This window comes from Lampetra planeri, chromosome 33 (assembly GCF_965212315.1).
Source record: "Lampetra planeri chromosome 33, kcLamPlan1.2.h2, whole genome shotgun sequence".
Classification (NCBI taxonomy): Eukaryota; Metazoa; Chordata; class Hyperoartia; order Petromyzontiformes; family Petromyzontidae; genus Lampetra; species Lampetra planeri.
The window spans coordinates 4,485,430-4,611,444 of NC_136139.1; the positions used below are offsets into that span (position 1 = coordinate 4,485,430).

A 126,015-nucleotide genomic window follows, 5' to 3' on the forward strand; every position below is an offset into this window, starting at 1 on the left:
TGCACTTGATTACAGCATCACGAAATCACTTCAAAATTTAAATATCACTTTGACAGTCATGCGATTGACATCATTTACTGTGTTGGCCAGGGCTCACTGGAACGGATCTTAAGTCTGTGATATTAACTTCCGTGAGCCTTTCTCTACACCAGTGGTTCTCAACCATTTTTTGGCTAATGTACCCCTTCTTAAAAAAAAAATTCAACCGAGTACCGCCTTGCCTGATCCAACATGGTCCTGATAAATAAATGTATGAATGAGCATCTTTATTTTAACTGATTGTCAATGTTGTGAGATATCCTAACTAGCAAGTGAATAAAAAGCGAATTCAATGGACGCACTGCATGCATGGCATTGTTTGTTCGCGCTCGCTGCTTACTCTTGCAAATCACATTGTTTACGGTCAATGAGTTTAGAAATTGTTCCAGGTTACCAAATGGAATTTTACTTTTATCGTAGTTATTTTATATTGACAGATTCATCCATGATTATTCACAAATGACTCTCATGTATGACATAATTTCACACATTTATACATCACCTCACGTACCACCCTGGGACATTGCCACGTACCCTCAGGGGTACGGCGTAACCCCCGGTTGAGAACCACTGCTCTGTACCATTGCTCTGCTTTAGATCAGAATGGATAACTACGCGTGACGACGAGACGCCGACAACTAAACGGGTTTTTTGCATTGGCAGCTGTGATCTGGATTTGCTGCCTTCAAACGCACCTCGGCGTGCCCAAAGACGCGGACTCCGTTGCATAACTCGGCTGACCGCAGTGCAAATAGCGTCGAGTAATACGCAGGGCCAAGCGGAATTAGCACGAGATTATATTGAGCGACAAGCTATTTAGTGATACAAACACAAATAACAAAACAACTCAACACATCCGTAAATGACACTGCGTGGACTTAAAAGGAAAACACACGTAATCGGTGACGTTTCAGGCAATGACCCTTCTTGAGAAGGCAGCGTTATTAACGAATGTCTTTGGCCATTTTTTGGGGTTAAACATAAACCCCTCCCGGGGTTCGTGCCCCATCACGCGCAGGGACGGACATTCGAACCCGGTCCATGGATTTACTCGCTGAAACAATCGCTCCTTGATTGTGTCGATCTGGAAAGCCAATAGCCAATAAACGTTTCGGTTAATGGCCCTTCTTGAAAGTACACGCATGATATTGATATCAGTTTACAATGAAAAACAAAGTAATTACACTTGACACGCTAATATGCAGAGGTGGGACAAAGTCATTGTTATGCAAGTCCAAGTCGAGTCGCAAGTCATCAAATTCATGACTCGAGTCTGACTCGAGTCCAAGTCACATGACTCGAGTCCACATCTCATAGGTGGGACAAAGTCATTGTTATGCAAGTCCAAGTCGAGTCGCAAGTCATCAAATTCATGACTCGAGTCTGACTCGAGTCCAAGTCACATGACTCGAGTCCACACCTCTGCTAATATGTGTAACATGACACGCGCGATATAGTTCACGGAGGGGGTGCGCGTGGCAAGTGAGTGGGTCCTGTAGGCTGCACTGCTTTCTATTTATTCCATTTTGTTGCGACTTTATTTGATTTGCTTTTGTTATTTTGGTGACCCCCCCCACCCCCCCGCGGTCACTCTTGCAAATGAGTCTCATCCTGGTCTCTTGAGTTCATCACTCGGCTAAACAAAGTACAAGTTGATCATCGATTAATTATATTATCCAGCGCGCAATTATTCGGCTTCCAACATTATCCGGCGGTCCCAGGCCGATCCGGTAAAAAAACTGCTTCAAAGTCTGTACCAGCCCGGCGATCGGCAGGCACCATGTGCGTGACAAAAAGAAAAAAGTAGCTACGCTCGATATCAGGGTCAAATGTATATTTGCAGTACATTATACACTACATACAACAATGAAAATACTGCACGATATACATTTTTCGTGGTTAATAACTAGTCACAAAAAACATATCCGGCGAAAAGTGCGTGTAATCCGGCGTTCGCATCAGTCCGGCCATCGTCAAACCAATGGTTGTGTTGAAACAAGATCGTAGTTACGGACATCATCCCCTTGCAGTCCTAGATTGGAGCGGTAAGTACGGTCGGTACAGTAAATACAATAACTTTTTACATTGGGATATTTATTCCAATTTCATTTAGTAAACACATTTAAAATACAAAAAAACAGAAACACAACACCTAAAAACACGTGCAAAATAAGCTATTTTAAATAATGATGCGATTATCCGGAGTTTTGGAAAAGCCAGCTCCCGCTGCCCATATCTGTAAACCCCTTATCAGTGCCCTACCTTATTACAGACCAATTTAGACCTTATTGATCACCCATGCCCTTATAAATCTTAACGTTCATCCTACAAAGTCCCATCACAAGGGAGAAACACAAATAGAAAAAACAATTGTTTATTTTTCTCACCCGTATTGAAACGGCTTTAGGCCGTATGGACCTGCCAACTCAATTTCCCTGTAGAAGAATACGGGTAAACCGTATGGATTGACAGGTTATGCCTTCCCCCCGAAGCCGCCAGATAATCTACTATCATGTTTTTGTACTGTGGACAGGTCGCTTTTGAAAAATAATACCTCCAGTGGGCTTTGTCAAGTCGGATGGAGAAGGTTTCATTTTATTTGTATGTGTTTGGGTTATTTGTTTAACTTTCTTGTACTCTGCACTCGTATCATGTGTTGTATTGTTTGTTATTTTGATTATAATCGATGATCGACCGTACATTTGACAGTTACTTGACGATGTGGCTGCCACGTGCCGCCCTGACAAAATGGCCACGTGTGGCGATCACCAATGGCGAAAGAGCAAACGACGCTTCCGATTGGTTGGGGCAACCTCGCAGCGACGCGAGATCTGATTGGTCGCGGTGCGTGCCTGCAACGACCCCACCGTCAAGGGCGTTTGACAGCTGTCAGTCGTGCGCATGCGCATAGACGGGTGTTATGGGGGGAGAGGGGGGGGGGAACTTGTAGCGGGTGGATTGGTTGAAACTCCCACGTGATCGCGACGTCACAGGATGCGCGGCCATATTACTAAGGGGAATTAAATCATGGGGGGGGGGGAGTTGAACGCATGCAAAATGCGAGTTGGTATAGATTTGAAGTTTGTATGAAGCGTTCCACAGCGCTTTATCAGCCGGCTCGGTGGGCCGTGCTACGATAACAACGCACCGGCCACTACTGCCATCGCTGTTACCACCGAATGTGTAAATCGTACCGTGTCTAAGCCACATACGGTTCAGCCCGTGTTTCTTGTACGGGGAAATTTTAGTCCTCAGGTCCACGCGGAGTACAGCCGTTTCAATACGGGCAAAAATTAACAATTAATACAGCATCAGCATGCAAGATCACCGACAGTAAGTAGCATGATTGACACCGATTAATACGTAAACAAGTTTTTTTTCGTCACGTAAATTTTTTTATCTATTTGTGTTTCTCCTTTGGGGCCGTCCATAAATGACGTCACGCGATTTTGAACGATTTTTTGACCCCCCCCCTCGTCACACGGCGTCACAAAAAGTCAACCCCCCCCCCCCTCAAATATGACGTCACAAAGCTCTGCCCCCCCCCCCCCCCCAAAAATAAAACATGCTTCAAATCGCTTTAAACTATTGTCATTGTAGTGCGTATTTAATGTGGCGCTGCACTCTGATGTTGAAGGAGGAAACTTTTATTAAAGAGTATATTTAATTAAATAGAACGTGTTGTCTATATTTAAAGTTGCGCATTTTGATGTGACGTCACATTTCTCAAACCCCCCCCCCTCGTCACACATCGTCACAAATGTCTGACCCCCCCCCCCTAGGTGCGTGACGTCATTTATGGACGGCCCCCAGATACATAGAGACCCACAGATACATATAGACCCATGGAGATTCATAGACATACATAGACAACCATAGTGATACATGGATATTGCATTCCGTGTCAACCCATATGGTTAACCCCGTATTCTTGAACAGTGAAATTGCGTTTTCAGGTAGGGGGCATCGATAATGGGTTGTTGGACAGGGCTGCTTATTTATTTATTTATCTATCGGGGGGGGGGGGTGAGGGGGCGTGGTCTTTTTTTAAAGTGAACCCCGTAGTAAGATGGCCGCCGGCGTGTTGCGGGGTGACATGACGTCACGCCGCCCAGGCCCCAACCCCCCCCCCCAGTCGGCGTCGTCCCCCGCTTGGCCATGCTGCTGATGCTGCTGCTCAGGACCTCGCTGAGGACGGGTCGCGGCCTCTCGCCGCTCGCCTCCTCCTCCACCTCCTCCACCATCACCACCACCTCCTCCTCCTTGCCGGGGCTCGGCGCCGTGCGGAGAATGGTGAGCGGGGGGTTGGAGAGCGGTTGGAGGTGCGGCGGTAGAGGAAGCGACAGAGCCACGGGACGGAGGCCACTCACCCCCCCTCCTCCTCCCTGCGGGTCGTTATATTTAGAGACTCCGCGCGGAGAGGTCGCGGAGACATCGGGGGGAGCTGGGGGGAGGGGGCTGGGGGAGGGGAGCTGGGGGGGAGGCTGAGGGGGAGTTTGGGAGGGGAGCTGAGGGGGGTGGAGCTGAAGGGGGGAGCTTGGGAGGGGAGCTGAGGGGGGTGCTGGGGGGGGAGCTGAGGGGGTGGAGCTGAAGGGGGGAGCTGAGGGGGGTGCTGGGGGGGAGCTGAGGGGGGGGGAGCTGAGGGGGGGGGGCTGAGGGGGAGTTTGGGGGGGGGAGCTGAGGGGGGGGGAGCTGAAGGGGGTAGCTGAGGGGGGTGCTGGGGGGGAGCTGAGGGGGGGAACTCGGGGGGGGGGGGGGGCTGAGCTGGAGGGGGGCTGAGGGGAGGGGGGCTGAGGGGAGGGGAGCTCGGGGGGAGCTGAGGGGGGGGGAGCACCTTGGTATGATGGCGAGGACCACGGATCAAAGGAGACCACCTCCGATTATCACGGCCGGCCACGTACGGGGGGCAGCCCCGTGGTGGGGCAGCATATCAATGGCACATTGATACGCTCTCATGATGATGCTCCAGTGATGATGATGATGATTACGTATTATACTCTTTGGTTATTTGGGTAAAGTCACGTGGGTATAAAATAAAATAAATCACGACGTTTCGGGCGCAACACAAGCGTCCATCATCAGGTGGGAAAGCTTGGCCTGCTGCTGCCGAGGCAGTCTGCAGACGGTGTTATACCTACGTGATTTTACCGAAAGAACCAAAGAATATTGATTTAAAGCTTTTTGTTTTAGCTATTATGTTTTATTATTTTATTACTTACCTTCTACGTGACTTTACCAAAATAACCAAGAAGATATTAGTTCTATGTTGGGCATTTTCATCACCTTTTCATACCGAACAGCTTGCCTCCCCCCCCCCCACACTTTCAGCACAATAAAACTGTTACCGTTTGCCATGTAAAGTGGTGGCACTCATTTGAATGAGTTGTCCAGAACCATTCACAGTGTCCCTAACATCTCAATTTGATTCTCTTTCGGTGTTTCTTGGCCTGCCTTTTGCCTGTCGCCAGCTTTTCCCTCTCTTTGGCACAAGTATGTACGTTTGTATGTATGTATGTTGAACTTTGATTTGAAGCTTTTGTGACTGCAGGGATTCATATTCTTGGTTCTTTCGGTAAAGTCACGTAGAAGGGAAATAATAAAATAAAATAAATATAAAACAATAAAAAATTCCCACGACGTTTCGACTGCAACACAAGCCATCATCATCAGGTGTGAAATCCACAAAGAAAAATTTCTGTGAGCTGTGGATTTCTGTGGATTTCACACCTGATGATGATTGCTTGTGTTGCAGTCGAAACGTGAGAATTTTTTATTGTTTTTATATTTATATTATTTTATTATTTCCCTTCTACGTGACTTTACCGAAAGAACCAAGACTATGTTGAACTTCTTTCGCGCCGTACGTAGCCAAAAGAACAACAAACGAAACACAAAAAAGCAGTTCTAAACGAACGAGTGTTCAAACTAGATTTTTCTTTGAAAATCGAAGTGCAACTTGCATCACACCAGCTGGTGATGATGACGGCTCACGACAACCGATACTTGGCTGATGTCCCCACACCCCCCTCCGTCCCATCCCCCTCCCCCGCGGGCAGGCGACCTCCGGTCACCGCATCGAGTCGGACACGTTCGGCGAGCTGCAGGTCCCCAGCGAACCGCTACTACGGGGCCCAGACCGTGCGCTCCGTCATGAACTTCAAGATTGGTGGCCCCAGCGAGCGCATGCCGGTGAGTCGCCGAGCCGACCGGCCGGCAGCCGGTGTGGCCATCAGCCCCGGTGCGAACTGGGTGGTGTCATGGGTCCCCCCGGTGTATCGGGGAGTTTTTAGGGGGCCGGTGAATTGGTGAGCTTAAAGAGGTCGTTGCGCTGATGAGACCGTGAAGTGGTGAATGGGTGAGTTCATGGGACAGTGAATTCCTGAGCCCTGGGTCTGGTGAACATGTGAGGCCACGGGCTGGTGAGGCCGTTAGCCAGTAACACATTCCTGCGGAGGGAGCTGGTAGGAACGTTGGGTTGCTCGGTCAATGGCCAGGGTCAACGGCAGCGTGGTGTATTCCGCAAATATGCCCGACTGTGAAGGCGGGCACAAGCCGGCGTGAGTAGGTTAAACGTTGAGTTTTATAAGGGCACCACGGGGTGACCAGCCCCTCTCCACCCCAGCCCCACCCCTCCCACCCAGCCCCTCCCCACCCTCCCCACCCAGCCCCCGCCCTCCCCACCCAGCCCCTCCCTGCACGACGGATGGACACAATAATCCCCCTGTGGGCTGGTGTAACCAGGAGGTTCCTACCAGTATAATAATAAGCATGTTCTTATCCAGAAAAGTTTCACTGAGTCTCAACTTTCTTTTTTGGCCAATTTCATCAGTGTTTGGCTAACCCTGAGCCCATGGGATTGTGATACGATGACCTTGTGGTCTGTTATGTGGCTCAAATTCCATCACAAGTTATCCATTGGTCTTTAACTAAGACAAATTGTAGAGTTGAACCTTATGGCGGGACCCCGGGGTCCCGAATAAACGGAAGTAAAAATCGTAATTGATGTATTTATTTTTGGCGACTCCGTCCCACCGCGCACATAAACGCCGTGACCCGCCTGGCGCGGATCATTCTGTCGTCGTGTCGTCCAAGCGCAGCAGCGAGGACGAATGTCGGTCATAAACAAAACTTTTTCACTTTGATTAGCGCATCGTGTAGAGCTCGTCGAGAGGAATAGATTGCTGTATCGTTCACCTTCAACAGACATAAAATGACGTCGCAACCCAATTTATGCGAGAGCCGGGGGCTTATGGGACCCCCCGGGGTTCCACCATAAGGTTCAGTTGTCAAGTGCCACAAATTCAACATGATGTATATTTTCCCAAAAGGGCATTTCTTTTTAACGTCGGGTATATGCTGCCCTGTATGGATATAATATCGAGCGGTCTCAGATAATTTTATTATTTAATTTAAAACATGTTTTGTTTTGGCTGTACCGATTGAAATTGTGCTTTTTCATGAGACTGATACAGTTTAATTGTGGTGTGTCTCAGCGAAGCAGTGCATCAGTCTGTGTCGGATAATGGCACGGGAAGTTGACATCCGGAACCTAATTCCAAGGTCATCCTTATCCCCATGAGGGGTTACACCGTTTGTTGCCCTCCAGAGATTTCCATCACATCTCAATCAAACCTGAAACGTTGAATTCTCAAGACTGGAATTCATAAAAAATGAACAATAACACCAAATGTAATCTGATGGGGGTTTTTTTTTTGGTACAGTCATTGGTGACTGGACTGAGACCATACACCTTCCTAAATTTGAGAAGCTGGTTTAATCACTGTTGACTTAAACCCGTAGTATCTGAACCAAAGCTGTTAGTGGTGCCAGCTCAATTCTCTGAATACTTGGCCAGCCGCCCACCAATAGAAGCTAAACACGCTGTTGAAGCTCAAGTTAATAAACGGCGTGTTTAGCTTTTGCTGCAATAACTTTTCACTCCACATCGTCATCACCGTTGTGGTCTTTATTGTCACTGTTGTTTTTGTTGTCATTGTATCTATTGCTGTCCTTGCCATTATCTATCGTTGTTGTTGTCGTCGTTGTTAACGTGGCTATCTTTGTTGTTGTCGTTATTATTGTTGTTGTCGTCGTCGTTGACATGGCTATTGTTGTTGTCGTCGTCGTTGTTGACATGGCTGTTGTTGTCGTTGTTGTTAACGTGGCTATCTTTGTTGTTGTCGTTATTATTGTTGTTGTGCTCGTGTGGCAGATCCCCGTGATCCATGCGTTTGGAATCCTGAAGCGCGCGGCCGCCGAGGTCAACAAGGACTACGGCCTGGACCCCAAGATCGCCGCCGCCATTATCCAGGCGGCTGACGAGGTCTTGTTTGAGTGCCTGGAAGCAAAAATCGCTAAAACTAAACGAAATTAAAGCGACGTTTTTATTTACATCGTGCAACAGCGCGATTAATTTTGAGTGTATTACGAGTGGTAGTAGCAACCTAACAATGCTCCTGGATTGCTTGTTGTACATGCGTGTCTGTGTGTGTTTACGTGTACACCTGTGCGTGCACTTGTGTGTGTGTGTGTTGTGCTGTGGATGTGTGTGTGGAGTGGTGGTGCAGTGGTTAGTGCGCCTCGATACGAACTCGGTCACCCGAGTTCCATTTCCGCTTATGGTCAACATCAGTGACGAATATCTGAACTGGCCCCTGGGCCTCCCCTAGGTTGACTCAACCTTAAAGGAATACCTGTATAAACATCAGCACTAGGGAGACAAAGGCAGCTGGGCGTGGTTCTGGTCACACCACCCCCTCGTGTGCCATTCCGGCCTTCATAGGTGCTCTCTAAACAGCACTTGCCTGTTAAAGGCTACACGGGGGGGGAACCTTTCATCCCTTGCGCTTGCGCCGGGTCACAGGTGACGAGCGGCAAGCTGGACGACCACTTCCCGCTGGTGGTCTGGCAGACGGGCTCCGGCACGCAGACCAACATGAACGTGAACGAGGTGATCAGCAACCGCGCCATCGAGATCATGGGCGGGCAGCTCGGCAGCAAGACGCCCGTGCACCCCAACGACCACGTCAACAAGAGCCAGGTGCGGCCATCGCCGCTCCCCGCGCCCCCTCGCATCGCTCGCCGTGGCGTCTTCAAGATCTGCCTCTGGATTAAAAAAAAAAAACTATCAACTATTTTTTATTTTACCGCCTCCTCGCCGCTCCTCCCGCGGCGGTTTCTCTGGCGCGTGACCAGAGGGGAGGGGGTACTCTTCAAACTAAACTATTACATTTATTTTTCGATTTAAAGCTTTCGTGACTGCAGGGATTCATCTTCTTGGTTCTTTTGGTAAAGTCACGTAAAAGGGAAATAATAAAATAATAAAAATAAAACATAAAATACAATTCTCACGACGTTTCGGCCACAACGCAAGCAGCCGTCCTCAGGTGAAGAACAGGTCTGTCGGAAAGACAGCATCTGAATGAACAGGTCTGTCTTTCCGACAGACCTGTTCTTCACCTGAGGATGGCTGCTTGCGTTGTGGCCGAAACGTCGTGAGAATTGTATTTTATTATGTTTATTTTTATTATTTTATTATTTCCCTTCTACGTGACTTTACCGAAAGAACCAAGAAGATATAACATTTATTACAACTTTTTATTTGTTTTACCAGGTAAGGCCCAACTGAGCAATACGGATCTTTTTCAGAGACGACCTGGCCATCACAAATGATAGCCCAACGAAGTGGCTTATCGCGTGGAATTTTATAGCAGGCAAATAATCTGAACGCACATTGATTCTAAATAGGGAGGGGAAAACCAGAGGACCTGGAGAAAAATCCACACGATCACGCGTAGAATAATCAAACTCCAAATATACAGGCGTCAGGAAGCCACGACCGCCTGTATACTCGGTGAGGTAGTTAACATCTCGCCACCGTTAAGCGGTGGTGGCTCTGTGCACATGGCTGCCTGTAATCCGGCACTGTGGAGGCAGCGAGAGTTGGTGGATCGCTGCACAGATGTTGTGAAACTCCCTTCCCGTGGGCATCGAGGAAGTGCCATAGCCTGGCTCGCCTCAAGGAGGAGGAACAATAAGTGGATGATTTGCCATCTGCCTCCATCTGTACGGGGATAGAGTGTTGCCCCCTCGTGTGTGTGGATTTTCTCCGGGCCTTCTGGTTTCCTCCCACGTGTATAATGCAGCACCCTCGTGAAAACAAGTGCCACGAATTAGCATGGCTCTGCTGGATGGCTAAATAAATAAATTGGGCAGCGTTAACGATGACCAAGTGGTCTCTTCCCACCTTCTGCTGCCCACCCCTCCCTACTACCCCGCCGCCCCGGCCACGCAGAGCTCCAACGACACGTTCCCGACGGCGATGCACATCGCGGTCGTGCGCGAAGTGAGCGGCGTGCTGCTGCCCGGCCTGCAGACGCTGCACGACGCGCTCGACGCCAAGGCGCGCGAGTTCCACGACATCGTCAAGATCGGGCGCACGCACACGCAGGACGCCGTGCCGCTCACGCTCGGACAGGTGACGGCTCGCACCCGCTCGCGATGCTCGCGATGCCCGCGATGCTCACGATGCTCACGATGCTCGCGCTCCCCATTTGAAGGATGCACGCGGGTTATGCAAAACTCGTGACCGGTTCAGATGTCGCTTGAGCCCAGGTGGCGCGGGGTTTGTGGCACGGCTGAGTCGCTGTTGTGATTCGCGCAATTCTGTCACCCCAGCACCACATGGATGGACGCGGTGCTGGTGGTGATGTTGGTTGTGGTGGTGGTGCCGGTATTGATGATGGTGCCACTGGTGGGATTGATGATGGTAGTGTTGGTATTGATGGTGGTGGCGGTGGTATTGATGGTGGTGGTGTTGGTATTGATGGTGGTGGTGGTGGTTTGTAATGGTGGTGGTATTGATGCTGGCATTGATGGTGGTTATGCTGGTAGGGAAGGTGGTATTGATGGCAAAGTTGTTTGTTGTGGTCTGGGTGTTTATGATTATAGTGTGTGTTGTGGTTATGGGGATTGTTGTGGTGGTTGGTGTTGATGGTGGAGCTTATGATGTTGTGGTGGAGGTGTTTAAGATGATAGTGTTTCTTAAGGTGGTGGGGATCTTTGTGTTGGTCGCGTTGGAAGTATCGGCGGTGGTGTTTATGCCGGTGGCGGTGCAGGAGTTCAGTGGCTACGTGCAGCAGCTGCACTACGGGATGGAGCGCATGCGCTCGGCGCTGCCGCGCGTGCTTGAGCTGGCGGCCGGCGGGACTGCCGTGGGCACCGGACTCAACACGCGCATCGGATTCGCAGAGAAGGTGGCGGCACAGGTGGCAAAGCAGACCGGTACGCCCGGTGGTGGTGGTGGTGGCAGATGTGGTGCTGACAGTGATTGAGGTGGTGGTGGTGATGGTGATGGCGGTAGTGATGGTGGTAGCGGCAATGACGGTGGTCGTGGTTTTGATGATGATGTTATTAGGGGGTGAGTGGTCGCGTAGTCAGTAGCATGCTGCGCTACGAATCCTGCGACCCGAGTTCGATTCCCACTAACGGTCACTAACACCGGTGACGATTTTCTGAAACGGTCCTGGGCCACCCCTAGGTCCACTCAGCCTGAATAAATTAGTACCTGGTGTGGTCTGTTTCTAGACAAAGGTTGCCGGGCATGGTGCTGGCCACCCATACCCACGTGTGCCGTGCCGGCCTTCATAGGAGTTCGCTAACAGCACTCGCCCCTGTTAAAAGGCTATATGGGTAATCTTTGCCTTTGTATGAGTGGTGGTAGTTGCTGATGGTCGTGGTGATTGTGATAAGTAGTGGTCATCTTAGCAGTGGTGATGATTATGGTGGTGGTAGTGGTGACGGTAATGACGGTGGGTGCCGGTAGTGGCGGCGCTGGTGGTGGTGTAGGCGGTGGGCGTAAATGATGATGGTGGCGGGGTGGTGTTACGACGATCGTGTCGCCACACCAAACCATTCTATCCCTTCTCCCCCTCCCGCCCTTCATCACTCCTCCTGACCTCCGACCCCCGGTGTCCTATCCGTCCCGCCGTAACCTTCCGAACTCCCGGGGAGGAAGGCCTGCCCTTCGTGACGGCGCCCAACAAGTTCGAGGCGCTGGCGGCGCACGACGCGCTCGTGGAGCTGAGCGGGCAGCTCAACGTGCTCGCGTGCAGCCTCATGAAGATCGCCAACGACATCCGCTTCCTGGGCTCAGGGCCGCGCTCCGGCCTGGGGGAGCTCAGCCTCCCCGAGAACGAGCCCGGCAGCAGCATCATGCCTGGTGACGCCTCGCTCCATCGCTCGCTCGCTCGCTCTCTCCGGAGCCCGTTCCCTCCCAACCGTTGCTCGCTCGCTCGCTCACCGTGTGCGGTTTGCGTTGGGTTGCTGTGCGAAACCCCCTCGTCTGCTGCGTTGCACCGTGTTGCTTTGTGTAACCTCGCCTGTGTGTGTGTCATGCTGCCGCTGTGCGTGACCCCGTGTGCATGTTGTGTGGGCCGTGTGTAATCCCATGTGTAGAATTGTGTTGCTGTGTGTATCTCCGTGTGGATATTGTGTTGCTGTGCGTAACCCAGCGTGTTGACGTGTCTGACCCCGCGCGTGCGTGGCGTTGTGCCGCTGTGTGTGACCCAGCGTGTTCGTATTGCTGTATGTGACCCCATTTGCATAGCGTTGTGCCACTGTGACCCCGTGTGTGCTGCGTTGCCGCTGTGTGACCCCGCGTGTGCGTGGCGTTGTGCCGCTGCCTGACCCCGTGTCTGTGGCGGTGCAGGCAAAGTGAACCCCACGCAGTGCGAGGCCATCACCATGGTGGCCGCGCAGGTGATGGGCAACCACGTCGCCGTCACCATCGGCGGCAGCAACGGCCACTTTGAGCTCAACGTCTTCAAGCCCATGATTGTACGCGCCCGCTCACTCCATTCCTCGCCGTCATCATCGCCCTCACCATCATCGCCGTCGCCATTATCATCGGCATTACCATCATTTTCTCTGCAACCGTTACTCTAATTATTTCCGCATTTTTGTTATTGTTGCCGTCGTCGTTATAATGAGGTATTCAGTGATGCGTTGAGTCGTGTCGATTCTTAAGCTCACTACGCACGCATCTCACGGGGCATGCGAGAAGCAACACGTGTTGATTTGCAGGTGCGTGTTTTTTGTCACGTGACCCATGCGGTCACTGGAGAGTAGGGAAAAGAATGGAGGGAAGTGAATGGAGGGAATGAATGCGGGGGATTGAATAAAGTGAATGGAGGGATTGAACGGGGCGGGGGGGGGGGGAGAAAGTGGAGATCAATGGAGGAACTGGATGGCGGGGGCTGAATGGAGGAAGTAAATTTAGGAGGAACTGAACGGGCGTGAATCGAGGAGTGATATGAAGAGGAGATGCATGAAGGCGGTGAATCACACTGGTCAACAAAAAAAATATTTTTTTCTGGCCTGGACTTTTGCAGCTGTTTTAGACTAATTTTAGGGTGCTGATTCCAAATCTGATCTCAGATTTGATCTATCATACCCCATTTTCATTGATTTTACCAGAAAATAACTCTGTCACTTATGATTGCAAGTTGTTGCGAGTCAGTGACTACTTTAGTGTTAAAATATGGTGCTGTATTTTTAGGATAGTGTTTATAATATAATTTTATGTAGATATCCACATTTATTTAATATTTTTATTCTGCAGTTTTTATTGAAGATGCAATATTTGATATCTCAAAAACCTGATGTGATAGACAAAAACTGATGCAAGATTTGGAATCAGCACCCCGAAATTACCTTAAACCCGTTGGAATACGTTATGCCAGAAAAAGTGTGTTGACCAGTGTCATTAAAGGCGAGGGTGGGCGAATCGAGGGTGTGAATCGTAACCGTGACGGATCATGCCCCCTCTCTCCGTCTCCCTCTTTCTCCTCCCCTCTCCGCCCGCCCGCCCGCCTCCCCCGCCGGCAGGTGAAGAACGTGCTCAACTCGACGCGGCTGCTGGGCGACGCGTGCGTCTCCTTCGCCGAGAACTGCGTGGCGGGCATGCAGGCGAACCGCGAGCGCATCGACAAGCTCATGAGCGAGTCGCTCATGCTCGTCACCGCCCTCAACCCGCACATCGGTGCGTACGCACGCACGCGCCATCATCTTGCGAGATAACACACCGTGACGCCCGTGTGGTGGGCGTGGTGGTCGTGACCCATAAGAGATGGCTGGTTAGGGCCAGCAAGGCTCGGTCACTTGTGATTATTTATTTTTATCAGCTGAAACGAAGTGACAGAAAAATAATACAATCGGAACACTTAATCGTCAAGTGTCCCCGTGTGCATTTTGACTGTCGTGCCCCCTCGAATTTTTGTATGCCACCCGTCCCACCCCCCACTTTCAAAAAAGGTCATGCTAACATTTGTTAAAAACCGCCGACCTTTCTGTGCGTCCTGTCGCCACTGCCAGGCTATGACAAGTCGGCCAAGATCGCCAAGCTGGCGCACAAGGAAGGCACCAACCTCAAGGAGGCGGCGCTGAAGCTCGGCTTCCTCACAGCCGAGGAGTTTGACCAATGGGTGCGGCCAGAGGACATGCTGGGCCCCAAGTGATGTGACCCCTGACCCCCTGCCACCCATACTTAACCGCACACTGCGATGCACCCCCCCCTCCCCCCCCGAATCTGCTGCTGAAGGTCCCCTCATGGCATGTTCGTCATGGGGGTTGCTCGACAAATACCTGATTGATCACTGCAGGTCGGCCGAGGACAGCTTTATATTTCCATCGCTACTCGTTAGCCCATGGCTGGGAATCGGACTCGGGTCGCTGGGTTAGTAATACAGCGTGCAAACCACGCATCATCACGTGCGTATGTCGGCATCGATTGTTTATTAATTGTGCAAACGTTTATGCAAATTATTTTCTAATGGTGTGTATAGGCTATCGGGAGTGAACACAGCTGTACAAACCAGCCAGAATGAACAAAAAACAAATTAATATATTCTTGAATTGAACCCTGACCCCGAATCTCGACAATTTATGGGTGGTGTGAATCTGGATAAGCTATACGTCTACTACCTGTTCCAGATAAGAGCTTTTTATCCCCCCAAGTTGCATCTTTAAATTTCTAGAAAACATCGCAGCACCTTGCATGACCAGGTTATTTTGCATTGTACAGCCTAAAGGCCCCATCAATAAATCTACGCAGATTTTACGCTTTCAAGTCTCGCATTTAAAATTCTCAAGAGAAACCACAGCCCACCGATGAAGCCACAAAAGTTTATTTACATCAGCGCACCACCGGATCGTCACAAGTTACGTTACGGAACAGACCAATCGAAAACAAAGCCACGTCTTGTATGAGTGTATGTCACTGAGCAGTTGAACGGGTGGGTGGGTGAGCGTTGCCAAAAAGCGTTGGCCAAGCACTTATGTTGAACTTCTGTCGCACCGTACGTAACCAAAGCGTGCTCATCGGAGGTACAGCAATGTTAAACTATATCCATAACCGTTGGCGATACAAGACATCGCAGTGAGTCAAACTGCTCAAACAGCGCACTGGATTCGTCATCGATATTGATTCCGAGGCTCAGGATACTGTAGGTGAAATCTCACGCGTTGTAATTGATGGGTTGTCGATTCGTGTCAGTTCGGATGTCTTGGGTTCGTTTGACGTCGGCAGCCACTAGTGACCACTACATCCACCGCAATGTAAAAAAAAATATTAAAACGAAACTGCAATCCTGAATGGTGACGATTCATCGAACTGCGCTGTGAGTGAACCATTTACCCCTCTTACAATCGATCTCAACTCCAACTTGGCAAGACGCTTTTCTTTCTGGGTGTTGATCTCCTTTCAAACAAGACACAAAAAACTATGACGACACTCGAAATGATGACGAAGCTATTCAAACAATAAAAATGACAAAACACTCAAAAACTATAAATGTAACCAGTGGCCCAACAGTAGCTTTGTCTCAAGACTATAAATAATTTATCTCCAGCTGATCAAGAGATCCTGGAGTTGACAATACGCTGGCCGCACCAAATGCCACAATGCACTCGGGCAAATTTGATGGAAATTGTTGCGGGCAATAATTGTGGCCCGATCCGCATTTACTCGGAGCAAATGGGTATTGTAACGACAGTCATGGCGATCTATCTATGAAACAAAAGAAAACAAATTGCTGGTGAAAACCGCCAATGACGATCGCCCTAAGTGTGCCTGCCTGGTGTGTGTGTGCCACTGCCTGAAAACGATAAAGTGGTCGCCCGACTCGATTGTCGAATTTGCATCGAGGTAAAATTCCCCTGCTTCCTCCACCACCTCCCATACTTAGCGAAGATAAGTTGCACACGCGTGTACAAAGACAGATCCCCCATATGGCCTTCGAACAAACTGTTGGGGCAAGTGCTTTTAACGAGCACCTATCAAGGCCGGCACGGCACACGGTGGGGGTGGATGGCCAGCACCACGCCCGATAGGCCGCCTTTGTCTTCCCAGTGGCGATGTTTACACATCGTACCAGGTACTCATTTGAGGCTGACTTGACCTAGGTGGAAGGCCCAGGACCGGTTACGATGATCGTCACCGATGTTGGTCATGGGCAGGAATAACATCCCATGCAGCTAAACTTGGTGACAATGGGCACATACGCACACATTCTACATGCGTGTACACACGTGGGTGCATATACACACGGTTGTGGGGGGAGCATCACATGCGGCCGAGCTTGGTGACGATAAGCACACGCAGTGTCTGGTCAAAGGCCGTGCACGCGCACAGGCCCTGCTTGTCAGGGCTCCAGTCCAAGCCGGCCACGGGCTGCGACGCCACCGTCATGTTCTGCAGCAGCGACACGCTGCCCGTCACGCCGGCCTCGTGCCCGTCATCGTCCTTGCGGCTCCGCTGGGCCGGGTACTCGCTGTGAACGGACGTGGACAGAAGCAGGCATGCGAACGGATAAACAAAGCGACGGATGGGACGGATAAACAGTGAAACCGATGGGCAGATAAACTGACAAATGGACTGCCGGCCTGCTCCACATGAGCAGGCCGGCGAGCGCAAGGCGGACTTGTCGGATGGACCGACTTACTACTTCCACAGGTTGAGGTTGCCCGAGCCGCCGGTCGTCATGAAGATGTCCCTGTTCTGCGGTAGGTGCCGCACGAGCCACACGGTCGACTTGTGGGCCTGAGGGTCAGAGGATGCGCGGCCAAATTAAACGTTCCCGGGGGCGGCCACTCGATCTGGTCACTCCGCAGACACGCACGCCACCTCCAGTTAACATATATGATGCAGGCTGTGAAACTCACAAACTCGCTGGGCTATGAAGTGGCCAGGAAATGGCAGTACGTTAAATAGGATTAACAACCCTTATAAAAACAGCTTTGCGCAGCCAACGCAATGATCCGTAGATGTTATTTGGTTTTGGCCATGTAGTAGATTGATGCCAAATTCCTCGTCATCACTCGATTTCAGAGCAGACCACACCGAGTGAAGGGAAAAGCGTCGAAGTTAAATTCAGTCGTGAAAAGCCTTAAAAGCCACTGGTTCTCAAGTGCAGACAGCTGATAGTAGTGGTAGGCAAGTCACCAATGGCTACATACGAAACATTGTCATTAAAAGTTGGTCTTTAGCTGGCTTTTTGAAAACGTGTTCACTTAAACTTTGGTGCAGATCATACAGTTTGAATGTCATGCCGGCCAATTAAAAAGGTCTGCCCCACGTAGTGAGAGGCCTATCCAAGTGAAGCACGGTTGCGTTGTGTTACATTCCAAAGACACTCTTGCACCTTAGGGTAGGCTTGTGCACAACCATTTTTTCTATCCACTGCTGGATGAGGCAGTCCCAACGCTGTGTGCGTCGTGGGGGTTATACGAACGACTACACTTCACCCCACCGATCAGTGCTGGTTAAAGAATATGGGAACAGATCAGGTCCGCACAACGAATGATTTTGCTGCACGGCACCTCTGCTACCCACCAAGTATTCCTGCATCCTATAGCAACCTGTTATGCGTGGTGGTTGCCCATTCAAGCGTTATCCAGGCTCGTTAACTTGAACTTCCGAGGTCGGGCGAGATCCGGGTGATCTGGTCGCAATCGAATTTGAGCCCAATGGTTGGGGACAAAAATAAAGTACAAACCCATTTGCGTCTCAAAAACCGGGTTGCATATCCCACCTTCTCTGTGAGCGACGCAAAGCCTCGCTTGGGGTGCTGGGTCCTCATGTCAAACACGTGGAACTTTCCCTCCAGCGTCGTGGCCACCAACTTGTTCATGGAGATGTCCCTGCGGTCAAACTCCACACTGCACACCTAACAAACGCAGATACACACCACACACACGTCACGCGTTTGGCAATCCAACACGCACGCCAGTCAAACTCCGCTCTGAGCAGAACACAGATAACCTGGCGCTGTGTGATGGGCACCAGAGGCAGTGTGGGGAGGCCCTCATCCAGCAGTGGATCTGCTGCCCAACACGTAGCGCCCCCCCAGCAGTAGCTCACAACAACCCGACGGTGCATGGCGGTCGCCCATCCCAGCGCTCTTCAGGCCGCCCCCCACGCTTAGCTTCCAAGATCTGACGAGGTGGGGGGGGGGCATCAAATTTCGGGTGGCTTTGCTCTCGAGTTGCCGCCGCTATTTCTAAACCGCGGAAAGCTTCAGGATGACATCACTAACATTGTCCCGACGAAGGGCGGCACAAACCCTGGCCACCATGAGTGAGATCTCGCCATGGTGGCGAGATGTTAACTGCCTCGCCTGGTTTACAGGAGATCGTGGATTCGATCCCGACCCTGACGTCTGTATATTTGGAGTTTGAATGTTTTCCCCTCCATATTTATAAACATGCGTTTTAGAGTATTTGGCGCCTATAAATTTACACGCCACGCAATAAGCCCACTTCGCTGAGCTATCATTTGTGGCCAGGTCGCTTCTGAAAAAGAGCTATATAGATCGGTGGGCCTTACCTGGTAAAATAAAAATAGTTTCGTTTTAAAAGCATCCCCCCTACCCACCTCCTCCCGCCAAGCGGCAGGGAAACCTCCGTGGGAGGAGCGGGCGAGGAGGTCATCAGATTCAGAATCTTTATTTTATCGTGGGCGAATCCGACGGGCTATGAAGCTCTTTTTCACAGATGTCCGGTAGGAGGGGGCGGGTCAGCAAGCTCCAACAAGAACGGCGCTCACCCCGTTCTTGATGTTGGTCTCCCAGCGAGTAGACATGGTCCTCAGATCGAAGAGCTTGATGTCTCCGTTGTCGTAGCCGGCGCACACGCAGCGCTCCTCCTGGGTGTGCGCGTGCCCTGCAAGCGCCGCGTTAGTTTGCCTGCGCGTCGATTGCTTTTTATTTCGGTTATCCTCCATTCGCTGACCCCTGCCCCCCACCCCCCACACGTGTGTTGAAGCAATCGCGTCTCCGGACACTGCGACAAGAAGCGTGGCGCACGTACCGAGCATCCAAGCACCATCCACCATCAAGCAGCACCTTTGTGTATGTGTGCTAATCGCAGGTGCCAACTCACCGCTCTCATCTCTGAGCCACCCAGCCACCCAATTTCTTTTAACCCCACTATCTTCGAGCAAAAGTTGGAATGCAAAAAATTGGCATTACCAATGTGCCCAACGATAAAAGTTTTTCAATCGGTGCACGTTAACTGCTGCCCTAGGAGTCATCACGGCGGGGGGGGAACCTCCGATGGCTTTGCTGTCGAATGTCAGCGCGGTCGGTTTTTACCGGCGCGCGGTGTTGCGATGTGGTGAGCGCGAGCAGCACGTACCGAACGCCACCGTCCAGCAATCTCTCTTGTTCTCTCCCTCCACGGGCTCCATGTTCGCGACAGGGACGTCCTTCTGTCGCGGGTCCCACACCTTCACCGTGCCTGCGTCGCGAGACAAAACAACCGCCATCCGTGTAGCCGAGTGCGAAGCGGCGTGGACCGGCCCGCGGTTGGGCTTTCAAGCAACGGTGCCCAACAAAACGCATGATGGGCGACCCTACCGCCACCTCACCACCTCACCATCACACTGCCAGGCTTCCACAACAACAACGTACAGCTCACGAGCAAGGCCAACACCGGGCTATCCGGCTTCCATGGAAACAATAAGGAGGCAGCGCTTTTAACGGGAGCCACGCAAACCGCGGAAGATGCGGATACCCGATGCACAAGTGGAGAATCGCAGACTCTCTCCCGCGTGTGACTGCGGCAACAAACACCAAACCGTGGAGCGTACAGCTTCGTACTGCCCCCCCCCCCCCCCAAAACAAAATTTGAAGTGGATGAGTGAGTTAGTGTGTGGGAAAGTGGGTGGGTGAATGAGCAATTCACCAATTCGCAAAACAGTTGAATGTCCAAATCACTTTGGAACTGAATCTCTGATAGTTGCCCGTTGTTGGCCATAGGAAATCACCAACATCAGGGAAATATTGGTTAATAATTTCACGTTGCCTTCGGAATGTCATCATCGCCGTCATCATCATAACCCCAGCCATGATCTATCTACTGCTGGAGGAACGCCTCCCCAGGCCGTCGCCATCTCCCACAATCTCGCGAGGTAATATTGCGCCCGGCGCGCGAGCCGAATTCACCGCCACGTCTTCGTCTTCTTTGCATACGGCACCTCAAACAGCACCCAAGACCTGTGCGGGGCGGGGCGGGGGAGGCCCTCATCTACGCAGCGAGTTGCTGGCGACCGGCGGCGGGGGTGGGTTGCGCAAGAACTTGCCATCTCTGCTGCCTGTGACGATTTCAGGCGCCCCTTCGCCAACACCGAGCCCTCCCACCCCGTCGATGCAGTTAATGATCTCCGTGTGTCCCTTCACCGTGTACACAGGCAGCGACGTCGCCTCCAGGTTCCTGGGAGATGGGAAAAGGCGGTTGTGTGTGGCTCTGGAGGTTAATGATGGTTGTGTCAGAAACACTTAAAAGCTGGCACCACTAAGATCTCCGAGGATCTAATCCAGGTTTTACCCGAAAGTGTTTATACCTGATTTAAAGCTTTCGTGACTGCAGGGATTCATCTTCTTGGTTCTTTCGGTAAAGTCACATAGAAGGGAAATAATAAAATAATAAAAATAAAACATTATAAAATAATTCTCACGACGTTTCGGCCACAACGCAAGCAGCCGTCCCTCAGGTGAAGAACAGGTCTGTTCTTCAGGTCTGTTCTTCACCTGAGGACGGCTGCTTGCGTTGTGGCCGAAACATTGTGAGAATTATTTTATTATGTTTTATTTTTATTTATTTTATTATTTCCCTTCTACGTGACTTTACCGAAAGAACCAAGAAGATGTTTATACCTGGTTCTCAAAATGGGTTTGTATGTATGTTAAACTTCTTTCGCACCATATGTAGCCAACCGTGCTAATCGGAGGTGCCTGGTAACCAGATAGCTTCAATAAAGCAGAATGGGAAAATAAGGTGGCTGGGTGGCCGGGTGGTTCAGACGTCAAAGCACTGATCCAGCACCGTAGAGATCCAGGGATCGCATCCAAGTTTCAGTCGTATGTAATCAAACCGGATTCTCTCATGTAGCAAGTCCATGGTCTCGGCCCAGTCATCAACGAATGCACGGACATTCATGACATTTAAATTTGGTTTGCCACTTAATTTGACAAAATATCAAACGTATTTTGTTTAACCGGGAGAAAACTCAAAGAGACCAGGATTAGTGTCATTTGCAAGAGCGACCTGGGTTGCCAAAATGACACTGCCGAATGACGAATCGCGCAATGTGTCATTTCCAGACGTCGTTTTCCAACGCGGGGTGCTTTCTTGCAAGAACTCTGTACGAAAACGTCTCCCCTGTCTCGATGGCCCAATGGGGAACCTGAGAGCCGGGCATGTGCGCCAACGGCACATCAACCTCTCGCGCACCCAAGTCTCTCACCATATGCTCATGTTGCCGTCGAAATCGCCCGTGGCCAGATGCCTCTGCTGAAGGCTCGCGGCCCCGAACGTCGCGCACTTCAACGGCTTTGCCTTCTCCGTCTGCGGAAACGCAACGGGGAGCTTCTCCGGGAACTGAACATCCCCGCCGGCACGACCCCGAAGGACACGTCCGGATGGGCACCCTTTAAATTGCCGGAGACTAAGCGGTTTGAAATGTTTTGCGCGGGGCGGCAGGTCTCATAATGGCCATGTGAGCGACTGTGCAGGCGAGGTTGATTTTATCGCTCCATCTCGACAGTCGATGTGCTCTCTCAGGCACGTTCCCTCCTTCGGCGGCATCAGTCTACATCTCGTCATTTGTTTCAGTAACTGCGTGATAATTAACGATAGTTTTGTACACGTGCCATTCGCGCCAGTCTCGTAGCACGAAGCTATCGCCATGTTTGTTTTCACAGGCACAGGAGTGTGCAGTAGTTTCAAGGTAGGGGACGTCGTTGCTGTGTTATAATTCGAATTCTGAAATCTGCGAGTGGGTTTTTGGAATTTGGAAATTTTGCACCACGACGCCGGCACACAGTGGGCCGACTCGTTTTGAACGCTGTCAGGGGAAACTCAACGAAAACGACGGCGTGTATCTTACAGTTATTATTCCCGCAGGAATAACCAAGGCGGCCTGCCGGATTCAAAACCTCTAACCTCCGCAACAAATTCCCCTGGAAAAACCCATCGGCGAGCTGTATGGCCCACCGATGGGTTTTTTTTATGGTTGCACTGCATGTTGTTCGGCATGACGTCCTGGTCAGGACGTCATACCGACAGCATGCGGTACAACCCGAAAATACATGGGATAGCTATTTCTTCGGTACACACATTCCGCTGTTTTCCAGTTGTGTTCCTCTGACCAATATATCAATGCGTTGAGCGAAACTGTGAAAAGCCAATGCATACGAAGATTACGCGATGTTTTTACACTTCGATTGGTTCCACGGATAATAGGCATCGCGGTTAGTCGAGCCGCGGATAACAGAGCCGGCGTTCGTCCCTCATCCATGACACCGGGGAGTTGAAGCGAGGCACGGCCACTGCCCTAACGCTCGCTCACGTGCGCGGGGGTAAAGTTCGGCAAACGGCGACAACTTCCTCACGTCGCCCCGGGAGATGAACGCGGCCGATTACGCGGGAGGAGCCGCCCCCATTACCTACACCCCCCTGCCGAGTTTGCCTGGAGACCACAACCGTTGCCAACAACGGCTCTGAGCACGCGTGAATTTAAGTGGAGAAAATAGTTTTTTGGTGCACGTTCTGTGTGTTTGTCTATGCAGCAGCGGCCGCAGTGGTCAGTGCACGGTGCTATGAACCCGGCAAGCAGCGTTCGCTTCCCACTCGGGGGCAATACTAGCGGCGATTATCTGAACTGGTTCTGTGCTCTTCCTCTAGGTCGACTCGGCCTTAAAATGAGTACGTGGTGCAGCGTGTAAACCATCATCAGTGGGGAGACAAAGGGGGTCATGCGTGGTACTTGCCGTACCACCCCCTCGTGTCTTGGTCTTTTGTCAGGAATACAGTCAGAGTTGAAGTCTGGCACGTGTTCATTTTGGGGTTGGGTTTAAATGTTGGATGTCGATTCCAGGCAAGGGTCAGAGTTAGAGTGAGGGTGCCGTGTGTGGGCAGTGTTAGGTATAAAGTTGGAGTCTTGTGTCTGGGTTAGGATTATGATCAGCTTTGAGGCCTTAGATCACAAGTTATGGTTAGAGTCTGGGTCTTTTGTGTGAGTTAGGGTCAGGTTTAGAGCTGTGGTCTTGCACTGATTAAAGGGTTAACACTAAGGTCTTGTGTTCAGGTTAGGTGTAGGGCTAGTCTGTGTTCTGTAACTGGATGAGGGTTTGGAGTCTTCATTTTGTATTCGGAATAGGATTAGGGTTGAAGTTGGGGTCTTATGTCACAGGTTAGTGTTAAGGTTGGAGCCCATGTCCTTTGTCCAGGTTTGGGTCAGGGTCAGAGTGCGGGTGTGGGCAGGCACCTCCGTGACGAGGTTGAGCTGCCCCTGCGTCACCTCGTACACCTGCAGGGCGCCCGTGCCCCTCGCCGTGCTGCCCAGGCACACGAGGCGCGCACTGCACGGCACCCATCTGCTCGCACCACCAGGATAACCACCAGGATAACCACCAGCATAACCATCAGCATCACCACCAGCGTCACCACCAGCATTACCACCAGCATAACCATCAGCATAACCATCAGCATCACCGCCAGCGTCACCACCAGCATAACCACCAGCATAACCATCAGCATCACCGCCAGCGTCACCACCAGCATAACCACCAGCATAACCATCAGCATCACCGCCAGCATCAACACCAGCATCACCACCAGGATAACCACCATCATAACCATCAGCATCACCGCCAGCATCACCACCAGCATCACCACCAGGATAACCACCAGCATAACCATCACCATCACCGCCAGCGTCACCACCAGGATAACCACCAGCATAACCATCACCATCACCGCCAGCATCACCACCAGGATAACCACCAGCATAACCATCAGCATCACCGCCAGCATCACCGCCAGCATCACCACCAGCATAACCATCAGCATCACCGCCAGCGTCACCACCAGCATAACCGCCAGCATCACCGCCGGCATCACTGCCGGCATCACCGCCAGCATAACCACCAGCATAACCATCAGCATCACCACCAGCATCACCACCAGGATAACCATCAGCGTCACCAGCAGCTTCACCAGCAGCGTCACCAGCAGCGTCACCTAAATCGCCACCACCAGTATCACCATCTCCACCAGCGTCACCACCATCACCGATACTGACATGACCACTACCATCACAAGCATCATCAACAGCCGCCATTCGCCACTAAGTGGGGGTGACCTCACCACGGTGCTTGTGCCAGGCTAGGTGCACCACCACCACCAGAATCATCACTAGCATCACCACGATTAACGATACCGAAATCACCAGCGCGGACATCACCACTACCACCAGCATCACCGAAATCAACAAAACACGTCATCTCTTTGCACGAGAATATATGCTCCGGATCTCAATTACAAGTCCGTATTACTGACGAATTAACCTACGACAGGTTCAACCCCGAAGCAGGGTCTGACCTGGACAATGTTCGGATGGGCGACCACCATCGTGCATAAACAGCTGCCATAGGCTGCCACGCAGTTACGCTACGTTGCGGGGGGCTGACAGCAGTGCAGCTGTATCAATTGTTGTTATGTAGGGGACAGTGCTTTCTATGCTCCCACGTGTATTATGCCCCCACGTTCACCAATCCGTACTGGCGAGCGTGGTGAAGTATGGTGAAAAACACCCCCCCCCCATCCCCACTGCGCCTTCCAACGATTCGCATGGCGTGGAAAGATGAGGGGCTCTGAAACATCAGTGGATTGACTAACGCCTACAAATTGGTATGCATAGTACTGGGTTTTTTTCGGGGGGGGGGGGGGGGGTTAGATTCGCGTAAATATGAATGTGTCGTTGAACCCGCCACCACCCGACACAGCCAATGAATAAGGTTTGCCACGTAAACAGAACGTGCCCAATTCGTTACCAGTACAAGCAACGCCGGTGTGTTGGGAGAGCAAATCCACAACATTCACAATCTGTCATATCGCGGTTTAAAGCATTGCGTTACGAACCCCCGATGTGCCGGTTAGACTCCCCGCCCACGGCCGCACGGACGTCAGCGGCCAAGTTGGTATCTCAGTTCTCAGTTTCAGTTTCATACTGGTATGAACCTCCTGGTTACACCAGCCCACAGGGGATTATTGTGTCCGTCCGTCGTGCATCCAAAAATTGGAGGGGTGGGGCTGGGTGGAGGGGTGGGGCTGGGTGGAGAGGGGAGGTTGGGGAGGGGCTGGGTGGGGAGGGTGGGGCTGGGTGGGGCTGGGTGGGGAGGGGCTGGGTGGGGAGGGGCTGGGAGGGGTGGGGCTGGGTGGGAGGGATGGAGCTGGGTGGAGAGGGGAGGGTGGGGCTGGGTGGGAGGGGTTGGGCTCGGTGGAGAGGGGAGGGGCTGGGTGGGGAGGGGAGGGGCTGGGTGGGAGGCGTGGGGCTGGGTGGAGAGGGGAGGGTGGGGTGGGGAGGGTGGGGCTGGGTGGGGTGGGGAGGGGTGGGGCTGGGTGGGAGGGGTGGGGCTGGGTGGGAGGGGTGGGGCTGGGTGGGAGGGGTGGGGCTGGGTGGGAGGGGTGGGGCTGGGTGGGAGGGGTGGGGCTGGGTGGGAGGGGTGGGGCTGGGTGGGAGGGGTGGGGCTGGGTGGGAGGGGTGGGGCTGGGTGGGAGGGGTGGGGCTGGGTGGGAGGGGTGGGGCTGGGTGGGAGGGGTGGGGCTGGGTGGGAAGGGGCCGGTCACCCCGTGGGCCCTTATAAAACTCAACGTTTAACCTACTCACGCCGACTTGTGCCCGCCCTCACAGTCGGGCATATTTGCGGAATACACCACGCCGCCGTTGACCCTGGCCATTGACCGAGCAACCCAACGTTCCTACCAGCTCCCTCCGCAGGACAATGTGTTACAGAAATGTGCTTTATTAGGTACAGCCCTGTGAGCCATTCGTCTCTTGAATCGGGTGCAACCTGTGGGTTTGATGCACGTTACGGTACCGCGTGTCGAACTTCTTTCGCACCGTACGTAGCCAACCGTGCTCATCGAGAGTTGCGGCGGGGGTGGGAGCGTGACAACAACCAACTGAACACGAACAAATGTGTACAGTATGAATGTCGAACTTCTTTCGCGCCGTACGTAGCCAACCGTGCTGATCGGAGGTTGCAAAGTTATGGTCAACACAACGACCCGCGGCTTCGTGGACGTCGGCTTGAGGTGGTGGGGGAGAAGGGAGCGAACTCATCCAGCTGTGGAGTGAGACTGCACACACACACACACACACCCCTCACCTGCAGTCGAAGAGCGTGAAATTCAGACTCTTCTGCACGTGAACTATGATCTGAGGCTTGTCCAACGTAGCCATGCCTTGCTTCTTCCTCAGCGCCCACTCTCTCTCAACCCGCCCTACTTTAACAAACGGCTATCGTGAAGAGAAATTGAGAAAGGTGACGACGTTCGACGTTGTTGACGAAGCTCACCGAGTTTTTTTGGTGTAAATAATAAGAAGAATTAAAACAATAACAACCTCGAGTGAAGAGCAACCCCCAGAGCGCCAACACGGCCGCGAAACGCGAGCCTGGGTCGGTATCGATTCCTCGAATCGTCGCCGCGCGATTCCATTTTGTTGCGAATCGATTCTCGCTCGTAAACCGGCGAGTCCTCGTTTAACGGCGGCCGATGGGTTCCTGGAAAGTGCCCGCGTGAGCCGCGTTTAAGCGAGAATAAGTAATATTAAAAAAGCACTTTTTTAAAAACACGCTTTTATGAAATGTTCCATCCCCACCCAGCCCCTCCCTGCACGACGGACGGACACAATAATCCCATGTGGGCTGGTGGAACCAGGTGGTTCCTACCAGTATTAGACCTATGTGTCTTCTCCTTCTGGGAGTGCATCATTCTAGCAGCATTGATTCAAGACAAGCAAACTCGACCTGGATTGGTTTTGACATACAGAGAGTCTCATCGGCAAAATCAGGCTTGCTTGAATCAATGCTGTTGAACTGCCCGATTCTATATGCAAGACACAACAATAGGAATGTTGCGCGTAACATGATTTAGTGATGCTGCTGCTACGTTGACGGCGGTGCACAAGCACAACATCGACCAGTTTAAAAACATAATCTTCCCCAGCGGACTGACTCTACAGGGAATGCATTATTTAATGTTGATTTATGTTTGAGCAAAAAAAAATGTTCACAATCGCATCCCCGTCAACCCATACGGTTTACCCGTATTCTTGTCCATGCAAATGAGTTTTAAAGTCCATACGGCGTACAACCGTTTCAATGCTGGCGAACTTTTTGGGTCTATTTGTTTGTCTTTCTCCCTTGTGATGGGACTTCATCGGATGAACGTTGAAATTTGTAAGGGCACGGGGTGACCAATAGCGTCTGAAGTGGTCAGTAATAAGTAGGGCACTGATAAGGGGGTGACAGGTATGCAATACTCTTTGTTTTTTTCGGTAAAGTCACGTAGGTAAAAAAGGAAAATAAATTAAATTACGACGTTTCGGAGGCAACACAAACCTCTGTCTTCAGGTGGCAATTTAATTGATTTTCTCTTTTTTACCGACGTGACTTTATCAAAAAAACCAAAGAGTATAGACCAGGGGTCTGCAACCTTTAAGACATAAAGAGCCACTTGGACCCGTTTCCGAAGGAAAAAATAAACTGGGAGCCGCAAAACCATTGCAACTATTAAAACAAATATAACACTGCATATATTGTTTCTTACCTTATTGCTATATACAGGATCGTGCAGTCAGCTGTCAATCTGAATAAAAAAAGGACTTTTTCACTTAACAATGTAAAATATATTTTGCAAATTAATAGCTAAATTACCTGGTTAATGGGATTTTTGCTCCTGAACCTCAGTGCACAGTGTCTGCACATCAGGGCTGTAAGACGTCACCTTCATTTTCACACAGGCTTGCAAGCTGTCATCTGTGAGGCGTGATCGATGTTTGTTTTTAATATAGTTCATGTTGGAGAAGACCTGCTCACATACATATGTGGAGCCGAAGATCGACAGGACTCCAAATGCATACTTTTTCATGTTTATATAAGTGTTGGGGATGGCATTCCATGTTTCGAATACAAGTTTGTCCTGTTTGGGAAGGTTTTCAATATCACTCCATTTATGATTCTGAGCCAGAATGGCCTTCTGACGGGCAACATCCTCAAGAGTAGCGGTCAAGCATTTGAACTTGGACACCCATATATCTTTGTCGGCTATATCGGCCAGTTCCATCTCAAGATCAGGTTGACTTACACCTGCAAATGCAGTCATATTCAATAGGGATGGATCGATCGCCAGGGGAGTGACAGGGAAGGATAATGTCGTTTTTTCCTCTCTGAACTCACAGAATCGTTTCCCAAACGAACTTTGCATTGTGGTGATTGCAGACTTGAAATATTCCAAATTTATCGTATCATGACTTTGTTTGAACTCTCTCAAAGAGGGAAAGTGAGACAGTGTACCTCTCTGTAAATCTTTGACAAACACTGTCAACTTGCGCTCGAATGCCAAAACCTCCTCCAGCATGTGCAGGGCTGTGCTTCCTTTCCCCTGAAGGGTTGTATTTAGCGTGTTTAGATGTGCTGTCATGTCTACCATAAAATGTAATTTTTCCAGCCACTCTGGCTGTTCCAGCTCAGCAAAGGTGAGCTCTTTGCTGCCCAGGAAGGTTTTTACTTCTTCCAAACATGTGACAAAGCAACGGCAACGTTATTGCCTGTCACCGGGCGGGCAGTGTGGAGCGGAGCGGCGACCTGTCAGCAGCGGCAACGCCAGAGCAGGTGTCACAGTGCGCCTCCTCCCCTCGCTAGCATCCGCCCCGGAGCCGCGGTCAAGGTTCAAAAGAGCCGCATGCGGCTCCGGAGCCGCAGGTTGCCGACCCCTGGTATAGACCCTTGCAGTCACGAAAACTTCAAATCTAGCTATGCAATCGTCTATAACACCGTGGCATTAAAATAAAATGTTGTAATATAATCGTCGACGTTTCGGTCAACGGCCCGTCTTCATAACACATCCTCGCGACAGTTCTTAAAATGATCCACAACGGCGCTCACGAGTATGTTGTGCCCATAAGCATCTGGCAGGCAGTTCCCCATTGATTCAAGCTGACTACTGACGAGATGGCCCACCCCTGCGTGCCGAAACGGGTCCCAGAGTCGACTGGTGCTGAATCACCGGCGGCAGTGGCAACTCTCGCTCCTCATGGCAAAAAGGGTCCTGGGTTCGATTCCCAAACTCGTGGTGCCTTTCTGTGCGGAGTCCGTACCTGTCAACCGCTTATTACAGACCAATTCAGGCCTCATTGGTCACCCCCCCGTGCCGTTATAAATCTCATCGTTCATCCTACAAAGTGCCATCACAAGGGAGAAACACAAATGAATAGACCCCAAAAAAATGTGCCCTATTGAAACGGCTGTACGCCGTATGGACCTGAAAACTCAATGTCCCTGTACAAGAATACGGGGTAAACCGTATGGGTTGACAGGTTATGGGAGTTTGAATGTTCTCTCCCCGTTATGTATGGGGTTTTTCTCCTATTACTTAAAAAAACACATCTAGTGCAACTGGTATTGGATCAAACATCCCAATGACTGAAACATTATACCGTAGTTATTATTGTACCGTATCTACAAACATCGCACCCTACTGCAAAAAAAAACTTGGCAGGACCCTCCTGAAAAGAGACTGAGGCTTTGCTGTATTTTGTGCCGAATAGGATATCAGAATGTTTATACTGGAGGAATCCGATGAGCCATAAAGCTCTTTTTCACAGATGTCCAGTAGTAAACGAGCTGAATAGAAAAAAAAACTATGCGGAAATTATGCAATCTCCGAAGGTCGTGGGGGCCGGCGGGTTGTGTAAAATATACTTTTATTTCATTGTGTGCAGAGACATGCACAAAGCGAGTCGCATCGCCTGCTTAATGCATTGTGTTTATGCCATTACAAGAGGCTCGCTATGCGTGATGACGTCACCGCGTTCCGCTCTTACGAAGCCTCGTGCGGAATGACGCCTCCTCGACCGCGCGCTCCGCTTAAATGGAGGGCCCTGGCGTGCGTGATTACGTCACCGCGCCGCGCTACGCCACGCCGACGTAGGCTCGCGAACGTGCGTGACGATGTCACGGCGCGCGCCGTGCGTGATGACGTCAACGCGCTCTGGCTTGACCGAAAGCTCGCTGCGCAGTGACGTCATAGCGCCACGGCGGGGGGGTCGTTGGGCTCGGGTGGGGGCGGTGGGGTGGGGGTCTTTACCCCTTTCCCCCCCCCATATCAACCCTGGCCCCCCACGTTTAGATTCCACAGCGTGGATCGGCCACTCGCGCCCGTGTCTGAGCGCCCGATTGGTCGCCGGCGTCCCGCGAGCCTCGCTTTCATCCAATGGGAGGCGGCGCAACGGCGGCGTTCGATTATCGGTTGTGCGATTTTGGAGAGCGGCGTTGCGCCGTGTTGAAGGAGGGGGGGGTTGAGGAGGGGGCTGGGAGGAGGTGAGGGATGGAGGGGGGGATGGAGGGGGGGATAGAGGGGGGGGAATGGAGGAGAGGGGAATGGAGGGGGGGGAATGAAGGGGGGGGGGAATGAAGGGGGGGGGGGAATGGAGGGGGGGGGGAATGGAGGGGGAGGGGGAATGGAGGGGGGGTGGAGGGGGGGGGTGGAGGGGGGGGGGAATGGAGGGGAGGGGAATGGAGGGGGGGGTTGGAGGGGGGGGGGTTGGAGGGGGCGGGTTGAGGGGGGGGAATGGAGGGGGGGGAATGGAGGGGAGGGGAATGGAGGGGGGGGGGAATGGAGGGGGGGGGGGAATGGAGGGGGGGGGGAATGGAGTGGGGGGGGGGGAATGGAGTGGGGGGAATGGAGGGGGGGGGGAATGGAGGGGGGGGGGAATGGAGGGGGGGGGGAATGGAGTGGGGGGGGGGAATGGAGTGGGGGGAATGGAGGGGAGGGGAATGGAGGGGGGGGGGGGAATGGAGGGGGGGGGGGAATGGAGGGGGGGGGGGAATGGAGGGGGGGGGGGGAATGGAGTGGGGGGGGGGGAATGGAGTGGGGGGAATGGAGGGGGGGGGGAATGGAGTGGGGGGAATGGAGGAGAGGGGAATGGAGGGGGGGGAATGAAGGGGGGGGGGCATGAAGGGGGGGGGAATGGAGGGGGGGGGGAATGGAGGGGGAGGGGGGGAATGGAGGGGGGGTGGAGGGGGGGGGATGGAGGGGGGGGAATGGAGGGGGGAATGGAGGGGGGGGGTTGGAGGGGGGGGGTTGGAGGGGGCGGGTTGGAGGGGGGGGAATGGAGGGGGGGGGAATGGAGGAATGGAGGGGGGGGGAATGGAGGGGGGAATGGAGGGGGGGTGGATGGGGGGGGATGGAGGGGGGGGGAATGGAGGGGAGGGGAATGGAGGGGGGGGTTGGAGGGGGGGGGGTTGGAGGGGGCGGGTTGGAGGGGGGGGAATGGAGGGGGGGGAATGGAGGGGGGGGGAATGGAGGGGGGGGGGAATGGAGGGGGGGGGGAATGGAGTGGGGGGGGGGGGAATGGAGTGGGGGGAATGGAGGGGGGGGGGGATGGAGTGGGGGGAATGGAGGGGGGGGGGGGGGATGGAGGGGGGGGGGGGAATGGAGGGGAGGGGATGGAGGGGGGGGATGGAGGGGGGGGAATGGAGGAGGGGGGGAATGGAGTGGGGGGGGGAATGGAGGGGGAGGAATGGAGGGGGGGGAATGGAGGGGGGGGGGAATAGAGGGGGGGGATGGAGGAGGAGGAATGGAGGGGGGGGAATGGAGGGGGGGATGGAGGGGGGGGAATGGAGGGGGGGGGGAATGGAGGGGGGGGGAATGGAAGGGGGGGGGATGAAGGGGGGGGAATGGAGGGGGGGGAATGGAGGGAGGAGGAATGGAGGGGAGGGGAATGGAGGGGGGGGGATGGAGGGGGGGGAATGGAGGGGGGGGAATGGAGGGGGGGGAATGGAGGGGGGGGGGGGGAATGAAGGGGGGGGGATGGAGGGGGGGGGATGGAGGGGGGGGAATGGAGGGGGGGGAATGGAGGGAGGAGGAATGGAGGGGAGGGGAATGGAGGGGGGGGGGGTGGAGGGGGGGGGATGGAGGGGGGGGAATGGAGGGGTGGGAATGGAGGGAGGAGGAATGGAGGGGAGGGGAATGGAGGGGGGGGGAATGGAGGGTGGAGGGGGGGGTGGAGGGGGAGGGGGGGAATGGAGGGGCGGGGGGGAATGGAGGGGAGGGGAATGGAGGGGAAGGGGGAATGGAGGGGAGGGGGTGGAATGGAGGGGAGGGAATGGACGGGGGGAATGGAGGGGAGGGGGGGAATGGAGGGGAGGGGGGGGAATGGAGGAGAGGGGGGGAATGGAGGGGGGGGAATGGAGGGGGGGGAATGGAGGGGGGGGAATGGAGGGGGGAATGGAGGGGGGAATGGAGGGGGGGAAATGGAGGGGGGGGAATGGAGGGGGGAATGGAGGGGGGGAAATGGAGGGGGAAATGGAGGGGGGGGGGAATGGAGGGGGGGGAATGGAGGGGGGGGGAATGGAGGGGGGAATGGAGGGGGGGGGAATGGAGAGGGGGTAATGGAGGGGGGGGAAATGGAGGGGGGGGAATGGAGGGGGGAATGGAGGGGGGGAAATGGAGGGGGGGGGAATGGAGGGGGGGAAATGGAGGGGGGGAATGGAGGGGGGGGAATGGAGGGGGGGGAATGGAGGGGGGGGATGGAGGGGGGAATGGAGGGGGGGGGAATGGAGAGGGGGGAATGGAGTGGGGGGAATGGAGGGGGGGGGGAATGGAGTGGGGGGAATGGAGGGGGGGGGGAATGGAGGGGGGGGTAATGGAGGGGGGGGAATGGAGGGGGGGGGGAATGGAGGGGAGGGGATGGAGGGGGGGGATGGAGGGGGGGAATGGAGGAGGGGGGGAATGGAGTGGGGGGGGGAATGGAGGGGGAGGAATGGAGGGGGGGGAATGGAGGGGGGGGGAATAGAGGGGGGGGAATGGAGGGGGGGGAATAGAGGGGGGGGATGGAGGAGGAGGAATGGAGGGGGGGAATGGAGGGGGGGATGGAGGGGGGGGAATGGAGGGGGGGAATGGAGGGGGGGGGGAATGGAGGGGGGGGGATGGAGGGGGGGGAATGGAGGGGTGGGAATGGAGGGAGGAGGAATGGAGGGGAATGGAGGGGGGGGGAATGGAGGGTGGAGGGGGGGGGGTGGAGGGGGAGGGGGGGAATGGAGGGGAGGGGGGGAATGGAGGGGCGGGGGGGAATGGAGGGGAGGGGAATGGAGGGGAGGGGGAATGGAGGGGAGGGGGTGGAATGGAGGGGAGGGAATGGACGGGGGGAATGGAGGGGAGGGGGGGAATGGAGGGGAGGGGGGGGAATGGAGGAGAGGGGGGGAATGGAGGGGGGGGAATGGAGGGGGCGGAATGGAGGAGAGGGGGGGAATGGAGGGGGGGGAATGGAGGGGGGGGGAATGGAGGGGGGAATGGATGGGGGGAATGGAGGGGGGGGAATGGAGGGGGGGAAATGGAGGGGGGAATGGAGGGGGGGAAATGGAGGGAGAAATGGAGGGGGGGGGAATGGAGGGGGGGGAATGGAGGGGGGGGAATGGAGGGGGGGGGGGGATGGAGAGGGGGTAATGGAGGGGGGGAAATGGAGGGGGGGGAATGGAGGGGGGAATGGAGGGGGGAATGGAGGGGGGGGAATGGAGAGGGGGGAATGGAGGGGAGGGGGGGGAATGGAGGGGGGGGAATGGAGGGGGGGAAATGGAGGGGGGGGAATGGAGGGGGGGAATGGAGGGGGGAATGGAGGGGGGGGAATGGAGGGGGGGGAATGGAGGGGAGGGGGGGGAATGGAGGGGGGGGAATGGAGGGGGAGGAATGGAGGGGGGGAATGGAGGGGGGAATGGAGGGGGGGGGGATGGAGAGGGGGGAATGGAGGGGGGGGAATGGAGGGGGGGGGGAAATGGAGGGGGGAATAGAGGGGGGGGAATGGAGGGGAGGGGGAGAATGGAGGGGAGGGGGGGAATGGAGGGGAGGGGGGGAATGGAGGGGAGGGGGGGAATGGAGGGGAGGGGGAAATGGAGGGGAGGGGGCGAATGGAGGGGAGGGGGGGAATGGAGGGGAGGGGGGGAATGGAGGGGAGGGGGGGAATGGAGGGGAGGGGGGGAATGGAGGGGGAGGGAATGGAGGGGCGGGGCACGGCCGTGCAGGAGGCGGAGTCACGGTCGCCGCGGCGAGCGACGACATCGACAACGAAGAGGAGGCGGAGGAGGAGGAGGACGTCGTCGCGCTGCCGCTGAAAGCGCTGCTCGCCTGCTGCTGCTGCTGCCGCCACTACTGGCGGTGGTGGTGGTCGCGGTGGAGAAGGCGACAGGCGACAGACCAAGGGACGGGCGGGAGCCGTTGTAGCTCGAGCATGGCGCTGTCGTAACGAACTAAAACGACGACGACAGGACGACAGCGGAGGGAGGAGAAGGAGGAGGACTGACAGACGGGAGGAGTCGGCGGCGGCGGAGGAGGAGGGGGAAGAGCAGCGAGAGGCCCAGGCGAGGCTCTCGGGGCCCCAGAGCCATGAGCTCGGGCAGGCTGGGCAGGCGAAGCCGGCGGGTGTCGCGGCTTCGACCTCCGGCGGAGAGAGACGAAGTGGCTGGAGCCGGTAAGGCCCCCAGCCCCCTCCTCACGGCTTGTAATGTCATCATCTTGGCCACCATCGCCGATCGTTGTTGTCGTGCCGGTGGCGATGAGAGCGGTAGGGGCCGCCGCTTTGTTGTGGTTCTTTGGTGTCCATTCGCCTTCCATTCCGACTCCTCCTTCACCACCACCACCACCACCGACGTCTCCTTCTCTCTCTCGTCTCTCCTCCGTGCAGCGTTCTTCATCGTTATTAACAACGCCAATAATGTGTCTAGATAACGATGACAATGGTGTGTGGGAAATAATAAAAATTGCGATGTAATTGATATAGATGGGCGAACGATGTCGCGGCGTTTCGTGTGGTGATGTACGTGAAGGATGATGATGATGATGGTGGTGGTAACGATACGTTTCTTTTACACGATATGTGCTTTGCTATGCGCAAGTTTTACCTCCCAATTGTGATGGTTTATGTCTGGTAAGCATTGGTTACACACCACCACCACCCCCCAGTGTGACGAGGCCGTTCTGTTTGCTAGGGAAATGGCCATTGTCGGGTGCTGGTGGTGGTGGTGGTTGTATGTTGTTAGTATGTTGTTAATGTTGTTGTTTGTAGTTGTTTCTTTTGCCATCGGTGTCGAGGCCTGTGGCACAAGACTCGTCCCTCCCTCCCTCGCACATTCACGAATTGCGATGTCCCAAAAAATGTTTGGTTTGTTTGTTACCCACGATGCTGATTCTCTTGTTAAATGGCATGCTTATCGGTTATCACGCCGTGGTTGTTACAATTGTTTGATGGTGTACAGTGTAAAAAAAAGCCTGACAATAGCGTCAAAAGGTTGTTTTACTCAGGGATGTGTGGGGGTGATGTGATGTTGTGTATGTGTAATGATGTCGTGTGGTGGTGATGTGTTGTGTGATGTGCATGTTACTCTTTGCTGTAATGTCTGCGGTATGCTGTGGTTGTATGTGGTATGCAATGTGTGGTGATGGTGTGATGCGTGGTGTGTGATATGTAGGGTGAGGTTGGGATGATGTGTGTGATATGTAGCGTGGTATATGGTGTTCTGTGTTGTGATATCGTCTGTGTGTGTGCAAAAGTATGTGGTTTTGTGGTCTGTGATGAGGTCTGATGTGGTGATGACATGTTGGGTGATGTTCTTTATTGTGATGTAGTCTGCGGTGTGCTATGATGTGGTGTGGTTGTATGCCTCGTGGGGTATGATTGGTGATGAGATGTTGCTATGTGGAGCATTGTGTGATGTGCAGTCTGGTGTGTGTGTGGTATGTGATGTGTGGGGTGTGCCTGGGATGAATTGTGTGTGGGGTGTATGGTATTCTGTGATATGTTGTATGTAGTCTTTGGTATGCAGTGATGTGTTTTGTGTATTTGATGTGTTGTGGAGTAGTGCATGATGTGTTGCGTGAGTAATGTTAGTATGTTACGGTGTGGGATGTGTGGTGTGATGTATCATGTGTGGTATCGTTTGTGATGTATCTATGATGTTAGGTTTTCTGAAGTGGTGTGATGTCCTTTGTTACAATGTGTATAGTGTGATATTATGTATGAGATGTGGTGCGATATGCAATTGGTATGTTGTGTGGTGTCTGATGTGGCGTATTGGTCTGTAATGTGCGATTTTGTGTGATGTGGTATCTGAAGTAATGCGAGGTGTCGTCTAATGCCATTTGGTATTGTGTTTGTGATGTCATGTTGTTTGATGCAATTTCGTTCTGATCTAACATGTGCTGTAATGGGGTATGATGTGATGTGATAGATACTATGTGATGTAGTACGACGTCGTGTGTGATGTGATCTGATTTGTGAAGTGGTGTGATATGATGTATAATGGTCATGTGTGATTTATCGAGATATTTTTTTTTATTTCGCGTGGGATGTAGTGTACGCTATGGTGTATTGGTGATGTCGTGTATATAATATAGTGGATGTGATGTACTATATTGTAGTGAACCATGTGGTGTATTGGTGATGTGCGCTGATGTAGTATGCCATGGGGTGTAGCAGTGATTTAGCAGCGTTATGTAGTGTGCCATGTGGTTGTAGCCGTGATGTTTCGCGGCCTGTTAAAGTACAATGTTGTCGTGGGTTGATTCATCCTAATGTAATGCGCGTCCATTTTCACCACGGCGATGTGTCGGTGAAATGGCCCTGAGACACAGGGGCCTATGGGACCGCGGGGTCACGGAGGGGCCCATCTGTGGCTGGGGGTCAGGGTGGCGTGACGCCACCCCAGACAAGGCAGGCAGGGGAGAGAGAGGCGTGCACGGGGAGGGCTTGTGTCCAACACTCAGGGACACGTGTAATGGACTGACAGACACACAGACGTATGTACATTTTGCCGACATTTATAGAAGCACACTGATGCATGGAGATGCGTGCAAACATACAGATATGTGTACAGGAGCAACCACATCCAGCACACAGACTCGCACGGACATGGATGTACAAGCGCACGAAGACGAATACAATTTATTTGGTGGCAGTGGTACACAAGGACAAATACAATTGTCAAAAAGACAGTCGTAGAGTACTGACAGATACACAGACCTGTGTACATACGCTGACTTATAATGCTTTGCAAGACGCAAACGTTGTACAAGGGCCTTTTTACACAGATGCACAGGATATGCAAGTACACCTAAAGATATATGCAGTACCAACATACAATGGCATATGTACACACTGATGTGTAGAAGCACATGGATGTGTAACGACACGCATAGGCACACTTGGACATGGACAGACATATGCAGGCACATATAGACACATGCAGGAATGATAGATATTTGTGCTTATGTATGAAGACCCACAGATAAAGATTTGTAGAACTTAGACACGTACAGCTGCTACATAGACGTGCACTTACAGATGCACTTAGACAGATACAGATGCACAGGCATACAGGAGATACACAGAGAGTGCTTACACAGACGGCCATACATCTGTTGATGTATGTACTGTATTTATAGATGCACACTGAAGCATACAGACTTGCGCAGACACACAGGCATGCATGTACAGTGGATATCTGTACACGTGGATATCTCCACAGAGACAATATATAGATGCCCACGCACCCCCATACAAAGATGCACAGACATACCGATGTTAACATACCCCCATACAGACATACACGAGACAGCTTCAGACATGCTTATACAGTTTCCCACAGATTTGCAGACATACAGCCTCATACAAGGACAAAGATCCCCTGGATAGCCTAAACTGGCTGTTGGGGCAAGTGCTGTTAGCAAGCACCTAAGAAGGCCGGCACGGTACACGAGGGGGTGGTGTGGCCAGAGCCACGCCCGACCGCCTTTGTCTCCCCAGTGTCAATGTTTACACATCACACTAGGTACTTATTTGAGGCTGAGTTGACCTAGGGGAGGCCCAGGACCAGTTTAGATAATCATCAATGGTGTTGGCTGTGAGCGGGAATCGAACTCGGGTTGCCGGGTTTGTAGCGCAGCGAGTTAACCGTTACACCACCACTCCCCACATTACATACATGCACAGATAGATACATGCACCTCATTACATACACATACAGATGTCCACACATACATATGCAGATGCGCACATACATGTACACGCACCACGCTTGACCGTGTGTATTCGCATTGTATATAAACAAAACTGTGCCTTTTGGAACCTAATTGAATGCTACTGAACCAAGCCATACACGAGTCACTTTGCATATTAACAAGGCTAACCCTATTGAATGTGATAGCCGGATAACTAAGCATGCTGCTGTATTGTAATAAGCTTGGCCTCTGTCTTGACCTCCAACATGCAGTGCTTTAGCAAACATCGGTCCCCTGTTTTTGTGGAGTACATCTTTTTTTTTAACATGATACATCCAGTGCGGCGTTAGTAGGTGTGTAGGCCAGGGCTGCTCAAACTCCAGTCTCGCACCCTGTCACAGCCAACCTTTCTCTGTGTCTGCCAATCTTCATTCAAATTAAGCCAGTCCACATGGCATGTGTTGGGTAATTAGTAAGTATGTAAATGTGTCAAGGGAGGTGACCGACCCCCCCCCCGCCCGCCCCACCTTCGATATAATAACATGGTAATACCCATCATTTATACACGAAAGCCTCACTGAGGTATAAAATATGTTCAGGAGGGTCCTGCATAGTGATGTTTGGCCAATTCCATTCGTTTTTGGTGTGTGGGAGGGAACCGGAGTGCTCCGAGTAAACCATGCGGTGTATGGTACAGTATATCACTCAAAGCTCCAACAATGCACACACAGATCCAACGATCCATTGTTGTACTGCCACCTTCTGACCACTTAATAGCCCAATACCTGGTATGTCTCGACACTCTGCAGTCCAGGCTCTGACGAGGCTCGATCCTCAACTTCTGAGATCTGACTTGAGATCAGACACGTTCAGGGTAATTTGGTTGCCAGCAGAGTAACAATACATAAATGTAGTTTAGTAATCGGGGAAAGTCTCAAGTCAGCCTTGATACTTTTTGCATGAGGTTCTTGCAGTGGGATGTTTGGCCATTTCCATTTTAAGTCGATTTCACTACCCCATGCGCCATCCCTTCCACAGACCACCACACGCCTGTACCCTCCCCCCACCATGAAAATAACGCATCTTGTATTGGACGTTTCCGCGCGTACATAAAGCAGCGTGTGCAGAAAGGAGGTGTTCCATTCATTAGCTGTCCTGACATGGGCGGTGTGATGCATTACCACCGCCAAATTGTACATTGCATGCCATTTTATTGAGATGGCATGGAAGCGTTATTTTAGTTTGGTTATTTTTAAAATACAAACATTTTTTATTAACGCGCTCTCGGAATGATGCCACGAGATAATCCATTCAACATTTTTCTTTTCGTTACAAAGCAGAGAGGGGGCACACTTCCACATGTGCTCTGCAGTGACATTGTTGCATGTTAGTCAAACTTATGTTTAATTTTCCAAGCTGAAATTTTAAGTGTTAAACTAAACTTAACATTATACATTTTTTTCTGTGCAGTTATTAGTGACTGGGGCTGAGACCCATCAACTTGCTACACCTGAGAACCCAGTTTAATCGTGTGTGGCTGACCCAGGATCTCATAAGTGCGCTGGCTCGGTACTCCAATCTCTGATCGTCACAACCACCTCGCTTAATGTTATTTTTTTGTGCACACACAAATGTCCGACTATGACACTCATGTACAATGTACGTCCGGATTTGCAATGGCTGCGCATGGACTGGTTTTTGAAAGCATAATGAAATCAATTGTGTGTTATTGATGACTTGGTTTTGGTCGCTTCGTTGACGGCAGTTTCGCTGCCCTTCTGCAGAGGCACAGAATTCTTGTCCTCCGGGAGCTGACTGCCGCTAAACGTTTTTATTTGGATGTCGCAGATGTTGAAGTCATGCAACTTTAATAGTCACTGGGCCCTCTTGAACTTCTAACCGTTATCTGAGCAGTCTGCATGCCAAGTCGGGTGCCGTGAGGGCTGCAGTTAATTTTTTTTTCTATCCTGGGTGCGCTCGCATGGGGTATCTTATGAACACGTGCCAAATAAGTTTGAAAACGTTAATGCAGTATCTCTGTCCTGTTGCCTATCTCTGTTGGGAAGGGGGGGGGGGTGATAACACCCATAAAGATAGTCAAATTCAAGTGATACTTTAGTATGAATAATTATCGCTGATTAAATACTTCCGAAGACAAACGTGTGACCAGAGAAGCATTACAGAATCCATATGTCCGATTTTTCTTGGTTGTGTTTTTGCACTGCCTTCATTAATTTTTATTGTGTCCAACACTTCGATATCCGCTTGGTATATTATTTTGCGGAAGATGTAACTGGGACAACAAACAGCTCTTTAGGCGAAACCCTTCGGCCATGTGTCCGACATGAGTCTGAAGCGTCGTTAATGACACGAGACTACAATTGTGGTTGCGCGCATGATTGTGCACGAGTGACATCACCGTAACTTCTCTCCTGTATTATTTTAAATAACATCGGCGAAGTGGTGTCAGCGGAGTACACTATAGTGGCGTGCCTAACCATAGTTTTAAGGTCTTTTTTACATTAAACAATTCTTAACATATTTAAGATGGCCCGGGACACAGCTTCGGTATTAATCTACAAGAGGAGAACTTTGAATGCTGGTTATGACGGCAGCTGGGCTGTGTCTACCCCTCACGGAGGACTGAAAGACTGACCTGGTCATAACGGGACTGAAGCCGGTCATGTATATTTTTTATTTGTGTTATCCACAGGCATTGTCTGGGACCACCAACTGCTTTTTTCCAGAGCGCTTGGAGACATTACAGAAATAAAGCCGTCCCTAATTTTTATCCAGATTGCACTATTGGCATCATGTCCTGAAACAAGGAATCCGTTTGGACCTGTAGCAGAAGTGCGGCCGTGTTAGAAAACCTCCACCCCGCACAAGCGGAACTCGCAGAATTACTTCTGAGATCTCAAGTGACCTCTGTCCACAAAACAGGGGGCAGCACTTTGCCACCTGCCCTGCCACAAACAGTTTCTGTTCATTGCATGACAATGCAACCGATATATTGATGTCTGAGAGCTGGAATTTATCCAAGTAAAAGTGCTGTCGATCAACTCCTTACACTTGAGAATTCAGTTTAATCACACGTGGCTGACTGCCTATTGTCGAACCCAGGATTTCAGTCAACTCAGTCCTCTGACCCAATCGGCCACCTCTCCCTAAAAAACATTTAATGATCAAGATTGGAGAAAATTTTTCATGGGTTGCATCTTCCTTTCAACCATTGTTTCTCAAGCCCGGTCCTTGCGACCCCCCATGGTACAGAATTCCATTCATGCTGTTGACTCCCTGCCCCTGTTCAGCTCCAGGCCCAAGACCTTTTCTCCCTCTGCCTATAACTGACTGCCTCTCTATATAAAATAACTATGCCCATTGTTTCTGTCAAGCATCTTGAGATGCAGTCATAATGAGATCCTATGTAAATCCAAATTACATTATGTAGGTTTCTTTGGATCTCTGCATAATTACATATACACTGAGAGACTGACCAGAGATCCATAGACTCGCCAAAGAGCCATAGATTTCCCAGAGATCCACAGTCTTGCACAGAGCGCCACCACTGGCTGCTATTTTGTTTTACAGTTTTGAGATGCGCAGTCCCATTTAGATGCTGTACAAATCGACAAGAGTATTGTGTTGATGAACAAGAACTGCATCACGCGTGTACGCATTCGAGACAAACGTGTATCGTGTTTGCGATGAACCTGAATCATGTGCACGTGCGTGTGTGTGTGTGTGTGCGACAGATGATGGCGCTCGGATCCAGGCTCCGGATCCGGCACCCGGTCCTGGGCAGGCGCCGGCGCCCGGCCCGGCCGTGGTGCAGCCACGTGCGGCGGACGTCCCGGCTGCGCCGGGTGTGCGCAGCCCCTACCAGCTGCGCCGGAAGCCACAGACGTGCAAGCGGCAAATCGCACCGACAGCAAACCCGGCTGAGGTGAGCGCCGCCTCCGCCCGCTCGCCCTCTCGCTCGGCCACACGTGACCCGGCTCGCTCAACTGCTCACCTACTCACTCAGATGCTCTCCCGCCCACTCAGATGCTCGCCCGCTTGCCCGCTCACTCACCCACTCACTCGCTCACAAGCTCGCTCACATAGGAACCCGCTCGCCCTGTTAATCTACTCGCTTGCACGCTCACCCACTCACCCACTCGCTCACACACTGATCCGCTCGCTTGTTCACAAACCCGCTCACTCACCCACTCGGCAACCTACTCATCTATCTACTCAACCGATTCACGCTTGAACTATCTATCCATTGCACCAAAGATATTACAGCTCAGCTGTTATGGCTTGATGCAAGATAACAATTATAAGGACTAATAGAGCATCTCCTCTAATTCGGATTTCATCGAACAGCTATTTTGGAGTTGCATCCATCGGCTGAGTGTCCTGTGCTATCTGACATGAGGTTGAAGCGACATTAGGAAGGAAGAAGACATCAAAATCATGGGTTTGTAATTATGGCTCGAGGGATGTCACTTCCTTCAGACAAAATCACGCTAAATGTGCTCTATTTCATTATATACCAGAAGCTTAGTGGGGTTAAATATGGCTAGGTTCGTACTTGGATGGAAAACCGCCTGGAAATACCAGGAGTTGCCTTGGGCGGCAAGGTGGCCTGGAGATGACAATTCATCAATTCATTCTTCAAGTGATCTGTATGGAGCTTTTAGTGTCACCCCCTTGCATTCCAATTGGATTTTCTCTGAATTTTCTGGTTTACTCCCACATGAAGCCAAACATCCAAATACAGGACCCTCCTGAACCAATAAGCGTATTGAGACTCAGTGAGGCTTGATATTATTATACATTTTAGTTACACTATCATTGCTATGTCATCTATTGATTGCTATAATTTGTTCCACCTGACCCTGAATAAAATATATATATATAATTGAAAAAAGCTGAAAAGTCCCATGTCGGACAGCCAAGAACACAGCATGGTGGGGTGGAGGATCTTTATCCAGCAGTGGATTGATTAATTGATCCGTGGCCATTGATGATGTCTTTTTGTAGGTGATGTCGTCGACCAGCACCGAGAGCTCCAGCCACCGTGCAAAGCGCACCCGCATGTCGAACCGAACCCAGGAGCCGCCACGTGAGTACCCTTCCTCACCTCCTCGCAACTCCACCGAGCCTCTTTGAGATTCAGTCTCCTGTGTGGTGGAACGTCCGACTCGGATCGTTGAAAGACATGGTGAGAGCAAGAGGGTCCGATAGAGATCGAGGGGAGAGAGCGAGAGAGACGGGGACTGCCTTGAGTGAGACAGAGGCAGCAAGAGAGATGGGGAGAGAGAGGCGGAGAAAGGGCGAGGGTGTGTAACAGTGCAATGTAGTGGTGCACCAACTATTCGTGTACAATGTACAGTTAGCGTACAGTGTAAAATACACAGTCTTCTTCACAGTGGATGTTACCAATCGCATGATATCATTCGAGAAATAGTTTTCATGATTAGGCTGTATCCTCTACGAAATGTTCCAGTTAACCACTTGAAATAAAAATGTACTGTTAAATATAGAGAAAATTTATTGTTTCTCGTTTCAAAATTGGCATCTCTAGCTCTCACTTTGTCTATGTTTCTAGAGGAACATATGTAGTACCTACTGCAATGTGTGAACATTGCCACTGGGGAGACAAAGGCGACCAGGTGTGGTGTTGGCCACACCTTGCCCTCGTGTGCCGTGCCGGCCTTCATGGTTGCTACTCGCTAACAGCACTTTCCCCAACAGCCTGTTTAAGCCTATACGGGGGATCTTTGTCCATAGTTAGAAATATCTCTATCTGAGTCTCGGCAAGCATGACCGTCTCTCACCTTGTGGACTTGACTGACTGCGGAGTCCTGAAGCTCTGCACAATGTCTCACCGAGTCACTGTCGGGACCACGGCTAACGTGCCCTCTAGCGTAATAGGTTATAACTGTGGCCTTGGCTGGGGATTGTGGCTTTCTTTACTTTTAACACCACAGCTACAAAACATATCACTTCCAACCCCCCCACAGGTTTTAACTGGTAAGTGTGTTCTTTTGTGGGGGGGGGGGCGGGTTTAATTCCAGAAAAACACATTATGTTTTGGAGTTGATTTTCAGTTTCTGTTCAAGAAAATGTCACGGTTGAAACCAGTTCCTGATTCCGGTTCCCGGTTCCATTCGACTCCTCTGCATGCGGTGTACAACGAGAGCTAACCATGTACATGGGTGTCACGGTGCCATCTGCTTGGCTGTGAACCACCTCCGGTTAGCACGGCTGGCTACGTCCGGTGCGAAAGAAGCTCAACGTACATGCATACAACACTTACCACTCAAATTTTTAAATAGCGTAAAGTTAGGCTACAATATATGATTGTGGTACAACGTACTATTAGCACACTGTACAATTTGGGTGCAATGTTTTTTAGGATTTTTTAATTACGGTTCCTGAGCACAGGTCCGTCACGCCAAGCGGTTAGCAACATACCGCGTGGCACTGTTAAAGTTGTAATAAATAAGAGTGTAATATCTTTTCTTTAAGTGAGCAATGTTATACAAGTGCTTGGGAAAAGAGACAATTGGAGGAGGTTGGTGGGGAATTCCTAAGTGCAGCAGTGTGATGGAAGAAGCATAAAGAGATGTGTGGTGACCCGCAGTGCAATTCGCGTACCGTTTAGTGTGCAGTCAGTCCTTGTAGATTTGAAGTTTTCGTGACTACAAAGATCCATACTCTTTGGTTCTTTCGGTAAAGTCACTTTACCAAAAGAACCAAAGAGTATAGTCAGTCCTTGGTTAACGCGGAAGATGCGTTCCTGAAAAGTGCCGCGTAAAGCGAAAACTATTCCCCCACAAAAAATGTTACTATGAAGTCTGCCGAGATACGATATACTACAACGCACACACGGTAAGATGGCGGGACAAATAACTTGGGGTATGCCTCTGCGTTACTGTATCATCCCACGTAATGTATTCCACCGCTCGGCCGTGCAGCTCAAGAAAGTAGTAGTTTGTCATCGACCGCTCAGAAACTGCGTCGTAACTGTGCGCATTGTGAGCAAAGGGTTCCCGAGTGGAAGAACTGCGTTTTCGAGAAAACTTTGTTTTGTGAAGAACACACGTTGAGCAAGGACTTACCGTGAAATTAGCGTGCAGTGGACAGAGATCTTATGGCGCTACCTGCTTGGTGTTCCGCCCCCCCTCCCCTCTCCCCACCCTGCCCCCCGCAGCCCCAGCCGAACGATACCTGCAGGAGAAGCTCCCGGACGAGGTGGTGCTCAAGGTGTTCTCGTACCTGCTGGAGCAGGACTTATGCCGCGTGGCTTGCGTTTGCAAGCGCTTTAACACACTCGCCAACGACCCCCTGCTGTGGTGAGCACGAGCCGCGTGGGGAGTGGGGGGGGGGCGCGTGCCTGGCCGCAGTGACTGCGTGCCGAAAGTAGCGTCGACTTTCATGCCGGCGGTAACTCGCGTGGAATCGTGCTTGCGAGAAATCGATTGTTTACGATTTTAAGCAGTTGTTACGATGCGTTACGTTGATGTGTGACGCTTGCAATGTACGATCGAGGCGGCATAAATGAGAACATAAACGAGACGAGGCAGATAAATTAGTCATCTTGCATGCATTTTGTAAGGCTTTATAGTGCGTTCAGCCTAGAAATACTTGATTCGTGATAGATAGCAGTTGTGCTTTTGGCAGACGTGCAGGAACCAGGACTTCCATAGGCCGCAAAAACATAAATTGGCACGTGAAATGTATCGTGCCGCTCATTACAGATAGACGCCCGATCAGGTTTAATGCTTCACCGTTAGTTGGAAGGCATTAAAAAGAATCGATTGTTCAATCTCGCCATCACACCAAATCATTACAACTCACCGAATCGCCGGGGAGTGTGAATCGTGTCTCTTGGCAACCGTATTAGGTTTTTTTCATCTCCTGGTGGAGGGGATTCAGGGGATGATTACAAGCCTACAAACGAAAACCAAACCAATTAGTGGTAGCATTCATTATTACATTATTACATGTATAACGTGCACAAATTGAACTTCATGGACATTCAGAGGTGTGGGTTAAGACATGTATAACAAAAACACATAAACAGAACAGAGCCTATTTCACATGTCCATTGTGCAAGGTAGTAGTACAGCACAGGACCGACCTGCCTGGAGAAGAAAAGTACAGGACGGTGCAGTCCTCTGTGAGAGTAGGAGAAGCTCCTGTGCCATCTTGAAGAGGCAGCAGCGCAAATCTACCAAGGAAGGACGTGTGGCTGCACCTCAGAGCTCTACATCCTCCCTGACCTTTCCAGTGTGCCACAGAGAATTCCGGGCTCGGATTGGCCTCTTCAGCCATCTGCGCACTCATCAAAACCCAACAAAATGACAAACGTGCCATGGTCGTCATCAACTTTGATGGACGAACAAGAAGAAGAAGTACAGTGGTGGTAGAACCCTGGGCTGTCACAACTCGACTCGGCCACAAATGAGTACCTGGTGCGATGTGTAAACTTCGCCACTTGGGAGACAAAGGCGGCTGGGCGTGTTACTGACCACCCATCCCCTTCTTTGCCATCCCAGCCTTCACAGGTGCTCCCTAACAGCACTCGCCCCAACAGTCTATTCAGGCTATAGGGAGGGTCTTTGTCAAATTAACCGCCACCTTCGGAAAAGCGCCGCAGCCGGACTTGTCATCTTGCACCTGAACCAGAGGTCGCAAACGGGTTTTGATTCCTTACCCGTACCCGGCCGCGCCAGGGTCGCAAACGGGTACCCGTACCCGGCCGTACCCTACCCGTACCCGGCCGGGTATCGGGTAGGGTACGGGTATCGGGTACCTGATTGCGACCTCTGGGATGAAGCCATGTTGCAGGCGCGGGTGGGTTGATTCTAGGAACTTGAATTGTGAGAAGAGACAAGACGTTGGGAAATGAGTGACAAACGGTGACTCAACAGTGACTCACGGCTTACCCGTACCCGTACCCGGCCGCACCAGGGTCGCAAACGGGTACCCATACCCAGTCGGGTACGGGTAGCCGGGTATCGGGTAGGGTACGGGTATCGGGTACCCGGTTGCGACCTCTGACCTGAACCTAAAAAATATATATATTTTATTTTACCAGGTAAGGCCAACTGAGCTATTCAGCTCTTTTTCAGAAGTGACCTGGTTATCACAAATGATAGCTCAACGAAGTAGCTTATCTAGTGGACATTTATAGCAGCCTAATACTCTAAATGCACGTTTCTAAATGTGGAGGGAAAAACCCGAGGCCCCGGAGAAAAATCCACACGACCACGGGGAGAACATGCGAACTCCAAATATACAGCAGCAGGCGTCAGGGTCGGGATCGAACCCACAACCTCCTGTATACCAGGCGAGGAAGTTAACATCTCGCCACCGTGGCGCCCATTTCGCCTGAACGTGTTTTGCCCGACGGGAGCAGGAAGCTACTGTACACGGACCTCTTTGAGTACACAAGGCCCATGCTGCACCCAGAGCCGCGCAAGTTCTTCCAGGTGAACGTGGAGGACTGCGAGAATGCCAACCCGTGGAAGGAGAGCTTCAGCCAACTGGTGAGTGCCCGCAGGTTGCCCTGGCGTCCGTCGCTTGGAGCTGCGTCAGCGGGTGGGCGGGGGGGGGTGTGGACGATTTTTCCAATCGCGGTTCACAGTGATCGTGACATGTTGATACGCTGCCGTGATGCAACAGTGATAATGATGATTAAGTAATAATTCTATTTTGAGCATTTTCATCACCGTTTAATACCTAACAGCTCGTCTTCCTATTTTCAGCACGATTAAAATGTTACCGTCTTTCATTATACAAAGTGGTGGCACCCATTTGAATCGGCTGTCCAGAACCATTCTCAATGCCCCCTACCTTCTGAACTCTTTTGCCTGTCACCTGCTTTGCCCTCTTTTTTACACAAGTATGTACGTATGTTGAACTTCTTTCGCACCGTACGTAGCCAACCGTGCGAATTGGAGGTGCGGAGGAAGGACGACAAACTTAAACACATTTGGGTCCTGAGGTCCCAAATGCCTAGCGGCTAGAAACGAACCACACTATTGAAGGCGTTATAGATTGTGACCACTCTTAGGTATCGGGATGATGGACATGAAAAATGTTGCTATGAGGGTGATAATAATGTCAATTGTTACCATTGTTTTTGTCATTACCGTTGATTTTGAATTACTTTCAGAACATTTGGCATCTTTTGTCATAAATGTCATCGTCAGCATCATCATCATCGCATCCACCATCACCAGCAGAAGAGACAACATCACCATTCGCATTATCATAACCAGGAGCATCAACATCTTCAGCGTCATCATCATTGTCATCATCACCAGCAGCGGCAGTGTCATTATTATCCTCATGATTGTGATCATCATATTTACAATGAGCAAAATGCTTAGTAAGTGAAATTGGCCAAACTTTGCAAGCAGGACCCTCCAGGAAAACTAAGTCACATTGTTATCATGTTCTTGGTTCTTTCGGTAAAGTCACGTAGAAGGGAAGTAATAAAATTATAAAAATAAAACATAATAAAATTATTCTCACGACGTTTCGGCCACAACGCAAGCAGCCGTCCTCAGGTGAAAACCAGGTCCGTCGAGGCGACAGAGTCTGAATGAGTCTGAATGACTCTGTCACCTCGACGGACCTGGTTTTCGCCTGAGGACGGCTGCTTGAGTTGTGGCCGAAACGTCGTGAAAATAATTTTATTATGTTTTATTTTTATTATTTTATTACTTCCCATCTACGTGACTTTACCGAAAGAACCAAGAAGATGAATCCCTGCAGTCACGAAAGCTTTAAATCAAAATTTATTGTTATCATGATTATATTATTATTATTATCATGATTGGGGCCCGCCCCTGCAGGCTGCACACTAGAAGATGGTAATACATCAAAGGGGACAAATACTTGAACCAAATACATTTGTCACAATTGAATTATGAATGCAGTGATCTTTTATGATTTTGCTGCTATCCTCGCCGGAGTAGGGATTTTAGCGTTGGTATTGGTGACGTGTCTTTGGCACTCGGAATATCGGGTTAAGGCGGACTGCACGGTCCAGGTAAAAGGACGCCAGAGTCAATTATTTATTGATTAAATAAAAATTGAAGCGTTTTTCAGGGAAAACTACAGAGTTGCACCGAGTGAAGGTCACTGGTGGAGAACGGATCTCCTCTGTCACGTGATTTCCAGAATGCCAGTATTGGTTATGCCTACAAATGTTTGGAATGAAGAGCAAATGGAGGACATGGCCTAGACTTTACCCACCGAGTCTCAAGGGTTTCATGGCACCAGAAGGTGCTCTAATTGCCCGTCTGTTGTGTCGTTGCGTTTCAGTACAAAGGGGTTCACATCAAACCGGGCTACGCGGAACACTTCTACAACAACCCGGCAAGGTTCAAAGGTCGAGCGAACATTCTGGTGAGCGAAGGGAATCCTGCCTCTTGAGCCACCATGGTGCTGCTCTCAAACCACCACTCGCCAAACACGTAAATTTACCACCAATATGCTGTGAATCGTATTTCACAGATTTACAATCTCAAAGACCCAGACTAAAGGCACAGGTGTGCACCGCCGCCTCTGTGTGTATCCTCGATAAACTCTTGTTGATGAAAGCTGCTATTCGAGGATGATGGAAGGAACTTTAGAAGTATTTCCAATGTTATCTTCCACGGCCATTTCACTGACAGGGTGGTGCACTTCTCTCTGGGACAGTTTCGATTTGAAATTTCTCATGCATGTATGTTGAACTTTTTTCGCACCGTACGTAGCCAACCGCACTAATCAGGGGTGGAGCAGTCGAACAGTCACTGCATTGTGCTATGAACCAGGGGATGTCAATTCAATTTCCCACCGCCGGCTAAACATTTATGGCCCCTGCAGCCAATACTAGGACAATTTTCATCACTTTGTAAAAAAAAAAAGAATGGAAATCTTGAGTCGGCGTCTATTTCATATGAAGTGATTGAAAATCTTATTATATAGGCGTGGTTACATTGCTTAAAATTTCTTAAGTTTGGTATTCCAAAAGCCCTCCAACCTGTTCTGGCTGAAACACAGTGGCGTGAAAAAAACAAAAATGTAAAGAAATTTTTTTTCAGCCATGTTGCAACCTGCTGGATTTTACGAAGGCTTGCGGTTCCTTTCGGGCTGCTAACTGCATGCGTTCACGTGTATGTCCGTGTGTCCTTGTGTTTGTGTGGAGAGCGGGAGGGTAGCGGTTAGCATGCTACGAACCCGGCGCAACTAAGTTCGATTCCCACTCATGGCCAACACCAGTGACGATTATTTGAACCGGTCCTGGGCCTCCCCTAGGTCGACTCTTCGTCAAATAAGTACCTGGTGCGGTGTTTAAACGTCACCACGAGGGAGAAAAATGCGGTCGGGCGTGGTGCTGGCCACCCACCTCCTCGTGCCGGCCTTCATAGGTGTTCACGAACAGCACTTGCCCCACCAGTCTGTTAAAGGCTATTCGGGGAATCTTTGTATGTCCGTGTCGCCCAGTACTATGACACAATCGAGGACGCCCTGGGCGGGGTACAGGAGGGCCACTTCGACGGCCTCATCTTCGTCCACGCCGGCGTGTACTCCGACGAGTGGATCTACGTCGAGACGCCTGTCGCCATGATCGGAGCCGGTGGGTTCACACGGGCAGAGGGCAACCCAGGGGTCACGGCGGGATGGTGGCGATCGGTAGGAATACTACAGATCACTGATTAAAGTCGTTCCTTGATGTGGCTCGGAGTGCTGATCTAGTGACGCTGAGATCTTGGATTTTTGTTATCGTTAAATTTTAACACGTGCGTTGTTCCGTCATCCGCAGCACCTGGACTGTACTTCCATGGTCTCACGTCTACGCTCATCACCTTAACCAATCCACACCGACCACCGTTGTTCAGTATTCATCAAAAATCTCCCACGGCCAATACGCTGCAGGGGAGGCCTTCAGTACTGGATCAACAAAAGGGGCTGTACTTTGTTCATTTACATTGGATAGTGTGGGACACAGAACCGAGATAAAATCGGTTTGGCGTGTTTGGCGTCATATGTTCTTCACCGACGACCTTTTAACGAAGTTGTAATGGTGGAGACATTTTTCCTTGCTTTGTTTGAATGTTTGCGGTTGTCTAACCCCACAGCCCCGGGCAAGGTGGCGGACAAAGTGATCATCGAGAACACTCGAGACTCCACGTTCGTGTTCATGGAGGGCTCCGACGACGCCTACGTTGGGTTCATGACCATCAAGGTTGGCGCCGGTGGCCGGGCGGCTTGTCGTCATCGTCGCCGCTTAATATTTATACCGCGCCTCTCGTGCGGTACATCATGATGCGCGCGCCACGTCTAGGAGAGCCCCCGGTAGCAGCCGTCTCTGTGAGGGCACAAGGTCAATGCAGCACTGGCCTGCGATTGGGCATTATTCTTGCAAGCAGGGGGCGATGTTCGTTTGTGACTTTACCCACTTAGCTAGTTTGAGAGCAGTTTTCTAATTTTGTGGAAATTTGAAGCGTGATTCTGGCACACGTAGACTACTTTTTCGAATAATGTCACAGGAGCTTGCAAGTCCGCTGTGAAGCATATGCCTACCAGCAGTTGATTGTTGACGGAGGGCTGTAAATTGTAATACATTTTCTTCCCTGTTACTGTTAATTACTTTCTGGTTATTATTTAACCCATCCTCATTTTTTCGACTTCCCTGGCTGCTGGTGAAACTTAAGAAAATCAAAACAGTCCAGAGTTTGCTCTTTAAACGAATACCGATGGAAAGCATCGGTTCAGACGGCCCTTAGGCTTATGGACTAAGAGGATATCGTTACATTTACTATTATCATGAACTTTATGCCTTCGTCTTGCCACTTGATGCCGCAGTTCAACCCGGACGATCGCTCCGGAAATCACCACAACGCGCACCACTGCCTCGAGATCACGGTCAACTGCTGCCCAGTGATCGACCGCTCCATTATCCGCAGCACCTGCACAGGTGAGCCCCATACACTCCGCAGGCTGCCGGCAAGCCTGGCCCAAGTGTGCAAGTGGCAGGGGTTAGAGTTCTGTCATGGATAAGTGGTCCTGCCACTCGCACCGAGAAAAACAATCGTTTATGGTGGAGCTTGCGGTGGGGATTGTAGGTGCTGCTGGTGGTTGGGTGGGGTGTGGTTAGTGGCAATGGGTGGTGGTGGTGGTGGTTGGGTGATGGGTGGTTATGGTGGTGGTTGGGTGGGTAATGGGTGGTTATGGTGGTGGTTGGCTGGATTTTGGTTAGGGGTGGGATGCTGGGATGGTTGGCCTGAGCCTGCCGTGTCTTTTTTCCATTGTTTTTTTGAGACTTCCCTCAGATTTTCCTGGGGCTGGGACTCTCCATTGAATGTCTGTGTCTACGTGTGCACAAGTCACTCTGGCCCTGCCGCGGTCGTGCCCCTTTGCCGTTGATCTTTGTTGTCTTTTTGTTGTCTTTTTCTTCCCCAAGATGTGTTTTTTATATTGCCAGGGTATTCATGATAAGTCGCTTTGAGACGTGACATTTTGGCGATTTAACGAATGCGAATACTTATCGTTAAACCGTGCCCTGTCGTGTGCGTTTGTGCCGCGTTTCCCCATGGCCGGGACAGTGGGCTCGGCCGTGTGCGTGAGTGGACACGGGGCCTGCCCCTCGCTCAAGTACTGCAATATCAGTGACTGTGAGAACGTGGGCCTCTACATCACCGACCACGCGCAGGTACGTGGCTGCCGTAAACTCCCGTTGCGCCTCGTGAACCGCGCGACCCAAAACTCTGAAAATTTGCGAAGGCTGCATGGCAGACACAACGTCGGTTACAATTGTGTATGTATGTTGAACTTCTTTGGCACCATGTGGAGGAATGACAACAAACTAAAGACAAAAAGCATTTCGAGAGAAATTCGTTTTCAATCTAGATTTACAAATGCATAGCTCCAGTGGCTTCCTAATATTGGAAGGAAGAGCGTTCCAGACGGCAGCAGAAACGCACCTGAAAGGTCGCGATGCTGTGACTGTCTTTTGTCGATGATTAGCCGAACAAAGTTTGGAACAAGATGCAGTGAGTCCTCGTTTAACGTGGTCAATGCGTTCCTTAAAAGTGCCGCATTAAGCGAATAACATCTGAAGCGAAAAAAAATACCTGGAAATGATGGAACGATAAAGTTTGTCAAGATACATTGTTTCCAGATGTCCGCAGAAGCGCATTTGAAAGCACGCGATATAGTGACCATCTTTGTTTTACAATGTACTGAGCTGACTTGAGAGCGCTGAACAATGCGCAACGATGACGTTTGTGGCCTTGCCTGGCCGAGAAGCCAACTCCCAGCATGCCCCCACTCACTGAGGTGTAACTGGAGCACCAGCTAACACCAAACGGCTTGGCGTTTGTGACCAGGGGACCTATGAGGACAACGAAATTTCCAACAATGCGCTGGCCGGGATTTGGGTTAAGAACCACGCGAACCCCATCATCAGACGAAATCACATCCACCACGGACGCGACGTGGGCGTCTTCACATTCGACCACGGCATGGTGAGTGCGCGCGGGCAGAGGTGTGCGCTCGTAAATGCACGCATGTGTGCGTGTGTGAGCAAAGGTGGCTGAGCGTGGTGCTGGCCACCCACCTCATCGTGTGCCATGCTGGCCTTCACTCGCTAACAGCACTTGCTCCTACAGTCTGTTAAGGCTATAAGGGTGATCTTTTGTGTGAGCAGAGTACCTGGTGGCTAAAAGGTAGAAAGTTTGCACAGTGGGGAGCACAGTTGGTGCATCTGCCAGTCATCATCTCAGTCAACTCATGGCACCTGAGTTTGTTCTGTGACCGCCTACCTGTAGGCCGTTGACACTTCACGTGGCCTCAAAGTGCACCTAGCATGACACAAGCGCCATGGTGACGTCACCACCACTTAGTGGCGAACGACGGTTGTTGTTGTTGAGAATGTACAGTTTTTCATTGTCAATCCACAGCTCCAAAGTTTCCTCCCTGTTCTCTACCCATGTCCTCCCATTCCATTCTCTCCATCTTAACTCGTTCTTCCCTTCCACTTGGCTCCATTTCCATTCTCTTTCCTTTCCATCCCTCTCCTTGCTCTTGCCTCCACTTCACATTGCTTACAAATTCATGCTCGCCTCCAGGGATATTTTGAGAGCTGCAATATCCACCGGAACCGAATTGCCGGCTTCGAGGTGAAGGCCTACGCCAACCCGACGGTGGTGCGCTGTGAGATCCACCACGGGCAGACGGGCGGCATCTACGTGCATGAGAAGGGCCGTGGCCAGTTCATCGACAACAAGATCTACAGCAACAACTTCGCCGGCGTCTGGGTCACCTCGCAGAGCGACCCCACCATCCGGTCAGCCACGCATGACACGCAGAGAAACGCACGTACAACAAAGATAACATATTTTTGTGGCAAGTGCCGTTAGCAAGCAACTATGAAGGCTGGCACAGCACACGAGGGGGTGGGTCATCAAAATGTACACATTACACCAGGTACTCATTTGAGGCCGAGTCAACCTAGGGGATTCCCAGGACCGCTACACTACCGCTGCCCTCACGCACGACATACGCTCATATGCACACAACACATGACACACACAATGCATGTGCAATGTCTGCACACAAAAATACATTGTGTTTCGTTACTTACAAAGTTTGGCAAATTCCATGTCTGCAGATAAAATAATTGAAGTGCGATTGTTAAACAAATACTTGCAACAAAGGTACTGTATACATTTACCAATGCTTGTGTGTGTGATTCGATCTATGTGTCATGATCGTAAGCCTGCATTTTAACCGATGATTCGATACATTGTTTCATACCCTAGTTTTACTGGTAGGAACCTCCTGGTTACACCAGCCCACAGGGGATTATTGTGTCTGTCCGTCCGTCGTGCAGGGAGGGGCTGGGTGGGGAGGGAGGGAGGGGCTGGGTGGGGAGGGGAGGGTGGGGAGGCGCTGGGTGGGGCTGGGTGGGGAGGGGAGGGTGGGGAGGGGCTGGGTGGGGAGGGTGGGGAGGGGCTGGGTGGGGACAGTGGGGAGGGGCTGGGTGGGGAGGGACTGGGTGGGGAGGGGCTGGGTGGGGAGGGGCTGGGTGGGGAGGATGGGGCTGGATGGGGGGTGGGAGGGGTGGGGAGGGGCTGGTCACACCGTGGTGCCCTTATTAAACTCAACGTTTAACCTACTCACGCCGGCTTGTGCCCGCCCTCACAGTCGGCCATATTTGCGGAATACACCACGCCGCCGTTGACCCTGGCCATTGACCGAGCAACCCAACGTTCCTACTAGCTCCCGCAGGAATGTGCTTACCATCATCCTGCGTTCCGTGACAGATTTTGAATGCGTGTGCTCTGCAGAGGGAACACCATTTTCAATGGCAACCAGGGCGGAGTGTACATCTTTGGCGACGGCCGTGGCCTGATTGAAAGCAACGACATTTACGGTAACTTGCGCATCTCATAACATGACGCTATTTGCATCATCGTCATCATCATAATAATGGCAGTAGCACGACTGGAACATATATTAATTATGATAATAAAAAATAATTTACCTCCCTTTGGCAAAGTTCTGCTGGATGAAGGAATGCCTTCGCCATCTCGCCAGGCCATGGGTGTTATTTTAACCATACTTCACAGTGCTTCAGAGCATATTGGACAATGTCATCAGGAGAAAGAGAAGCAAGATGAGAACAATCTATGGCGATTTCTGTCCGAGACGGCTCTCGTTTGTTTGTTTTTATCTCTCTCTCTCTCTCCGCAGGGAACGCTCTGGCGGGGATCCAGATCCGCAGCAACAGCTGTCCAATCGTACGGCACAACAAGATCCACGATGGGCAGCACGGCGGCATCTACGTCGTGAGTGGCGTGGGCGGAGGCTCGGCTCAGAATTCTTGGCAGCTCATCGGCCGCCCCCGTCCTGATTGTGGATGGTCCACACGGCCGGGCAGCGGCACGGCTCAGCGGCTTTACGCTTTTGGCGCTTGTTGCAGAGGCTCGCAGTACCGTAGCCAGTGGCCGCCCTGGCGAATACTTGTTTTTTGTCACGCAATAAAATGCGCACCATCTAATTTACTTTTTAAAATACGTGCACCGTCTTCTTCGCAGTGGACGTTAAAATCCCTTGAGGTTGTTCAAAAACAATGGTGGGCCGTGTGCGCCTGGGTGTCGCGATCCACATTTGTAAATTACTCGCAAATTCCCACGTTGGAGGAAGCCACTGAGCAACGTCACCCTCTACTGTGAAACTACTGCAGACTTTAAGCGTCTGTGAAACAGAACAGCTTCGTGATAGCCTTGCGCTATAAGAATGGCATGAATGCACAAATGTACTGGTTCTACTCCCGTCCTGACGCGGCACAAATTTTGAGTGTTTGCTTTAGTTGTGTGTCTTTAACCGTTGTTGTCACTGTTGCCGGTCTGCCTCTGCGTACGTGCGCCCCTTGGCAGCACGAGAAGGGCCAGGGAGTGATTGAGGAGAACGAGGTTTACAGCAACACGCTGGCGGGAGTCTGGGTGACGACGGGGAGCACGCCGGTGCTGCGTCGCAACCGCATTCACAGCGGCAAGCAGGTAGAGAGACCGGCGCGCAAAACCCACCGTCCATCGCCACTGCTACCGCTGGCGCCGGTCGCCGTCGTCGCTAAAGCGTCTCATGATTGCCCCCCTCTCGACAATTCGATGAATTGACGTGATTTGGGCGTCGCTATTCTATCCAAGGATTTTTTTGCGTCTTCTTAGTCTTCTTAGTGTTGTTTATAATTGTCTCATTTTGTGGAATTTTGTTCAATCCATTCGCCTAAATGTAATTTTAACGTACCATAATTTGCATACAGTTTGAATCTATCGCGAGCGTAAGAGCGTATATGAATCGACGAGTCGATGCATTGTTACATGCGATGTCGTCAGCGCTGCCAAAAACTACTACCGCCTTTAATCACCTCCCCATCGTCACGATCTCTTCTGCCGCTCTTCCCATAAAAATCAACAACTATAACAGCCGCCATTCGCCACAAAGTGGCGGTGACGTCATCACAGTGCTTTAGGCCAGGCTAGGTGCACTTTGAGGCTTTGTGAAATGTCGAAGGCTCGCTGATAGGACGTCACAGGACAGACCCAAATCTACGTACACACACACACACAGCACATACAGCCATATACCTTAAATGCGGGTCCACACCTCATTGGCCGGCTGCGCGACTCAGTTGCATGCAACTGAATAGATTGTATGTGGACGTCTGCAACCAGGGACGTCCACACGTAAGCAGATTAGGTTGCACGGTATCAAGAGCGATTTTGCTTGGGTAACTGATACCTCACTTGTACATATGCACACGCATAAAGAAGGCACAAAGAGACAGAGAAAAGAAAAACTATTCGAGTAATGAAAAGAAAGACGCGCAACAAGGTGACTGGAGGAGTTGCAGGGAGAGAGAAAGTGAGAGGCGGAGAGATACTGGGGAGACGGTTATCGCCAGAGTCATCTGATCTCCACTTGTCTTTTCCATGAAATGTAAATAACCGATTCCCGCACGCGTCGTTCGATGTATGTACCACGAGCGCACGAGTCCATTTTAATCGATGAGTCGTTACTTACCCGTTCATTGTCGCGATTGTTAATGTGTGCGCGCGCGCGTGCGTGCTTGCAGGTCGGGGTGTACTTTTACGACAATGGGCACGGGGTGCTCGAGGACAATGACATCTACAACCACATGTACTCGGGTGTGCAGATCAGGTGAGCACTGCCCTTGATTATTTGTTTTATTGCAACTCAACGAGCGCCCGGTACAAGTCGTCGATCGCAAGAGGGGATGCAGAACTCCGCAACGGCAACCCGATCTCGGCGTGACGAGGGGACCCCCCCCCCCTATGAAGGGAGGGAAAAAATTGGGCTCATTGCCACACCCTAGTGGGGAACCATGTGATGGAGCATGACGATTTATGCGAGGCGAGGGAAAATGGAGTGCTGCCCCTGGTTAATGAAGCCGCTCGGTAACTTACTACTACGGCCAGGAAATACAATGTCCGTGTGTCCGTCCTTCACAGGACACTTAATGGTTACGTGAAAATTACAAAACCCTTCAACCATTTGCTGCAAAACTTCGTGTGCAGCTCACCAATATGGACGGCCACATCCGTGTAGCTTTTTTTGGCAAAAATCTGCAGTAACATTATTCCAGTCGTTTCATCGATAAAAAATGTACTGCCGAGTTACGCTGTATACCAGCTTGATTGACACGTGTTAGAATGCATATGTTTGCATTAGAAACCTGCTTGCGCCACTGAATGGCATGGAGGATTAAACCCCAGGACGGAACCCTGAAATACTCTAATTCTAGATTTGAAGCTTTCGTGACTGCAAGGATTCATGCTCTTTGGTTTTTTCGGTAAAGTCCTGTTCCAGTGGTCCAATTTGGAAGACCCATACAATCAATAATGTATATATTCGCTCACAGAAGACGACTTACTGGTTTCATCATATTCTTGGGTCTTTCAGTAAAGTCACATCGATAGGTTATTTTCTTTGAACCTATCTACGTGACTTTACCGAAAGACCCAAGAATATAAAATCCTGCAGTCACGAAAGATTTAAGTCATGGTTTCATCATGTTAATAAATTGTATTAAGATGTTAAATGTCTCGCATATAAGAGTATGTAGTAACATGCATGCCGGATACATCATTGCCGGATCTGCTGTGCACCCAGGTTTGCATCCTCTTGGGGTTAATGCACTGGCGTGGCAACTTTGTCATTTTTTTTAGCGGTCATTTCACGACGACCTGTTTGCTGTCGTCCCCACAGGACGGGCAGCAATCCGAAGATCAGGCGCAATAAGATCTGGGGAGGGCAGAACGGAGGCATTCTGGTTTACAATTCAGGTGAGAAACCCATCTCGCCGCCATCAATTCATCTCCTTCCATCTCACTCTCAACCGGCGTTGAGGTGCCCCCGGCGGTCGCGCGCGACGTCAAACCTGTGGTGACGATGGTCGTTGTCGTCTAGGCCTGGGCGTGATCGAAGACAACGAGATTTTCGACAACGCCATGGCGGGCGTCTGGATCAAGACCGACAGTAACCCCACGCTGCGGCGCAACAAAATCCACGGCGGACGCGACGGAGGAATCTGCATTTTCAACGGCGGCAGAGGTAACCCTTACCTTCCCAGTGATCACCGTAGATTGAAAACTCATTTATTCAGAACTGATTTGTGTTTAGTTTGTTGTCCTTCCCCCGCACCTCCAATTAGCACGGTTGGCTATGCATATACTTTGGGGTGAGCAACTCGGGTGCAAAGTTGTGGCAATAGCCCTATCATTGCTGGAACCGCTTTTACATTTTTTTTACGTTTTCTAACTAAGGGAGGGGGGGTGGCGACGGTGGTCACGATAAATCTGGTAAAGATAATGTATAAAAGATTGTTTAACACGTAGGCTTTCGCGATAAATATCCACAATACAGGTTTTTTTTGGTTAGATTGCGTGAATATAAATGTGTCGCTAAACCCACCACCACCCAACACAGCCAATCAGTGTACGGCTTGTCACGTAAACGGAACATGCAAAATCGTTACTAGTACAGCACACCGGTATGGTGGAGAAAAAATATTGTGGATTTGCTCTCTAACACACCGGTGTGCTGTACTAGTAACGAATTGGTCACGTTCTGTTTACGTGACAACCCTTACTAGTTGGCTCTGTCGGGTGGTGGCGGGTTCAACGACACATTTATATTTACGTGATGTAACCCAAAAACAAACCTGTGTTATGGATGAAAGATTCGTTGTATTCTTGTTACTCAAACGTTAATTTTCGTTTCCGTACGTGAAGGCGTTTTGGAGGAGAACGACATCTTCCGGAACGCTCAGGCAGGGGTGCTCATCAGCACCAACAGCCACCCGACGCTGCGCAAGAACCGCATCTTTGACGGCTTCGCCGCCGGTGAGCCGGCCAGGGTCGAACCGGGCCCGGTCCGTGTTTACACAGTCAACATCGTTTGGCCATGACGATCGACGCTTCCGCCACCATCAACGCCGCGTCTGCTGCCTTTGCTACTGTCACTGCCGTTATCACCACCATCATCATCTCGACTCTCGCCGCCACTGCCATCACCACCATCTCTACTGCCACCATTGCCACTGCCAACAACATCACCACCTCCACCACTGCTACTATCACCACCAACATTTACACCACCACCACCACCTACCACCATCATCTCGACTGTCACCATCACTGCCATCACGACCATCTCTACTGCCATCATTACGACTGCCAGCGACATCACGTCCACCATCATCTCTGCCACCACCGTCATCTCTGCCACCACCACCACCACCACAATCTCCATTGTCACAACTTCCAATACCGCTACCACTTCCCATCTTCACGACCTCCACCACCTCCATCGCCACCACTGTCATCGCTACCCGTCACCACTACCACCACTTCCATGGTCACTGCCACCACCTTCATCGCCGCCTTATTCCCCACCATCGCCTCGAAGGCACTCTATAAATAAATAAAACATTTGCGCGTCCCCTTTGACCTGCGTCTCTCTCCTGTCTGTGTCCCTGTCTCCCCGGCAGGCATAGAAATCACGAACCACGCCACCGCCACGTTGGAGGACAACCAGATATTCAACAACAAGTTTGGGGGCCTTTTTGTTGCGACGGGTGTCCAGGTCATCATGAAAGGTGCGCGCTCAGGGAAGATGCGTGTCACGGTGGCACAGAACGTCGCATTGTGATGTGCCGACGATCACCAACGTGGGTGAAAGTGGCAAAACACAGCTGTGAGGCTTGCTATATTACAATCCGAGGGACGTGAGTCAATACAATACGAGAGAAGGGGAAGAGGGGGGGGGTACGCTTGGATTCGAGAGGACAGGCGAGTTAGAGGCAGTCGTGTTGACCGTTAAGACGGGTTAAGTGGGCACGGGGGATAATGGCCAGTGGTCGAGACTGTAACGGCATAACGGCAGCTAAAAGGGAGGAACGTGCCCAAGTGAACGTCCACCGCAGAGGTGGAGCGATGAGATCCACTCGTGTGCTGGAGCGAGATGGATTGTTGCAGTTTTGCGTCTGCGAGGGATGGCGATGGCTTGGGGGGGGTGGTGGGGGGGGAGGCCTTCAGTTGGCAGCGGATGGATCACGGCCAAAGATGAAAGCGAAACGTGATTATAAATTGACAGTTAACTCTGCCAAAGAAGTGTTAAATCATTATACCTCCTTTAACAAAAAAACATGGCCTTTATGATGCCATCTGTAAAAATTCACCTGACTTGAGATTGCCTTTGAAATCCCCTCTATCCCTTGTGCCCAGTGCCTTGTCCATGCAGTTTAAAGTGAGACCCTTCTTCTAAGAGTTTATTTTGTTTCTTGTGCGTGCGCGTGTTGTTGCATGCGCGAAGACAACAAGGTCGGCAACAACCAGGACGCGATAGAGAAGGCGGTGTCGCGGGGTCACTGCCTCTACAAGATCTCCAGCTACACCAGCTACCCCATGCACGACTTCTACAGGTGGCGAACGCTAACTACCTCGCTCGCACTCACCACGCACACGGCCGCCACTTTGTTTTTTTTATTGCAACTCAACGCGAGCCGGGGACAAATACACCGACTGCAAACCGGTGGGGGGTGGGTGGGGGATGAACAGAAACTCTGCGAATAGCAACCAGATTATGACGTAACAGGATCCCTGTGGAGGGGGAAAATTAGCCTCGTTTGCCCCACCCAAGTGGGGGACCGCGTGCGATGACATGAAGATTTATATTTAAAATAAACATTTAAGTTTACAAAACAATCGTTCTCAGGGCGCTATGCACGGAAAGACGGAAATAGTTAACGTCGATCAGGGAAAGAAGAAGTGAGAAAGACGTTTGAAAATAACTACAAATGGATATGTTTTTTGGTCGAGATTTGAAGATCTGTAACATCGTGACCTCGAAGGGCAACGAGTTCCAGAGTTGAGGTGCCGCAATAGCAAAAGCCACGATCACCCCGAGTGAGGCTTTCCTAGGTAAACAAGCATAGACATAATACAAAATATATAAATTCAAATGGTAAAACGGACTGTGGTGAGTCACGATCACCGGAGTTTTGGAGACTCTAAATCTATTGTCTTGGCACGGGGGGGGGGGGGGACACACACGCCCTGTGGTCCGGCCCCGTGGAGGCGAGGGTTACCCGACCTGTGTGAAGTTTGTCCTTTTGCGTTTGTGCGTGCGGAGCGCAGGTGTCACACGTGCAACACCACGGAGCGCAATGCCATCTGCATCAACTGCATCACCAAGTGCCACCTTGGCCACGACGTGGAGTTCATCCGGCACGACAGGTGGGTGTCGCCGCACACGTGCACACCGTCGCAGGCTTCCTTCGTTAACTTCGTGGAGGTGCCCACCCCCCACCGCCCCCCACCGCAGCAGTGCGTGGCAAAAGCTCGAGACGAGCTCAGCCCTAACCCGCAAAACCGCGCTTAGGTCACTGATGCCACGTTTGTGACCTCGTGTGCAGTGCCATTCCTTTTACAGGCAACCCTCGGTTTGATGCGCTGTTGTGCTACACCATTTTGGAATAACGCGCTTTGTATCGAGACCTTTTATCGACACGCGCGAGGTCATTTTCGGAACGTCATCCTCGACGTACGCCCCACCCTAGCCCGGCACCGCCACCCAATGGCGTTGCCAGCAGTCAGTGCGGTATGATAAGGAGTGTGCTGCACTGTGCAGCATCTCGCCGCGTGTACACCGGCACCAACGACGGCGTAGATACAAAGTGTCGGGGACTAAATGGGGAAGAAACGTTACACAGAGCCGCTAATGAGTCGCAAGATAGAAAGAACAAACGGGGTGCCGAGAGAAATTAGCAAGAGAACAGGTTGTGAAGGGATAAGTAAGAACACAGTTGGCCGGATGTCTCGCATCCGGGGAGGAAGGGGCACAGGTGGTGAAGGGAAAATTAATGAGAGGGAACTGTAGCAAGAGAACACAGGTGGTTAAGAATTTAAGGACCAAGTATTATATTGTGTACGTGTATTGTATTGATATTGGTTAGGATAATATAGGCGAGTGAAAGTCCCCATCCCCCTCCCCTCCTTTACCATTTCTTACAGGGAAATTCCTTTTGACATACGAGATTTTTTAATGAGCGTTTTTCCAGGAACGCATCTATCGCATATGTCAACGAATGCCTGTAATCATTTGCTGACAGGGCTATGTCGAGGCTGAATGGGAAACTTCTTCATCCGTGTGTCTGTGCATGTTCGTTTGCACGCGAATCGACTCAGCGAGGTGTGTTCGTGCAGCGGTTAGCGTGCCGCACTGAACCCAGCGACCTGAATTCAATTCCCGTCCGAGGCCAACACCAGTGACGATTATCTGAACCGGACCTGGGCCTTCCCCGAGGTCGACTCAGCCTCAAATCAGAATCTGATGCAATGTGCAAACATCCCCACTCGGGTGACAAAGGCGGCCCGGCGTAGTGTTGGCCACCGCCACCCCCTCGTGTGCCATGCCGGCCTTCAGAGGAGCTCACTAAAAGCACTACAGGGCACCTTTGTCTTTGTGTGTGCGTGTCTCTGCGTGGACATGCATGTGTGTGTGTATACGCGTGTGTGCTTTTGTCCTAATGTGTGTCCGCTTGCATGTGCACCCTCGCGGGGGTCGTCCTCGACACTCGCTCGCCATTCGCGGTTCCGTCCGCCGATGAAAGATTCTTCTGCGACTGCGGCGCGGGGACGCTGTCCAACCCATGCACGCTGGCGGGCGAACCCACGCACGACACGGACACCCTGTACGACTCGGCGCCGCCCATCGAGTCCAACACGCTGCAGCACAACTAGTGGGGGGGGCGGTGGCGGTGGCGGCGGGCGTCGGCAGTGTGTAACGACCAAGAGGACTGGTCGTCACGGTGTCGGCCGTAGTGGTGGTGGTGTCGCGACGACGACGACGGTGTTGGCGGTGGCGGAGAGAGGGAGGACGACGCGTTCACCGATGCTCGACCACCGCACCTGCCCACCGTGTCGCCGCCGTCCCCCCCCCTCTCCTCCCCCGCACCACCCGCGCCGGCGGGAGCGGTGACGAATGCTTCCAGCGTCATGCCGAGACTCTTTGCCGCGCAGAACGGCGCTCGGGAGACAAGGACGGTCTTCGTTGAAAATGGCCGAGCCCCGGGGCCGCTGCCGTATCCCGTTGTCGCCATCGTCTTCGCATCTCGCGTTGGGACTTTCCCCCCCCTCCCCCCCCCCCCCCCTTACTTTTTTCTTTAAAAATTCTCTCAAGCGGTTTCGCGGGGACTAGCGTCCCCCAGTCTGCGTCGTCAACGCACAGCGACAGAGCGACGACCGAGCGGCGACCGAGCGATGGTGGCGGCTGCTGCGGCAGCGACGACGGCACAGAACACTCGCCGTGTCTCCGCCGAGTGACCGGGACGGATGATGACCTGGCCAAGGGGGCGTAAAAAAAAAACGAGCTACCCCCAGACAGAGCAGCATTGTTCACCCCCCCCCCCCTTACCTACCCTCTGGCCTCCTCCGCACTACTTTCACAAAACTGCACCGCGCAAAACACCGGCGGCGTTCGTCGCCGAACACTTTTCACATCGCTACCCGCCCGTCTGCCGGTGACGGCACCACGAGAGAGGACGTGGCGGCCGTCCAGAACGTCGCCACGACGGCCCGAGGAAAACACTAACACGAGACGCGGAGATTCAAGCCACTTTAGGGCCTCCCCCCCCCGCACCCGAGCCGTCTGATGGGGACCCTCCGAGCGCCCTCGCTGACTTTGACGTTCGTTCGGAATGAAACAAGCATTATCTTCTGCGCGCCCGCCGTCTCCCGAGAGAGGCGCTGTGGCGCAAGAACGCAAAACGTGGTTTTATTTCATTTAACGTTTTTTTTTCCTTTTCCTCCCTCGTGGTTAATCTTTTTCATTTTGAAACGTACCGGTTGCGCTCAACTGCATTTTGTGTGAAAGAGTCGATGGTTTTTTTCTTATCTTCTTTTTTTTTGCTTTATGGAAAGAAAAACGAGGACGGACAACAAAGAAATTTACGATTTTTTTTGTTTTTTGCAAAAAGCATTTTTGGGGGGGGGGGGGGGGGGGGTGGACGCTCATAACCCGTGCGCACACCCCACCCATGTGCCCCCCACCCCCCTCCACACCACGCCACCCCCTATGGAATTCAGAACTTTCTCAGCCAACGTGGGACCCCCCCCCCCCCTCCGAGTCAGGTCCGCTGTTTTCTTGCATGGAGCAAAGAGCGCTTTAGTGCCATGTTTAAACCGTCCTTGAATTTGCTCGATTTATTTTAGCTTACTTGAAAATCCGGGCCTTAAAAAACGAGAGAGAGAAAAAAACGAGAATTAAAGATTGATTGTCAAATTTTATCTGTCACATTTGCTGTGACCCCCTCCCCCACTCAACTGCTCCCCCCCCCCTCAAAACTTCCCTCCACCCCCCCTCTGTACCACCGCTCCCCGTCCAAAAAACCCCTCACAACACCACCTCTTTTAAGGTCAATTAATATATATAACTATTATAATGCATTGCTCACTCTGTCGCCCCCCCCCCCCCCCCCTCGTGTAGCATTAGTGTCGTGCGTGGGTAGGAGTCGTGTTTTTTTTTCCCCCGGGGAGGGGTTGCAGACGGGGTGGCTGGCGTGTGTGACCCTCTTTCACGCGCGGTGGCGGCGGTGGGGATTGAGGGGGGCACGTGCAGCGTTAACGTGCTTGTACAGACATCTATCACGGCCCCCCCCCCCCACAGCCCCCCCACAAAAAAAACCGCTGCGTTCTTAAAACCACCGCCACTGTAGCCGATGTCCCAACGCTGTTGACCAACCCTTCGAATTTTTACCTTTTCGTTGACATTTTTTTGTCGCATCGTACAAATATTTTTGTTAACAGGAATATTTTTTTTACTGTCCAAAATATTTGCTGAGCAAATGCTCGTGAGACCGCTTGTCCCTGCGATGGTTGAGATAGGGGTGGGGGTTGATTGGTTTGGGGGGAGGTGGGTGCGTGATGAGGGTATGACGGTCATAGTGTCGTGATGTTCTTTTTTTTTTAACCGACTTGTTATTTATAACGTTTGAGAGTTGACAAAAGCGATTGATGCAAAGCTCGCCAAGGCGCTACTTACATTAAGGAAATCTTCGTGGCTCCCGAAGGGCCCACGAGCCGCCCCCCACTTTTTGCTCCAAATGTCCGGCACAAAGTTCGCGACGTGGGTCCAAATTTATTTTCCCACTGCCGGCCCCCCAAACCCTGGCACAGCGGTGCAGCGACGAGCAAGCGAGCAAGCGATTCGGCAAGAATCGTCACTCCCGTTAGCGGAACTTGCATTTCTGAAACCTTACTCACCACCATCTCCCAAACCTGCTCGTTGTTTTCGCGTGGTCAAGCTTTCCTCGCTGTCCCCTCGCAATAAAAGCCACGGGGAGAAAGAGAGGAGGGCGCCCGCCCGCCCGCTGACCTCTCCATATCGCGGCTTGACCGGCGCGCGTCACAAAAACACCGAGGGCATGTAACGATCCATGGCGTTCCCACCGTTTCTTACGCTCGCGATACGCTCGTCTCTGACGGCGCACATAGGAATCGGTTAAATTTTACGATTCATGCAAACGACGTGTAAAATGTTATGCAAAATGTTACCGCTATGCCAAGGCCTGTGAAAGGAGATGAAGACGTTGGAACCGTACGGGGAGATAAAACTATACGCGACATAAAGAAAACGAGAAAAGATTTATTTAATCGGGTCGCGATTTGCGAATGGTGGCAATTAATGGAACGGTGATGGGCGTTGAATCATTACATGCCTCTAATAAACACAACAACCACAACAATCAGTCAGCGCCACGGTGTAAGTCTGTGTCCTTTATAAGCAATTACGGTTATCGGCAACCATCATGTTTGTTTAAAAAAAAATTGTCATTTTGGGTGAAGGCTGGGTTTCTTGCATCTCGTGCTCACTATTGAAGTCTTTTTTTTTGCTGGTGGGAAAACCGCGAAGCAGGAAATGGTGCTCCAGGCCCTGGAAATAATTCTTGAACGCCATTTCTGGAGCATACGTCAAGACTGACAAATGATCAGTGAACATTTCAAATCCGACACTTTTCTTGACATGGTGAGGAAACCCGGAACAACAGGAAGATGTGTTGCAAGCCAGAAACAAATATATTTAATCGCAGAGTTTTGCCTCTGTGTCATTGCCGCCAGTTTCCGTTTCACTGCTGGCCATTTGGCATTGTTGGCCACGTTTACTCAACCCTATCGAGTTATTGGTTTCAACAGTAACGTGGGCCCACAGCTTCAGCTGTTGAGCTTGGTGGTCTGGACAAGGCTTGAGAGTTGTACGTGCAATGTGGTGAACACGTGCCACGCATGACAAGTCGTGCCTTCCGAATACTATTTGTGAGTACACCTTTGTCCCTTGTTAAATCTGCGCGCAAGTGGAAGTGGGCACAAACGAATGCTCAAATGTCTCCCGAGGAATTCAGGTTTGGGTTTGGAGCGCCATTTCTCCTTGGCATTTGCTGCCCCTTCTCGCCTCGCGATCCCGTGAGGCATTTTTGCTGCGACAGCTGTGAGAGGGGTGGGGGGGGAGGGGTGCTTCCTTGACCACTCGAGAGCATTGTGGGGGGGATTTGCTCATCGATGTAATCGCCTGCTGATGAAGCCACTGCTAGTGCTGCTGCTGCTGCTATAGACGAGTGGAGTCTGGCCGTACCTGTATGTTGTATGCTGGCTGCCACATAACCGCCGCTTTCCAGACCAATTTTGTATTCTTTTGGACTTTTGTGTGTGCGTGTGAGCGTGTACTATGTGCGTGCGTGTGTGCGCGCGCGTCTCTTAGGTTTTATAAGTTCCTGTAGTTGGCATTCTTCTTTACCCCTTTGCTTTGTATCAATTCCTTAAGTCATTACAGTATGTTTGTATTATCTGTCATAAAAATGGCATAGTTGTAATTAAAAAAAAAGGAATTGGACAGCTTTTCGGAGGCTTTCTACGTCATGCTGTATTCATTGTTGTCAAGCATTTTTTTTTCTCGATCAAATCGTCGTCGTCTGTGTTCCAGAGCGGAATCGGTACCACTTGATGTCAGAAAGTGTCACAGATACCGCCTGTATAGACGTTGACGTTATTTGTTATCCTTTGGCAATGAACCTCTGATGGCCCCGGGCCCTTCCCACATCGGTCAGGGTTTGTTTGGCCATATTTCAACCACGCCGGCCAGTGAGTTCAGGACCGGTTCAGATATCACTACCACTGACGTCACCCGCGGCTGTGAATCAAACTCATGGAAGCCGACTCCGTAGTTGCAGTGTGGCCGGCCACTGTGTGTACCACCAACCCCACCGCATTTGTATTTGTGGCCAATACAAATGCAAACAAACCTGGTTCCGTGGTTATGAGCTCAGTCGTCTCGTCTCCGAATGGCGCTTAGTAAACTCGGTTCCTCTGCTGCAGCACAGCACGCAGGCACCCAATGACTAAGATGAGCCAAGAATATGTCCCGCTCGTGACGTCACTCCGTCGGCCAGCCCCCCTCATTAATAATCATGAAGAGGTGACGTCTTCGAAATAGACCCCGCCATTAATATTAATTAGCGGGTGACGTCACTCCACATGGAGGGGCGAGGCGCCTCCTCGAGGTAAGGAAACAGGTGGGGGTCACGAGGTAAGGAAACTTCACTCTGGGGCGGCGGCAGGGGGGTGTGTTCCTCCTCGTGGTGCTGGGGATACCTGGCGGTCGTGGCCGTGCTCCCATGGGCCCACCCCTCACGTGACAGCGTGCCACTGCGGTGTCTCCTGGGAACGCTGGGGGGGGGGCAGCTCAACGACAAGTGGCTTATCATCACGTGGAAATGTATCGCGGCCAAATACTCTTTAAATGTGGAAGGGGGCAAAACCGTAGAACCCGGAGAAAAATCCACGCGACCATGGGGAGAACATGCAAACTTCAAATATACAGGCATCAGGGTAGGGATCGAACCCCCTTCCTGCTGTATGCCAGGCGAGGTGGTTAACGTCTCACCACAGCGGCGTGACGTTAACTACCTCGCCGACCCGCACGGATAAGTGTGGTGAAGAACCACCACAACGCAATAAGACTTTTTTTTATCTTACCTAGAAGCCTTCACGTGTCATATATAGCAACATTTTTACAAAGATATATAGAAAAGACATTTTATTAACAGACAAGGCATAGACGAACACAAGAAAACAAGCTGTGCAAGCGGAAGAGACAACGGGTGGAATTATTCTTTGGTACCGAGGCTGAAATCTATTTTACTGAATGAAATGTACTTAAATTCAGCGCAATGTTGGCACTCGCAAACCAGGCAGTAGACGGAGGCTATGTTTGAATAACGCGAGCCGGTGAATTTGTGAGTGGGATAAGCCATGTTTAACTTTAACCCTGTTTAGCTTTAGCCCTGTTAAAGTTTGGCCCAGTTTAACTTTATTAGTCCTGTTTAACTTCAGCCCTGTTTAACTGTCACCCTGTTTATCTTTAGCCCTGTTTATCTTTAGCCCTGTTTAACTGTAGCCCTGTTTAACTTCAGCCCTGTTTAGCTTTCGCGACCCACCACCTATGAGCCCAGGTACAGGAGCCCCAACGCACGGCCGCTTGGAACCGCAAAGAACAGCGTCGCCTAAAAGTCGCCGCTATGAAAAAAAGAGCAACTACTCGTGCTACATTTGACGATGCTCGCCGACCCGTTATTCGTCATCCACTGGTTTTAATCCAGTAAAACTGCTATCGCGTTTAGAACAAATCACACCAACCCAGGCAAGCAATGGTTCCGCCATTCACACCGATAGAGGATTTATGGGCGCGATTGTTTGGCCGTCTACTTTATTGATTCCAGTTTGTTCCGTCCTGTTCACTCCATTGCGCAACATGTATCATTTGTAACGCACGTCTCACGGGCACAACTCGATTTGATATAATTGATGATCATTCCCGCAATTAGCCCTGGATGGCAGTCACTTAATAACGGACAGTGAAAGTCAAAGGCAGTCGCTTTTGTATAACAATCGTGGGTCAATGACCTGACACCCACCTTCCGGTAAACTTCTACAAAAGTGAAGATAATTCAAGTGAGCAATGATGCAGACTCTCTCCACCTCACTTTGAGAAGGTGGGAGGCACGGAAAAAGGAACGTGGAGTGAGAGTTCCATCTCCTTCTCTGCTGTCCTCACCGCCTCCTCTCCCACTCTCCCTACATCCTCTTTACCTCTCGCCGACCCCCCCCCCCCACCTCTTTCTCCAACGGTCTCCGCTGGGGCGGCTCAGCTGGCCGTGACGCCGCGTTCGCCCGCGCGTGCCACCAAGCCGTTGACGTACGCGTTTCCGCGCTCCGCCACCTCCTGCTTGAGGCCCGCGAGCGCGCGCCCCACCTCGTCCGCCGCCATCGAGTCCAGCGGCAGGGCCTTCACCTTGTCCAGGAAGTCCCGCACGATTTGCTCGCCCTCCTGTGTGATTACGGGGGCGGGGAGCAGGGGGAACGGCACGGGGGGGGGGGGTGGGGTTGAGTCTGCGAGCGAGCCAGTGAAGCGATCAAATGGTCGGAGCGGATGATTGAGCGGGCGAGGGGCAATAGGGGCCAGGTGGGCGAGAGGGTGGGGAGCGTGGGCAAGTGAGCGAGAGGTCGAGTGAGAGTGGGTGGGTGGGCGATAGGGCCCAGTGATTGGGGCGAATGGGTGGAGGGGGAGGGGTAATGGGCAATTGGGTCAAATTGGAAAGCCAAGCAAGCGAGTGGAGTGGTCAAACGAGCAAGTGAATTGAGTGAGCAGTCGAATAACGGGGTGAGCAAATGTTCAAAAGGGCGAGCCATGACGAGTGACTGAGCGGTTTGAACAGGTGGGTGGGTGAGCGTTGGCAAAAAGCATCGACCAAGCACGTATAATGAACTTCTTTCGCACCGTACGTAGCCAACCGTGAAAGTCAAAGGCAGTCGATTTTAATCGGTGAACTACTGCACACGGTACCTATTCAGCAGCGTGTCCAGCACGGCGATGATGAACACCCCCCCCCCACGCCCCCCCACGCCCCCCCACGCCCCTTACCTCTCGCTCGGAGCGGAGTTTCTTGATGGCTGGTTCTCCGTCCACGTCTGACGCGACATCCAGGGCCTGGAACTCCTCCAGCTCCAGGGCCTTGCGCCGCGCGCTCTCCACGACGTGCGGCGGGAAATGAGCCAACTCCGCCACGTGGATCCCAAAACTCTGGTCGCACACGCCTACACCGCAACCGGGGTAAGGGGGGGGGGCAGGGGTCAGAGGTTAAACGATCTATAATTTCGAATGAGAGCCGCTCAAATCATCGTTGGGGTGGGGGGGGGTTGACTCGTGCCATAATCCCTCCGCGGTCAATAAAATAACTACCACTGTGTGGAGAAGTCACCGGTAGTGCCCTATGCAGGGGATACACCCACGTCATCGGAATGTGGAATTTCCACCACTGGCTCAGGGCTGAGCACCCACTGGCTTGACGCTCAATCGAGCAGGAAATCACTTCCGACTTAAAAACCAAAGCGACAAATCAACAAACCGCGTCCACCGCCCGCCCCAACCTCCGCTGCCACCCTGCCCCCGCGGCGGCTCACCCTTGCGCACGCGGTAGAGCATGGTGAGGGTCTGGTGCGAGGTGAGTGCCGTCACGTGCAGGTTGGACACGCTGGGCACGTGGCCGGCGAGCGCCGTCAGCTCGTGGAAGTGCGTGGCGAAGAGGCAGAGGGCGCGCAGGCGCGTGGCCACGTGCTCCGAGATGGCCCACGCCAGCCCAAAGCCGTCGTAGGTCGACGTCCCGCGGCCCAGCTCGTCAATGATCACCAGCGAGTTCTCCGTGGCCGACCTGGCGAGCACGACGGAGATCGAGACATATGAACACGTAGATCACCAGTGTTCGAACCGACTGTGCGGAGGGGGGAGCAAGTGCGGTAACCCCTCTCCTAACGCGTCGTGTTCACACGAGTTTTCGCTAGAACACGGTTCTTTCATTCGGGAACACTTTCTACGGCAATGCGGAACGGCCACCGTTTTCAGGTGCTTTCTGAGCGGCCGACGAAGAACTACTTTCTTGAACTGCGCGGTTGAGTGGAATGTTTAACAGTGTGTGGCAGCGTACCCTCATCTCAGCTCTCTGTCCTGCCATGGGACGACTGCAGGCTGAGTTTATAGTTCGCAAACGTCGTTCAGGAGCAGCAATCCCCCGCATAACGTGGCACTTTTCAGGAACGCTTCTCGCGTGTTAAAACGAGGGAACTGCTGTGCTCTTAAGCGAGTGCGTATTGAGGCCGGAACTGTGCGCGAGGGAGTACGAGGTGACCGAAGGTTTGCAGAGTACATGGGGGATGGGTGGGATGGGTGAGGTGGGTGAGGAGGAAGTGAGTGAGGTGAGTGAGGTGAGTGAGGTGAGTGAGCTGGGTGATGTCGAAGTCGGTTAGTGAGGTGGCGAAGGTGCGACATCTCGGGAGCAGCTGGCACCCCAGGGCTTGGCCGTGGGCTGTTATTGGGCGGGTATGGGCGAGCTATTCTTTGCGGGCACCACCGAGGATGCAGAAGTTGTTTATATTTTGTATCGATCTTCACATGCCTCGAAAAAACCGGACATCACTGTTTGACTGACTGATGCATCAATCGCCTGACTTAACTGCTAAATTGCCTTTTGCTGATCAACTGACAAACCAATTGATTGATCAACCCTCCCACCCCCCACCCCTAAAAGCCCCCCCCCCCCGCCCCCATACCGGAGGATGGCGGACGTCTCGAGCATCTCAGCCATGAAGGTGGAGACTCCACGGAGCTGGCTGTCGCCGGCGCCGACGCGCGCCAGGATGCAGTCGACGACGCTGACGCTCGCCTCGTCGCACGGCACGAAGCAGCCCATCTGCGCCATGAGCACGATCACCCCCGTCTGCCGGATGAACGTCGACTTGCCGCCCATGTTGGGGCCTGGGCGAGTGACGAGCACGTCGCGTGTGCGCGTGTAAGAAAACACACATGCGGGTGGTGAACGTTGGAAGCATTTCCAACAACGACGCAACGACGTGACGGATGCATCGCAGCACATGGGCACGCCACGACAAAACGGCACGACGCCACACGACACGGTGACACCGAATACGATGACAACACCACAACGACACAAAACCGCTAACGGTGCAACGCATCACCGCGGCAACGACAACATCAAATAACGCGACGGGCACAACCGACACGGACGACGGCGCGTGTCGCACCGGTGATGATGTGGAAGGTGGTGCCGGCGCGGTGGAAGGCGACGTCGTTGGGGATGAAGGCGACGTCGTCCTGGGCCTCGAGGCAAGGGTGCCGCGCCCCCTTGAGCACCAGGTCACCGCCGGGCGGCGACAGACGCGGGCGCACGTACGCCACGGGGGCCGAGTGCGACACCAGCGCCAGGCTCGTCAGCACGTCCAGCCGCGCCACCACGTCGCTCAGCAGCTGCATGGGCTCCGTGTAGCCTGGCAAAGCCGGCGGGTGGTAGCGGGGGAGTGGGTAGGGCAGTGGGTGGGATAGCGGGTAGGATAGGTGGGGTAATAAGTGGGATAGTGGAATGAGTGATGGTGGGAGTGGGAATGTGTGATGGTGAGAGAGTTGGGATGAGTGAGATAGTGGGATGAGTGATGGTGGGATAGTGGGTACGACAGGGGGTAGGATTGGTGGGATAATCGAGAGGGAGAAAGCATCAATTTCACAATGATATGAAATGCTGACGATACGTCAAGGCTGATGAAGTGAAAGACAATAAAAACACGACGGTTATGGTAGAAAATCACGGTGATGACAATGGTGGTGGGGGTGGTGGTGACGACGAGGGGCCGAGTTTGAGCAGCGGCGCCACCGCTCACCGGCGGAGATGTTGATGATCTCGACGACGATGGCCTTCTGCGTCTCCTGGTAGTCGTCGCGGCAGCGCACGTACTCCTCGTTCAGCGCGCTCAGCTTGCTGCGGGCAGCGACACAGTGACTCGGTGATGGTGACTGATACAGCGACACGGCCACTCGGTGATGGTGACAGACACAGCGGCACGGCATCAGTGACTCGGTGACACAATGACAGCATCAGTGACGACAACGGTGACTGATGGCGACACAATGACACAGTAAATAGTGACGGTTACACAGCAAGGTTGGCACAGCAAAATCAAGTATTTGTTACATAATCCAGTCAATGGCGACGCCTTCTGGGAGTGCAACATTCCAACACGGGCAAACTCTGGAGCCGTTTCGACATACAGTGTCTCATCAGCAAAGTCGGGCTCGCTTGAAGCCATGCCGGCGAGCTGCGACCAGGTGGTGTTATAACAAACCTTGTGGCCGATGGGAAATGTGAAGTATTGGAAAATGACGGCAGGAAACTCCTTGACGGGAACACACTTCTTTTATTAAATCTTGACTTGTAACAATACAACGCGTGGCCTCTCTTCTCACAATGCGCTTCTCTTGACTCTGGATTCTGTGCTGCCGGCTCTCTGTGCCTCGTGTAGACTCCGCGCCTCGGCTACACTCCTCTCTCGCCTCGTGTAGACTCTGCGCCTCTGCTACACTCTCCACTCGCCTCGTGTAGACTTTGCATCTCTCTCTGGCTACACCGTATGCATACTCGGCTCGTGTAGACCTTTCTCTCTCGCTGGCTACACCGTATGCATACTCGGCTCGTGTAGACCTTTCTCTCTCGCTGGCTACACACTATACATTACTCAGCTCGTGTAGACCGTTCTCTCTCGCTGGCTACACACTATACATTACTCAGCTCGTGTAGACCTTTCTCTCTCGCTGGCTACACACTTATACCTTACTCTCCTCTACTCTCCATTACTCTCCTCTCCGGGCTCTATCTCTGCACCTTCGTCTTCATTCTTAGATGGTTCCACTTCTGCCCCCTGCTCCTCTGTGCATCACCTTATATACCCCTTCTTCCCGGGAGACGGAGCGGATGCGGACCTCAACGTCGGCACCGCTCCTCAGTTACCCAATCCCCACGCGCTATCCCTACGATCCGGTTCCGCTCAGCGCGTGTTTCCACTCCCCGACCAATCACACCGCGCTGCTACCCGATCACTCCCTCTGGGCGCGTCACCGGCACACAGCCAATCAGCAGCACTACCCCCACCCGCGCACTGACGCCTGCTCCTCCCCGTCAGCGCGCGTCAGCACACACACACTCGTACATACGCGCTGGCACACGACATATACACCCAGCGCGTATCACCACTACATCACCCCCTCCCACATAGCTCGCAGCCGGCCCGGCTGCTAACAACAACCAACCGCGACGATAAAACGACAACCAACAAAAAAAAACCCCGTAACCCCCCGAGTGTGCCCCGTAACATAACACAACAACAACAACAACAAGAATAACTATGTACAGATTGACAATGAACCCGAAAAGTCAACAATAACACGATACGAGCAAATTCGAAACGAACGCGCCCCACGTCCCTGCGACTACACGCAGTGACGAGGCGCTCCAACTGCCCCGACTCCTCACGAGGCAGGTCATGCAAAGTAGCACGACCTGGCGCGAGTCCGTCTGGCTGGTCCATCGTATGGGGCGGGACACTGACGACCGTCCGGCGGTTCCGGCTGCTCCAGACGGCGCGGAACGGGCCTGAAAGGGCCGGCCCCGCCGCGGAGATCCGGCCGCCGGTGATCGGCAGCTGTCAGTTCCGAGACACCTGGGAGCAGATCAGGCGAAAATACGTGTGGATCAGGCAGAGACATTTCCCCCTCTGGGTCGCCGGTCACGTCACACGCCCGGCCATCACGACACAAGGGGAGGCCATATGGAGGCGAGAACGGTTTCAGTCGGGAGGGGTGAACGTACCACCGGCGCTTTCCCCACTTTATCTGAACGCACTGGGGCCGTGCAACGCGCACGACCTCCACGGGTCCCCTCCACGGTCTCAACAATTTAGGCGACGTAGCCAAGGGTGCCTGAGGGCAATGCAGCCAGGCCCTGTCACCTGGTTTCCATTCGTGCATGGACACCTTCCGTGCCCGCAACCGTTCATTAGCAATTTGGCGAGCCCGCGAATTAAGCCGCGCGGCCTCCCTTGCCTCTGTCAGCTTGTGAATATTAAACTTAATATGTTCTGCCAAATTAGAATTAGTTCGTGGAGCGGACAGGCCAAGTTGCGTTTCTATTGGCGGGTCAGCTTCCCGACCGTACATCAAATAGAATGGGGAAAACCCCGTAGCTGCATGGGGGGCCATTCTATACGCGGCAAGGACTCCCGGGACCTGCAGGTCCCAATCTACATGTGCCTCGCACACCTGCTGGCACAGCATGGAAGTCAAGGTTTTGTGGAGTCTCTCCACCATCCCGTCAGTCTGCGGGTGGTACGGGGAGGTACGCACCTTCTTGGTACCCAACAGATCGCACACCTCTTGCAACAATTTACTCGAAAAATTTTTACCTTGGTCGGTCAGCAGGCGTTCGGGAGCCCCCTTGTCCAGGACATAGCCCTGGACGAAGGCATCCGTCACAGCCGCTGCCGACTGGTTAGCGAGAGGCCACGCCATAGGCCATCGGGTAAAGTATTCGACCCCCACTAACAAATATTTATTCCCTCTCGGCGTGACTGGGAAGGGCCCCAAAATATCGAGTGCAACGAGCTCGTTGGTACGCGAGACCTGAATAGATTGCAGCGGTGGATTAGCTGCCACGGCCGGTGGTTTACGCCTGGCGCACTCAACGCACCCCTTCAGAATATGCACCACATCACTTCCCATTCCCGGCCAGTAATAGTCACGCTGAAGCAGGGCAAGCGTCTTGTTAACTCCCAAGTGCAAGAGGCGTTCGTGTGCCGCCAAGACAACCCTCCCCCTCACAGCGGAAGGCACCACGAGTGCGTTCCGCCGGGACAAACTGTCCCATTTCAATAACACGCCCCGCTCAAGTACATAGGAGCCGGTACGCTCCTGGTCCCCCTCGGGACCCCCAACCTTGCGGCGCAATGCTAGCAGCGAGCTGTCCGCCATCTGGAGGCGGCCCCATTCGCTGAGCGACAGCGAGAGCAGCGAGTCCCGACCCTGAGAGGCAGTGGAATCATCCCCGATCGGTGCGCCCGCTGTCGCAGCCAGTGCCCCCATCTCCCCCGCAAGCGTCGGTTTACAGCGCGCCGATCCCGACAAACACGCGCATTCATCACAAGGCAACAACCGCGACAAGCAATCGGCATTCGTGTGTCGCAACCCCTTACGGTACGTAGTCGTAAACTGATAGTCCTGGAGGACTTCCAACCAACGCGACAACTGGCCCGAGGGCTGGGCGACCCTCAATGAATACTGTAGCGCCGCGTGGTCCGTTCGGACTGTAAAGTGACGACCATAAAGATATGGCCTAAACTGCTGCACAAAAAAAACAATGGCAAGCAGCTCGCGACGGGTGACACAGTAGCGCTGCTCCGCCGGAGACAACACCCTACTACCGTAGGCGACAACTCTTTCGACACCCCCAACGACTTGGGATAGCACCCCCCCAATGCCCGTGTTGCTAGCATCCGTGTCCAGCAAAAAGGGACTGGCAAAATCGGGATAACACAAGGGTGGGGCACCCACCAAGGCGTCCCGGAGGGAGCGAAACGCGGCCTCCTCCTCCGGTCCCCATTTGAACTTCACTCCCTTCGCCGTTAGAGCGTGCAAGGGTTTTGCAATAGTGGCGAAGTGCTCAACGAACCGCCGATAATAAGAAGCAAACCCGATGAAACTACGCACGTCGGAAACGGACGTAGGTGTCGGCCACGAACCGACACAATCCGTCTTCGCGGGATCGGTGGAGATCCCCGAAGAATCGACAATGTGACCCAAGTATCTAACGGACCTACGAAGGAGGTGACATTTGGCCGGTTTAAATTTCAACTTAGCCGATCGCATTCGCAAGAACACCCCTCTCAATCGCCGGAGGTGTTCCTCAAACGTTTTACTGAAAACAATGACATCGTCCATATAAATCAAGCATGTATCCCACTGCAAGCCCGACAAAACCAGCTCCATAAGTCGCTGAAACGTCGCTGGAGAGGAGTGAAGTCCCATGGGTAACCGGTTAAACTGGAACAGCCCCCCTGGAGTCCGAAATGCTGTCTTAGGTTTCGACTCTTCGTCGAGCGGCAACTGCCAAAACCCCGATAACAAATCAAGAGTCGAAAAATATCGCGCACCAGACAATGCATCGAGGGACTCATCCATCCTGGGGAGCGGATACGCGTCAGCCACAGAGATCTTATTCAGGCGACGGAAATCAACGCAGAATCGCAGGGACCCGTCCTGCTTCTTAACCAGCACAATAGGCGCTCCCCACGGGCTAGAGGAGGGCGAAATAATATCGGCTTCTAGCATATCGTTAACAGCCGATTGAACATGTTCCTTCTCCACGGGACTCAGTCGGAAGGGATTTAGCCTGACCGGCGCCGCATCGCCCGTTTCAATGTGATGGTGCAACAAATCCGTGCACCCAATGTCATACTTATGTTTACTGAATACATCAGAGAATTCAATGAGCAACTCGCGCAGCGCACCCAACTGCGCCGCCGACAAATCGTCCGAGGCGGCACATAACGAATGGACCCACTCAAGGTCTTCCCTTGGCTCAACGTTCCGCGCGGGGCTCGAGCCCACCTGCGCAACCAACCCATCATCCCCAGGGACCTGCGCCGCGTGAGCCAGCACGGTGCCCTGCGGAATGACAGCTGGTCGCGACCCCGCGTTCAAAACCATCACAAACGGATCCCTGTCAGCCCGCACCAAAGTGTGAGCCACCGATAAATCAAGACCCCCGACAGCCTTGTTAGAAGGACCCAAAAGCATACTCTGTCCCGAAGCCTCCCTCACCCATGGTTTCCGCAACCGGAGGGGAATCAACATCTGTGAACCCGGGGGCACTTGCACTGTCTGCGTCGCCACCGCTTGTATCGTAGCGCACGCCGTCCGAATGTCCGTAGGGCCCGTCAAAAATGAAATCCGGCGACCCGATGGCAGTTCAATGCATCGTTGATCGATAAGAATTTTAATGGGCATTTTAGCCAAAAAGTCAGTGCCCAAAAGACACGGAACTGCCAAAGAAGACGAAACGAAAACGGGTCCCGACAATTTGATATCTCCAATGCAAATGGACGCCCTAACCTGACCGATAATGCCCAACGATCCCCCATTAGCGGCGTAAAATGGCACATCCACTGGAAGCAGCGGACGACATTGGACCGGAAGAATATTATAAATGAGGTCCGATATAATAGTTGCCGATGCCCCCGTGTCCACTAACACCCTAATCTCAACCCCATCAATAGATCCCGTAACAACGGACGAACCCGCCGAAGCAGCCACAATTCTATGCCCCAATTCCGCCCATTCAATGTCTCCCTGGTCCCGGCCGAACCCCCCTCGCCGAACCGAATCCCCGAACCTTAACCGGCCCTCCTCCGCCGCAAAGCGGCGTCCCATGTGTGCCGAATAAACAGGCCGAGCGTGTGAGGTGCCGCGACTTGCCGGGGATTGTAGAGATGACTTGGGCTCTCGGTCGTCGTCCAGCCGAGCTCCCATGGCGCGCTGCCGCGGAGCGCGGCACCCGGACGCCACGTGGCCCCGGAGGCCGCAGTTATAGCACGTGACGAGGGTCGGAGTAGATCTTGGTTGCTCCGACTTTCGGCCCGATCGCAGAGGCGACCGGGCCCCCGGCCTCCAGTCCCCTGGTCGTCCCGTGGCGAACGCCTCCTCTCGTGGGCTGACGACTTGGGGTTCGGCGACCACCAAACCCGGGGCTGCGACGACAGCAGCGTTGCAACCAACGCCTTGCTTCCGTTGTAGGGCCTCGTGCGCTTGAATACTCGTGGCGACTCTCAAAGAAGAAATATCAATCTCGTCAGCTGTGTTGATAGGGACCCCCAGGTCCTGCGCCAACTTGAGCAGCTGCTCCAAAACCATCGCGTCTTGGCCCTCCTCATCCATCCGAGGGAACGCAGCATCAGCAAGAGCCAGCAACGCCGTGCGATAGGCCAGCGCGGTCTCCGTGGCCGCTTTCCGTCTTGCGTAGAACTGATGGCGGCACGTAGAGGGAGGCCCGTAGACCCTGGCCAACAACCCCAGCGCATCCTTCAGCGTGGAGCGGTCCGACTTCCGTGCAGCCCTGAAGGCCGCGAGCGCATCGTCGTCCAGCATGGCGGGCAATGCCCGCAGCGCCGTAGCATCGGACCACGCTGACATCTCTTGATGGGCCAAAAACCTTCGCTGAAATTGGCCCCAGTCTCCGCCTTCCGCCTTGAAGGCTGACAACGTGGGCAGGCGCTGCTGAAAAATGAAGTCATCCGCCTCGTGGTTCCTCTCCGCCTGTCCGTCGGTGTCTAAGATGGCGGCTCCAGCAGCAGACGTAAGATGGCGGACCCCCTCGCGCGCTGATGACGTCGATGCGCGCGCTTGGGAACCCACCACCACGTGGCGCTCGCCGTTCCCGCCAAAAGTAGGCCCAGGCGCAATGGCGGGAATCCCCCATTCGTTTTGGCGGGAATCTGCGGGGCGACCTTGTAAAATGTCCCCCACCGTCCCCGCTCCTCCCGACGAGCTGATCTCCGCCAAGATGGACGCGGCGGCGAGCAGCAGCTCCGCCAGTCGGGAGTGCGCCTCACGAAGCCCGGCGTCTGTCCCCGGTCGCTCGGCCGGCGCCGTCGACGGACCCTGCAGCGTGGGCAAGTCCTCTTCCTCACCCCCCGCCACCAGCGGCCCCGAGTCGTCCAGGTCTTCCTCGCGGTCAATCCCGTGGGTCCTACGGGTCTTCCTCGTCTCCATACTTGGAAGCCCGTTTCACTTCTGACGCCAGATGAAGTATTGGAAAATGACGGCAGGAAACTCCTTGACGGGAACACACTTCTTTTATTAAATCTTGACTTGTAACAATACAACGCGTGGCCTCTCTTCTCACAATGCGCTTCTCTTGACTCTGGATTCTGTGCTGCCGGCTCTCTGTGCCTCGTGTAGACTCCGCGCCTCGGCTACACTCCTCTCTCGCCTCGTGTAGACTCTGCGCCTCTGCTACACTCTCCACTCGCCTCGTGTAGACTTTGCATCTCTCTCTGGCTACACCGTATGCATACTCGGCTCGTGTAGACCTTTCTCTCTCGCTGGCTACACCGTATGCATACTCGGCTCGTGTAGACCTTTCTCTCTCGCTGGCTACACACTATACATTACTCAGCTCGTGTAGACCGTTCTCTCTCGCTGGCTACACACTATACATTACTCAGCTCGTGTAGACCTTTCTCTCTCGCTGGCTACACACTATACATTACTCAGCTCGTGTAGACCTTTCTCTCTCGCTGGCTACACACTTATACCTTACTCTCCTCTACTCTCCATTACTCTCCTCTCCGGGCTCTATCTCTGCACCTTCGTCTTCATTCTTAGATGGTTCCACTTCTGCCCCCTGCTCCTCTGTGCATCACCTTATATACCCCTTCTTCCCGGGAGACGGAGCGGATGCGGACCTCAACGTCGGCACCGCTCCTCAGTTACCCAATCCCCACGCGCTATCCCTACGATCCGGTTCCGCTCAGCGCGTGTTTCCACTCCCCGACCAATCACACCGCGCTGCTACCCGATCACTCCCTCTGGGCGCGTCACCGGCACACAGCCAATCAGCAGCACTACCCCCACCCGCGCACTGACGCCTGCTCCTCCCCGTCAGCGCGCGTCAGCACACACACACTCGTACATACGCGCTGGCACACGACATATACACCCAGCGCGTATCACCACTACAAATGTAAAAAAAAAAATTCAAGTGGATGGACAAATATATAGGAGGGAGGCTGACGTATCGCCCGCTCGTGTTTCGTTCCTCACATTCTCCGCAACGGCGCTCACGATTACAACACAAACGCGCATGCCCTGCCTCGAACCCAGCGACCTCTGCCTCGAACCCAGCGACCTCTGCCTCGAACCCAGCGTCGAACCCAGCGTCGAACGCAGCATCGAACGCAGCGTCGAACCCAGCGTCGAACCCAGCGACCTCTGCCTCGAACCCAGCGACCTCTGCCTCGAACCCAGCGACCCCTGCCTCGAATCCAGCGACCTCTGCCTCGAACCCAGCGACCTCTGCCTCGAACCCAGCGACCTCTGCCTCGAACCCAGCGACCTCTGCCTCGAACCCAGCGACCTCTGCCTCGAACCCAGCGACCTCTGCCTCGAACCCAGCGACCTCTGCCTCGAACCCAGCGACCTCTGCCTCGAACCCAGCGACCTCTGCCTCGAACCCAGCGACCTCTGCCTCGAACCCAGCGACCTCTGCCTCGAACCCAGCGACCTCTGCCTCGAACCCAGCAACCTCTGCCTTGAACCCAGCGAGCGAGCAGGCAGGGGAGGGGGGGGCGGCAGCACCTGTTGGTGAAGCGCACTCCGTTCTTCTGCGAGTCGATGGTCGAGTACTTCTTGTTGTTGCGCAGCGCCTTCTCGTCCTTGCTCGTGACGCGGAAGTAGAAGCCGAGCTGCGCGTTCGAGTCCAGCTTCACCGTCTTGCCGGCCTCCAGACCTACGGCGAGAGACGACGACCAAAGAAAAAACACACAAATGGTAAAGATTCTCCCCCCCCGCCCCACTCCCCGGAGAGCCTCGGACAGACATTTGGGAGACAAGTGCTGTGTTAGCAAGCAACCAATCGGACGTCGGCACGGCGCACGAGGCGAGCCTGGTGGTATGGCCAACAGCACCACGCCCGGCCTGCCTTCGTCTCGCCCAATGCTGCCGTTTTACACACCGCACGTAGCCGAGTCGACCTAGGGGAGGCCGAGGACCGGTTCAGATTATTCGTAATGTTGGACTGAGCGGGGATTTGAACCCGGGTCATCAGGTTCGGTGCGAGCTCACCATTACGCCACCCTCTCCCCACCCAAAACGACACGCCACACTCGCGCACGCGCGCAGATGTACACGTGGCGTACATGAGACCACCACGGGCACGAGAATCAATGCTTCGAGACGTGAAGCTGAGAGAGCACAATCGGGATAACGTTTGGGGCAAGAACAAGTATATATTATTGTAAACACATGTTGATATATCACGATCTCACATACGTGCAAGGACAAATCATCAATCAGCCCTTCACCACGAGATTCGATTTAACGCTCTTGTGTACATGCGTGCGTACGCATTTGATCGTGCAAACGTCTACATGCTCTAGATTTGAAGCTTTCGTGATTGCAAGGATTCATACTCTTTGGTTTTTTCGGTAAAGTCACGTAGGTAAAAAATGTAATTAAATAAATGAAAACAACTAAATTAAATCACGACGTTTCGGGCGCAACACAAGCGTCCTTCTTCAGGTGGGGACAACGTAGCGAAAGCACAACCGCTTAAGTGGTTGTGCTTTCGATACGTTAGTTGTTTTCATTTATTTAATTACATTTTTTACCTACGTGACTTTACCGAAAAAACCAAAGAGTATGTCTACATGCTCGCGTGCGTGCGTATATATGCGCGTATGTGTGTACGTGCGTGACGGACCGAGGTCTCGAGCAGTGGAGCTCAGCGCCTTGTCCATGTCTCGCTCCAGCTCGTTCATGCGACTCCGCAGCTCCTCCAGGTTGGGATCGAAGGTCGACTTCACGAGGAACTCGTGGTTCTCCACCTGCACAGACAAGAGGATGAGGGGGATGGGGTTGAGCGGAGACCTCGTGCTCGCTCATTGTAAGAGAAAAACTCAAACAAAGCGACGCTGCGAATAAGTTCACCTCTTCCCACCTCGATTTCCCAGGCGATTTAACGGAACTTTTGCGATCCGGGGTCACAGTTTCTATTCAGGATTCGATTGCTCTCTCGTACCGCTTGTTAATTGTCATCCGGATGCCTCTGTACCTCCTTGATTATACCGTGTGTACCGGTCTCATCTGCACTCTTCTGTCCGGGTTTTGTTGGCTAATTTATTTTCTTTCTGTCTCATTTGTACTCGTCTCTACCGTCCCATTTGTCCCACCCGTAGTCGCTCGCTCGTCCCTGCCTCGCCCGTTCCGCGCGTTGCAACCGGATAAACGGGCGTCCACTTTGCGCGCATCGAACAAAAATTACCGATCTTTGAATCGCACGATCCGATCGGACGCAAGCGTTGCCGTGCGCGGGAATGGATTTTAAATCGCCAAGCCGTCGCAAGCGGGCACAAGCACCTGCTCCATGTCCAGCGTCGTCTCGATCATCTCCTGGAACTTGGAGAAGTCGTTCTCCAGCTCCAGCAGCGGCTGCACAAACAGCTCCTCCAGCAGGGCCTGGCGAGGGCCTGTCGGCGCACGCACGCAAAGACCGAAATCCCCCTGCAGCCTTAACAGACTGTTGGGCCCAAGCGCTGTTAGCGAGTAGCACCGATGAAGGTCAGAACGGCACACGAGAGGGTGGGTTCGCCAGAACCACGCCCGGCCGCTTTTGTCTCCCCAGCGGCGATGTTTACACACCGCACCAGGTACTCATTTTAGGCTGAGTCGACCTAGGGGAGGCCCAGGACCATATCAGATAATTATCATCACTGGTGTTGGCTGTGAGCAGGAATCGAATTCGCGTCGCTGGGTTCGTATCCCAGCGTGCTAACCACTGTGCTATGGCTCCACCACAGACCGTTGGGGCAAGTGCTGTCAGCGAGTAGCACCGATTATGGCCGGCACGGCACACGAGGGGGTGATGTGGCCAGCACCACTTACCCCGCACCTATGAAAAGCACGTTTGGCTACGTACGGCGCAAAAAAAGTTCAACACGCACGCACGCACGGACACACGCACGAGCACGCACCCTGGTGGCGCTGCAGGGCACCGACGAGGGTGGGCAGCAGGCCCGCCGCCTGGTACACGCGGTGGCAGTCCTGCAGCGTGGCAGCGCGCCGCTGGAAGCGCTTCGACAGGCGGCCCAGGTCTGGGAAGCGGCGCAGCAGCTCCTCCTGCAGCGCCTGGCGCAGGTCCGGGTCGTCCACCAGCGACTCCACCACGTCCAGCCTGCACGGCACACACGGCAGAGCCGTTCCAGGGGTGGCAGAGCGGCTCCCGACATCGGAGCGCCGAGCCGGCACCGCAGAGATCCGGGGTTCTATTGCGCGATTAAACCGCCTGTCTCAAGCGCAGCGAGTTGATGATCTCTATGCGGTCACCAGCGACTCGCATAGAGACCCATAGACTCGCACATAGACCCATAGACTCGCACAGAGACCCATAGACTCGCACAGAGATCCATAGACTCGCACAGAGACCCATAGACTCGCACAGAGACCCATAGACTCGCACAGACTGAGTTGTGATTAAACCGGGTTCTCAAGTGTAGCATGTTGATGGTCTCGGCTAGGTCACAACCGCAACAAAAACCCACGGGGTTCTGCACTTAATTTTGCCTAAATTCCAACTTTGAACTGCCGCGCCGGGGGATGGAGTCGAACCGGCGACCCCTGGATTGCAAGTCCGGTAGCGTTGACCATTCCACCGCGGCAGCGCCGCTTGCCATGTTGAAGGCGGAGAGAAGGCGAGTCAGACGTCTCCGAGCAGAGTCAGCGGAGGACCGTTGCGCCAAACGTGTCACACACCTCTAGCGACAGCCTTCGCATAAACTGCTCTTGGCTGCCGTACACCGGGGTCTCGACTGATTTGTTTGATCCACGGAGCACGGTGGGGGGGGGGGGGGCAGAGGTCGCAATCGGGTACCCGATACCCGTACCCTACCCGATACCCGGCTACCCGTACCCGCCCGAATACGGGTACCCGTTTGCGACCCTGGTGCGGCCGGGTACGGGTAAGCCGTGAGTCACTGGTGAGTAACCGTTTGTCACTCATTTCCCAACGTCTTGTGTCTCTTCTCACAATTCAAGTTCCTAGAATCAACCCACCCGCGCCTGCAACATGGCTTCATCCCAGAGGTCGCAATCGGGTACCCGTACCCTACCCGATACCCGGCCGGGTACGGGTAGCCGGGTATGGGTACCCGTTTGCGACCCTGGTGCGGCCGGGTACGGGTAAGGAATCAAAACCCGTTTGCGACCTCTGGGGGGGGGGGTCTGACCACAGGGGTTGCGCAGTCCCCTTAGACCAACCACAGGGGTTTGATGAAACAAAGTAGTTGTACTTACGTGCCCGTGCTTAATTTGTGTTTTGATGATTTACCTTTTAAAAAAATCCGACCACGTCTCGCACCCCCCCCCCTGGGGGCGCGTGCATCTCAGGTTGAGAACCACCGACTTAGAACGTCGACCGCCAACCGACGTGCGCAAGGCTCTGCCAAATATGCCAGGTGGCGCCATCAGGCCACACAGCTCGCCGACTGGGTAGCAAACGTTCCAGCCGTCCGTCCTTTCATTCAGGCCGATTGCGACACCCGACGATGCACGCAAATCGAATCGCACGTGCGTAGAAGCGACGACGTGTGCTTTGACGCGAGGCGCGTATCCCCGATGACACGCCGGCGTTTCCCTCGGTCCTGACAGCATGTGGGACAGAATGCAAGGGGCGGCACAGACGGAACGCGAGAGACAAGACGACACGCAGCGAGCCGGCCGCAGACGAGACGAGCAAAACCCTACGCGCGCTTTTGAAGCGCCGATTCGTGACCCCCCAAGTTGCATGCCTGCTGACATTAGCAGCAAGAGGCTGCTAATGTCAGAAAAGGCAAAGGTCCCCCCCCGCCCCGTTAAGCCTTAACAAACTGTTGGGGCGACTGTTGTTGGTGAACACCTATGAAGGCCGCCGCGGCATACCACGGTGTGCTGCGCTGAAGCCCAACTATTTTATTTAAGCAGGCAAATGCCGACTGCACTATGAGCTCGTTTTCAGAGGTGACCCGGCCACACATGATGGCTCATCGAGCATCCGAATCATCAAATCGTACGTTGATTCTAAATGCGGAAGGCAAAACTGGAGAAACCCGGAGAGAAATCCACGCGGCCACCTCGGTGGGAGAGCGAGAGAGAAGACGCATGGACACCACGCATCGTCACGCATCGTCAGGGTCCCGGTCCTAACTTACGACCTCCCTGCGTACCAGGCGACGGAGACAACATCTCGGCCACCACGGCGTCCCATAGGGGTGGTGGGGGTGTGGCCGGCACCACGTCCGGCCGCCTTTATCTGCGACGATATTTACACGAAGCACCACGGACCCATTTGAGACCGAGTTGACCGAGGGGAGGCCTCGGACCGATTCAGATAACCGTCACTGGCGGTGGCCGTGATCGGGAATTGAACTCGGGTCGCCAGGTTCATGGTGCGGCGCGCTAACCACTACGCGACAGCAGCACACAGACAGATGCACTGAGCAACACAAACATCGGGTGCTTGTGTAACTATCATACACAAGGACATTCTTGCCAGTCCAACCACAACAAGATGACGTCAACGACGATGACAACAACACCGACGACCCCCAGGGGCATCCGGGGCAGCACTAACATATTGACCCCGCTCCCAGAAGGCCATGTGGTTGATTGGGATGTGTATAAAAAGCAGTGATTTTGAATGCGGAGGCCTCGACGATATGAACGTCTCTTTTGTTACAAAAGACCGGGCGGCTGCAGGGCGCACGATGTTTAAAAAAACAAGATGAAGCGGAGACCGGGTGGGTCAGAGGTCAGAAAGCTATACCGAAACTTGCCGAGAACTTGGGTTCGAATACAGGCTTGCCGCACAGATTTATTGTCGTCCCCCACTCAGTGGACAAGAAAGGGCAACGCTTGCTCCGTGAGAGATTTCCAAACGAGATGACGCCAAAAAGGCGCGATAAAAAAAAACTTGGTAAGAACAGGGGGGAAAAAAGGCATCGTGAAGAAGCAGTAGAGGAGACGGCTTTCAGTTCCTCACTCTGTTAGTCGGGGTGGGGGCGCGAGGGAGAAGTGGCGAGCTTGGGCGAGTAGTCACGACATCCATAGAAGAGGGGGACCACAAGGATCCTTCCCCGACTGTGTCCAAGAAACCTTTCCTTTTGTCCGTGTCTGTCCGTCCAACCGTTTTTTTTTGTTTTACAAATAACGGCATTCATGCAAATCCGCTTCTCAAAACCACTGCCGAATCTGAAGCATGCACGCAGGCTTCGCAAAGAGGCTCGGGAAGAAAGCCGTCAGAACCGGTTGCAGCGATTGCCCGAGCTCTGTGATCCTATATTGTTGGGATGTTTGTGTGTCCGTCTGCCCGTGTGTGTTTGTACATCTGAAGACACTGCTCACGTTTCCAGGACAACCTACAAAACCCAAAAAAACAATCACTCACCGCACAGCTTTACCAACACCAGTACAAAATTCACCGCACACGGCTCACAATCACCAATACAAACAAAACTGAGACATGCGCTCGAAGGCACTCGCCCGCGTTCGAACGCGGGGCATCCCGTCGCGTCCGTGCGTTCTGCATTTGTAAACTCAACTCTCCTTACAAAATGGAGGCCGCCTCCATGCACGGGGAACCAGCAGCTTTTTTGCCCCGTGGCGTTTAAATGCAAATCCAACGCTCGCGACCACGCACCAAGCCACGGCCGTGCCACGCGGGAGTCGAAATCGCAGCGGTTCCGGTGGACAGGTGGGTGGTGGGTAAGCGGGTAGCTGTTGTGGTTGGTGTGGCGCGGGGGGGGGGAGGCGAACTCGAGACTCGCTTCGCTGGGTTCTCGCTAAGCCCCACTGGCGTCTCCGTCGCGACCGCCGCGTTGTTTCTTTACTGTCGCTGACCGCGGTAGTGCCCCGGATTATCATCGTCCGTGAAGGGACACTCTTAAACTAAACTTAAACATTTTTTTATTTAACCAGGTAAGGCCAACCGAGCTATATAGCTCAACGAAGGGGGCTCATCATGTCGACATTTATAGCAGCCAAATACTCTAAACGCACGGAGGACCTGAAGAAAGATCTACGCGGCCAAGGGGAGAGAGACAATTTTCGCTACTGCTTACTACAGTCACGCCCCCCACTATAATCGTCCGTGATTAGATGGAATCCGACACACGTGGATTAGTTCTACTATTTCCTAGTTCTTTTTTTATCAGGTAAGGCACGCTGAGCTACACAGCTCTTTTTCAGAAGCGACCTGGCCACAAATGGTAGCTCAACGGAAGTGGCTCGTCACGTGGACATTTTTAGCAGCCAAATACTCTAAACGCGTGTTTCTAAACGTGGAGGGAAAAACCGGGAGACTCATTCGCTGCCTGCCAAAATGCACCTGTTTGACAAAATACAACAAAACGTGTAAATTTGTATCCTGTCTGCAAGCAGTTGCAAACGGTGTTTTTTCAACGACGGATTATAAGTTCGTTTCTAACCCTGTCGATCTTTACAATTCAAGCAAAGCTGATGAGACGTTGCATTTCGAAACCGGTTCAGGGTTTTGCAAGTCTTGAAGCAACGCTGCTGAATTTGCGCACTCCCAGAAGGCCGTGAGCGCAGCTGATGGGTTGTGTAAGAAATGTACTTTAGTTTTTTTTTCACGTGGAGAGACGAATTATACGTGAAGGAGGTACACGCCGCCTGCTTATTTACTGCGTTACAATTTTAAAAATGGAAAAAAAGTGAAAAAGACAAAAAAAGTTAACTGGAAACGCGGTTACGAGATGTCGTGATAGTTTCGTGTGAACGCACCGGGGATGAGAACCGAACCCATCCTTGTCCCCGTGAGTGGCGTGCAGCCCCCGGGCTGTTTTGGGGGGGCAGGTGGTGTCGGTGGGGGGCAGCACGGTTGTTTTCGAGTTCTTTTACTTGGTTAACCGATCAGACCGGTCCGCCTGGTTTTTATACGGCTCACCGCGCACGCCACCCACACAACACAACAACTGTCACAACTACACCCACGCGGCACCCACCACCACCCAACAACCTTCACAACCACGCAGCACCCACCACCACCACAACCACACCCACTCGGAACCCACCACCACCACAGCACAACAACCACCACAACCACGTGGAACCAACCACCACAAACACACCCACGCGGAACCCACCACCACCACAGCACAACCACCACCACAACCACGTGGAACCAACCACCACAACCACACCCACGTGGAACCCACCACCACCACCACAGCACAACAACCACCACAACCACACCCACGCGGAACCCACTACCACCACCACAGCACAACAACCACCACAACCACACCCACGCGGAACCCATCACTACCACAAGCACAACAACCACCACAACTGCACCCATGCTGAATAATTGACGCGGCGGTGTTTTTAAGCGTTCGCAGCGAGCGCCCCTGGGTTGCCACCGCGGGGCGTTGATCGTCACGGCTGGCGACGGTCGAGTGACGTTTGGCGGGGGGGGGGGGCCCTCAGAGACGGAGATCACAGAGCAGGGCGGCAACAAAATACGGCGGGGACACTCGTGAACTAAAACTAAACTTAAAACTATCTTCTATTTTACCGGGTAAAGGCCCCACTGAGCTATGTAGCTCTTTTTCAGAAGCGATCTGGCTACCACAAATGAAAGCTCAGCGAAGTGGCTTACCGCGTGGAAATTTATCGCAGACAAATACTCTTAAAACGCATGACGGTGTTTCTAAATGTGGAGGGAGAAAGCCGGAGGACCCGGAGGACCCGGACAAAAATCCACGCGACCACGGGCAGAGAGACACGGAAACACCAAATATACAGCAGCAGGCGTCAGGGCCGGGATCAAACCCACGACCTCCTGTGTACCAGGCGTGGTAGTCAACATCTCTCCACTCCGCACGCACGGCCAGGGCGCGACGGTCACGCACGCCTGTGGCCCGGCGCTTTAGAGGCGAGGGTTGGCGGATCGAGTGAAGATTTCAAAACTTCCAGCCGAGACTGACAGGTGGTATGGGGGAACGCAGTACAGCAAGCGGGTTTCATGAACCCCACTAATGCAGAAGTTTCAGTGTTATCATTTCCCCTGGAATGCGTGGGTGGGGGGGATTTTCTCCGAGTCCTCTGGTTTCCTTCCACATGAAGCGAAACGATCGATATTTTTCAACGGAATCACCCAAACATTCCGGCGTAGCAGAGAACTAAAACTGATGGGGTGTCGCATTGAAGACAATTCCTATAAAGTCTTAATTACATGGCCATTATAACGTCGTAGGTAATAATACTTCGTGCCAAAATCCCTTGGCACAGACATCATTACCAACATCATCATCATGATCCTGACGATCATCATAGTAATAAAATAAACACGTGCCGTGCATTACAACGCTGTGCAGCAGCAACACCAGCAGCAACTATCGGACTGACGGATGCGGGACACTGTATCAAACACTGTCAGCCTCTGGGCTGGGCAGGGCAACAACAGAGAAGGGAGGGAGGGAGGAGAGAGGCGGAGGCGAGGGGGGAGGAAGGTGAGGGAGGGAGGCGAGAGAGAGGTGAGAGGCAAGAGGGAGGGGAGGGAGACGGGGGAGGGACACTGAGACCCCTAGGCAAGGATGAGTGGGGGGGGGGGTAGATTTGACGACAGTGTTCCTGTAGTCTGGTGTCAAACCGTGGATGTTATTCTATAAAAAAAATATGTGCCACTTTTCCTGAAATTAGAATTACCTCCAACGTCACACCCCGTAAGCAATGCTGCTTTTCTGCTTACGACCAAATCGCCTGGGAATGCGCCCGGCCTCATCAGACCTCAGAAGCCCAGCCCAGTGCGATCCTGGATAGCGCTTGGATCGTCAGTGTCCGCACCACAACAAGGCCGTTGCGAGGGGCTGTCGTGTGCAAGTGCGGGGGAAAAAATATAGAAAACCCACTGGTGCACTGTGATGGAGCGCTGCCGCATCTGCGCTCCCCCCCCCCCCCCGCGTTCACCGACCCAGCACTCGCCAGCGCGGTGAAGTACGGTCAAATAACACCCACGATCCCGCATGGCGTGGGGACGCCCTCATCGAGCAGCGGATGACTAAGAGCTGGGCATGTACCCGTATGGTGATTTGGATACCTTGGCGGTGGGGTTGTGGGGTTGTCTTATATCTGCAGAATTTCACCTCCCCGGCCCAAATAGCCGCTCGAGATCAGGAATCGGAACCGAGGTTAAACGCGGAATGAGGACGGTCGTGAGAGGTGTGGGAAGGATGGAGGAAGAGGGGGGGGATTGTCAGGGGGGAGGAGGAGGAGGATTGGCGGGGGGGGGGGGGGATAGGGGGGTGTGGTGAGGACAGGGAGGATTGGAGGGGCGTCATTGTGATACTTGTGGGAGGGGGGGGGCACTTGGGGTGAAGTCACGTGACTCTCCCGCCATTGAGCGCGGCGTCAAGTGCTGGACAAGTTGTATCACGCGTGTACGCACGCCTGTGCCGGCAAACCAGCAAAAAACGTGCGCGCAAGCGTACGTGGATGCAAATACGTGTGCGCGTGCATGCAAAACCACACAAATACAAAGATCCCCTGTATAGCCCTTAAAATGCTGTTCGGGCAAGTGCTGTTTGCCAGCGCCTATGAAGGCCGACGCAGCACGCGAGGGGGTGGGTGGCCAGTGCCTTTGTCTTCCCAGTGCCGATCATTTTACACACCATTTCAGGCTGAGTCGACCTAGACGAGGCCCAGAACCGGTTCAGATAATCGTCACTGGTGTTGGCCGTGAGAGGGACTCAAACTCGGGCCGCTGGGTACACAGCGCAGCGAACTAACCGCTACATTCCTCCCCTGTGTATTAATTATTATTATTATTATGATTTAGCGTTTGTTTACCCAGGGAAGCATCACCAAGACTGTTTTGTAGGAGGGTCCTGGCAAGTTCTCGCAGTACGTGGCGACGATTGCCACCGAGTTACGCCAATCGAGTTACTTTTCAAATCTGGAACCCTGACGCCGGCGCACAACGGCCGACTCTCGTGAACGACGTCATGGGATCTTTACCGTCCACCGTGAAGCGGACAGAACGTATCGTTTTGGTTAATACGCGACCGCACGAATAAACTGGGGCAGCCGCTGAATTCCGAACCGTGGACCTCTTCTGCAACGAACGGGGGAACACGCCACCGGTCGGGCCACCGCGTCACCGCCCCACCCACCCTCCCCACCCCCCACGTGCCACACCTCTCCTCGATGCGGTTCTGGTCCAGCAGCGGCTGCTTGATCCACTGCGCCAGCAGTCGCTGTCCCTGCGCCGTGCGGCACCGGTTGAGGAGCCCGAACAGCGACTGCGTGCGGCCCCCCTCGTCCGACGAGCCCTGCCGAGGGGTCGCACGAGGTCACGGTGGACGGAGGAGCGGGGGCGGCAGGGGGCGACTCGTGACCTCGCTCACATCTGTATTCGCTCGCGCACTCACCCACCCGCTCACTTCCATCCAACTCGTTCTCTCACTCGGCTCTCCCCTATCACCAAAAGGTCCACCCTCCTCCGTGTAACCACGATGATCGCCCCAAGAGCTTGCTCTCATCAAGTCGCGCTCGCTCACTCAGCCAGCCAGCCAGTCGCTTGCTCACCCTCATCTGCATTCACTCGCCCGCTCACTCTCAACTATTGGCCCCACGGTGGTGAGATGTTAACTGCCTCGCCTAGTATACCGGAGGTCGTGGGCTCGAACCCAACCCTGACACCTGTATATTTGGAGTTTGTATGTTCTCTCCCCATGGTCATGTGGATTTTTCTCCGGGTCCTCACACATTTAGAATATTTGGCTGCTCTAAATTTCCAGGTGATTAGCCACTTCGTTGAGCCATCATGTGTGGGCCAGGTCGCGTCTGAAAAAAGACCTACATAGCTAAGTGGGCCTTACCTGGTAAAATAATAGTTTCGTTTTAGTTTCGGTCATTCACTTTCTCACTCGCCCCTCCCCTCCGTCGCTCGCTCACACTCCCTCTCGCCGAGTAACTCTCTCTTGCTTCCCTATTTATCATCTCACTCACTCTCTCCTCTCTCATTCGCCACCCCCCCCCCCACCGCCACTCTCTCTCCCGCTCTCATGCTCTGCCTCTACCGCACCCGCTCTCTCCGCACTCAACTTCCTGTCTCCATCTCGCTTGCGCTCTCGCCCTCTGACCTGGAAGAGGTTGAGGGCACGCACGGCGGCGCTATCCAGGCGCACGTACTGGCCCAGGTCGAAGGTGCTCAGCTCAAACTGGCCGAAGCCCGACTCGTCGGACGTCAGCTCCAGGTACTTGACGAGGGCGGCGAGCGACGACATTGCTACCTGGGTCACGGCGAGGAGTTGGATGTGGGGGGTGGGCAGGGGAGGGGGGGCGGAGGATGAGGGTGGTGCGGACGAGGATGGAGAGGATGCAAAGGATGATGATGATACAGAATGATATGGATGAGGAGGGCGATGAGGAGAATGAGGATAAGGATATGAATGACAAGGGGTTGGGGACGATCAGTCGTCGAGTGGCTCAATGGCCGTGTTCGATACACGAGCCGGCACCACGGAGCCCGTGGGTTTGAACCCGCCTGTCGTTTTTTTAATCAATCTTTTGGGAAACCCTTTTGATCAATGTGGCCATATTTATCTATGGCAAGTCCTAAAACGGACTTGAACAAAGTAGCTGCGGGTCTCGCTCGACGACAAGACACACGGAGCGAACGCGGTCGCGCTTTCTACCTGCGTCGGGAAGCGTTTTAACAACTCCAGGTCGCTCGCCACGCGGAGAGAACCGACCGACAAACTCTCAGCGCCCACGACGCCGCCAGCTACTCGTGTACTTGCGATTTTCCCGCACCTCCGATTAGCATGGTTGACTAGGTACGGTGCGAAAGAAGTTCAACGTTTAGACACACACCCATGCACACACGTACTTGCTTCTCCATCTCGGACAGCGCGGCGCTGTTGGCCTGCTCGCCCTTGCGCGTCTTGAGCAGGCGATTGAGGTCCTGGACGATGTCCTTGGAGGAAAACTCCACCTTCTTCCTGTCGGTGATGAGCAGCCCGCTCCGCTGCACCACCTGTCAGCGATCGGACGAAGCTCGCGTTAGCCGCGGCCTACTTATCGAGTCGCTTCGGCACCCGCGATAAAGCGTACGGCGATTCGATTTTATCGCAATCGTCAACATCATTGTCAACACCGTCGTCGTCCTCAGCCATGATCAGTCCACTGCTGGATGAAGGCTTCCCCAAGGTGCCGCCACCTCTCACACGGCACATTCTTGACCACCGGCCATCGCCCCTACGAGCAACGCATCTGCCCAAGCCCACCGACTACTCCTGTTTCTAGCAGTCAAACAAAAGCTTGTGTTTTGTTCCATTTGTCGCATTTATTTTCATTTTCATTTTCCAATGTCCATGTTTCCGATCGATGTCAAATTTACTGGTTGCAAACGTTCTTCTTCAGGCCAATTGAAGTGGAGCATGCTTGTAATTACACTGAGAGACAAATAGAGGAGCACATGGATGAGAGGAGGATAGTAAATGATTATCCCCACCTGACACCATGACACCCCCGTCCCAACCACACTCCACCAGGTACCACCCCCATCTACCCACCTCCCTCCACTCCCGCACACACACCACTCCACCACCACACTCCGCCACGTACCACCCCAATCGCACACCCTCCAATACACTCCACCACGTGCCACCCCCATCCACCCAACACGCACCACTCCACCACGACGTGCCTCCCCCGCCTACCCCCGCCCCCCGCCCCCCTCACCCACACACCACTCCACCAGCACACTCTGCCACGTACCACCCCAACCGCACACCCTCCAATACACTCCACCACGTGCCACCCCCATCCACCCAACACGCACCACTCCACCACCACGTGCCTTCCCCGCCTCCCCCCGCCCCCCTCACCCACACACACCACTCCACCACCACACTCCACCACGTGCCACCCCCATCCACCCAACACGCACCACTCCACCACCACGTGCCTTCCCCGCCTCCCCCTTCCCCCCACCCCCCTCACCCACACACACCACTCCACCACCACACTCCGTCACGTACCACCCCAACCGCACACCCTCCAATACACTCCACCACGTGCCACCCCCATCCACCCAACACGCACCACTCCACCACCACGTGCCTCTCCCGCCTCCCCCCGCCCCCCTCACCCACACACACCTGCCGCAGCTTCCCGGCGTCGGCCTGCGCCTCCCCGGCGGGCAGCACGCACTCCTTGGGCCCCAGCTGCACGAGCAGCGCCTCCAGGTTGGAGAACTGGTCATTATCGGGGAACTCGCACACGCACAGCCGGCGCAGCGTGGTGTCGGCGAAGCCGACGCCCACCACGCGCTGGGCGTCGGCGCCGCCACTGCCGCCGGCCGCGGCGGCGGCCGTCCCGCCGGCGCCGACGCCGCAAGCCAAGCCCAGCTTGACGGCCACGACGCCGGCGGAGGACGACATGTCCACGTTACCGAAGAGGATGTCCTCGAACTGCGCCAAGTTTCCCGGGGACGCCTGCGATGGGGCAACGAGGAGGTGGAGGAAGAAGAGGGGCACGGTCACTGTTGTTATTGGGGGCGCCGACGTGGCCCAGCAGCGGGGCGTTATCAGAATCAGAATATTTATATATACTGGAGAAATGCGATGAGCCAAAAAGCTCTTTTTACAGATGTCCAGTACAACAGCTGGAGCGGCTGCGCAGTGTTTAACACTACCCAATGAGTAGGATTTCCAGCCACGGATAACATCTGTGGCGAGTGATATCCGAGACCTCTCCTAGGTCCCGACTACCTCCCAATTTAACAACCTGCAATGACCAGCGTGGCGAAGTATGGTCAAAACAACCTCCACGATCGACACGCAGTGGGGGAGGCCTTCATCTGGCAGTGGATTGACACACGAGGGACGTACGGTACCTGGACACGCTTGTCAGACGAGGGGGTTAAACTTGACCAGGGGTAGGCAACCTGCGGCTCCAGAGGCACTTAAATGACTGCTGCTTTGTGGTGTTATTTATTACAGACCACCGTCTCGTAGTCACGTGGCATTGGCGGCTTTTGAAATAGATGATTTTACCGAATTTGAAAAAAAATGCCTCCTCGTGTTATTTTGGTTGCCGACCCCTGAACTTGATGAACGGCATCGATGCCCGCCCGCCGGCCAGCCTGCCCGCCCTCACCTTGTAGGCGAGCTGCCAGTCGTTGTCGCGCGAGGCCTTGCCGGCGCGGTTGCGGTACACCTCGACGCGGTACTGCCGCACCAGCAGCAGGTCCCGCACCACCGACTCGAAGTTCATCTTGCTGAGCACCACCGACTCGAGCTTGCGCGAGCCTGCCGAGCGGCAACGCCGACAACGCTTTATCAAACGCTTCGCCGTCTTTCAAACAAAATTTGCAATAATCTAAAAGCTCAGGCTTATTTCGTTTCATTTAGGTGAGGACTCAAAGAGACCGGCCGAGTGTGGTTTGCAAGCGTGACGCTTGGGGGTTGAGCACACAACCCAAAGGCCCAAAATGCCAAGCAGCCAGTAACAAGCAGCACTCTTGAAGGTGTAATTCATGAGTTGATAGCTTTCTTGAATTGGTCAAGGTTGGGTAAAGAGAGACTATGAATGGAAATTCCAAGCAGTGTCCGGTGTGAAGCAGAAGGCGCATGAATGAGATGAAATAGGCATACTCTTAGGTTTTTTCGGTAAAGTCACGTAGGTATAAATAAATAATACAAATTAATAATAAAAATACATAATCGAAATAATAATAGAAACAAAATAATTATTTCTATTATGTATTTTAATATATTTTTTACTTATTTTCACCTACGTGACTTTACCGAAAAAACCTAAGAGTATGAATCCTTGCAGTCACGAAAACGTCAAATCCAGAATGAAATAGGCAACCTGGTAGATAGTCCTCAACATGTGGTTGAAACCCCAGGCCGCCCTGGCAATTCCTGCAGGTAAATTCTAAAATAAAACTAAATTACTCTTTGTTTTTTTCGGTAAAGTCACGTAGGTAAAACAATTAATAAAATAAAATAAATGAAAACTAAATTAAATCACGACGTTTCGGAGGCAACACAAGCCTCCCTCATCAGGTGTAAAAACATTTTTTTTTTTATATTTACCAGGTAAAGGACCCCTGAGCTATATAGTTCTTTTTCATAAGCGACCTGGCCACGAATGATAGCTCAATTAACTGGCTTATCACGCGGAAATGTATAGCAGCCGAAAACTCTAAACGCGTGTTGTCGATTCTAAATGAGGAGGGAAAAACCGGAGGACTGCAGAGAAATCCACGAGGAGAGAGACACGCAAACTCCTAAATGTATTATACATGCATCATCAGGGTCGGGATCAAACCCAAGCCCTCCTCCATACCAGGCGAGGTAGTTAACATCTCGCCAGTCTGGCTGTGTCGGGTGGTGGAGGGTTACGACGCATTTATACTTACGCAATCGAACCCAAAAACCTTTATTAATGGACCCAGAGTGTGTATCACAGTGGACGTTAAAATATCCGCGCGAGGTTATTCGAAACCCAACAAAGCAGGCCGTGTGTGTGTGAGTAGCGACGTTCTGGCTCAAATGTACCACCGTTTTGGGAAATCACCCGTGAGCAGAGGTCGCAACCGGGTACCCGATACCCGTACCCTACCCGATACCCGGCTACCCGTACCCGGCCGGGTACGGGTACCCGTTTGCGACCCTGGTGCGGCCGGGTACGGGTAGACCGTGAGTCACTGGTGAGTCACCGTTTGTCACTCATTTCCCAACGTCTTGTCTCTTCTCACAATTCAAGTTCCTAGAATCAACCCACCCGCGCCTGCAACATGGCTTCATCCCAGAGGTCGCAATCAGGTACCCGATACCCGTACCCTACCCGTACCCGGTCGGGTAGGGTACGGGTACCCGTTTGCGACCCTGGTGCGGCCTGGTACGGGTAAGGAATCAAAACCCGTTTGCGACCTCTGCCCGTGAGTAACTTCATTGGGGAAAACCAAAAACCACGTGGGGCAACTCGTGCCCAGTTCACGTTGTGCCGCACAGTGACAGCTGACATTGGGGAGATCCCCGTGGTGAAAACAAATAAAAGTATACACCGATAGACGTTTTGTGACGTTAAGGGGCACGATATATCATCATCACGACCTAACTTAATAAAGGAGGAGCTGAATGAAAACCGACGAACGAATAACGAAATGTATTCATGAGTTTGTGAATGACTGAATGAATGGACCGACCACAGGAAGGTGCGAACCAATGGATGATGTGAAACGACTGGGTAAGTGGGAGTCGGTGAATGATTTAATTACTTCATGAATAATTGCGTGGACGAATGGCTGCACGGTCGGCCGGAAAAATGCACGAACGGAATGAATGCACGAACGACTGAATGAACGACTGAATGACTGAACGAACGACTGAATGAATGCACGAACGACAATTAATTAATGCACGAACTTAATGAATGCACGAACGACTTAACGAATGCAAACTACTGAATGAATGCACGAACGACTGAATGAATGCACGAACGACTGAATGCACGAACTTAATGAATGAATGCACGAACGACTGAACGAATGCCAACGACTGAATGAATGCACGAACTGAATGAATGCACGAACAACTGAATGAATGCACGAACGACTGAATGAATGCGTGAATGGCCGAATGAAAACATTCACGACGGGATAACCAAATGAACGACTCGCGTGGACGAGTGGGGGTGGGGCAGCAAAATTACTGCGCGAATGAGTGAATGAATGAGTGAATGAATGAGTGAATGCACGACTCGAGGTGTGTGTAGTGGTTAGCGCTACGCTGCGAACCCGGCGACCCGGGTTCGATTCCCGCTCACGGCCAACCCCGATGATGATTATCTAAACCAATCATGGGCCTCCCCTAGGTCGACTCAACCTCAAATAAGTACCTGGTGCGGTGTCTAAACATCGCCACCGGGGAGACAAAGGCGGCCGGGCGTGTTTGCTAGCCACCCACCCCCCTCGTGTACCGTACCGGCCTTCATAGGTGCTGCTCGCTACCAGCACTTGCGCCCCACCATTCAAAGGCTACACGGGGGATCTTTGTCTTTTGTTTGTTGTTGTTGTTGTGTGTCGCGACGCACCGGTGCCCAGCATCTTGACGACCGCCGTGGTCTTGAAGACGTCGCGCGAGACGAGGATGGCGTCGCGACCGTGGACGGTGTAGAAGTCGACGCGGTCGAAGAGGCGGACCGTGGCCTCGGCCTTCTCGCTCATGGAGGCGAAGAAGCTCACGAAGCCGTTCTCTTGCGCGGGCTCCAGGCTCAGCTGCTCCTTCGCTTGCACCGCAGACATCTCTTGTTGTTTTTGTTGATGATGTTGTTGTCTGTTTGTTATGTACGGTGCTGTATAGCTGGGCTTCTTTCGCGCCGTACGTGGGCAACCGTGCTAATCGGAGGTGCGGGTCGATATTGTTGGTTGTTGTTGATATTGTTGGTTGTTGTTGATATTGTTGGTGGTTGTTGTTGATACTGTTGGTTGTTGATATTATTGGTTGTTGATATTGTTGGTTGTTGTTGGTGCTAATATTGTTTCCGCTGCTACTGTTGCTTATGCTGCCGATGTTGTTTTCTTCTGGATGTGGGCTGTTGTCACTTGTCCAACGATGCCGTTACTCGCAACGCTGCTGTTGTCAAGTCTTTACTGCTGATGATGATGTTGTTGCTGCTTGCTTTGTGCTCCTGCGTGCAGCTATCGCTGCTGCTGCTGTTTCTAATGAATGCTTCCGGTGCTAAGGATTATAACTGTGCTTTTCTATTGTTGTTGTTGTTGCCGATGGTATTGCTTCTTATAAAAGTGCTGCTGATGATGCTGATGATGAAGAAGATGCTGCTGCCGCTGCTGCGTTTTCCCGCCACGGGAAAGAGCCACGCTTTGCAACACGTGTTGTGTTATGCTAATGAGGTAGTGCGGATGTGACGTAGCGGTCGTCTTATGGTAATACGTAATGCATTTATTATGTTAATGAGCGATTTCTCGAATGTAATTGGCTGAATACTATGCTAATTTTGATCTCGGGACGACATGACTATATTATATCTCTGTTGAGATAATTTCGCACCGTGCTAATCGCAGTTCATTTAGTAAAAAAAAAAATTATGTGTTTAATGTATTTATAATATACAGCGCTTTGAGATCCTTGAGGAAAAGCCGCTATACTGATGTAATTATTATAACAAACTTAACACGCAACAAAAACAAAATTAGTTTTCTATTTAGATTTAAAAGATCATCGCTCCATTGCCGCCTCACTAATTGTAATCGGAGCTCAAGACGCGTTCTGTGTTGTTAAAAAGCGCGGGAAAGAGGCGACGCCATTTGGTGACGTCATTGGGTCAGAGATCACATGTCCCCGACGATACGAACGCGGCGGGACTCCTCTACTTACGAACACTCTACTTAGGAACTCTCCGAGATACGAACAACCCCAGGTCCCGCACGTCCAGTTCGCCTGTTCGGAGCGAGAGTCGTGAGTTCAACCGCCTGCGCAGTAGACGGCGGCATCTACATCTACAGAACGTGAAGAACCAGTGGCATCTACAGAACGTGAAGAACCAGTGGCATCTACAGAACGTGAAGAACCAGTGGCATCTACAGAACGTGAAGAACCAGTGGCATCTACATCTGCCGAACGTGAAGAACCAGTGACATCTACAGAACGTGAAGAACCAGTGGCATCTACATCTGCGGAACGTGGAGAACCAGTGGCATCTACATCTGCTGAACGTGAAGAACCAGTGGCATCCACATCTACAGAACGTGAGGAACCAGCGGCATCTACATCTACAGAACGTGAAGAACCAGTGGCATCTACATCTACAGAACGTGAATAACCAGTGGCATCTACATCTACAGTACGTGAAGAACCAGTGGCATCTACAGAAGGTGAAGAACCAGTGGCATCTACATCTGTGGAACGTGAAGAAGCAGTGGCATCTACATCTGCAACACATGAAGAACTAGTGGCATCTACAGAACGTGAAGAATCATTGGCATTTACCTCTGCAGAACATGAAGAACCAGTGGCATCTACAGAACGTGAAGAACCAGTGGCATCTACATCTACAGAACGTGAAGAACCAGTGGCATCTACATCTACAGAACATGAAGAACCAGCGGTATCTACATCTGCAGAATGTGAAGAACCAGTGGCATCTACATCTGCAGAACGTGAAGAACCAGTGACATCTGCGGAATGTGAAGAACCGGTAGCATCTACAGAACGTGAAGAATCATTGGCATTTACCTCTGTAGAACATTAAGAACCAGCGGCATCTACATCTGTGGAACGGGAAGAACCAGTGGCATCTACATCTGCGGAATGTGAAGAACCAGTGGCATCTACATCTACAGTACGTGAAGAACCAGTGGCATCTACATCTGCGGAACGTGAAGAACCAGTGGCATCTACATCTACAGGACGTGAAGAACCAGTGGCATCTACAGAACGTGAAGAATCAGTGGCATCTATATCTGCGGAACGTGAAGAACCAGTGGCATCTACATCTACAATACGTGAAGAACTAGTGGCATCTGCAGAACGTGAAGAATCATTGGCATTTACCTCTGCCGAACACGAAGAATCAGTGGCATCTACGTCTGCGGAACGTGAAGAAGCAGTGGCATCTACAGAACTTGAAGAAGCAGTGGCATCTACATTTACGGGAGATTATACAACTTTTAAAGCCATTCCCCGTGTTCAGTCTGCATGGCCGTACAACATGTTTGTAATCAACAGGAGTTAATTTGGATTTACTCCCCACCCAGCCCCACCCTCCCCACCCAGCCCCTCCCCACCCTCCCCACCCAGCCCCTCCCCACCCTCCCCTCCCAGCCCCTCCCAACCCCTCCCCATCCTGCCCTCTCCACCCAGCCCCACCCCTCCCATTTTTGGATGCACGACGGACGGACGGACACAATAATCCCCTGTGGGCTGGTGGAACCAGGAGGTTCCTACCAGTATTATGCATGTGCATTATGCGAGCCCTTTGAACTTTGATTAAATTGTGTTTATTAAAATAGCCCTACCAACGGTAATCCCTATTGAAGTACGCTGCCCTTTGTAGGCATGCATTTAAATAATGTATTATTTGATTATTTGCTTCCACGCAGCACTAAGGCGGTAGCTATTCGAACGGTTAAAATAAAGTGCTGGAGACATTTCTCGGTCCGCTCTTGGACGAAGGCGCCCCTTCCCCCTACCTCACCGCCCACTGTCTGTGGTGGGGCAGTCGTTTAACCATACTTCACCACGCTGGTTCATTGCGGATTGGTGACGCGCGGTGGTGGGGCTCACGGGGAGGGGTCAGTGCCGGATTAAGCGGGGCCTGTAGCATATGTTATAAAGGGGCCCTACATATAAAACACACATTTTTTTTACTTGCATAGGAAAGTTATTGTATTTTTTTAATTTGCTATACAGCAAGATAATACGACAAATCGCTAACCTTAAACACCCAGTCGTTCATAAAAGTTGAAGGCAGTATAGTACTATAGTAATAGAGCAAGTGCAGATTCACTGAACCGGAATTGATAGCTTGAAGGCATTTAGCGCAGGGCCCTTGAAAGTGCGGGGCCCGTAGCATATGTATCTACCTTTGCTACTAGGATAATCCGGCACTGGGAGGGGTCCGTAACGCAAGACCTATTCAGACACTCTATCACATCGCCACTGACGTTAGAAGGGGCCTGAAGTCAAACTCACGCGAGCGGCAGTAACAATTTGGCAGTAATCGACGGCGGTTCAAAAATTTAAAACAAACATTGTGCTTTGATGCCAAGACAAATTGAAGACACCAAACGAAATTTACAGTGGGGAAAAACCACACTCAACACCCGCATTCTTTTAATCAAGATAAACACCCCCACCACCCACGCGCCCAAAGATGTATGTTTATGTGTGTGTAGTGAGCGACTTCTGAGACACGTCGAGTAAAAGGCTTCTTATTTATTAAGAGCACACGGGGCGATACACTTCGTAACGCAGCTACACATAGGTGTTGATAACACGCAGCCCATCTCCGTCATACACTGCGCTAGCTGTTCGACTAGCGTAGCGACGGCGACGGAGATGGTCTTGCAGAACAACAGCCACGTGGTCGAAGACGAAGAGATGACGACAAGCAGCGACGCACCCAGGAACCAGGACCCGCATAACAACCCCCCTTATATCTGCAAGCTCCACCTCTGGCCACGCCCCCTTTCCAGAACCTTTGGGCTGGTTCCCGGAGCTTCTCGACTGACTCCACCCTTCACCTTGACCCCAGATACGCCCCTCTCATAACAAGGCATTATGTAATGCAGCCATAACCGTAATTATCCCTTCAGGCCGGCAGGTGTCACTCTGTCATTACATGTGTATGAAATATATATGCACTGGGTGTTGATGATCTGTGTCATGTTGGTTCGAGGTGTAGCGTTTGTGTGGCGCGTGGTAGTTCGGGGAGGCCTTCATCATCCAGCAGTAGGTTGACCATGGATGATGGTGATGATGGTTAAAGTTCGAGACAGCCGACTGTTTTAGAATGACACGTGATAGTTTCATCTCAACATGGTGACAGAATACAGTATTGTGAAAGTGATAGGACCAAGTTCTATATATCGTACAGTGAGCGGATCAGAGAATTCAGAATATTTATACTGAAGGAATGCGATGAGCTATAAAGCAGTTCTCCATTGATTCCAGCGAGGTCGGCTGACTACTGACGAGATAGCCCTCCGCTGCGTGCCGAAACGGGTCCCAGAGTCGACTGGTGCTGAATCACCGGCGGCAGTGGCAACTCTCGCGCCGCACGGCAAAAAGGGTCCTGGGTTCGATTCCAAAACTCGTGGCGCCTTACTGTGCGGAGTCCGTACCTGTCAACCGCTTATTACAGACCAATTCAGACCTTATCGGTCACCCCCCGTGCCGTTATAAATATCAACGTTCATTCTACAAAGTCCCATCACAAGAGAGAAAAACAAACAAACAAGAACAAATTGAAACATTTTGCCCGTATTGAAACGGCTGTACTCAGCCGTTTCAATACGGGCAATTTCCCTGTACAAGAATACGGGGTAAACCGTATGGATTGATAGGCGTGAGTAGCTATAAGGTACAATACGTTTACAAAAACATATAAGCAGGCGACATGCAGTATCTCCCTCATACGGCTGTCCCTCCAAGTAAAAAAACACATTCCTGCGGAGGGAGCTGGTAGGAACGTTGGGTTGTTCGGTCAATGGCCAGGGTCAACGGCGGCGTGGTGTATTCCGCAAATATGGCCAACTGTGAGGGCGGGCACAAGCCGACGTGAGTAGGTTAAACGTTGAGTTTTATAAGGGCACCACGGGGTGACCAGCCCCTCCCCACCCAGCCCCACCCCTCCCACCCCCATCCTCCCCACCCAGCCCCTCCCTCCTCACCCAGCCCCACCCTCCCCACTCAGCCCCTTCCCACCCTCCCCACTCAGCCCCTCTCCACCCTCCCCTCCCCACCCAGCCCCTCCCCACCCTCCCCACCCAGCCCCTCCCCACCCTCCCCACCCAGCCCCTCCCCACCCTCCCCTCCCCACCCAGCCGCACCCTCCCCACCCAGCCCCTCCCTCCCCACCCAGCCCCTCCCTCCCCACCCAGCCCCTCCCTGCACGACGGACGGACGGACACAATAATCCCCTGTGGGCTGGTGTAACCAGTAGGCTCCTACCAGTATTAACCACGGCAGTATTTAGTTACACTGCCCATCAGCCAAAATCGAGGCATTCTGGGAGTGCACAATTTCAGCAGCATTGCTTCCAATGCAAGCAAAACAACTTTGGACCGTCTTCGACATTCACACTAATCGATTGCTGCTGATAGTTGTATCGTTACCACCAATCACCCCCAAGTGATGGGCCCCATAACAAACCTTTTGGCCGCTCTCCCTCCATCCTCCCCGGCGCCGCGGCTTTGTTACCGAGCCGAACCGGTCCGGGCACGTTCCCTCTGACACCCCGCGTCATTCAAGCACCCACCCACCCACGCCACAAAGACAAAGATGCCCCCTGTAGCCTTCCAACAGGATGTTGAGGTCAAGTGCTGTGAGCGAGCGCACAGAAGAAACATGCCGGAGCCACCTATGTCCGGTGGTGACGTTCAAACACCGCACCAGGTACTCATTTAAGGCTGAGTCAAGCTAGGGGAAGCCCAGTGTGAGATTTGAAGGCGAGTTGCCGTGTTCGGAGTGAATGTAAGAGGCAAGCCTTAGATTCAATACTCTTCTCACAATCCTGTACACGGAGCACGAAAAGTAATCCGATTTTTTTCCTCCACGAGATTGTAAGTGTGTTTTTTTTACATTATCTTAAATTGTAAGAATACTCTGGCCAAAGAATGACATTAGGCGCACACATTGAAAAGTTGGGATCGATTTAAAATTAACCGTGTCAGTATTCTGCATTCGTTACTCCCACCTCGTCGCTACCAATTAAATGTATTTATTTATTAATTACACAGAAAATCCTGTTTAGCCAGTTACCCAGCTACTTTGGGTGACAAAATTCGGAAACTCGTCGGGGGTTTGCCTGCTTAAACAAATGCTGTGGGGAAACATTTACCCCGACGGCCGATTCGCTGAAAATATATTTTATTGTGGCAAAATTGACACGTGTTTTTATTTCATTTTTAACTGAATATTGCCTGCCCTGGCACGGTATATACGGAAACGTAAAATCATGGGGAAGTGCATGCTGGGAGTTTCACTGAGAGTCAGAAAGAGGAACACACGGAGCAGAGAACAAATGCAAGTTCACGCAGCTCATTTTGGATCAAAACGACAAGCGAGAGGGCTTGGTGATGGAATGGCAGCGAAAGGCGAGAACACAGCGGCGATGGAGCGATGAGATCATCTCGTGTGGCATCGCATGACCCATGGAAGGATGACGATGAAGAGGCCTTCATCCAGCAATGGATGGAACATGGCAAATGACTTGCATCTATTGTTTGCTCAAAAGTCATGAACCGTTCGTGTGGAAGCCCCATCATGGCTGTATGTCCAAACGGAAGGCTCTACAGGCCGATTAAGACATTTCACCACTTGCAAGGGTGACCTCATGGCTTTATGCTTGACACAGGATTAAACATACACCAGACGTGACAAATGAAGGGCAGAATTAAAACCGCAGAGGACTTACTGGCGGCCTCTATTTAGCCTTGTGAGGGAACCCTTTGAGATTTCCCACAGATCGCGTGAACCGTAATTACGCGTGAACACAAGCGCGCTCAGAATTACCCACGGACACAAATAGAAAGGGAGGATTCGGAACGACGAAGATTTTTTTTTTAAACCCACCCCAAAATAAAAAAAAATTCAGGCGGCGGCGATTCAAGAGGACGTGTTCCTGTGCCGGAATGGTCGTGAGCGACAGGGAAGAACGTCGCGAGAAAAGACGACATCTGCGATGGAGGTCGGCTGGGGTGCAAGAAGCGTTTAAAAAGCGTCGTGAATCCCCGAGTGCTGAGAGAGAAGCCACCGCGCGTACGAGACGGTGCGTTCGGCGGGCCGCACGGGGTAGGTTTGGGAGTTTTACAAATCTCGAGGTGATCCACCAGCCCCATGCTGAGCAGGGTGGGTTGGGGGGGGGGCTCTACCCAAACACGCAGCCACATTGTTGGAAGCTCAGCAAGCAGTCGCCGCTCTCGCATTGTTGTCGAGGCGGTGAAGGAGCTGGTGGGGGGGAGGGTGCGGATGGAAACTTGGCACCCCCCACGTGTCGCGCGGGTTTATAGGGCGGATACACCCATGAGACGGTGCACAGCAACGGCTGGCTCATGTCACGGTGCCTTTGGTCACAGGTCTTGAGCCTGGACATGGACGGCAGAGTGGACGGCGCGAAAGGCGTAGGGAAGGGAGGTTTCAGAAGGTGGGCAGCACCAGAGCTGAAACGGCAACCTCCCGTTAATTTGGAGAGTTGCGTGTTGGTGGTGGTGGGGTTGTTGAGTGAGATGAAGAGGGGAGGGGGGTGGGCAGGGGCGAGTCATCCATGGAGTATCCTGATGGGGTTTTTTTGGGTTAGACCACGTAAATATAAATGTGACGTTAAACCACCACACACAGCGAATTAGCAAGGTTCGTCACGTCAACAAACGTGGCAATTAGCTGCTAGTTCACACACCGGTGTGTTGTAGAGTAAACCCACATTTACAATTAAAGTACGACATTTCTCTGGTGATTACGAGCCAGCTTCAGACAATGTCAGAATTGCCAGTCAATTAGTAGTAACTAATTAGTAATAATTGATTGGCACGTTTTATTTACGTGACAAACTTCACGAATTGTGTCGGTGGGTAAACGAGCGCATTTACATTTACGTGATTTAACCCAAAGAGAAAACCTTTCATGGATATTTGGTCGCGAAAGCCTCCGTGGCTAAACCGATCTTGAGAATGGCGAGTGTCCTCTCCAAATTGGCCCGCGACTGGGATTGGGGGAGTCAGCGGTTGCCGAGCCCTGGCAGAGGTCGCAAACGGGTTTTGATTCCTTACCCGTACCCGGCCGCACCAGGGTCACAAACTGGTACCCGTACCCGGCCATACCCGTACCCTACCCGGCCGGCCGGGTACGGGTATTGGGTACCTGATTGCGACCTCTGGGATGAAGCCATGTTGCAGGCGCAGGTGGGTTGATTCTAGGAACTTGAATTGTGAGAAGAGACAAGACGTTGGGAAATGATTGACAGTTACTCACCAGTGACTCATGGTCTACCTGTACCCGGCCGCACCAGGGTCGCAAACGGGTACCCGGTTGCGACCTCTGCCCTGGCAGCGTGGGGCAACGTTGGATCGTCCCGGAGCGCAACCACCATGGCCCGGCTTCAACAGAATTCCATGAAACTCACACTCACGCGCGCTGTTTTGTCAGCGGCCCGCATTGTGTACGTAGATCTTTATTGAACATTTAAGCAGAACTGGGCGTAAAAATGACTGAGCAAATATATTTTTTTAAACAGTGTACAAAAGCATTGTTTAAAAAAAAACCAGAGGAGCACGCGTGTACACGTGTGGCCCCCTTATCGCAATGCCTTACTCAGTATTTCCATATTTACAAACACGTACTTTGTAGTTATATATAAAATAAAGTCATACAAAATGGCACGGCAGGAGAAAGAAGTACAGTACAGTGTAAATTGAGGCGTAAAATGTTTCCAGCGCAAACACGCGAGCCTATAATTCTACATGGGCAAAAGCTCAGACGTCGCACAAAAACGCCATTATTGTTATATTTTAATGGCAATGCAAAAAAACGACGGCGTGAAATCCTCGTGAAATCGGCCCCACGTTGCACGTCGCCACCGAAGCGCATCTCCAGCGATAACTCCTCATCACCAAGGCCCCCCCCCCCCCGCCAAACCTTGCTCTGCTGTGGCAAAAAAACATTTGCCCCGTTTCCCCCACACCCCAACAACAAAAATACCGGTGGAAAAGCAGTATCCGCCAACGTAAGAATCGGGCCGAATGAATGAAAGAATAAGTAGAAACCCAAGCACCTGTTAACGCAGCTACTGATGAACGCAACTAGATCTCTCCCCCCACCACGACCCCCGCTCCGGGGTCAAGGGACCCCCCTCTCCCCCTCGAACAGAGCAGCACCCCACGGCTCGAACTGAAGTCGAGCCCGGCCGGGAGATTTAGGCAGTGTCCTGCAGTTCCTGCTGCTCCTGCGGGAGTGTAGAAAGAGGGAGAGAGAGGCGGTGGTCAGGGAGTGGTGCGGGGAGGGGCAAGGGGAAGAGCAATCAATTAAATATTAATTAATTACAGTGATTAGCGAAAGTTTTTGTCCCGCAAGCGCTGCCAATCTGAGTGCAGCTTTCTGGATCTGGCCGCGTGTTGGCCATTTCCTTTTCTCTCTCGGGCTTTCGCCACGCAACGACTGCGGGAATATTCACCTCGAGACGCTCGCGTAGGAGAGCGTGCCGAAAGTTTGAGATGATGATGATGATGGTAGTGATGTTGGTGAAGGTCGATGGCGAGGGCAGTGAAGATGGTGACATCGGCGGTGGCTGCTGGTGATGATGGTGGAGTTGGTGGGTGGTGGTAACAACGGAGATGATTATGGTCGTGTTGTTGTCAGTAGTAGTGGTGTTGACAATGGTATGTGGGTGACCTCTGCTCTCCCCTGACCTTGTGAGCACGGTTGTACTTCTTGGTTCCTTGCTGCTTCTTCCACCAAAACTGGGTTACGAGACAGAGGGGTGAGGGACACACACGGTCAGGTGAACCATTGTCGCGCGTCTCTCAGACCAACTGACAATAGGTTTGGCCAACACCAGTTGAAATCTTTTCGGGAGGGAGTCAAAGGTCGGGTCAAAGGTCGGGTCAAAGGTAGGGTCAAAGGTAGGGTCAAAGGTCGGGTCAAATGTCGGGTCAAATGTCGGGTCAAATGTTGGGTCAAATGTCGGGTCAAAGGTCGGATCTCGACAGCTTGGATGTCACTCACGAAGATGACGGCAGCGGCGACGGCGGCGAGCACGGCGATGACGATGATGGCGATGATGCCGGGCGCCATGCGAGAGGGGCTCATGCGTGGTGGCTCGTCGTCGTAGAACCACACGATGGGCTTCCGTGCGTCTGGGTCCACCTCTATGATTTGCGGCGGAGTATCGCTCGTCTGCAGCTTGCCCGCCTTCAGCTGCAGCGCGCAAGCGCACACATACAGGCACACACACATAAACACACGCGCACACACCACCACCACAACGTGTTAACGGGCGGCGGTGCAGGTGGAGGTGGTGTGTGGGTTTGTAGCAGGGGAGGTGGCAGTGGTACTGGTTGCTGGTCGTGCTGGTGCTGCGTGGGTTTGAGTCGTACTTGTTTTTCTGCGAGGTAGGCGACTGTCGCAATGTCAGCCACGTTCCCGGACACGTTCTGCGTCAGCGTCACGATCATGTTCCGCGTGTCCAGCAGCTGCGGCATGACGAGGGGAGGGGGGAGACAGGGCAGCAGTGGAGAGTTCAAAACGCATTCCTTCACACTCAGCAATTGGCCAAATATCTTCATCGTATAGAAAAATAAAAAGCTAAATAAAAAACGAATTAATCTGCACTGGGGGGTCCTGGATAGGTAAATGATTATTGGCGTGTGTGTCCGCATGTTTGTGTATCCGTATGCGTGGAGCAGTAGTGCAGCGGTTAGCGCACTGCGCTACGAACTCCATGACCAGAATTCAATTCCAACTCACGACCAGTAACAGTCGCGAATATTTGAACCGGTACTGGACCTCCCCTAGGGTTTCCTCAGCCTTGAATGGGTACCTGGTGCCATGTGTATACAGCAATACTGGGCGACAAAAGCAGCCAGGCGTGGTGTTGGCCTACCGCTCCTTTGTGTGCCGTGCCGGCCTTGCCTAAACACCCTGTTATTGCCTACATGGGGGATCTTTGTCTTTGTGTATAATAAATGTTGTACCTGTGGGACGCTGCAGCAAGGGGAGTAAGGTCAAGGATGTAATGCATATGGCACGGGGAAGGAAAGAGAAGAGATAACATAGGAAATTAGATGAAAAGGACAAAAAAGGAAGAGGTAAATGGGACCGCAGGGTCAGGAAAGATGAGGAGTTAAAGACTACGGACAAAGGCCTCGACGCTGCACGGAGCAGCGTCCATTTTCACAGGGGGCGGGGAGAGGGGAGGGGTTTAGAATGGGGGTGGCCATACATAAGTCACGTGATTTGTGAGGGAGCCTGAGCTAATGTGTAAATAGATTGCAGTGCACGTTACATGCGTGTGTGTGCGCTGGTGTGGGTGTGTCTGGCCGTGACTTACTTGGACATTTTTGAACTGTTCAGGAAGAAGGGCGTAGTTCTTTCGGAGAATGTCCTTTACTTTCCTACGAGGGAAGGACAGCGATTTTGTTTGAACATAAAACAACTGTACACATGTCAGCGAGTTACCAAATACAAGACTACGACACTCACGGTCAATTCCTAGAGTTTGGCTAGAAAAATTAATAATTATCCTAACAATATTCGCAAATTTGGTATTTGTGCTGTTATAGCGCAAGGCTTTTACGATCCCACTATGTTTCGCAGACAGTCTGCTTCACTGTAGGGGAACGACATTGCGACGTGTAAAAAGGTTTGCGGGTGTAATCCTCCGTAAAAAATGTAGCAAATTTGACCCACGACGGTCTGCTCATTTCGAATGACGTCAGGAGATGTTAACGCTTGCTGTGAAGACGATGCCGTACATCTTCATGGTTAGCACACCCGTAGTAACAACCAGGGTGCACATGGCCCGCCGAATTTGAACCGTGAAAAATTCGATAAACGTGCTACGACTGGGTCATGTGGCCACCCAGTACGACTACTTCTACCAGATTTCAATCGCCCTTTCTAACCCAGCCGTGGGGGCGAGATGTTAACTACCTCGCCTGGTATACAGGAGGTCGTGGGTTTAATCGTGACCCCGATGCATGTATATTTGGAGTTTGCATGTTCTCTCCGAGATCGCGTGGATTTTTCTCCGGGACCTCCGGTTTTTCCATCTACATTTAGAGCCCAAGATGCATTTAGAGTATTTGGCTGTTCTAAATTTCCACGTGATAAGCCCACTTCCTTGAGCTATCAATACGTGTAGGCCAGGAACTTTTCCGCAACAACAAAAAAGCAATATAAGCTGTGGGCTTTACCTCGTAAAAATACAAATAAATTGTTAAGTTTTAGTGTGTCTCTCCCCTGTGCTCGTGTTAGCAAATAGACTTCCGATGACACAGCCCCCCCCCTCGCACCCACCCTGAGTGGCCGGCTCCTACTCGATACGTCAAGCGGCCTCCCAACAGTTCATTACACTCCAGGCTTTGGGGATCACGTGGCCACGAGGCCTGCCACTTCGAAAACAGCCCGGCAAAAGCGATGCCCATTGGTCCCTGCAAGCATGTTATTAGCCGCACTAAATCGGGTACCAGAGAAACTTTAGACTTCGCAGTATGTTGATAAACATCAGTGTTCTTAAATGAGATCTGGTCCTCGTGATTTTTGTCAGGTTATCATTGGTTAACGCTTAACTGCGTGTTAATGCGCGATTAGGCAAAGGTATCTGGAAGCAAAAAGTTCCTACCCCCGCTGTGTGCGATCAGAACAAAACATCCTAACAGAGAGAGAGAGAGTTCCTCCTCCTCCCCTTCTACCTCATCTCCCTCGACTACGTCTCCCTGCCCCTCAAATCACCTCTTCCTCCCCCTCCTCTTCCACTTGGCTTCCTCCCCTCCCTCTTCCTTCCTCTCCATCCCCCTTGCCCATCCTCTCCCTCCTTCCCTTTTCCTTCCTTTTCTGGACATCTGTGGAATAGAGCTTCATAGCTCATCAGATTCCTCCAATATAAATAGATTCTCTCTATATCCATCCTTCCCTCTTTTCCTCTCCCTCCACCTCCTCCTTCCCTTCCCCTCCCCATGAGATCCCAAATCTTACTGCACATTCTGCGTCTTCTCATCGTCGGAGGGTTTGTGATCCATTGGTATGAAGAAGTCCAGCACGATTTGGCTATGAACAAAAAAACAAGGAGATTAATGTTACAACACCACAACACGACACAACCACCACGGCGGCATGGGTACAGTGTAAGAATCCATGTTTTTTTTCTTTTGGGGGCTGTTTGACCATACTTCACCACGCTGGTCAGAGCGGTTTGCTGAATAGGGGATCTAGGACCAATTCTGATAGCATGGCAAGCCGGGCTGAACTAAGATCGCTACGGTTCATAGCGCAGCGCATGCTAACCCCTGCGCCACCACTCCCCGCGCAGAAAATATACGCGCAAACGGTGATGTAATTCGTGCGCGTCGCTTCGAGGTGTCGTACTAGAATCTGGAGGACAGGTCTAGGCTTGAGGGCCGCATTCGTTAGCTGCATCGAGTTGTGCGTGCCTACAGTGCACGCAACTGGGACCAGCCGTGTGCGAGAGACCGATTAAAGGTAGGGGTGGGAGGAGAGGCCGCACGCTGTGGTTATACAACGCTGCGCTGTGAACCTGTCGACACGAGTTTGATTCCCAGCCACGGCCAACATCCGTGGCGAGCTGTATCAGAACCAGTCCTACCTTCCCTCCCCCCTCACTAACCCACACTGACTAGAGTGGTGAAGTATGGTAACAATTAAAAAAACATGCCCATAACCAACATTGGTGTGGAAAGACCCTCTGTCAATTGGTGGACTGAGAATAGTCTGGAATTTTCTTTTGTTTGTTTCGAAGAGGAAACTGGTTGGTGTCACCACAGCACAACTTTCTTCAGTAATCTTCAGCATAACGAATGATGGAGATGGAACCCGGCGATGTGGGCTAAAAATTACCCCTGGATTTATCCAATTAAGTAAATTGCGGGTAATACACTTCCTCACTCACAAGCACCGATTATGATCATCCCAACTGCTCCACGATTACCACCACCTCAAGGGACCATACCACACGACCAACACTACCAAGACCACCATCACAATGGCAACAATTACATCTCTTGCTTTCACATGCGCTTCTGCGGCCGTCTGGAACACTCTTCCTTCCGATATTTAGTAGCCACTTGGAGCTATACACTTTTAAATTATCTAGATTGAAATTTCGCCAGTAATTAAAACTAGCTTCATTAGCCAGATTTGTGGAGAAGTCCACCTGTTTCGTTCCTTATATAGAGGCGTATAAGGAACGAAACAGGTGGACTTTTAGTTACTTGCGAAACGTCGTACTTAGATTGTAAATGTTGTGACTTGGCTCTCCAACACACCGGTTAGTGTTGTACTAGTGACGAATTGGCATGTTGTTTACGTGACAACCCTTACTAGTTGGCTGTGTCGGGTGGTGGCGGGTTTTAACGACACATATTTACGCGATCTAACCCAAAAAAACCTCTATTATGGATGATATTGGTCCTGAAAGCCTACGTGTTAAACTCATTGTGTTCAGTTTGTTGTTGGCTACGTACGGTGCGAAATAAGTTCAACACAAATACATACAACCAGGCCCTGACTGGCCCAGAGGGCAGCAGTCCGGGAAAATGCCCAGTGTGCCGGTACATTCCGAGGGCTGGTGGGCCGGTCCGTGTGAGGAAATTGCAAACTCAAATATTGTATTACCTCTAACGTGTACACTTCATTACTCATTTACACTCTCAGTTGCTATTAAATCTCCATATATTCGGCAGCCCCAAAGATTATTCCTCACCGCCCCCCCCCCCCCCCTATTTGTTTTTTTGACCCAGGCCCAAATGGGGCTCCAATTAGGATCACAAGGAAATTTGGGCCCGGTGTGTTTGCAAGATGCCTGGGCTGATTTTTTTTTAGTCCCAGTCTGTAACTGCATACAACTACGACCCCCTCCACCCCCACCCCACCCACCCCCACCCCACCCACCCCCATCCCACCCACCCCCATCCCACCCACCCCCACCCCACCCACCCACCCCCACCCACGACGACCACGACAATCCCCAGCACTCACGAGCTCAACACGAGCTTGGGGCAGTCCACGCCGCTCTTGCTCTTGTCGGTGTTGCGCACCCCGGCGCTGTTGACGCACCAGCACTCCCCCGTGCCGTTGTCGCACTGCTTCGCCTTGAACTGCTGCAGCGCGTCGCAGTCCGGGTCGTAGAGTTCGTCCGTGTCCTGGCGGCCGCCTTCGGGCGCACCGCCGCTACGCGAGCCCTTCTTCTTCTTCACCATCTCCAGGTGCATGAGGCGGCACTTGAGCGTCACTGCCTCGCAGGGGCGGCGGGGGGAAGAGACAATCCGAGGGGGAAGTCTTCATCGGTTGTCGGCGGCATCGGCAGCCAGGGTCAATCCGCTGCTGGATGACGGCCTCGCCAACCCGCCGCCACTACCCGCCACCTCTCGCGATCTCGCAGCGCGATAATGAGCCCGAGCACACCGGCACGCACGACAGAGGTCGCAACCGGGTACCCGATACCCGTACCCTACCCGATACCCGGCTACTCGTACCCGGCCGGGTACGGGTAGCCGTTTGCGACCCTGGTGCGGCCGGGTACGGGTAGGCCGTGAGTCACTGGTGAGTAACCGTTTGTCACTCATTTCGGGTAGGGTACGGGTAGGGAACGGGTACCCATACCTGGCCGGGTACGGGTACGGGTACCCATTTGCGACCCTGGTGCGGCCGGGTACGGGTACGGAATCAAAACCCGTTTGCGACCTCTGACCTTCGAGCACCGATATCGCCGCGCTCCATCTCCGCTGTGGACGTCGCCTCGGACGCGTTCCATTACTTTGGCCTTCACTTCCGTCGTTATACTTGACTGACGGCCATCGAGATTGAGAACATAAGGGTGATTTTAACTATTGAAAGAAACATTTACCACGTAAGGCCCACTCGGCTATACAGCTCTTTTTCAGAAGCGACCTGGCCACAAATAATCGCCAAAACGAGTTGGCTTATCACGTGGAAATTCATGGCAACCAAATACTCTAAACGCACGTTATTTTATATGTGGAGGGGAAAACCGTAGGACCCGGAGAAAAATCCACATGACTATAGGGAGAGAGACATGCAAACTCCAAGTATTCATGCGTGAGGGTTGGGATCGAACCCACGACCTCCTGTATACCAGGCAAGGTAGTTAACACCGTGATTTGGTTGTAGGCAACTTAGACGATGATGACAATGGGGAGCTTCATCTCGTGACGGTGGTGAAAGTGTCGCAGTGACAGTGACGACAACAACCCCGATGACGAAGGTGGAGATGGCGACGATGACACCTGGGACCCTCGCCTCCTGGGTGACGATGATGACGATGGTGACGATGATGACGTGATGATGATTATGATGATGACGTGATGATGATTATGATGATGACGTGATGATGATGACGTGATGATGATGATGACGTGATGATGATGACTAAGACAGACGTCTCGTGATGACGATGTCGCGTGTCACCTCGAGACGACGAAGAGGAGACGGAATCCTCCTCCCATGACGATGGCAGAAATGATGCCGACGTTTTGCGAGCCCTCGTTATCCAAAGCTGCTGCGTGACCCCCCCCCCACCCCAGGTGATTTGGTCAGAAGCAGTATCAAAATATTTATTTAAACTGGAGGAATCCGATGAGGTCTGAAGCTATTTTTTCACAGATGTCCAGCGGTGCTTATGTGGGGTGTCACATTGAAGGTAATTGGAGTTCTCGGAAACAGGGCTCATTTGCTTACAGAATAGATCCACGGCTTGGCGCGTGACTACAAGGACACGCTCGTCACATCTACCCTCCCTCATCTTTGCCCAAGGGGTCTAAGTGTCCTACCCCCACCTGACCGCTCCCTCCACCCGACCCCTCCCCCCACCCGACCCCTCCCCCCAACTCACCCCTCCCCCCACCTCACCCCTCCCCCCACCTCAGCCCTCCCCCCACCTGACCGCTCCCTCCACCTCACCCCTCCCTCCACCTCACCCCTCCTCCCACCTCACCCCTCCTCCCACCTCTCCCCTCCTCCCACCTCACCCCACCTCACCCCTCCCCCCACCTCACCCCTCCCCCCACCTCACCCCTCCCCCCACCTCACCCCTCCCCCCACCTCACCCCTCCCCCCACCTAACCCCTCCCCCCACCTAACCCCTCCCCCCACCTCACCCCTCCCCCCACGTGACCCCACCCCCCACGTGACCCCACCCCCCCAAGCCGCCGAGTCTCACGTTTGTCGCACTTCTCCTCCTGCTTCTCCAGGTCGAAGAATTTGGGCTTGCAGGTGGTGCAGTCCACCTCGCAGTAGGTGAACTCGTTATTCGGGCACCGCATGCCGGCGCAGGTGTCCTGCTGACACGTGCTGGGCGCCGGGCACGCTGAGAGCAAAGACGCGTGCATGGGTGGGCAGCAGAGGGGGGGGGGGCATTATCGTGAGCATCATCAATCTATGGACAGCATCATCATCATGATTATCATCCTGCATGTTGAGCGTCTTTCGCACCGTACGTAGCCGATCGTGCACAATCATCAGTGTACTGAAAATTACCCGCGACTTTTATCATCGTCATCTTAATCCATGACGAATATACACAGCAGCCTCTCGTCGTAGTTGACGACTGCGAATTTAAAATTGAATATGCGAGGTTACTACCACAAACACCGCGAATACCATCCCAAGTGAACGTCCAATGTTGTGCTAATTTTCCATGTACACTGGGACCGCTATCGCCACTTACTTCACACACCATGATAACTGTTACCGGCATCATCAACGACAATCCCTCATCACGACATCCACCACCATTGTCATCATCATCATCACCGACCAATCCCTCCATCATCATCACAACTACCGTCGTCATGGTCACTAGCACGACAACCGCCATCTTCAACCATCAACCACATTAAAATAAATCTCCACCATCATCCCCTATCATCATCACAACCATCTGCACCACCACATCCACTGCCCTGACCCGCGGTCAGGGCAGATTCGGCACACTCGTACCACCCCCAAAATCTCCAAATCACTTTCCCGCTCAAACGACGGGGGCCCTTTATCAACCCCCTCCTGTTGACAGCCCTAAGCCAGCGGAGGAAATTCCACATTGCTATGACGGGGGCTTGAATATCCATCGAACCAAACCAAGCGGCTTTCCATGATGCGGTGTACTTGGGCGTGGTGGCAATTACCAAGCGGGGTTGGTGGACTGCGAAACTAAAATTCGTCGTGCGAGATAGCCACGAGGTGGCCCAGCAGATGACAGTACAAGGAGTAGGTTTGCACCAAGCTATGTGTACGAGTCTTGTTGTTGTTGTTGTGTACGAGGTAACCCCTCCAGTGTCGGGGTGGGGGGGAGGCTTTTTCTGAGCACTCCGCGTTCATTAAACATAAAAGCGGTTCGCCCGAGGAATCCAACGGAACGGAGGCTTGTCGCGAAATGGGGGACACCGCCTACAATATACCGTGTGGTATGATCCACGATAATCGTGGAATGATCCACGATAATCGTGCGGTATGATCCACGATATATCGTACGAATTGATCCACGATATGAGCCACGATACGATATCATTCACGATAATCGTATGCCCCCTAAGTGGAAATCAAGATTGATACAGAAATCGTTTACACAGTAATGTATCGTTATTATCGTCGCTCATATCATAGCTTCACCATTCCCTCCCCCCGATAATGTTTTATCGTTGTTATGATGAAAGCTGTAAAGTTAATAGCTACGGTCCATTACGCATTGTAAGATTATAAGGAGAATATCTAAATCTTTGCCGGAGTTATTGACGGCGTGGCCTCAATGTCCACGTCATCGTTAATTTATTTCATTGCGACTTGTATCAATCTAGAACGTTTACATAATTAATCGTTACGGATTATATAATCGTTATATAATCTATAGATTGTAACTATTACGAAACACGTTTTGTGTCAAGCTTAATTTACGCCGAGGGGCTTTCAAATAATAGTATATAATATATTATAACTATTTTATAACTATATAAATATATTATTAATAATATATTTCCTTACGCAAAGTGGGGGGGGGGAGATGAGGCAAAGCAACAACAATTTTCATCAAAAAACCTGAAATGTAATGACATTGTAATGACATTTCAGGATTTCACCATCGCGATAATCGTCATCATATCGCGAACAAAATATTATCGGGCCAAAACCGAGGTGACCAATCGTGTGTACAACAAAGAGGGCGGTCAACGCATGGCGCGGCGCTTTCAGACGCGCTTCTGCGGCCGTCTGGAACGCTCTCTTCCTTTCGATATTCGGAATTCACTGGGAGCAATGCCACTTTTAGCTCATCATCTAAATTGAAAACTCATTTCGTTAGAGCTGCTTTCTGTGTATAGTTTGTTGTCCTTCCCCCTCCCCCCCCGCGCCTCCGATTAGCATGTTTGGCTACGTACGGTGCGAAAGAAGTTCGACAACATACATACATACCCACATACCCTCGTTAAAATCGAGTCTCAACGACTCCAGTTTTCCAGGGAGTCCAACACCACCACCTCCCACGAGCGACGGGGATGAGCCAAGTCTACGTCTCGTTTCATCCGATTGTGGCGCCAATGTTGGGAGTTCAATTATCTTTGTGTTTTTTAAACCTCACGTTGCGTGGGGATTTTATCTTGTAAACACAGAACTGCTCCGTGGCGATGATGTAAACACCCAATTTGCGACGTAGACTTAAACGAACCGAGCAGAACTCAAAGTTTGATTTATTTTTATTTAACACAAAAAAACGAAGCGATTTTTCTCTTTTGCCTCGAGTCTGTTGTAATCCCCCCCCCCACCAGCACCTCCGATTATCGCCGCTAGCTACGTACGGCGCGCGAAAGATGTTCAACAAACGTGTAATGTAACATACATACGGATAAGCAACAGAGAGAGAGATGGGGTAAGGAATTGCGTCGTTTTGAAAAGATCCGAAACCGCCATCACCACGCCCTGCCCAGAGAGAAAGGGCGCGAGAGAGAACACGAGAGATGCCCTCTCCCCAAGCACTCTTCCCCAAGCACTCACGAATTGCCCCATCTTACTGCACATCGCACTGCTCCTACATCGCCCTCGTCTGATGAGCTGAACGTTATCAAATCGGCAGCGAGCGAGATAAACCACATCCCTTGGCGAAAACGAATTGCGCCTTCGTCTTTGAAGAGATGCCCCCTTCCTATCAATCCTCTGCGTCGGACTAATGTCATCACATCGATTGACCTTAAAAACAAAAAAACTAACAAAAAACACGTTAACATCACCTTCCTTCCGAGTGTAATGTCTTCATACTGCCCTTCTGCTGCCCTCTCCCACATCTCTGCCCCCACCCCCTCCCCGCCACCGCGTCTAATGCCAGAACGCTGCCCCTTCTCCTGCTACTCTTCTTACTGCCCCTTATGCTGCCCCTGTTCGTCATTTAACCGTGCTACCTATTGCTCACTGCCCTCCCTGCTGCCCACGTGTACTGCTGCCCTCTCCGCGTCGCGCTCGCACCGCCGCCCGCTCCGCTTCTCTCTCCGCTGCCCAATCCCACCACGACTGCCCTTCACGACTGCCAAACCTTCACCGTGGCCAGATTTTCGTTAATCGGTGCCCCCATCTCCTCTGCTGCCCTTTTCTCTCACCCACCGCTCCGCTCTGCACCTCCCCCCCCTTCCCTCTCATCACCACCTGCCCTCTCGCGTTACCGCTGCCCCCACCACCACCACCTCCTCTCACGCCGCTGCCCTTCTCTCACTCACGTGATTGGGCCGCGCTCACGCAGAACATCGCCACCACCGCGACCACGAACAGCGGAGTCGTCGTCGTCATCTTCGTCGTCTTCGTCGTTGTCACGATCGTCGCCAAATTCCCTCCTCGAGTGACACCAAAAAAAATTATTTTTTTTAATTGAAATATCACGGCTCAATAATTCCTCTTCTTGATTTGCTCGTTCCGTTTGGGTGTTGGGCGGGGGGGGGGGATTCTCAACGCTCGTTACGAACGTTTAGGCGCGTTAATTTGTTGTTAAAGTTGTCGGCAACGATCGGCGAAGTGCTCCTCGCTGGTGCAGGAGCCGCGCGTTGAATGAGCGGAGAGACAACGGGGCGGGGCGCACAAGTGAGGGCCCCTCCCCTACGTCCCCCCCCCCTACACCCCCCCCCCTCCCCTACGTCCCCCCCCCCCTCCTCTACGCCCCCCCCCCTCCTCTACGCCCCCCCCACCCCTCTACGTCTCCCCCTACACCCCTCCTCCCCCCTCCCCGACGTCCCCCCCCTCTCTACCCCCCCCCTCCCCGACGTCCCCCCCTACACCCCTCCTCCCCCCTCCCCTACGTCCCCCCCCTACGTCCCCCCACCTCTACACCCCCCCACCTCTACACCCCCTCCCCAACATCTCCCCCTCCATCCCCTCCCCTACACCGCCTCCCCCTTCCCCCCCCCTTCCCCTCATGCCCCTCCCCCACCTTCTATCCACTCCTCCCCTGTAACCCCTCCCTTCGACCCACCCCACCCTTCACGTCGCACAGGTGGGATCCCCCCCCCTTCATCTCCCTAATTCGGGCACCCCCTCCCTCCTTCCTTACCACCATCCACCCATCACCCGTCGACTCCACAGGCGATAGCCCCTCACCTCAACCCCCCCCCCCCCACATTCAATCCGCCCACTCACGTAGCACAGGTGAGAGCCCCTCCCCCACCTCCCCTCCAAGCCGCCACAGGTGAGGCTACACCACGTGATCACCTATTTACAGCCCCGCCCTGCAGCCCGAGGGGCTATGGAGGGGAGGGGAATGGAGGGTAATGGATGGCTGGTGTAAGGCAGGGCAGGAGAGAGTAAGGCAGGGCTGGAGTGAGTAAGGCAGGGCTGGAGAGAGTAAGGCAGGGCTGGAGAGACGAGAGGTGGAGAAAGAGGAACGAGAAGGGCAGGGAACGGAAGAGGGCTGGAGGGAATATGGGAGATGAGGCAATGTCTGGAGCGGTGAGGGCAGGGCTGGAGAGAGAAGGGCAGCAGAGGGCAGAGGAGGCGAGGGCAAGGGCTGGGGCGAGGAGGGTACAAAAAGGGCAAGGAAACAGGGCAGATGTGTAGAGGGGGAGGTTAAGACGTGAAGTTGCGGTGATTGGGATCGTGTGAACCATTAATGATGGCTGTGTACACACATTACACTGTACATCTCAATTGCGGGCAACTGTTGTGTGTGGATAATTGGTGACAGCTGATGGTTGTTGCCGTTGCGGATTCAGGGGCATTGCAGTAGGGGGCAACAGAGCAACCCCCCCCCCCTCCTCACCTAAAGGGGGTAAAGCCAGACGCCGTGCCCCCTCAATAATAGCTCCACATGCACCCGCTACCACCGAAATGTGTCATGTATGATACATAGACACACCTTGTATATAGACACACCTTGTACTGTGTACATGGATTCACGTTATGCATAGATGAGTGGCCCGCACCTTATGCATGGATACACCTTCATACCTGGCAGCCAAAACGGGTTACCCGTATTATTGTACAGGGAAATTTAATTTCAGGTCCATACGGCGTACAGCCGTATCAATAAGGGCAAGAAAATGTGTCTGTTTATCCCTTGTGATGGGACTTTGTAGGACGAACGTTGAGATGTATAAGGGCACTGGGTGACTAATAAGGTCTAAATTAGTCTGTAATAAGGTAGACACTGATAAGGGGTTGACAGGTTTGTATCTACTACATATATATCAATCTAGATTTGAAATTGTATAGCTCCAGTGGCTTCCTAATATCGGAAGGAAGAGCGTTCCAGACGGCCACAGAAGCGCATCTGAAAGCGCGCTATGCGGTGACCGTATTTGTTCGATGGCTCGCCAATACAAGTCGCCGCGTGATGGATTCATGCTTCTTGACGAGATATCAGCAAGGTCTTGTGGTTCATTTGTGGCAGGCACTTTGCGTTGTGCGTAATGAGTGTGACCTGATGCTGACGATGGTTTTGTTAATTAAGATGACGATGGTGTTGGTGCTGGTGGCGGATTGCCTTGCTATGTGCATGCAGGGAGCGTGTGCGTCACCTGTGATCGTCAACTGTTCATCGTGAGGCTCACGCGATCACCCCCAGGGTCTGGGGGGAGGGTCCCTCTGAGAGTCCGCGTTGGAATTTCCACGCCGGATTCCGCGTGACTCACACCTCCTGCTCACGACCCGTCATCCCACTCAGCTGTTGACAAAATAACAAGCGATAATGTATGTTGCATTGCCTTTAAAACTGATTGGCACTCCACCAAAGACAATGCGTATATTATATGAAGTGTGGTCACCACATCTACGCCTCTAAATAAGGAACGAAACAGGTGGACTTCTCCACAAATCTGGCTGTCGCCTGATGAAGCTGGTTGTAATTACTGGCGAAACGTCGTACTCAGATTGTAAATGTTGTGGCTTGGCTCTCCAACACAGCGATGTGCTGTACTAGTGACGAATTGGCCACGTTCTGTTTACGTGACAATCTCTTACTAGTTGGCTGTGTCGGGTGGTGGCGGGTTTTAACGACACATTTATATATTTACACGATCTAACCCCCCAAAAAACCTCTATTATGCATTATTATCAGAGCATGTTTGTTTACATGTTTTTTTTTGCCGCAAGTACGCGTGGTTAATGTATATTTGGTGTTTGGACATCTTACCACCTCTTGTTTTATTGCCAGAAAGGTTAAAACCTATTTTTTACATACCTATTCTTATTCCTTCGTCATTGCGAAACTGGCAAAAAGATTCCCATAGATGGATGATAAGTGAACCGCGCGGATGACTCAAATCTACGCTCGCGGCACGTTCACCAAGACGAACACCACCACCAACAACAACACCACCAACAACACCAACACCACCACCAACAACACCACCACCAACACCACCAACAACACCACCACCAACAACACCACCATCAACAACAACACCAACACCACCACCACCACCAAACCTGCCTCGACACTAAAATGCTGTTGCCTTTTGGGTTTTTCGCAAGCAATTCTCGCGTCGCGCCAGACTTCTGAAGAGGGCCTTCTGTCAACCAGCGTTGTTGCCCTCACCACATCACAGTTACACCGGTCAACAGGAACACCACCCGTATGCTAACGGGCGAAGGGAGAGAAAATAACGACGCGGGTCTGTATCTTCACGTGAAATTAATTGCATTTATAGTTCAACGTTTTATATTTTTCGCATTATATAAAGCGTTGTTGGTTCATCAAGCTTATCGGCATGCCAGACCAATGTTATCCAACAGCATCTGTTTAAGCAACAAACCCTGAACTGGATTCCATACATGTCAAGCCCTTTATCAGTGCCGACCCTATTACAGGTCCAGTTCAGACCTTATTGGTCACCCCGTGCCCTTATAAATCTCAACGTTCATCCTACAAAGTCCCATCGCAAGGGAGAAACACAAACAAATAGGACAATAAAATAGTGCCCGTATTGAAACGTCTGAACTCCGTATGGACCTGAAAACTAGATTTCTCTGTACAAGAATACGGGGTAACCATATGGGTTGACACGGTATGGGATTCGACTTTGAGTCTCAACGGCAGCGTTGTGGTCCCGGTTTAACAAAACGCTGGTGGGTTTAATGTTGTCTGTACGTGGATGTAGACATCCTGAACAGGTATGTTGGACTTCTTTTGCACCGTACGTAGGAAAACGTGCTAATCGGAGGTGCGGGTTTCATACATTGAGTATGTTTGTCGCGCTGCGCTACGAACTCGGTGACCCAAGTTCGATTCCCACTAACGGCCAACACCAGTGGCGATTATTGGAACCGATCCTGAGCCCCGGATAGGTCGACTGAGCCTCAAATGAGTACCCGGTCCGATGTGTAAACATCGCCACTAGGGAGACAAAGACGGCCGGGCGTGGTGTTGGCCACCAACCCCCTCGTGTGCCGTGCCTGCCTTCATAGGTGCTCGCGAACAGCACTTGCCCCAACAGCCTGTGAAGGCTACACGGGGTGTCTTTGTCAATGTGCCCACGTGCTGCACTTTGTCAATCCCCCCGCTGCAGGCGGTCCTGCCAAACGCCGTGCGACTCGTGGTGTTAAATAAAGGTGACAATTTTTATTTTATTTTTGACCATACTTCACCACGCTGGTCAGT

The 126,015-nt window shown here is 52.5% G+C and overlaps 5 protein-coding genes across 5 annotated transcripts; 2 read left to right on the forward strand and 3 right to left on the reverse strand.

Moving 5' to 3' along the window:
• Positions 1 to 4,159: 4,159 nt before the first annotated feature.
• FH (fumarate hydratase) lies at positions 4,160 to 15,691 on the forward strand. The gene is given in 11 exon segments (XM_078610024.1): positions 4,160 to 4,332; positions 6,096 to 6,155; positions 6,157 to 6,228; positions 8,252 to 8,362; positions 8,903 to 9,079; positions 10,334 to 10,516; positions 11,157 to 11,322; positions 12,056 to 12,259; positions 12,749 to 12,876; positions 13,927 to 14,080; positions 14,413 to 15,691. Coding segments are annotated over 11 exon segments (1,533 nt in total). The 5' UTR covers positions 4,160 to 4,197; the 3' UTR covers positions 14,556 to 15,691.
• Positions 15,209 to 27,074, reverse strand: LOC144729626 (dynein axonemal assembly factor 10-like). Its single transcript, XM_078610025.1, has 9 exons — positions 26,769 to 27,074; positions 23,864 to 23,972; positions 21,842 to 21,942; positions 20,678 to 20,808; positions 19,732 to 19,833; positions 19,142 to 19,257; positions 18,129 to 18,263; positions 17,040 to 17,137; positions 15,209 to 16,868 (listed from the first exon to the last, which is right to left on the reverse strand). The coding sequence occupies exons 1-9, from the start codon at positions 26,840 to 26,842 to the stop codon at positions 16,661 to 16,663; spliced, it is 1,074 nt and encodes a 357-aa protein (XP_078466151.1). The 5' UTR covers positions 26,843 to 27,074; the 3' UTR covers positions 15,209 to 16,660.
• Positions 27,075 to 34,707: 7,633 nt separating this feature from the next.
• Positions 34,708 to 68,629, forward strand: LOC144729630 (F-box only protein 11-like). The gene is made up of 23 exons (XM_078610030.1): positions 34,708 to 35,128; positions 42,408 to 42,598; positions 43,681 to 43,762; positions 45,857 to 45,998; positions 48,068 to 48,197; positions 49,984 to 50,067; positions 51,151 to 51,283; positions 51,786 to 51,892; positions 52,513 to 52,624; positions 53,253 to 53,359; positions 54,036 to 54,173; positions 54,777 to 54,994; positions 55,998 to 56,083; positions 56,404 to 56,498; positions 57,090 to 57,212; positions 58,289 to 58,374; positions 59,443 to 59,519; positions 59,644 to 59,787; positions 60,468 to 60,578; positions 61,226 to 61,333; positions 62,050 to 62,158; positions 62,874 to 62,972; positions 64,349 to 68,629. The coding sequence occupies exons 1-23, from the start codon at positions 35,044 to 35,046 to the stop codon at positions 64,476 to 64,478; spliced, it is 2,697 nt and encodes an 898-aa protein (XP_078466156.1). The 5' UTR covers positions 34,708 to 35,043; the 3' UTR covers positions 64,479 to 68,629.
• A 1,181-nt stretch (positions 68,630 to 69,810) lies between these two features.
• Positions 69,811 to 101,768, reverse strand: MSH2 (mutS homolog 2). Its single transcript, XM_078610029.1, has 16 exons — positions 100,558 to 101,768; positions 97,612 to 97,763; positions 96,612 to 96,947; positions 95,339 to 95,485; positions 94,590 to 94,739; positions 93,643 to 93,776; positions 85,428 to 85,627; positions 84,814 to 84,923; positions 84,158 to 84,281; positions 83,035 to 83,185; positions 74,514 to 74,611; positions 73,884 to 74,126; positions 73,392 to 73,596; positions 72,249 to 72,496; positions 71,710 to 71,882; positions 69,811 to 71,115 (listed from the first exon to the last, which is right to left on the reverse strand). Exons 1-16 carry the CDS (start codon positions 100,766 to 100,768, stop codon positions 70,933 to 70,935), a joined length of 2,865 nt encoding a protein of 954 aa, XP_078466155.1. The 5' UTR covers positions 100,769 to 101,768; the 3' UTR covers positions 69,811 to 70,932.
• A 7,590-nt stretch (positions 101,769 to 109,358) lies between these two features.
• EPCAM (epithelial cell adhesion molecule) lies at positions 109,359 to 121,985 on the reverse strand. The gene is made up of 9 exons (XM_078610026.1): positions 121,649 to 121,985; positions 118,114 to 118,260; positions 115,914 to 116,166; positions 113,895 to 113,966; positions 112,249 to 112,312; positions 111,296 to 111,391; positions 110,925 to 111,116; positions 110,609 to 110,659; positions 109,359 to 110,145 (listed from the first exon to the last, which is right to left on the reverse strand). Exons 1-9 carry the CDS (start codon positions 121,716 to 121,718, stop codon positions 110,116 to 110,118), a joined length of 975 nt encoding a protein of 324 aa, XP_078466152.1. The 5' UTR covers positions 121,719 to 121,985; the 3' UTR covers positions 109,359 to 110,115.
• Positions 121,986 to 126,015: the final 4,030 nt, after the last annotated feature.

Coding starts and splice junctions, on each gene's coding strand:
- LOC144729626 (XM_078610025.1), bottom strand. CDS start 26,842: ATGGCTACGTTGGACAAGCCTCAGATCATAGTTCACGTGCAGAAGAGT. Junction 18,264..19,141: donor AGACCAACATCAAGAACGGG/GTGAGCGCCGTT, acceptor TGCGTTTGTTAG/GTGTGCAGTGTGGAGTTTGA. Junction 17,138..18,128: donor TTGCGTCGCTCACAGAGAAG/GTGGGATATGCA, acceptor TCTGACCCTCAG/GCCCACAAGTCGACCGTGTG.
- LOC144729630 (XM_078610030.1), top strand. CDS start 35,044: ATGAGCTCGGGCAGGCTGGGCAGGCGAAGCCGGCGGGTGTCGCGGCTT. Junction 56,084..56,403: donor TGAAAGCAACGACATTTACG/GTAACTTGCGCA, acceptor CTCTCTCCGCAG/GGAACGCTCTGGCGGGGATC. Junction 58,375..59,442: donor TACTCGGGTGTGCAGATCAG/GTGAGCACTGCC, acceptor TCGTCCCCACAG/GACGGGCAGCAATCCGAAGA.
- MSH2 (XM_078610029.1), bottom strand. CDS start 100,768: ATGTCTGCGGTGCAAGCGAAGGAGCAGCTGAGCCTGGAGCCCGCGCAA. Junction 95,486..96,611: donor ACGCCGGGAAGCTGCGGCAG/GTGTGTGTGGGT, acceptor GATCGCTGACAG/GTGGTGCAGCGGAGCGGGCT. Junction 84,282..84,813: donor CGACGCTGGACATGGAGCAG/GTGCTTGTGCCC, acceptor TTGTCTGTGCAG/GTGGAGAACCACGAGTTCCT.
- EPCAM (XM_078610026.1), bottom strand. CDS start 121,718: ATGACGACGACGACTCCGCTGTTCGTGGTCGCGGTGGTGGCGATGTTC. Junction 111,117..111,295: donor CCTACCTCGCAGAAAAACAA/GTACGACTCAAA, acceptor TGCGCGCTGCAG/CTGAAGGCGGGCAAGCTGCA. Junction 110,660..110,924: donor TCGCCGCTGCCGTCATCTTC/GTGAGTGACATC, acceptor CTCGTAACCCAG/TTTTGGTGGAAGAAGCAGCA.